The sequence below is a fragment of the Polyodon spathula genome, chromosome 16 (assembly GCF_017654505.1).
Source record: "Polyodon spathula isolate WHYD16114869_AA chromosome 16, ASM1765450v1, whole genome shotgun sequence".
Taxonomy (NCBI): Eukaryota; Metazoa; Chordata; class Actinopteri; order Acipenseriformes; family Polyodontidae; genus Polyodon; species Polyodon spathula.
In genome coordinates, this window is record NC_054549.1 from 21,970,252 (window position 1) to 22,114,430 (window position 144,179).

General features: G+C 40.3%; 2 protein-coding genes across 2 annotated transcripts in view; both read right to left on the reverse strand.

Moving 5' to 3' along the window:
* Nucleotides 1-17,478: 17,478 nt before the first annotated feature.
* On the reverse strand, nt 17,479-83,542 carry LOC121328458 (potassium voltage-gated channel subfamily D member 1-like). Its single transcript, XM_041273132.1, has 6 exons — nt 81,820-83,542; nt 38,828-38,990; nt 33,606-33,689; nt 19,338-19,433; nt 18,671-18,909; nt 17,479-17,778 (listed from the first exon to the last, which is right to left on the reverse strand). Exons 1-6 carry the CDS (start codon nt 82,932-82,934, stop codon nt 17,565-17,567), a joined length of 1,911 nt encoding a protein of 636 aa, XP_041129066.1. The 5' UTR covers nt 82,935-83,542; the 3' UTR covers nt 17,479-17,564.
* A 36,549-nt stretch (nt 83,543-120,091) lies between these two features.
* Nucleotides 120,092-144,179, reverse strand: part of gripap1 (GRIP1 associated protein 1) — a 42,712-nt gene continuing 18,624 nt past the window's right edge. The window contains exons 18-22 of the mRNA XM_041273788.1: nt 140,185-140,315; nt 138,860-138,976; nt 138,471-138,564; nt 125,842-126,020; nt 120,092-122,193 (exon numbers count right to left, since the gene is read on the reverse strand). Coding sequence (XP_041129722.1) covers nt 122,101-122,193; nt 125,842-126,020; nt 138,471-138,564; nt 138,860-138,976; nt 140,185-140,315 — 614 coding nt within the window. The 3' untranslated portion in view covers nt 120,092-122,100. The remainder of the gene's footprint in view (nt 122,194-125,841; nt 126,021-138,470; nt 138,565-138,859; nt 138,977-140,184; nt 140,316-144,179) is intronic.

Sequence of the window (144,179 nt, forward strand, 5' to 3'; positions counted from 1 at the left end):
AGTAGTTATAATTGAGAGCAGTAGTAGTACAGACTGTATTGGAGTTCCCTACTTGGTTAAAACAGTTTAACAGCACTATATTTCTTCACACTATTTTCAATCAGATCACAATATTATAACACACAACCTGCCATTTATCATTCTATGTTATGCATAATTACCCCACATATCTCATGATGACATCCACAGGATCTAATAGAAAACACAGCCATGTAGTTCCACAAAAATTCAACAGCCAGTTTTTGTTTTCTCAGCTGTTAAACATTTCTCTGAAAACATATTATAAAACAAAACAGATAACTTGTATCTAGAGCTGCACAAACTTATTGATTAAAAGATTTGTTTAACTGGAGTCTGCATTTGTTTTCACCCTGACGTGGTAAAGGTGTATACTTAATTATGAGAGTTTAAACCTGCATTACTGTGCTTAATAATGTATAATGAAATTTTAAATTGAGTTGAACATTCAATCAGTGTTCATTAAAAGATGACACATGAAAGCTTAATAATGACAAGAGATCAAAAATACCAAAAACAATTAACTGTTTTCAAACTTTTAGTCCTAGTGAAACGTTTAAGCTAAATTGTGTTTTTTAACAGGGAGATGGTATAGTAATATTAGTCGTTATAGTAATATTGCTTTGTTATTTGTGTCTTACATTATTACGAGAATAATTGACCAGCTATTAAACACTCAGTAGGCTGAATTTAGAAATACTAACAGAAACGTAATAAATGCAATGACTGGACTGTAAAGACATTGAAAAAGACTTCCAGTCGAAAGGTTTGTGATTGAATTTGATAACAAGGTAACAAGATGTCCCTTCTCCAGAATGGACAAGGATCAGATCCGATAGATAGACTGTATAACGACTACATACATGCCAACAGTCCAAAATGTTCCGCGTCCCGATACATAGGAAAAAAATATCGATATTTACCTATAGGAAAAAAAAAACATTTATACTGCACAGTAGAGTTAGTGAAAACCACACGCTGTGCTCTTCGTGTTGCTGATGCATCTGCTGATCACTGACTTATACAAAGGGAAGAATGCTTCATTGTGTCTGTTTACTGTCATGCTGGTCGTGTTGTGCTCAGTTGAGGGGATACGTCTATTATTATATGATAGAGTGTGCAATATTATACAGTGTTATGAGTGTGTAATATACAGTTTTATGAGTGTGTAATATACAGTTTTATGGCTGTGTAATATTATAGTTTTATGAGTGTGCAATATACAGTTTTATGGGTGTGTAATATTATACAGTTTTATGAGTGTCACAGGAGTCTGGAAAAGGGAAATCTTGTTACATCGTTATCCTCTCACTTTATCCCCTGTGACTGTTACACCTATTGAATTAACTACAGGCAATCTGTGAGACAAATAAAAGCAGCCAACTTTGCCTTTCAGATCTGAGATTGGGCTTGGCTCTTAATAGAGCTTCAACCCTCTCTGCCTCTCTCTATGTAGAGTAGTAGCAGTGCACTTTGAGACCCTAGGCCAGATTTACAAAGCTTTTGTTCCAGTGAAACATTTGAATTACAATCAGTCAAAGCTGACCAAAGAATTTTAAGATTGAGATAATTATTATTTCATACCATGTAATCAAAGATATCGCAAAAGTCTACCGGAAGCCCTAATAGTAGTACAGTATTTCAATTTTGGTCAGTTTCTCATTTAGAAAACCTACAATGCAGTATATAACCCTATATGTTACCATAACATTATTCAGCAGGTTTCATTTGACTTTATGAAGCAAAATTTGTTAATTTTGTAGGGTGATGCAAAACCTTTGGCTAGAGCTGTGTAGATAATTCTACAACAATTCTGAGTTTGAATCCCATTCTGAATTACTGCAGAGAGATTTTGCTTTAAGCTTAATGACACACTGTTTTATGATACTCTGGAGGTCAGTTTTATATCAAAGCAGCTTTTTAAAAACAATTTTAAATTGATCTCAGATTGTCCATGATTTATTCTGTCTTCTGGGATTGTATGCACTCTTGTAAGCAGAGATGAAATTCTTATTTCCTTAATTTCCCTTGTTTCTGATCAGAATGCATTTTATATCCTGTGCTTCATGAGCTCTTTTGAAATAGCTGCGGAGGGGGCATTGTATGTAGGAACTTTATTTTACTATAATCTCCATGAAAACAGTATAAACACTGTTTTTTCTATAATAGCTATTTACTCTTACTTCCTCATTTGACCTTTTTAACATTCTTATTTCTTTTTAATATAAAAATGAAAACTAAAGTTTTGTGAACAAAAAAATATTATCTACCCTTCTTCCAAACCATCAAAACAGATTGCGTGTAAATAAACAATATACAACTCATTACACACCCAACAGTAATTGTAAACGTCTAGATTCTTTGTCACTTAAACAGCACTACAAGTCGTACACAGTACATATTTCCAGTAATGAACTAAGATGCTTTAAGGAATTGGTAATTTGCAAATGTGCTTTTGGTGGTGTAGCCTACTGTATTTACTCAGTGCTTAAGAAAGCACATGTGGATTGTAGCTAATTTAATGCAGACCAAATGCCTGTGTTATTTAAATCCATCAACGATGACAAACCTCTGACAGTCTCTGTGTCTAGGTAACTGTGTCCTCAATTACTTAATTAGAAAAATAATTGGTTTAGGGTTTTTATTATTATTATTATTATTATTATTATTATTATTATTATTATCAACAGCTACAAATTAAAATAATTCATTTAAAATGCTTAGGACTGCATTGACATTTGTACGAGTTCAAATCTAAAACTGTTCATACTGAAACAAGATTTCAAGATTTTCATCTTAAATCCAAAGAAATTGGTTATCATTTTAACGCAAAGCATATGGCATGGTTTATTTAGATTTCCAGAAAGCTTTTGACAAAGTCCTGCATAAAAGATTAATTCTCAAACTGAACGCAGTTGGGATTCAAGGAAACGCATGTACATGGATTAGGGAGTGGTTAACATGTAGAAAACAGAAAGTACTGATTAGAGGAAAAACCTCAGAATGGAGTGTGGTAACCAGTGGTGTACCACAGGGATCAGTATTAGGTCCTCTGCTATTCCTAATCTACATTAATGATTTAGAATCTGGTATAGTGAGCAAACTTGTTAAATTTGCAGATGACACAAAAATAGGAGGAGTGGCAAACACTGTTGCAGCAGCAAAGGTCATTCAAAATGATCGAGACAAGATTCAGAACTGGGCAGACATATGACAAATGACATTTAATAGAGAAAAGTGTAAGGTATTGCACACAGGAAATAAAAATGTGCATTATAAATATCATATGGGAGATACTGAAATTGAAGAAGGAATCATGAAAAAGACCTTTTTTTTTTGTTTTTGTTGACTCAGAAATGCCTTCATCTAGACAATGTGGGGAGGCTATAAAAAAGGCCAACAAGATGCTCGGATATATTGTGAAAAGTGTTGAATTTAAATCAAGGGAAGTAATGTTAAAACCGTACAATGCATTAGTAAGACCTCATCTTGAATAAAGAAGAAGACTACGCAGCGACCTAATTCAAGCATTCAAAATTCTAAAAGGTATTGAAAGGTCGACCCAAGGGACTTTTTCGACCTGAAAAAAGAAACAAGGACCAGGGGTCACAAATGGAGATTAGACAAACGGGCATTCAGAACAGAAAATAGGAGGCACTTTTTTACATAGAGAATCATAAGGGTCTGGAATCAACTCCCCAGTAATGTTGTTGAAGCTGACATCCTGGGATCCTTCAAGAAGCTGTTTGATGAGATTCTGGATCAATAAGCTACTAACAACCACGAGCAAGATGGGCCTAATGGCCTCCTCTCGTTTGCAAACTTTCTTATGTTCTTATATGGATCTATTTCATTTCTGTTAGTGTGACTAATACAAAATTATAAAAAAAAAATAGGAAAGGCCTTAAATGCTGGTATGATGGCACACGTTTTTAAAGCTGTGGACCTAGATGCACTTTGAACCCTCACCCAGGCTTATTATGCGGTCATGTGATCTGGTTCAGCCCATCACAATGTTTCATTTATCCAAGCCATTTTCTAAGTAAGAAATAACCCACAACAGGGTGTGCGCTAACACCATTTTATGAACAGTTATGAGTAATAAACTAATCAGAGACATTTAAACATTTAAATGGCCAAAAGTTTTGCATCCCCATATAGAATTAACAAATGTCGCCTAATAAAGTCGAATGAAAGCTGCTGAATAATGTGACGTTCACATATTGAATTACACATCGCTTTATAGTTGTCCATATACATAACGAAAAACTGACCAAAACTGAAAAATGTTACATTTTCAAACCTAACATGAGATACTGTACTGCTATTATGGCTTCTGGTAGACTTGAGCAATATAATTGTGTAGTTTCTTTGATTGCATTAAATTAAATCAAAATATATAAATTATCTTCTGTGACGGGGAACTCCCCGTCTATATGAACATGCTTGGAACTGGCAGGGAGGGGGTTAAATTTCTCCCTGCCAGAAAAACATGTGAGAATGTGGCTGGAGCCCTAATTGAATAATTATTGATTAATTGGGCTCCAGCCACAGGGGAGAGGCCCTGGCTGGCAGTAGTGTGTGTGTGTGTGTGTGTGTGTGTGTGTGTGTGTTTGTTTGTTTGTTTGTTTTTTTAGTTTGGAAGGGTGTGTTCCTTTGTTTGGGAGTTTATTGTTTAGAATTAAAGAAAGACCTGGAACTGACTATTTATTTTGTGAGTTTATTTTGATTATTTCTGTTTGAATCTCTTTTTGTTGGCCCTTGTGCCTGTTTATTTGATTATTTTATTTAATAAAAGAACTTTCTTTTTTGCCTTTATTCTGTCTCTGAGCCTCAACACTCTGTCATCCTGTCACATCTTCATATAGTTTAAAATAAATAAATAAATCAATGAATGATGTCTCAATCCTAAACTTCTGGCCATAGCTGCGGACCTGCTGCTGTGTCTTTTAATTTAAGAACTTTATAAATTGGACAGAAAGATGTGTCCAGTTGTTTTTTAAGCCTTAGCAAAAGAATATTGTGCATAAACACATTAATCTATTGTGACAGCCGAGAGTTCACTTGATCTTAATTCATACAATAACCATGTTAGTGCACCAGAGCAGAGAAGAGAGAGGGGTACATTTAAGAGTTTTCTATGATTTAACACTTTTAACTTCTGCAACTAAGGCTACTACTTTACTATTCACTGGACTTGCATGACCTCAGCACCATGTTCTCGACTATTATTGCACTTACTGTAAACTACACTGTATTTAAATATTAATCTTGCATTATAACCCTATACTACCCTGTAACACCTGTAAGTCACCTTGGTAAAAGGCATCTACCAAATACATAAACACTACTGAAAAGGAGTCTAAAAACCTGTACTATATAGTAGAGTTAGTGAAGCATCTACCTGCAGTATAAAACTAACATTTTTACTGTCCATTGAGTGATGTGCTCAATCATGTTCTCAGTTTGCCCCATGCTTGTTGAATTAATTAATAGTTAATAATTTATCCCACTCACCTACTGGAGGAAGAGAAAAGCGATGTCCCCAAACAGGGTTAACACCATAGAAACTCAAAGCAGATTTTGTCAGAATTTGAACTCTACTCCCTATACATAGTAATCACTGCATACTTCACCTCTGAAGGCAGAACATGTAACAGTGAATGTGATTTTCATTTTCATTTTCATTCTTTAAATTCAGTGCCTACCTTTCCCAAAATGTCTGGAGTTTCTTTCTCCTCCACCCCACCACTCCTTTGCAGCTGTGTCTCCCTTTGGGGGGTGGGGGTCAATGGGTCATCATCAAAAGGCAAGAAAAGGCAAGTGGTGTGTTCCCTGGATAGTGACCGTGACACCCAAGCTCCCCCTCCCCCCCCCCACCCCACACAAAACAAGCATGAAATAGATTTCATTGAGCAGGGTGCACGTTAGTATGAGGTAGACAGATAGTAATAGGAGCCCCAGTTGTATCATCCTCAAGACACACAATCGCTGACTGAAATAAGACACAACGGGACAAAGGTAGATTAGTACAATTATATTTCTTTTATTAGACTATCCCTTCAAAGGTTTGTTTTTTTGATAATCCCCCTTTACTCAAAGATTTCTTATTTCCCATTTATATATATATTTTTTCACATTCAAACTCTAAACCTTTTTTGTCCTTCTTGATTTAGAACGTCTGGACTCTGTACGGACTATATATATATATATATATATATATGATATATATATAATATATCATTATCTATATATATATTTACTATATATATATAGATATATAATTTATTGTCTTTCTTGTGTTCGTAAACAGAAAAGAAACATTACAAAAAAACTTGCCCTCCCTTACACAGTCTCCCTCCAGTATTCTGAGAAAAAGAAATGAACCCCAAAGAAAATGAATGCATACAGGGCTGCCTTGCATAATGTAAGTGAGCATTTTTAACAAAGAGTATTGCTTAGTTCTTCAGCGTTCACGGCTTTGAAATGGGACTTCTTTTTTAAACGAAAAAAACTAAACAAAACCTGTGCCTCTTTCTGGCAGTGTCTAAGAATTCATCTTCGATTTGCAAAAGTCTTGTTCAAGTTAAAGCCACCTGTGTCAGAGGCGTGCATTGTCAACCACCCACTTTCGTTTCCTGTACATTTCTCAGTGGTGCTTGTGCTATATACCATGTTATATTGATTAGTAGTGATAGGAAATAAAATCTTCCCTTTCAGATTCTTTCCACGTGTCCTTTCACAATCTTCGATAAGCAGTGGTACCTACACCAGAGTAACAAAATAAATCCCAGGTCGGCTTAGGGAAAAAAAAAAAAAAAAGTGTAGTTCATACAGTACAGCATACAGAATCATTTCAGCCTCAGTTACATCGGATTACCTGAAACATGGTTTGCAGTTATAAAGTATTGTGGTCTGTACATTGTAATTAAAAAGGATTTTAGTGCAAACTCAATATATGTATACATCTGATTAACCCAAGTAGAAAACCTAAACATGTGTTCCTAGATCTGTCTGTGCATTTTCCTGCTCTAAACCATCTGCCTGAAATAAAAATTGTGACAGCCAGGTTTCTGGCCTGCTGAAGTTAGTTGCAATGCAAACATGAACACTGCTATTCAGAAGTGGTTCAATACAGTATGCTGCCTCACCATTAAAGCGCACACTGCAGCAGACTATCAAGCTGTGCGGTCCGGCCATAACTCCAAATCCCCCACGATGACCCTTTGTAGCATGTGCATGTCTTTCCTAAAGATGGCTACAGAGTATTGTGTTATAATGAGGGAGCAGCATCTTGATCTGTTTTCATTTAAATACAAGAGTTAACAGAAACTTTTTTCTTGAATATGTCAAAGCCAGACTTGGGCCATGTCTGTTACTCGCTTGCCAGCAATTGTATGACAGCAACCCCTTTGAATCGATAAAATCAAAATGACGAATCCAGCCTACAAGAAATATTCAAATGATTCGTCCTGTGCAGTATAATTTATTGATTTGTATCCACCCTTCCCTACTCTGGAAAGCACAAGGATAATCTTGATCACAGTAATAACAGTCAAGGGTGGGGTTGTGCCATTAGATTTATTGCGTTTACCTCACTGAGGGCAAACCAACACATGCTTTATCATGTGAATACACCATTTATTTTAGATGAAAACTGCAGTACCAGAGCCAAATCTGAGCTTTCGACCTGTAATATTTGCACACAAATTCAGTTGCAAACCTGAAACGGCTCACACTGAAATCTAGAATATAGTATCAGTGCCTTCCTTGCGGAAATTTGAGCTCAAGTACACCTCTCTCCATTCTAGTCAGGCTTGGCTTTGCATTCCTAATTGAGTAGGGGTAAAGCAAACCCTTTTTATTATTAAACAACAGATTTGATCGGGGACTGCTAGGCAGTTCAAGGATACTGGAAACTTGATGTGAAAGTGTGCTTCGGTACGTTGCTGTAGCTTTCTTCACAATACCATCCTCTACCCATTAATAATGTCAGCTGTCAAGTCTCGCAGCTTTCTTTTTTTTTGTGATGAGTCTACTATGAGCATTTAAAATCTACCTACTGCGAACGAATCGTTTTCAGAAAGAAATGTTGCGATTGCAGATTTCTGCCGATTAGGAAGCTATGCTTCAGCATCTTCGTCCCCCCCCCACCCCCCCCCACCAACCCAAAACTATAGAGTGTCGACATTAAAATAAAATTTTAAGAAAGCAACGTCACTTTGTGTCTACTCATCGGAACTGATTTTTTCTTGTTGCTTTTTTTTTTTTTTTTTTTATTATTATTCTTATTATTATTCTTATTATTAGACAAAAAGCCAATTACAACTTGATCTTTAAAAGGTTTTAAAATGGGGCAGTTGTCCAAGTATTTAATAATTGTTTTTGTTTTGTTGTTACACTACCTGTAGACTTTCATACAGTATGGGTAAATGTTGCTGAAAGAAACATTTAAAATTAAAAAAAATAGCACCAAAAGTCAGTCCAAATTATTGTAAACAAGCTAATAAATCTAAGGATAATGTTGTAAAACCATCCTAACCTACATTCACACCAGACGCGATGCAACAAGCAAACTCACGTTGCCTGCGATGCAGAAAAAAAATCAGATTGGTGTCGATTTTTGTCGCGTGAGAATTGACCAATTAGGAAAAGCATCCCTTGTGCACTTTTTTTCTGGAGTAAAAGTGAATTCTTGCAGTATCAAAGTTCCCGGAGCTGTATAACAGAGGACATAAAAAATTCAAAAAGACACAACGACGAGGGAGAACATCTGGGGGTCCATTTCCAGAGAACTGGACGTAGCTGGTTATGTTTCTTACATTTTTATCAGCTGCATAACAGGTCAATCATCACATCGCACGTGCCTGTCGCCAGCGGTGTGAAAGGCAGTGTCGCAACGAAAGTATAATTTTATCGCAGGACAAATCGCATTGCATCCAGTGTAAATAGACCTAGTATTTGAGTGCTGTATAATCTGGCACCAATACAACTCAGCTCTGCACATCTAACATACTGCAGGGCAAGGTGTTTCAGAAGACCAATCCAGTCAATTGATTTAATGGACCTGGAAGATTGACGACTTCATTTTCTACACCTCATCACCATGTCTAGACAAGGTGCTTTATGAAAAAAGGCAGCAAATCCCAGCAGCAATACTTCATCTATTTTTTTTTCCTTCAAGATAACAGAATGAAAGTTTCACTGTAAGCTGTATGGATTTGTATTATTTTGCCATGTGTTGCTGCTTCCGAAAAAAACAATCTATTGCTGAGCTGGTAGAGGTGCCAAAAATGGGTCCACAAGCTAATATAATTGCATTAACTGCTTAAAGCGCTTTGTGATGGTGGTCCACTATGAAAGGTGCTATGTAAAAATAAAGTCTATTATTATTATTATTATTATTATTATTATTACTATTATTATATAATAACAGTGACTCCAACATAGAGATAGCATTAAAAAAGCAGAACATTGCAATTTTTTTTTTTTATTATCACCTTGTACTGTATACAGAACTTTACTACAAGGGTTTTTTTTTTTCATTGTTTTATTTCAGGTCTACAGGTAAAAAGTCAGCCAGGAACACATGTATTACTGCGTTGACTTACTGTAGAGTTCATGTGCTGAAGGCAAATCATGACCACAGTGCCAAAGCCAAGTCAAAGCTCTTCCATCCACACTGTCCCTCATCGTCACGATTGACTACCTGTAATGCTGAAGCACAACATTTTAATATGGACTTCCCACTAAAGCTGAGGGAACATGCAGCCACTTTTTCAGGAACAGTGGCTTGAAGCCTGGTTCTGGGAAACTAGGAGACCTAGTTTGAGGCAACTTTGCTATATCAAACCCCAAGTCTCCCCTGGTGTGCCATGCAGTGGTCTATAAGCTAGTATCCTGAAACCAAGTTCCAAGCCACAACGTGGCTTTTTGTTGCTTTAGATGCAAACTCAAAACTGTGATCTAAAACTACCTGCTGTACTAAAGTGCGCCCTGGAGCAAGGAAATTGTGGAATGCACAAAAGACATTTCAGGCAGGGGGCTTGCTATCAAGGAACAATCATCAAAGAACTCAAGCAGCCTCTTCTCTATGCAAGCATCTTAAGTAAAACAAAATTGCCCTTGAAATTTTTTATTTTTTTCTTTGTTAGTGGGTGCTGATCAATGTTTTGTTGACATTGTGACTTAAAACCCAGCTGATGATTCAGAGGTAAAATTGTCAAAATGTGAAAAGCATTGCTTTAAAATGCAAGATCTACTACCCCCGCAGTCCAGTACACACTTCAATACAGACTACATTCTAGTGACTTAATCTGTACCTAAGATTCTTAGATTTGCTAATCAAAAGCACTGTATCCCACCACACTGAAGTGGTAGGGCTTATCGAAACAGTCTCAGGCAGTGCTTATGGCTTGCTTTGGAAGACTTTGGTCGTAGAGAACGTGATATTCACATCAGTCTAAGTGTATTATTTCCTTAAATATTTGTAAATGTTTTGTTTTTTTTTGTTGTGGGTTTAGTAGGACTATCCAGAATGACTAATGAAGCTCCATAAAAGTTACAAGGATTTAGTGCTTGCGAAAAGAAGAGGTACTGACAGCATTGACCCATGGGGCAGGTCCACATAGCACCTCAGTACAGAACCAGGGCTGACCTTATCAGGGGACAGGTGCTGATTTCAAAATGACGAGTTTGAAAGGCAGCATTTAAGATTCATGTGTAAGTTTAGCGTTGGTGTTATTTTTTTGTTCAGCACCTTTGTCAACTAAGTGTTTCTGGAACTGGCAAAACTGTGATGGATTAGTAGCAGTGCTGCCAAATGTATTCTTAACACCCCCTTGCTCTGCACATCATGCATAAGCAAACTTCGACTGGCCAGGGCCAGAAAATGGAAGACTGTTTCATTTGCTATATCTTATCATTAAGGCCTATGATGGCGAAGTTCCCAAACTATATAGATCTAGCCTAATCAGAACTTGTGTAGTCCACATAACACTGTGAACTCAGATCTAATCAAGTGACCACTCTATCCTACTAAAATGCTAAAAACACAACCCCAGAAGTGTCTGTGTACCAGTAAGCACCGAAGTGAGTGGAATTCATTGGCTTCTGTTAACAGCTGAGATGCCAGGCACCTTGTAATTACTTAAAGCAGGACATTATATACTCATTTCCTGCTATTACTTTCATGTGTGATATATCACGATTCTGTAGCACAACCCAGCGCACACACTGCTTTCGCTAAGGATTTATTTTAGCGGCTCGGGTGCTGCCCAGTGTAAGTTTTCTAGACGACAGCACATTTACTTTTCTAAAGCCTGAGGTCACCATCTGGAAAAGATGGTCTGATCTTGACTAGAATGTGTTGATATTACGACAAAATCATGCTGGCTATTGTTACTGAAGCTCCATATATACGTATAAATGATTTAAAATACCCATTCACACAGCACAAAATTGTGCAATCTGTGCTGGTATAATACAGTCAAAACCCTTTCACACATCCAAAGGGATCATGTCAGTTGCCCATAAATTATAATTTATGATTTTTTTTATAGCGCCTTTCATAGTGGACCACCATCACAAAGTGCTTTACAAGATACGAGACTAGGGTGTGTGAACGATGCATCAGCTGCAGAGTCACTCACAACAACGTCTCACCCCAAAGACGCAGCACAAGGAGGTTCAGTGACTCGCTCAGGGTCACACACAGCGAGTCAGGGGCTGAGCTGGGATTTGAACCTCCTGGTTACAAGCCTGTTTCTTTAACCACTGGACCACACAGCCGCCTATAAATTACAGCATCACCTAAATAACTTATTCCAGAACGCTATTACTCCCTCGTTCTTGATCAGCCATTGTATTTGAAAAAATGAAAGCGTGTAACACTAATGTCCGATACAGTCACGTGGGATGTTGACTTTCAACCCATGCTCACTGCAGCGCTTCAGTGCCAACATTACATTTCACACAGGAGTTGAGACAGTTCAGAGCCATTTCTGAACTACCTCGGCATAAAATGTGACGGCTCTGTGACAGCATAGGCAATTCACACAGATCAAAATGCCGCATCAGTGCCGGTTCTGAGCCTTCATAACTCGTCTGTGTGAATGGGGTACCAGACAACTCCTTGAATCACCTTAAACCGAGACTAATCTTATAAACCAAGCCATACAACTGAAGGGCTCTTGCAAACGGCGATAATACACTTTGTGATGGAACAAAAATGTCAGCTTTTCATTGTTCTCGATTCTGCAGGGAAGAGATCAGAGATGGATGGAGTTTCAGCACTACAGTAGCTATCTCTGCTGCATGTGTGAATTCACATAAAGACTAGCGCACGGTGTTAGATGTAGCATTCTGCTTCTAGCAAACATGGGTTACACCTTGCCCAGTAACATTTATACAGTATAGCGACTTTGCATGCCTCCCGGGGCCCTTTGTAAACCACACGCATCTCTGGTTCTAGTTAAACAATCTTGATGGCCTGCAGGTCTTTAGACTAGCTTTAAAATGCATATAAAAAGTCAACACTCCACATTGCAATAGTTAGGGTCTAGGTTCTACTGTGTTTAAATCCATGGTCATTTCTTTACGCACATTTTAACAGGATATCAGTTCTAAAAAGCCAAAGAAAGCAAGAAATCAAAACACCAACCTGACATAACATTGTTCCGTAACTCACCTTTTTGGAAAAACAAAAGTTTTTTTCATACCTTCAAACAGCACAGAATTTCACCTTTTGTGGTATTTAACACAAAGCATGGGATTATATACAGTATGTTGGCTTTTACAGAATTTAAATCAAACTTTCTAAAAAAAGAAGCCATTTATTGTCAGGGGCTTTCCTTCACAATGCAAGGGGCTCAGTGAAAATTATACTGCATCTAATAAAGGATAGGGAAATGGATTTTAATTAGCCCTGTAAAAGTTTAAAACAGTCAACGAAAATGCAAAGACCTAAACTGTTGAGGTTTCCACAAGCTTTTGTTTTCTTGGCAGTAACCTGCCACTGCAAAAATTAAATTAGTTATGTGCTTCTAATGGGACTGAAGTGCTTTGTCAATAGCACCTTTGAATCAACAACAACAACAGATCAATTTCTATAATGATGACTTTAGGGCTGTTACACATTATTCACCGATACTTTGTTTGTCTGTGTTCTTAAGGGGTTTAGTTATCCAGGCACTATTGTCTAATAAACTGGCAACATTTAGGGGCATACAAGAAAGATGCTTATTTACAAACAGAATGATAAAAGTCCACTCCCATGAAGAAGACTGTTTTTACCACAACAGCACAGAACTTCTGTTCCAACTCTACACAGTTCCAAGTAAGTAAACAGATGCAATAAAGCAGGTCTCCTCTGTGAAAAACAAATACGCTGCTTTCTTTTTTTCTTACTCTTGACATACTCTTTGTAGGCTCAACATTTTTTATTTTTTTTTTAAATTGTCTACTCTGCCTTTTATTCCACTGCGTTTCATTATGGAGAGAGTTACTTATTTCGTCTGCTTCACTAAGAGGGAGTCAGATTTTAAAATTCCCTGTGCAGCAGTGTTTGAGTTCTCTATTAATTAACTTGTCATCTTCTGTATAGAGACAGGACATTCAGCCCAGGATCTGTTAAAACCTGTCCATCTCCAGCAGCCTGCATTGAGAGGTGTAGTTTCTCTTAGGATGAGGAACTCTGTAAACAAGGTCTGCTTTCTTTCTGACAAAGTACAGCAACGGCCAAAAGATTTGCATCACCCTACATAACTAATTTTACTTCATAAAGTCAAATGAAACCTGCTGAATAATGTAAAACATTAACATGTTGAATTACACACCGCTTTGGAGTTTTTCCATATACTTAACGAAAAACTGACATAAATTGAAAAATGCGACATTTTGAAAGCTAACATGAAATATTACTGCACTACTATTATGGCTTCTGGTAGACTTTTGCAAGATCATTTTGTAGTGTCTTTGATTTCATGATGTTAAATAAAAGAACTACATAATGTTCATATAGTTTGGTTTTTTTTTTTTTTTTTTTTTTTAAATGAAGTCTGAATCCTAAAATCCAAAAAGTGATGCAAAACCTTTGGTCACAGTGTAGTCACAGAAGACTGAACTATGGAAGAGATTGAATACCAGGTGACATGAATACCAGGTGATAATGGGAGCGCTAAACTACTGCTGATCTACAGTGAACCTGCCCAATACCTAGGCCCATACTCGAGAGAAACACTTGGATGGTGGTTCCCACTTAAGTGTGCCAAATAAGTGGTTCTACATAGTAAGCACTAACACTAACTAAACACAAAAAAATACTATAAGAAATCATTCATCTTTTATATTTGTTTTCAACACATTGGATGTATTCCTTGAATCCAGGTAAAAAAAAAAAAAAAAAAAAAAAAAAAACATTTTATCAACTTTCAAATGAAACTCTTGATTCATGTTGAGTCTGAACAACTGATAGGTTTCAAGGATGGTTCATTGAAAACCCTGGTGCTCAGAACAAAAACAGAAACTTACTGTAAAAGGCGAGTGCTGTATTAATGTATTTTGTACCCACCTCAAAATGAATCACCAGAAAGTTAGAACCCTACCTGCATTACCAACAATCAACTGCTTCAGGCAGTATAAAATGGTTCATTGGCTGTACTTTCCATCATGTTCCTCAGGGATACTTGACATGATATCATTGCTTTAAGCAGTAGGGTAATAAAGACTGTATTAAAAGACAGTCTTGCAGTGGTGTCTTTGCATCTGTACTGTGCAAATCATTTTGAAAATGTATGCTAAACTGTTTTGAAAGTTTAGCGCCAGAAAGCCTACTGGCTGTCAATTATCAAGCCCCCCTCACAGCTTCCCACACAACACAAACCTTCTCTCCCATGTGTGTGGGTGAGTGGGGGTGGGTCATGATGGTAGTTTCTCATTGGGTCTGGACTACTCCCATATATGGTTGCTAAGGAATGAAAATAAATAAATACACCCATTAAACATGTCTACTGGTGCCAGAATGTAATGTTGCTGGCGCTATATCAGGTACCTTGGCCATGGCGTTAAATTTGCACCCCTGTTTAACCTTTACTTCGCCTGTACAATCCACCACAGCAAATGCATCAGACAATGACATCATACCAAGGATCCTCACAAAAGAGGAATCAAGGGGCTCCCGAGTGGCTCTGCATGGAGTGCAGGATGCGCCCTATAGTCTGGATGTCACCGGATCGAGTCTATTCCTTTGCTGATCGAGGACGGGAGCTCCCGGGGGGAGGGAGGGCAAGGTCAGTCAGGGTGTCCTTCGCTCACCACGCATCAGCGACCCCTGTGGTCTGGTCAGGTGCCTGCAGGCTTGCCTTTAAGCTGCCCAGGGCTGCGTTGTCCTCCGACACTGTAGCTCTGGGTGGCTGCAAGGTGAGTCTGCATTGTGGAAAGAAGCGGGTGGCTGACGGCACACGTTTCGGAGGACAGCATGTGTTCACCTTTGCCCTTCCCGAGTCAGCGCAGGGGTGGTAGCAGTGAGCCGAGTCTAAAAATAATTGGACATTACTGAATTGGAGAGAAAACAATAAAAATAGAAAAAAAGAGGAATCAATCGTAACAGAGAACCCTCTACCTACTACCCTAACTGAAGAGGATGACCTTCAAGTTACCTTTACATTGTCTTTGCAAAGCCTATTGAAGTTGCGATCCAATGTTCGATTTAAGGGAACCTACTGTAATCTTCCAAGCAGATGTGTTTATTAAGTGCATAGTGAAAGCCTTCAGGTAAATGCCAGCACTAGGTATTCAGTCAAAGAAATCCACACAGCGTAAATGCATATTGTTGTCTTTGGATATATTTAAGACTGTGTTGTTGTTTTTCTTAGAAAATCTGTCTTCCTCTTGGGAAGGATGTCCAACCCCTGTGAAGTCTCAGAAACCAACTTATTTTGCCTAAGCTTATTAGAGCTATAGGCTACTTAATATCTTAGCCCTAGACTTGCTGGGTATAGCTTAGCATGCCGCAGGCCTGAGGTTTTCTCTCTTTGTCTTTCTGTCATTCTCTCACTCTTTCTCATACCACTGCTTAGTCCATTTTCCAACAAGGAGAAGATACTTTACAATACCTACAACGGTATCCATGCATTATTTGTGATCTGTGATTCCCACCCACTCTCCCTCCCAAACCCACAATTTACAGCCCACATTCCCTCTGCATCTCTTCTCCACTCATTCACACGTTCTCTTATGGATGTTTGAAATGTTCTCCACCTCAATGAACATGCCTGGTATTTTTTTTTTTTGTTATAGTACAATTGTGCAGTAATGTCCCCCCCCCCCCCACTTTTATTTATTTTTTTTATTGTTTTTTTTTTTTTTTTTTTTTTGTTTGCTTTTTTTGTTGAGTTTCCGAAAAAACAAAAACAGAAAAAAATAACAAGTTGACATGCAGAGGAGGCATTGAGAGCGGACGTGCCCTTCACTGACATTGGCTCCAGAGATGCAAGCACATGCACTGTTAGTAAGCAAGTCTCAAGTCGACTTCAATTTTTTTAATGTTGGAAGATGCGCGTGACTCTCAGAAGTGTGATATATAAAACATGACGTTAGCAAGATGCTTATCTTCAAATTATGATTGTTGCTTTTTTACTGGCCCTCTGTTTGTGTGAATAACTCTAATGCCAAATACAGAATCTGCTGTTCTCGCGCGTTTAGACAACACATGTATATATATATATATCTATAGCATCTGTGTGTATATATATATATATATATATATATATATATATATATATATCGGGTAGAGGTTCAATTTCATACAGAAATGTTGACGATTTAGTTTTACCGTTCCATTGCATAATTGGGAAGGGAGGAAATGTAAGGCCCTTCTCTCCCTCTCTTCCAGTGAATTGCAGTTTTAGTTTTTAGCTTTGTTTGTTGTATCTAACCCTTCTGTCCTCAATTTTTTCCTTCAGATGAAGTGTCCTTATCTGTTAGACAGCAGAAGTTAAATGTCTCCATCAGTCCCTCCATGAACTGATTCTCCACTGGAACTCCTATCAGACCACAATTCCTCCACTGTCCATAGAAGATCCTTTAAATTGTAAAAACGTGTGTGTGTGTGTATGTATGTATGTATATGTATGTATATATATATATATATATATATATATATATATATATATATATATATATATATATATATATATTTTTTTTTTTTTTTTTTTTTTTTCAAATCTCCATTCTGAAAAAAAAACAAAATTGTTTGTGGGTGTCTTTTTTTTTTTTTTTAAATGTTCGTGTTTTATTAAGAACATCTTGTAGAAACGAATTTCCTCCAATCAATCTTCCAGTGAAAAAAACAAAAAAAACAGGTTTTTGTTTTTTTGTCCAGGAGGTACGTTTCCTCTCATCAGTCCTCGATGACATGTCTTTAATATTCTCCTCCTCTGTAGTGAGTCATCACCACCTGTCTTTAAGGTTTTTTTTTTTTTTTTTTTTATGTAGCTCATACCGGTCCCCAGTCCTGCGCTGCCTCTGCTAGTAATGTCTGACATGGGTTACAAGGAGGAGATTTTAACAGCCTCCTGTGTGTACTGGCTGCTCATGCCCCCCATCTGCCGAGAGTTGCGGAGGATTCCGGGGATGGCGGGCGAGGGGGGCAGGCTCTCGTCGGGGGTGTTGGCCGGGGGGGTGGGTATGCTGATAATTGCCGCAGTGAAGTCGGTGCAGTTCAGCTTCAAGTCCTGAGTCCTGGCATTCAAACTGGAGCGGCTGCAGAGACAAAAAAAGGGACAGATCAAATAAGTTTCGCTGATGTTTAACTGATGCCAAAAGCAGTGGTATGCATTAGTTATCATGGCAGACGCGTGGCTTAAATGCAAGGTATAGAACTGAAGTTCCACGTGTCACAGTATCTCCGTCAAAGGACACTAGAGCAGGGGTCTCCTACCCTAATGCCGGAGAGCTACAAGGTCTTCTGGATTTCGTTTCAACCAAGCTCCCAGTTACTTAATTGAACCAAATTATTGGTTTAAGGACAGAAAAACATCCATAGGAGGCAGTGTGGTCCAGTGGTTAAAGAAACAGGCTTGTAACCAGGAGGTTCAAATCCCAGCTCAGCCCCTGACTCGCTGTGCGTGACCCTGAGCAAGTCACTGAACCTCCTTGTGCTGCATCTTTGGGGTTAGACATTGTTGTGAGTGACCCTGCAGCTGATGCATAGTTCACACACCCTAGTCTCGTATCTTGTAAAGTGTTTTGTGATGGTGGTCCACTATGAAAGGTGCTATATAAAAATAAAGATTATTATTATTATTATCTATAAAACCTGCAGGATTGGGGCATTTTACCTGTCTCAGGTACCTTTCACAGCAGGACTACTCTTACCAGAATGTATTGGGGTGGGAATTGAAGAGCCTGAACTGTCCCAAGCTGTCTTACTAACACTGCAAAACTCCCAACGCATGTACACCTACAGCAATTCACTGACCCCGATACAACCTTTATTTATTTATTTATTTATTTATTTAATAGTTAAACTTCCTAAATATTAAATTATAGAGAATGAGGGATTAAGGACAAACTGAACCCTGTTTCACACGCATCAAGAATTCCTCACATGCCCGAGGAGAGTGCCTCGTCGTCGGGAGGGGGGTCTGCTCACCTCTGCGGGATGACGGTGTTCTTCTGCAAGTGCAGCGTGTCCAGCTCCTGCACGCTGGCCCGGCTCACTGACACCGTGGAGTTGGCCAGCCTGATGGCTCTCCTCTTGGCCCGGCGTGAGCAGCAGGAGGTGGACTGGCCCTGCTGGCTGGAGATGGAGGTGCTGCGGCTGGTCCGGTAGCCCATGGACTCGTCCATGCACAGCTCGCTGAAAGTGTGCTCATCTGTGAACTCATGGTTCTGAGGAAGAGAGACATGACAGGTTTATTCAGCAGGAGGCAAGTGGTCTCAGGCAATCAAAAAATATTCACAGATTCCTTCAGATGAGATGTAAAACCGAGGTCCTATTGTAAACAAACAAGTGACTCTGCAGCAGCAGTTGTTATGCATAGTTTATCCCCTAATCTCAGTCGCTTTGGATAAAAGGATCTGCTAAATAACGAACTAATAACTCTTCTTTCGCCACAAGCAGTCTACGTAGTACACACCAGTGAATTAGCCAGGGAGAAAAAAAAAGCCCTTAACAGACTTGTATACTGTGCAGCTGGGAAGGCACCTTAGCGAAACAGTGTAGACCCCTTAGTGTTGAAAGGGTTAAGCTAATAAGGATTATCAGAGAGAGAAATAGAGAGAGAGGTGAAGACAGGACTCAAGAGATTTGTACTCACTGTAGTTTTCTCCAGGCAGTGCAGTAGATGGTTATGCTGATGTTCAAAAGCAGACCGGTTCCTTATACACAGCGCCTGGTTCCCGCTGCCATGGTCCTGTTGGGAAAGTCAAAGAGAGCAAGAAAGGAGCATTAGAGGAGGGTGAGGGGGGCTTCACGCTTCACAGTCCTCCTCTTTTGTATGACCTTTGAAAAGCAACAGACAGAGTTTATAGCTGCACAGCTCTGGCCAAAAGTTTTGCAGCACCTAGAATTTTAGGATTGAGACATCATTAAAAAAAAAAAAAAAAAAAACCTACATGAACATAATTTAGATCTTTTATTTAACATCATGTAATCAAAGAAACTACAAAATGATCTCACAAAAGTCTACCAGAAGCCATAATAGTAGCACAGTAGTATTTCATGTTAGATTTTGAACTGTCACATTTTTCAATTTGTCATTTTTCAAGTACATGGAAAACTACAAAGCAGTGTGTAATTTAATATGTTAACATTATTCAGTAGGCTTCATTCGACTTTAAGAAGCAAAGCTAGGGCATACTGTAGGGCGATGCAAAACTGTTGGGCAGAGCTGTATGTCGAGTTTGGAAAGCCATTCCATGATGTCCAGGCTTGCCAGCTGGAATCCATTTGTACATCCTGCAGGAGTGTGTGTCGGGCAGTGATCGGGGATGTGAGTGATGGACTGCACTTCACCGCAGTCACAATTAGGAGACTCCTTCATTTCCCACTTACAGAGGAGGGAGTAGCTGCACCTCCAGTGTGTTGTTCTAACACTGTGCAGTACAGCGTCCTCGAGACAAAGAGAAGCAGGATAGTTCTTCAAAGTCATACTTACAGTACCTGGTAAATAGCCTTCTAGTGCTGGAATCATACACAGTGGATTTACTGATTTTATACCATTGCCATTTAAATCTTAAAAAATGGGCCTTGTTGTAATCATCTGAACACCAATAGCCATTCTTTGGATCAATTAAACCACTGAGTGTTTCACAGGGCTATGGCTATTACAGAACGTGACTGTGAAACAGTGCAGTCTTTTTGTGAAGAGGTATTCGTATAATGCCGTTTTCTCTTTTACTTCTGGTTTACTGATGTAACTGCCACTTCACAGTCCTCTTGCCCATCCCAAGTGCTTCAGAACACAATAAAGAGACAGGGCGGTCCAGGCTATTCCATTACCGACCTTGGACGGGAGTTCCCAGGGGACGGCACACAATTGGCGAGGGCCATCTGGTGGGGAGAGGGGTGGGGGGATTGGGTCGGCCAGGGTGTCCTCGGCTCATTGCACACCAGCGACCCCTGCAGTCTGGCTGGGTGCCTGTGGGGTTCCTATAAGCTGCCCAGAGCTGCGCTGTCCTCCGAGGCGGCTGCATTATGAGTCTGCAGCATGTAAAGAAGCGGGCGGCTGACGGCACACGCTTCGGAGGACCGCGTGTGTTTGTCTTGCCCCTCCCGGGTCAGCGCAGGGGTGGTATTGGTGAGCCGAGCTTAAATAATATTAATTGGTTATTCTAAATTGGGAGAATATAATCAAAAATAATTGGTGACTATTAAAATAAAAAATAAAAAAAATTAAAAAAGAGAGACAGGGAGGTCAACTGAAAAAGGATATTTTTTGGTTTAGATTATGTCTTAGCTGCTGGCTGTTTTTTTTTTTTGGAGCATAGAAAAAGTCCAAAGTCTGTGATTTAAATTCACCAGATCTTACCAATGCATTGCACAGTGAAGCGAAAGATATGAGCAGTCAAGGATAAACTTAGCAGCATGTGTTTCATGTGGGCTCAAGATTGATCAAAACTGCAGCACAGCCTGGTTGTTCTGCAAACAAGGTTTGAATACATGAATGACTGGTATCAGATTAATGTGATAAAACCGAGGTAAGGACTGACAGGCTTCCTGCTTTTTTTACCTACCCAGTATTTTTTTCTCCACATTTCCTAACTAGGCGATTGCTACAAGGTCCTAATGATAAAGAACAGCCCAACATTACCCAGAAGGACAAGGTGTTATTGATGTACTGCATTTGTAACCTTCCTGTTAAAAAGACCTCTGAGGAGACGGTGATCAGAATCTGGGCTGAATTTTATTTATTTATTTATTTTTTTGAATGCATCTGATGTTATTAACAGCTGCTGATGTATTTTATGATATGACCAGCACACTGAAGCCATTGAGTAAACAGGGTTGGACAAATATTATATATATATATATTTTTTTAATTAATTTTTTTTGTCATATTTTTGTGTACCTACATTGTCTTTTTCTTTTACATTTTGTTCCTTTTGGTACACAGCAGTTTTCATTTTTTCAAATTATATAAACACACACTTTTATTTAAATAGTCCCTGACATGACTCATATGTTATTGAAACATAGTCTGTGATACTTGAAGCTCGATCTCCCTGCTGTAAGTCAGTTTCGGTCAAAATCCCCAAAAAACACCATTTCACTTAAGCACGCATTCTCATGAACAGTCTATACAGTGCTATAATAAGGTAGCCGTGTATCTGTATTATATCCTATTTTATCTGTCTGTGCTGTACATCTTTTTCATCCTGTCAAACCTGCCCGCACTTTAAGCTTTGTGCAGATTAAACCAAAATCCCCCCATCCTGCTAATCTCTCTCCACACCTGAGAGAAAGGAAAGAGTGATGTCTCATCCGATTCAAAAAGACAAACCCGAACGGGGCGGGGGGGGGTGCTCGGTTTTCCTCTCCTCTAATGCTCTCAGATCTGGACCTGGGGACACACTGTCCTGCTGGTTTTTTGGTCCAACTGGGCTCTCCGTTACTTAATTCAACCTTAATTGAACTAATATTTTGCTTAATTTGACTTTTTAAACTGTTTAGCTTACAAAAAGATGGAGAATTCAAGTTCCTTATATCATTTTATATTTAACACGAAATCTCCAACTGTTTAAAATAATTAAAAAGCTGTGATGAGGCAAATTATTAGTTCAATTGTGGTTCAATTAAGTGATTGAGAGGTTGGTTGAAACAAAACCAGCAGGACAGCGGGTCCCCAGGACCAGGGTTGAGAGCCACTGCTCTAGTGCACAGAAGCCAGTTCTGACTGAGTAATCTTTATCCTGCTCCTCGCTGCAGCTGGAATTCGCTATAATCCAATATTTACAATCCTCTTGCTAGCAGATATTTTCTCACAGATCTATAAACCCATTACTAACAGTGCTATTTATAAACCAGAATGTTTTCTTTCATCTTTTTTTTTTTCTCTTCTCCTGCATACTTTGGGACAGAAGGAAGAGGGTAGGTTTGGTGGTGTATTGCAAAGATTTTACATTTGAATGGCATTTCAAAACTCAAAGTGCCCAATCCCCAGTGTCTGAGTGGAGTGGAGAGTGACTCATATAATTAGGAGCTTGCTGGCTGACCTGTGTTGCCAATCTTGGCTATTATATATTATATTATTATATATTAGCTGAGGATAGTTCACCTCAGCTCCCCCGAAAAAATTAATACATTATTATTTAACCTCAGAAACACAGCTGTTTTTTACATCCCCTAAAATTGTAGGATTGAGACATAAAACTATATGAATATAGTTTATTTAACATAATGTAATCAAATAAACGACAAAACGATATCGCAAAAGTCTACCGGAAGCCATAACAGTAGTACAGTATTTCATGTTTAATCTCGAAATGTCACATTTGTTCAACATGTTAGCTTTGCTATGCTACACGTCCAGATTTAGAGCTGAATCATGAAAAGCAGCCAGCATGGAAGCAGCCCATTTGCTTCTGTAAATCACACAATAGCCTTAGGTTTGTATGCTCCAGTCATTTTTGAAAGATGAGGATAAAATGTTATTTCAATGGAAATTAAACTACTTCATGTGCTCTGTGTAATGCAGATCTTCTAGTACAGGGCTTTCCAACCTCGATCCTGCCTGTCTGCCGGTTTTCATTCTGAGCTTTCAATTGCATAACTAGACCCTTAATTGAGCTGATCATTTGCTTAATTAGACATTTTTAATTGTTCTCAGCTCCTAAAAAGTTCAAGTTACTTATAAAATGTTATAGCTAACTTGAAATCTGCAAGTGTTTAAGACCTTAAAACAAGTGAAAAGGTCTAATGAAGCAAATGATCAGTTCAATTTTGGGTCTAGTTCAGTAAGTGAGAGCTCAGTTGGAATGAAAACCAGCAGCCACAGGGGGTCCCCAGCCAACAGTCTTTTTAAAACAGATGTTTCATATCGCGATGATTAAGGCTTTCAACTTTGTCTTTCCCAATTATGGCATTTCTTAATTATGGACTGCTCAACTTCTGATCTCAGGGAATGAGGCAGAAAGAAATACACTAACCGAGAAAAAACAAAAACAAAACTTGAATCAATGTTACTATTTATCTATTCATTAATTTACAGATATATTCTGCAGTTCTCCAATTTGAATCCTATATATATATATATATATATATATATATATATATATATATATATATATATATATATATATATATATAGGCATCCATATATATATATATATATAAAAAATCATCTTAATAAATCAAAAAAGGGGAAGATACAGTGTGAGATTTGAAAAATGATTGGCCATTACTTGGTGAAAGGCACTATGGAGCTGCAGGGAGGTGCTGAAGTGTGTGTGTGTGTGTGTGTGTGTGTGTGTGTGTGTGTGTGTGTGTGTGTGTGTGTGTGTGTGTGTGTGTGTGACACAAATTCTCACAGCAAAGGCAACAGAGACTCAAGAACATTCGCTGAACCAGACCCTCCTCTGGGGACCAGCCTGCACTTGTATCTGAAATAAATAACTAGTGAACAGCCAGCAGCAATGAGGCTACAGAAATTAAAAAAGGGCTGGGGACAGGGAGAGCTAGAGACAGAGAGGAAAAACACTTGTTAATTCTATTCACTGCTCTTTGCCCTGCTGAGTGGGAGAATGGCGTCAGAGAGTTTAGTAAGAATAGGACAGGAAGGAAGGAATGGAAAGAACAGGGTGGAGGCAGATTCTAGGTCATCTTGACATGAAATATCAAAACAGAAGGGGTACAAGATACAGAAACCTCTGCCTTGTTTCGTCTCATCACAAAACTGTCTTTCCAACTCCCAAAAACCAATCATTCTATTGAAAGTGATTTTTCTGACCTACAAACAGGCTGACTCAATCTCCAGTACAGTCCCTCGACTTTCAATGCTGCCATACAAATAAAACATGGGCAGGGGCTTAACAATAAAAGCCTTTACATTGTTTCAGAATTAGAAACTTGCACTAGTTTGAGCAAGCTGACTCATTAAATACATACACCAATACCCTAACCCTTACCCTATAACTCCTAACAGTAATCCAAAAGACTTCTGGTCAGATCATCTGGCCATTTCAATAAAGTGCCATAATATAAGCAGTGTTCAGAAACCTATGACTGGATGCTGAGTGTGAGCATCTAACCCTGTGTGAGCAACTGCTTTTGTTTCAACAAATACACCCACTCCTCGTTATGTGGCCCCTCACTACATTGACAGATCACGGTCCTGGAGTTGGCTCTCCACAGTGTAACTGCACATGCCTTAGCTGCAATATATAGGCAGATTCACTTAGAATTACCGTTCGTGCTGCCTAGCAACAAGCGTCCTATGTTGGGAATGGATTATTTCAATGCAGCGGGTTTGTGCATTTGAGAAAGGAGAGGAAGACTCGTGAAATTATTTGAAGACTTAAGTTGATGAGAATCAATTACCTTCTGCAGAGCCAATTAAAACTCTGTGCTGCTTTTTATTCGAAAAATGAGGAAGTGGGTTGCGCAGAGGATTTATACTGGACCCTGATGACCCCAATAAAACGAGGGATTGGTTGTACAGTATTTGTTAGCCTATTTGTTTTTCTATGCTATATCGCGGCCCTCGATAATATATATCCTATATATATATAGGATTTATATTGGACCCCTACACCCGCGATATATTGAGTGGGTAGTGTACCTTCTTCAGTGAGAATCCTATATTAATGGTCATTAAAATAAATGGCAGTTGTAATCTCGTTTCTCTGTGCACAGACAGACAGACATAGAGACAGCTTCGTTCTCTAGGGCTGTCCACTCTTTACCTTTTAATCAAACCGTGGCTCCGCACGGGGCAGCACCTGGTGTTTAGAAAACAGAAGGCCCAGAGCCAAATATCCTGTCAAGCCTTCGTCTCACCCTTTCTCACAGACCAGCCTAGATTAATGGCTGTAGTGCTTTGGAAAACAGAAACAAAAAGAGAAATAAAAAAAAAAAAAAAAAAGATACATCAAATACAAGACACTCTTGTTTGTTAATCTTTCCAGAGTGCATACAGAACTAGGTCAAAACAGGTTTTTAGCTATTTTATACCCAGATGCAGAATTGAAAAGATTTAAACTCAGCACTGAGCAATGAAGGATCTCTGAAGGATCAGTGATGAGTGGAGATGGTATCCTGAGGCTGCTATGAAGTTGCTGCGGAAAGTTTTTTGTTTTAAGTGGTGGAAGCTGTTTTTTTTTAAAAAAAAAAAAAAAAAAAAAAAAAAACTTTTAGCAGAGTTTTTTGAAATCCAGCCTGTTAATGACCAGCTCTAAATGTACGCTCAACGGTGATGCATGCTTTGTTGAACGTCGTAATTATAATAATTTGTGTGTTAATCACACTTTCTTGCTAACTTGTTGACGTGATTCATGACTGGCGGTGTGTTGGAACAGCTAAACTTATCAATGGTACATTACACAGCACAGAGCTAAAAATAAGGAAGCGTTTTAGGAAAGTTTATAAAGTGATGACGGTTTAGTACGTACATCAGAGATTGTACTGCACTTTGAAAACTTAATTTTATAAATGCATGCTTTCAAATTTTGTTTTACAAACTATATTGCAGTACTCATATAATATTATTTACATTATAAAATTGCACATACATATATATATACACACACACACACACACACACACACACACACAGTACCAGTCAAAAGTTTGAGTACACCTGCTTGAAACTAGGTTTTTCATGATTATCTATGCTTTTAACTGTATAAACTTATCTATAAATACTTAATATTTCATTATATGATATGTGTACTTGTATAAACTGATAATCATAAGTGAATTGCATTCAAAAATGTAATTTTTAAATGAAAATGTAAATCTTGTCAATTTCAATGAAATGGTCACCCAAAGGAAGGGGATTTCAGTTTGAAGCCAGACTTCAGTTAAAAGTCTGAAATGTGTATAACATGGTGTAGAACACTGGCCTAAGTATAAAAGTGTCTTTGTTAGATGTTCTCCGAGTTAACTAGCATGTTACCTAATTAACCTTTTGTCACCAATTATTGTTAACAGGCGAGGGTCCATGATTACTATAAATATAGGTAGCATAGGCACAAATTTGTCATTCCTGAAAGTAAGGGAGCAGAAAATGGCAAAATACGCTCAGTTAAGCAAAGAAAAAAAATTGTAAAAGTCTGTAATTACTTTAAGAAATGAAGGTCAATCTTTAAGACAAATCGCAAGAACTTGCAAGTGTCTGTAACTGCTGTGGGCAAGACCATCAAATGATTTGAAGAAACTGGCACCCATGAGGACCGAACAAGGTCAGGCAGGCCAAGGGCGACCTCAGAATCGGAGAACAAGTTCATTCGAGTCACATATCTGCGAAACCGGCGATTAACTGCCCCTGAAATACAAGCTCAGCTAAATGCTACTAGAAGAACAGATGTTTCAACATCAACTGTTCAGAGGAGATTGCGTGAAGCTGGCCTAACTGGAAGAATTGCTGCAAAGAAACCATTGTTAAGAGTGCAGAATAAGAGGAAGAGACTTGCCTGGGCCAAAAAACACAGAAACTGGACGTTTGAGGAGTGGAAGTCGGTCTTGTGGACCGATGAGTCAAAATTTGAAATATTTGGGTCCAACCGCTGAGTATTTGTAAGGCGCAGAGAGGGTGAGCGCATGTGTTCTGCATGTGTGGTTTCCACTGTCAAGCATGGAGGAGGCAGTGTCATGGTAGGTGATCTTTACCAAGTCCATAGCAAGCTCAACCAGCATGGCTATCATAGCATACTTCAGAGGTATGCCATTCCATCAGGATTACGGCTAGTTGGGCAGTCCTTCATTCTTCAGCAAGATAATGACCCAAAACACACCTCAAAGTTGTGCAAGAACTATCTCGGTCGAAGAAGGAAAGTGAAGGACAACTCAATCTAATGACCTGGCCCGCCCAGTCTCCAGACCTCAATCCCATAGAACTTATATGGGACGAACTGGACAGAAGAGTCAAAGCAAAGCTACCCACAAGTGCCCTACATCTCTGGGAATTGCTGCAGAACAGCTGGGAAGACATGTTGGCTGATTTCCTGCTGAAACTTGTTAACCATATGGCAAAGGGTGGCTATTTGGAGGAATAAAAGATTTAGAGAATTTTCAATTTTCTTGAACATTGCTTTGATACTCCTTATGTTTTGTTTTGTATATTGTAACATGTGTTTCCACTATTTACAGAAACATATATGACGTAAAACATTGTCAATTATGAAAAAACCTGGTTTCCAGCAAGTGTACTCAAACTTTTGACTGGTACTGTATATATATATATATATATATATATATATATATATATATATATATATATATATATTATTGTAGTGAAATAGGTTAACTCAGACAGGCGCAGCACCCAGGGTAAGGCAATCCACACACAGGCAGAGGGTGGGCATGAACCCTGGACCTCTCGCACTGAAGCATAGCGCCGATACCACTGGACAAAACGTCACCAACCAGCCCTGCTGCTGCCTTCCCCCGTGCATGCTACAGTATGATATAGTAATAAATGCATTATCTTGAAACACATTTTTATTTGTAACATTTTCCCCAAGTAAATTGTTAAACGTACAGCATAGTAAGTGTGTGCAAGGTCCAATGAATGAGAAACAGTCTGTCTGTAATGCTGCAAACACACACATCTCACAACTACAACAGAAATACTTTAAAATGAACTTATGATTTCCTCCTCAAGATCATGATGTGTACTGCCATGTGTGTATGGGCATACTGAAAAGCAAACGGCACTGAAAAATGTAAATTAAACGTTTAATAAAAGGTCAGAGAAATGTAGCTGTCAGACTGTTTAAATGCCACCTTTGTGTGTGTGTGTGTGTGTGTGTGTGTGTGTGTGTGTGTGTGTGTGTGTGTGTGTGTGTATATCAGTACAGCACTACTGTAATGCTTTATTTGCATATTTCCCTACAACCCACTGCTTTTAAATATATTGCTTTCATTCACCTTAACCTTGAAACCTCAAAAGCTATTGTATATATATATATATATATATATATATATATATATATATATATATATATATATATATATATATATATATATATATATGCATGCACAGTGGGGGGTAGTTCTTGTGGCACTGGCTTCTAAACTTGAGCCCCTTATCAGGTGAACTGAATTAGCATGCATAACTGCATAACTTATCTGTACAAACTCTGCTGAAACCCTGAGGTGTACATTAGCTTACAAGATTGCACTGCTTCCATATATTATTGTGCTTTTTCCATGTCCCTCCTATTAATACAACACCTAGTCACTTAAAAGGCTGAATACTATGATGATAATACATTTAAGAAAAAAAAAAAGAATTGCAAATCCAGTGCTGAGAAAGCCAGAGATCAGCCATTAATCACAGCTGCAATGCTTCGGAGGAGTGTGATTTTTTTCCCTCTCTCTCTCCCTCTATATTACTCACACCCTTGTCAGCACTATTATCATCTCTTCACTTCCACAGCCACCTGGCGCTCTCCTGCACCTGTCTTGAGCAGCTGGGTTAGGAACAGCTGGCCCACTTTGAATGACTGACCTTGAAACCTTGTTTTTATTTACAAGCTGAGATAATTCTTCACCACGAGGGAACTGCCTGTTTAGGAAGAATGTTGGCAGTTAGTCTCTTTCAATTTAGCTATTAAGGTACAAGAAAAAAGGGCTTGATATACCTCAAATAAGCGCCTATTCTCTGTATCTTTATCAAGACTGGGATAATACTTTGTATAAAGGGATAGTACTTTGTATAAAGGGATAGTACTTTGTATAAAGGGATAGCACTTTGTATAAAGGGATAATACTTTGTATAAAGGGATAGCACTTTGTATAAAGGGATAGTACTTTGTATAAAGGGATAGCACTTTGTATAAAGGGATAATACTTTGTATAAATACAGTAAGGTACAAACTTGGTTCCTATGCTTTTAAAAATGCATTTTAGGAGAATCTGTGGGTTTTATTTAAAGGTTGTGTAGCATGTTTGTTCGATACAGTACCCTGCGAGTAGTCTATACACTTGTGTGCTTTACACCTTGGGTTCACGGTTACAGGGGTGCCTTCAGTTATCTGTATCTATATTATAGGCTCACAGGACGTGTGTGTACAGAATATCGCCGAGGCTGAAAGCTGATGTCTGTTCACGTGCTGCTAGTGTCCATAGAACCCACACCGCTCTGTAAATCTATTATACACGGCTTTATTATTGATATACAAGTGCAAAACCCAGCTGTGTTTGTCATCTAACCATTACCAGCCTTTATTTAGTCCATTGTCAATTTCATTGTAAAAGAGGTAAAAGGCAGAGGGAGAGAGTAGCAACGCACATGGCTGGCTGTGATGTCATGGTTTTGAATAGACTTTTCTAAAGGGTTCAGTAGCTAGAATGGACCTGATCAGGAGAATGCTGAATGGATGAATGCTTAGCCAACAGATTCTCCACATTTCAACCCTTCCTAGGCACTCTGAGTCAAGAGATTTGCAAGAGGAAGCCAAGCAATGAGGTGGAATATATTAATCTGAAAACTATTCAGAAAAGGAGTGCATATTTGCTGATGGGTGCAGAAAAACATGTCTCATCTTAGTAATGCATTAGATAGCGAAAGCTGCAGTGTTTTTTCTTAGTGCACATTTCCCTCATTTAAAGCAAGATAGAGATTGGTTTATAGGATTCTCCAGAAATCCCGTTCCATCACAGGTGCTTATCTGCAACTTCTGTTATAGTTGAGGAAACAGAAAGTATAAAAGAGGGTTACATTAATCTCAGCAAATGTTTTTTTTTTTTTTTTTTTTATACACACATTTTGCTTCATAAAGTTGTATGAAACTGGATAGGTAATGTTACGTTAACATATTCAACTACAGACCGCTTTTAACAAAGTAGTTTTAACAAAAAAAAAAACAACTGCCAGCAATGTTTTAAATATGACATTTTCGAAATCTAAAATGAAATACTGTATTAATATTATGGCTCTGGTAGACATTTTTTTATTATTATTATTATTATTTGCACGATGTCAAATAAAAGATCTAAATTATGTTCATATAGTTTTTTTTTTAAATATAGTTTCAATCCTAAAATGTTATGCAAAACTTTTGGCCACAGTTGTATACTTAAAAAGCTCAAGTTGGAAATCACTCAATTCTCAGATGCCCTTCAACACTACCTTTAATGTAGTCTTAAATATCAATTCTGGCGTGGTTCCTGGCACCTAATCACTTGCTCTTGGCTTTGTGGTCTGGTTGCCGTTAGACAGATAGTAAACCTGATTTAGAGGCCAACTTTAATCTTTATTCTTGTAAGCATACCTGCACTAAAGCACAATAATCAAGCAGAGCTTAAGCAAAGAGTGGGCTGGGGCAAAGGTGCAAGTGCTAACAAGTGACTGGGAAATAGATTTATTCAGCCATCTTTTAACGAGCATTAGCCTACAACTCTGCAAGGGATACATGAACGCTACTTCACACAGGTATGAAAAGGTAAAGCAATTACTGCAGATATCAGCAGTGGGTTATGAAAAGCTACCAGACATGCAAGATTAGAGATAATAAGGGAACTGAGCAGGATTATTCTGCAGTGTTGCTTTGGTAGGCTTTAACCTTTTTGCCACGGCTTCAAAGTGTAATTTCAGTGCACAGCTACACTGCAGAAAGGAAGCGTGAGGCTGTCAAGTGTTTCAACACAATGTGCTTTCATTGCAGTGTACAGCAACCTCTCCCACAGTACATAAAAAACATTTGCCATTGTAATTATGTATAAGAGCACATGTATTCCTGTAGCAGCTACTAAATAAATACACAGTAATTAGAGATGTTTCATGTAAACCTCCTTTTCTTTGGGCTTATACTGTAAAACGGGGCATTACTGATGCTGTTCCCTTTATAACTGCCCTCTGTTTATCCTTTAAAACTCCTGGTTTAATGAATTAAATATCCTCCATCTATCCAGTAACAGGATATGTCACTGAGCTTCTCAGCAATTAAGCAGCAGAACAGTTTAAAACAAATTAAGTATGACTTTTAAAATGTCTTTAGGGACACAGTTATGTAAAAAAAAAAAAAAACACTAAATCCCAGAGGATGCATTAGTTAAACCTCCTTGTCTTTCAAATTGAAATCCACCGTCCTCCTCAGATTTAAACAAGGATACAAGACACACCTAGCTGTGTACCACACATAACTGACCAGCAAAAGTACACTGGTTCTGTAGTCAACACACTCATTTAACTTCAAAATCATTTCCACCCCCGTGCAATAAATATTGATTGAATGATTCATCAAGGCTCTTGGTCTGCAGACCAGCTACAATTCTCCATCTAATTGATCACTGCAGCATCTCAGTTAGAAAATTGGTCTAGACATCAGGGACACGCAACCCCGCGGCCCGTTTATGGTCTGTGATCAAACTTTTACTTGAGAAATGAAATATACATAATACATCACCCCACCCCGCACCCTCTCATCAGCTTGTCTCCAACTAATTTCACGAGTCTTCCTCTCCTTTCTGAAATGCACAAACCCGCTGCATTGAAAGAATCCATTCCCGACACAGGAAGCTTGTTGCTAGGGAGCTGACTTCACTGCCCTGTGCCTTTTGCTGCATTGCTGCCTGTTACAATTGAACACCTCGCTGGCTACAATAAAAACCGCTTCAGCAAGTAGATATTTCATCTGCTTTGTGTTGTTGTGCAATGCATGGGTATATGATAACAGTATGATTTTAATGCTTTGTTTTTAATTGTTTTGTATATTTCTGGTTGTGATGTGTATCGTGCAATACGAAATCAAATTAACAGTTATCCTAAGGGAAATTGCCTATATGTATATGCATATGTATATTGGAGCTAAAGGTTAAACACTGATTATTCTTTAGTAGTGTGCAGGCTGCTATACTCATTAGGTTAAGACAGTTTTCTGGATATGCGGCCTGTGGCTGAGCACCTTTTTTCTGCAGGGATTCATGAGAGAAAAACAGAAGCAAAATACATTCCTAAATGCTTGTTCTGTCGTTCTGTATATGACAACAACCCTCAGTGCCATCACAAAATACAACAAACACACAGTGCATGATGCTGCACTGAGCTGTGCCTCTGTATTTTGTAACTCTCTAGGTTTTTTGCAACGGGATATAAGGTATAATAACTAGGAAATATGTTCCCGAGTATAAACATAATGTGAGAAATTATTCTGAGGGTATAAATAAAAGCAATTCCACAATTTTCTACATTTCAGTGCACAGGTGTAATTTTGATGCATAGAACATCGCAGCGGTACTATGTAATATTCAGAAGAAACTAAAACATCGAAAGCTCAATATTCAGTGACAAAATTATGTCTGAAAAAATATAGACTTCCCAAGTGCACAGGAATTGAATTCTTCCAGGACTGGACAACCGGATGAAGGAAAGAGGGGTGAGAGGAGAGAGGGGAGTGCTTGAAAAGATACAAATACTTTTATAATAAAAGTTAATATGTGTGTGTATTAACTTACAATCAAAATCCAGAATGGGTTAGGGGGTCTGGCATAAGGGTGCACATTTACTCCCAGCATATTTTCATTGCAGATTTCTTTTCTATACTTTGTACAGCTCTGGTCAAAAGTTTTGCGTCGCCTAGAATTTTAGCTTGGAGACATCATTTAAAAAGATTAAAACTATATGGAAATTATTTTGATCTTTTATTCAACATCATGTAATGAAACACACAGCAAAAGTCTACCGGAAACCATAATAGTAGTACAATAGTATTTCCTGTTAGATTTCAAAATGTTTTCCATTTTCGTTAGGAATATGGAAAACTACAAAGTGGCGTGTAATTCAGTATGTTAAGGTAACATTATTCAGCAGGTTTCACTTGACTTTATGAAGCAAAGTTACTTAATTCTATAGCGGGTGATGCATAACTTTTGTCTAGAGCGGTACGCAGCGTGCTGTTCTGAAATGATGCAAGTCATGCCTTACCTGTAGCCCGCCATGCTCTTTGTACTGCAGGAAAGCGTTGGTGGTTCCACTCTTTGCCAGGCGAATTCTCGCTAGTCGTATTTTCTGAAATCAAACAGAGAATAAATAAAAAGGTCAAACTACATTCGCTTCAATAACAGAACAGATAGCACCAGGTGAGTGGGGGTTAGGGTTAAGGTTAGATAGAACCAGATGGGTGGGTGGGTGGAAGGAGTGGAGAGGTCGGCCGGTCAACAGGCAGACAGGACGAAAAATTGAAATGAAAAAAGGGAGGGGGGTGGGGGGATACTTTTACAAAAGTACTTCAGGGGAGCAGACTGAATCAATTTCTAATTTGCCTCGACTGAATGTAAGCAATGATTGGGAAGTGATTAACCACTGCTGCAAATAAGTCTATATTTCTAAAGAATGCCTTTCCTTCGATCAAGCTCTGTGTCTGCCTAGCAGTGCAACGGCGTGATTTGAAACTGGGATGGAACGGCCATGAAAGAAGGACAGGCTATCCCACCTGCTCACTACTAACTGACTCTCCAGTTTTACAGAAAAGTAGTTCGTGCAGTGAAACTCTAAACCTACCCCAACCCTTTTCTGATACAACTGTGTACTTCATATAGCGTGCAAAAAGAGTTACACAAAGTACATTGTATCAGAAAAGGGTTAGAGTAAGGGCTAGTTATATCATATATAGTACACTATAACTAGTGCTTCTAGTTTTCAGGTTTTATTTTTGATCACTTGATGTCCCTTTAAACATATTTTGAGCCGATTTGCTTTCTTAATCAAACCCTAATTGCCAAAGGAAGCTGTTTCTTTTCCCCCTCATATCTTGATTGAGTTCACAAAAGACGTGCATTTTGATCCCACATGATTCTATTTGAACCTGCATTTCGTTCCGGCTCTAATCACTGAATTCAGCTTGTTAATTTCTACTGCGTTAGTTTCTAGTAGTGCATCGCTAATTTAAACAATCTGATATTCAGTTAAGGCTTAACCAAAAACTAGAAGCCCTCATTATAGCTATGCATCATAATGTTGTAATTATATGTAAGCACACCTGTATTTACTAAGTAACTACACTGTAATTACACAGTAATTAGAGACATTTAAAGTAAAGTGGTTACCTGATGTTTAGGGTAAAAGCATATCGCAATGTGAAGAGAACATTACAGCTTTGGAGAGAGTTCAGAGAAGAGCGACCAAACTAATCCCAAGACTAAAAGGTATGAGTGAATAGGGTGGGAGAACTGAATCTGTTTAGCCTGGAACCAAAAAAGGGCTAAGGGAGACCCAATTCAAGTTTTGACAAAATCAGCCTTAGTCTCTATTTCAAAACGCAGCACAGATACCAGGACCAGAGAACGCAACCTGAAATCGAGTGGAGACTTAAGACAGAGGGAAGGAGACACTTTTTGTTGTTCTTGTTGTTTTTTTGAGAGTGTATGGAATAGGCTATAAAGCCACGTTGGTGATGCTTGAATCCTCAGGATCCTTTTAGAATGCCCCATCTAGCTTTCTGTGAGCCATTCAATGCAATTCTCCTGTGTCCAATTGAGCATGGCTCTGCGTGAGCGACATGACAAACCGTCTACCCACGGTATGTATTTACAGCTTTGCAGTTGTCAAGCGGGAGCAAAACAGCGTGAAAAAAATAATTCACTGTCACACAAGCACAGGATGTGGTCTAGTCAATTGATACAAAGCAGTATCAAAATACAGCAGCTGTTTAAATAATAATTGGAAGAGTGAAAACCAACATACATAGCAGCTTTTACCAGCCTCTTAAGTCTTTAAAAGTTAGTAAAATGACAGGATTTGTGATACTTTATTATTTAAACAGTGGCTGTATTTAAATCCACATCTATATCAATTCACCGAGCTGTACCAACACAAGAAAGAGAAACAGAGAGTGCAGTGCTGATGAGGGACAGTGGTGAGAAATGTTAACTTAAAAACAAGTTAAACAGTGTTATGCTGTACATAACACTAGGGCTTTGCCGATTACTCGTATTTTCAGAGTCAATTACCTTTAGGAAGTATTTGGTCGGAAGGTTTACGTAAATCCATCCATTTAACGTGTTAGTTTCAAAACAAGAACGCTGAGCTTTCCCCACCTTTATAATTGGGTAGCAAGTGGTGCCACTTCTGCATTCAGAGTTTTCAATGCTCATTTATTGGAAGCGAATATATAAACGAGGATCGGCACACCCCTATCTAACACCCATTAGAAGGTCCTCACTACAATGATTACTCTTGTTGCCTCCTGCGAGCTTCGGTACTGGAAATTGCTTTTTAAAACAGATTCTCCAATGTAATGATATTCCTGGATCAGGGGTCTCCAACCCTGGTCCTGGAGATACCCTCAATTAATTAACTGGTGCAGGTAATTAATTTAGTGTACAGTTAAAACAAAAACCAGGAGAGCCACCAGCACTCCAGGACCAGGGTTGGAGGCCCCTGTCCTAGATTATGAATTATTATACAACACACACTGAATCACCTTTTTCATATTCGGTGGGTCCTGGTGAATATTCATTTTACCAGACCTCATTTTGAAATCCATCTTGCATTTATTACAATTCCGATGACAGACTGACCCGACGAATCACGCAGTTTCAAATCATGCCATCTCGTTGCTAGGCAGCTGTGCTTAATCATTCTCTAATCATTGCTTAAATCCAGATCGAGGCAAATTAGAAATTGATTCAGTCTGCTCTCCTGAAAAGAATTAACCACTTTTTATTTAGCGACCGGCTACAGTGGAAATGAGTTTAGATCGGTGATTAGTGGAAATCTGATTAAATGGGAGTTATTACCTCGAGCTGAACTAGAACTGGAATTCCATCTGGCACTCGGAGAACGAAAGTGAACGCAGTCCCACTGAGAGATATATACCCAGCCTTAAACTATTCATCGATCCATTGATCATCCTGGTGCTCTATGGTAACACTTGCCATGAAGTGCCTCTAATAACTGTGTATTAGTAAATACATGCGTGCTTACACATCAATGCAAAGTTACAATGCACTTTAATGTGTAAATCATTTTTGCACGATATATGCAAGTACATAATTGTATCAGAAAAAAGTTTAGGGTGAGGGGAGTTAAGGTTAAAGTTAGGGTTATATCGTTCAAAAAAGACAGACACAGTGTAACTGTGCATAATAACATTGTAATTGCGTACGCACTTGTGTATTTACTAAGTAACTACTATGTAAATACACAGTAATTAGATACACAATGCAAACGTTTCTTGCACCTTGGCATGTATGATTTTGGCAGTGCTTGAAGTCTGAGTTTCTCTGGGGATGTAGGGTATGAAGCTGCTACAGTAAACGACATTTTCCAGTAGTCAGCGATTTCACTTTCCTAAAATCAGCACCAATGACGCAGGTGGAATGGATAAAGACACTTTTACCTGTGCTGACACAGAGAAATATATATATATATATATATATGCACATTATGCTGAGCAAATCGAAGACCAAACTACAGCAAACAAACTTAACCCTCCTATTATGTTCAGAATTTAGGTACATATGTCATGTTTTGGGTCATATTGACCCGATGCAATTTCAAACTAATTTAAAACAGCCTTAAATTGATTAACTGTTTTTATTTGAAAAGGTTTTACTCTTTTAGTCCAGGAGCTGTGATAAAACTTCATTGACTGCCAGCCTGGAAGCTTCTCATTTTGGAGTATCTTTACCAGTGAGACGCTGTTGCAATGCTGACAGAGAAAATTAGGCTCTGCCTTGTAGATATATACTGTTTGTTTTTTTGTATAAATATCTCCAGACAGGTGCAGCCATTTCCAGAGATAATAATACAAATATAATAATAATACCATAACAAATTGAAGAAGTTTGCTTTATTCCTGCACACAAATCTACACAGATAAACACCACGGGTCACAGTGACCCAAAACATCTTATTTGCACACATGACCTGTTCTAAAAAAAATAAACATCTCAAAGGTTCTGTTTTCAGTGTATAAGTTCATGACCCCAATTTAGGAAAAGTCATCAAATATTCTACAGAAAATGAAAAGAAAAATAACATTTAAGCTGATTGGAAACTAGAGTCGGGTAAAATAGACCCGAAAACTAATAGGAGGGTCAAAAAAAGAAACAAACAACCGCAGGACACACAAAGACATTTGGAGTAAGATGGTTTTAAATAATTTTAGCATAGGGCTGGGGTTGTTGTTCATGAATAAGTTATAAAATAACTTGTTGGAACACCTTTTTTTCTTGGTTTTAGGTCCAGCATCTAGACTGCTAAGCCCAAAGTACTTGTTGTGATGTACAGCTACAGTCAAATGAATTTTCCATCAACATAATTATGTTTGTTTTTGTTTTTTTTGGGGGGGGGGTTTTTGCACCCCCCTATAGAATGAACTAATTTTGCAAAAGAAACCCGCTGAATAATGTATGCATTGAATTACATACCGCTTTGTAGTTTTCCAGATACTTTCATGTTAATTTGGAAATGTAACATGAAATACTGCGCTACTACTACGGTTTCCGGTAGACTTTGGCGATATCATTTTGTAGTTTCTTTGACTACATAATGTTAAATAAATTATCTAAATGATGTTCATATAGTTTTTTTTTTTTTTTTTTTTAAACTATGTCTCAATCCTGAAATTCTAGGCGATGCAAAACTTTTGGCCACAGCTGTAACCCTTTATGTCTGGTATTTATTGAGCTCAGGTCACACATGACGACAGTCTGTTTTTTTTTTTTTTTATCATAGTTTACAATTTTTGGCAGCTTTTCATTAATTACATGGAAAACTACAAAGCGGATGCAATTCAATATAGTAATGTAACATTATTCAGCAGGTTACATTCAATGAAGCAAAATTAGTTCATTCTATAGGGTGATGCAAAACCAAATTATGTTCCTATAGTTTTATTTTTAAAGTATGTCTCAATCCTAAAATTCTAGGTCATGCAAAACTTTTGGCCATAGCTGTACATTAGTTAAGATAATTATAATGTCATACTCATAACAAGTTAAGACTTACTCCAAATGTCATACACAGACAGGCAGGCAGGCAGGCAGGCAGACAGACAGACAGACAGACAGACAGACAGGCAGACAGACAGGCAGGCAGGCAGACAGACAGACAGACAGGCAGGCAGACAGACAGACAGGCAGGCAGACAGACAGACAGGCAGGCAGGCAGGCAGGCAGACAGACAGACGGATGGTTGCTCACCAGCTGTGCCCGCCGCTTGTCCGCTCGCTGGTTCTGATGATAGATGCGACTGAAGTTCGACACGATGACGGGGACAGGCAGGGCAATGACCAGCACACCACTCAGAGAGCAGATTGACCCAAAGATCTTGCCAGCGATGGAACTGGGCACCATGTCTCCGTATCTGCCAAGGGGACACCAACGAAAAACACGTCGTTTACTCCAGGGATTTTAATATTTATACCCTCGAGATCCAGTCCAGGTTTTTACTCCAAACATCGTTTATTGAACCTGCTAAGAGGCAACCAATTTAAGCCCTGGTAGGAATAAAAACCAGGACTGGAATAGACCTCAAGCTGCCAGAATTGAGTACCACTGGTTTAGATGCTTTCTAAGTGTTAATCATTTAACCGTTGTCAAAAGATACGTCAGCTGTTGTGTTTTAACTTCTCATCCACAATAAAAGGTGCTGTGCATTATAAAAAAAGTTACTGCACTTTAATTCCCATGATGCCTTGTTTTGATTGGTTACAAGAGTTCCCCAATATGTTTAACCCTTTGCGGTCCTATGTTGGACCAGGACTGACATTACAATTTTCCCTTTCCAGTCCGATGTTGGACCCTGTCCGACATCATCAAAAAGACGTCAAGCACAGGTCTCTAGTCGTTTTTTTCTCCAGAAAGAGCAGAAAAAAACCTTTCAATGGCCAAGTGACACTGATAGGAGCTGAAGGAAACCAAAAACAGATAACACGGACATAAACAAAGGAGATAGCTCAAAGACTATCACAGACATTTGCAAAGACTTTTGAGATGTTACAGTAATAAAATAATGACTTGGATCACATTATTGAGGAGTTTGGTGATAAAACGAGTGAGCAGGACAGGATTTATCTGTACGTCTATAAAGAGGAATGGGAAAAATACAGCGGACAAGGGGTGGGGCTTGGCTGTAGATGCAGTACTGAGTGTCCTTTTGTGATTCAATGCCTTTTAAACCTGTTTTACACTGAAAAATATTAAAAATATTTTAAACAGCACTTATAAAACAAACAGCGCGTGTGAAAATAAATTGGACCTGACGCGCCTGACAAGCGCTGAATAAATGGACTGCAGAGGGTTAAAATTTCCTACTGTTTAAACATTTACAAAATTGAACAGAATCTGGCATCCCTAATTCATTACAAATATGTAATTTAATCCCACAGCTCAGCTTCAGGGGTCTAACTGCATTCAGACATCGTGACCTACAAAAGAGGAAGTGATTAACCCCAGGGTCAAATATTAATCATGGTGCCACAGTGGCTAAAAAAGTACAGAGGAATAGAAATAAGACTCCTGTTGCATAGCAGTTTCACACATTCCAGGTTTTAGGTAACAAGCTCGGTGTGTCTCATTAAAACAGGAATGGATCAAACTGCTATGCAATGGAAGTCTTATCTCCATTCCTGCTACCAGAACACAAAAGCAATAACTGCGTGCAGTTATCTTTATTAGAGCTCTCTGTTAATTTTGTTATCTGCTACTTCTTAAAAGCCGCTATAAGCCACGTCCCTACTGGAATTAGCAGCAACTAACTGCACTTACAATGTCGCTAAGAGGGTAGATCACGGAATGTCTATGAGAAAGCATTCGGAACGTTTAAACCACAACAGAATCCATACATGCCAACAGTCCCTATATGGTCGGGACAGTCCCAAGTTCCTAGCAAATATCCCGCGTCCCGATGCATAGGAGGAAAGTCCCCATATTTACCCATAGAAAAAAAAATCATTTATTCTGCACAGTAGAGACTCTGTGCTCTTCGTGTTGCTGACACATCTGCTGATCACTAACTTATACAAAGGGAAGAAAGCTTCATTGTGTATATTTTTACTGTCACGATGACCGTGTTGTGTCGAGTTGGGGGGGGTGGGGGGGGTGGGTACGTCCATTATATGTGTGTTTTTTGCGTATCATTCCTCCCATGTGTATGATCAGTTATGAACCCCCCAACCCCCAGAGACGAGCGGCCCACTGAACAGTATCAAATGTTGCCATGTAGGAGAATCTACAGCTTATAGACTTTTGCAATATCAGTTTGTGGCATCTATGATTCCATGATGTTAAATAAAATATCTAAATTATGTTTATATACAGGGTTTTTTTTGTTTTTTGTTTTTTTTTAATTAATGTATCCATCCTAAATTCTGCAATACATTTGGCCATAGCTGTACATATACATTTAAATAATCTGTTCTCTATTTAGATTTAATGACTTATAATAAGTTTAAGCGTTGGGTGGCTGTCTCTAATCAAGTTGAGAATGTGTTTCATTCTCTTGCACTCTTTGTATGACAGCTCTGACATAGCAAAGTGCACGAGAATGAAACACACTCTCAACTTGATTAGAGACAGCCACCCAACACCTATAAACAAACACGACTGTATAAGCATAGCGGTGCCATAATTAATCCCAGAAGTAGGAATGCCATGTACTGGATCTCTAGTAATGTATTGTAGTTTACCTTTGTATGGTTTCTTATAGTTCCGTCTGGCTGGCTGGTTAGGAGCAGGGATTCTTACAGGATGGAAATGTCAGATCAAAGAAAATGTGATTGGGAATGTTAAACCAGTTTGCTGGAGGTGACTTTGGCTTGAGTTGCTCAGGTAACTTAGATTTAAAAATATAGGAGAGATAAAGAATGTACAGAAAGGTATGGGGAATTAAATATGGTAAACCCGGTGACCTTGTAAAGGAGGGTAGTTAGAGGTTGGTTGCACTTGAATGGAGTAACAGCTGATGGGCTAAATTACACTGATAATTAGTATGATAACAAAACCAGACTGTAGCCACATATGCCCAGAGCTTAGTAGACTATAAATACCAAACACAGAAACTCTCAATACCTCCAGGATCATTATGGTACATCAACGAATCAGTCTGAGCGCTCTCTCCGAGGATTCACGTAATCCAATCAATTGCCTATCTCTGTTAATAATAGGGGCACGTATTGTATCTAATCAATAACGTTCAAAGTAGAACATAATGTGGGTATTGAGAACTAATAAATTTCTGGGAAATCAATCTCGTCAATTAGCGATTTGAGATAGCGGGGCCATGCGGCAGCTGCTCTGGGCTCGCCAGGATGGGCATGACCTCTGTAATGAGATTGCAGGTCCCAGCAGCCCTATTAATAATAACAGAGAAATGAGAGTGCAATTGAAAAAAAAAAAAAAAAAAAAAAAAGACGCACTGTTGATACTAACGAGCTTTTCACACAGCTCCCCCTGTGATAAATAGGGAGATGCCGCTGCTTTGTATGGACTGTTATGATTTAGGAGACTTAATATGCAGACTCCCTATTATGTTGTGGAATGGAGGTCTGGTCTCAGGATGGATGCCAGGGAATGCACAGCAAATGCATTTACAGGTTTTATCAATTGTCGTAATAAACTTATATTCGTATACCTCGATGCCTAGTGTTTATACTCTCGTTGTCTCAGAGCGTACGTGACTGCAGTTTGTTTCTGGGGAAATTTTTGACCCAGCAAGCATTACAAATGAGCACACACACACACACGCAATCACAAACAGACAGACACAGACACACACACACACACAAACACAAACAGACAGACACACACACACACACACACACACACACACACAAACACAAACACACACACACAGACACACACACACACACAACACAAACAGACAGACACAGACACACACACACACACACACACCAGGGACACACACACACACACACACACGCACACACACACACACACACACGCCCGTTAGTGAACAGACACACAACACAGACACACACAGACACACACACACACACACACACACAGACACATGCATACACAAACACAAAGACACACACACACGTACATACACACACACACACTTCACAAAGAATAGGATGTCTTGTAGTGCAAATCATTTGTCAACAGCGGCAGGTATAAATGGGATAAAATAAGTGTCATGCCTACAATCAGCCAGATACAGCAGAAATGAAATTACCCCCATTCATCACCGTGAGACACAGGCTGAGCACTGCAGGACAAACACTGTCCCGAGCTAACTAGCAGGGAGCGGGCAGGGGGGCATGCGGAGCGGGGTGAATCTCAGAATAATTAGTTTACTTTATTTTGCCAGGAAGGACCGGGTAATAGTGAGGGAGATTTCGGAATGCATTCGGAGTGTTATTCACCGTAAAAAAAACAAACAAAAAAAACAAACAAAACTTGGTCCTGTGATTTCTTTTGCTTTAGATTAATGTTGGTTTGGTGGATAACGAGAACAGAAAATCAGCCACTGGACTTCAAAGAATAATTTCAACACGAACCTTTGGATGATTGCTGACATCGTAAAAAGTGAAGGACAGTAAATATACATACATACATATATATATATACACACACACACACACACGGACACACACTTAAAGCTATATATTGTATGACTGAAGACTATTGGTGCATCCACTGTTATTACTGTGTACAAATGAGTCATTGTATTATAAGGAACAGCTTTTGATTACATATATGAACTACAAAGCGGCGTGTAATTCAATATGCATTATTTAGCAGGTCTCATTCAGCTTTCTATAAGGTGATGCAAAACTTTTGACCATTATCAATCTAACTGGACAAGTGTGGGTGTAGAGCAGAAGACTCGTACAGTTTACAGCACTGGAATGAACAAAATAGCAATTAAAATGAATGTCATCAAGACGTCCTCGCTATACAGGACCGCTTTAAAGTCTTTTACACAGCAATCCGTAGGCCAGGAGATCTGAACACACAGTAATAAAAGAGACATCAATATCGATGGGCCTACAGTACATCAAACACAAACTCTGGCGTTGTCCTAAGCTGGTTAGAAAAGTGCCTTGGCTCTCTATGGAAATACAATAAAATGAAATGACAAAAGAAAAAAAAATCTAAATCTGATCACTCCTCTTTCCCAATTCCCTTTGCGGGTGCAACTCTGTCTTTTAGTAACCGTGAGAGATGAGGTCTCTCTCGTGCAGAAACATCCAGACATTTCTCCCCAAGCTGCAGAGCGTTTACACATCGGAAACACAAACTGAAGGGCCAACAGCTGGATCTTACCCTAGGGGGGGTTGTGGAACCCAAAGTGTAATTCACAACCCACTATCTCTTTCAAAATTTCCCATAGTAAAAGCACAGCAAAGTGGAATAAGGCAATACTGAAAACATGGTAAAAGCATAGGCAAACATTGTAAAGCACAGAGAGGTCTGGCAAAGCACAGGCAAGCATTGTAAAGCACAGAGAGGTCTGGTAAAGCACAGGCAACATTGTAAAGCACAGAGAGGTCTGGTGAAGCATAGGGAAGCATTGTAAAGCACAGAGAGGTCTGGTAAAGCATAGGGAAACATTGTAAAGCACAGAGAGGTCTAGTAAAGCATAGGGAAGCATTGTAAAGCACAGAGAGGTCTGGTAAAGCACAGGCAAGCATTGTAAAGCACAGAGAGGTCTGGTAAAGCACAGGAAAGGTCTGGTAAAGCATAAGCAAGCATTGTAAAGCACAGAGAGGAATGGTAAAGCAGAGGGAAGCATTGTAAAGCACAGAGAGGTCTGGTAAAGCATCGGGAAGCATTGTAAAGCACAGAGAGGCATGGTAAAATGTATTATAAAAAAAGTAACCATGGTAAATTAACCCTTACAAAGGTTTCCCATAGTAAAAGTATTGTAAGTAATAAAGCACAGCATTGCAAAGTGCAATAAAGCAGAGTAAACCAGCTGCTTCTCCTATTAACTGAAATGCATTGTCTCTGAAGACACTGCTGAGTTGAAATGACCCAAGAAATGTAACTGAACTCCTGGGGAATAATGCATAGAATGTGTTGTTAATTAAATATAAGATGTGTTTCTTTCTAAATATTTGAGACATATGTAGCCTACTACTGCACATTGGACATGTGTTTTGTGAGCTATATACCAGAGAGATTTCTTGTGGCAGATCAGGGTGATGAATCGTGATATTATCTTTACAATGATGCATTGGGATAGTTCAGCTTCTTCTACCTCACCGGCTGGTTCACTGAATGCAGACCTTTTCTGTCTCATTTAAGTCTGCCTCCCCATAACAGAACACACGTACATTAATTAGCATGTAATCTTATCACACGCCTGTGACGGTTTAGCCGACTGGAGATAGTGAACACGCTCATTGATTTAATTGCCTGCTTTGATTTGAATGTGTATTTTTAAAATGTATCCCGTGTATAAAATGTATGGAATACTGACCGGTAAATATATTATTAAATGTCTGTTAAATGTTTATTCACTTGGGGGAAGAGGTCAGAGTTCAAGTGGGTAAATAAACAGAAGATGGCTGCTGGGTGCAGGGGGTGTGTGGACCTTGAGTCCATATGTAGAAGCTGCAGCACGTTTGCGCTTTTGTTGTTTTTAAATACTGCAATCTACTATTACCTCGAACTGTGTTCGTTTTTAGCATGCTTGCACACTGTCTGTGTTTCTGGATACTGCACTACACACTTTGTTTTTGGATTTGTTTACAATATCACTGAATAGCCGGTGGTATGAACTGTTTTTAAAAAGCCTTGCTGTCTGCGAGCTGCTGTTTTTATGACACATTTATAAAGTGAAGACTCTGAACTGAACTGCTACTGCTCTGCACACAACACTGCCATAGGAAGTGACTTGAACTGATTCTGTTTTGTGAGAGTCTACCAAAAAAAGAATACAAAAATAAAGGCAGGCCTCAATCCACTGCATTAGGAGGCAGTGCGGTCCAGTGGTTAAAGTCCAGGGCTTATACCCAGAAGGTCTCTGGTTCAAATCCCACTGCTGCCCCTAACTGACTTGCTGTGTGTGACCCTGAGCAAATCACTGGTGCTGCGTCCTGCGTGATGAAGAGATGTTAAATCAACGTCCTGTTGTAAGTGACTCTGCATATAATGCACCAGTTCACAGCCTGCCTCTGGAAAGCACACTTTGTGATGGTGGTCCACTATAAAGATATTATATTATTATTACAAAAGCCATCGTTTAGCAGTGTGCAAATTTACAAAAACACCTCAAGATTCATCATTTATATCCTTTATATTCCTACCTGCATGAAAACATCTGGGTGTGAGAATTTCAATTTCTGGTCAGCAATCAGCAATATAGAAACAACAGGCACTTGTGTGAAAATTTTACACCACTTTGTGCTTTAATTAGGCATCTTAAACAACTTCTAAAAAGTCTCATGCATTTTACCATTTGGGGCTATGTGTTCCCTTTCTCTTACTATTTGAAACAAACTGCATGTGTGGCCTATTAAAGTCATCAATGAAATTAGACAATCAATATTTTGACAATGTTCTAAGACTTTCAGTTCCAGCGGTTTGAAGTCACTACAAGGCAAATCAAAAATAGAGAAGCAGTGGGGTGTTGTAATGAATGTTCACACTGGTGTATATCAACATTTTCTTAAGCTGAGAAAGGATACTAAAACTTGGATAAAGTGCTATTATTGTCTCTTATTTTTTCTCTTCCCCCTAACACGAAGTTTAAAATGTCATTAAGTCCTTCCGGTAAAACAGACTAGTTTTGCAGACTCCACAAGGTGTTGAAAGGTGTTTCGAGGGATCCATTCATGAGTCGATATTCCCTGCAATCAGTGCAGAGTTAGCAGAGGACCGTGACGATGATCATTCAAGTTCACCCCAGACATGCTCAACTGGATAAAAGATACAGGGGTTGTGGTGGCCATGAAAGAAGTCCGAGTCACACTCATCAAGCCAATCACAATTCTGGCACGGCGGACGATCGTCCTGGAAGTTTACAGGGTTTGTTGCGTTATAGTGTGTTTAGGTGATGAACTGCTGAAGATTGTGAGACAAGATTGTATGGATTTTGAATGCTATAGTTTTAAGTTTTCAGCCTCTGGTACATCAAACATAACCTCTGGCTTTGTTCGAACCATGCTTTCAAAAAAAAGAAAAAAAAAATCAATAAGCAAGTGGAAAGCCCAGGTGTGATTCTAACGTGTATATATATGTATTTGTCATTAGTCTTTTCTCTTTCAATTCTCTCTCTGGTGTCTCTGTAAGAAGGATGGTTTATGAGGGTTTGCGGCTCCAATCGACACAACCATTCATCAAACTGCAACTATAAGCACTAAAGCAGCTGCTTACTGTCGCCGCAGCAACATGGACAACCCGCCCCCCCCCCTCCAACCACATCCATGATAATGCTTTTGCTGTGCTTCATTACACTATGCTATGCTTTTACTATGGGAAACTTTTATAAGGGTTAGTTTACCATGTTTTTATTTTATTTTTGATATTCTTTACCATACTTCTCTGCTTAACATTGCTTCCCTATGCTTTACTAGACCTCTCTGTGCTTCACAATGCTTCCCTATGCTTTACCAGACCTCTCTGTGCTTCACAATGCTTCCCTATGCTTTACCATACCTCTCTGTGCTTTACAATGCTTCCCTATGCTTTACCAGACCTCTCTGTGCTTCACAATGCTTCCCTATGCTTTACCAGACCTCTCTGTGCTTTACAATGCTTGCCAGTGCTTTACCAGACCTCTCTGTGCTTTACAATGCTTGCCAGTGCTTTACCAGACCTCTCTGTGCTTTACAATGCTTGCCAGTGCTTTACCAGACCTCTCTGTGCTTTACAATGCTTGACTATGCTTTATCATGCTTTCACTGTGTTTTTACACTTTAAAGCAACTCTATACACTCCTTTTCTATCTACTGTACAGCTCTGGCAAAAAAATTTGTGTCACCCTATAGAAGTAACACATTTTGCTTCATAAAGTCAAATGAAACCTGCTGAATAATGTTTCATTAACATATAGAATTACACAACGCTTTGTAGTTTTCCATATACTTCACAAAAAAAATTGAAAAATGTTACAATTCTAAATCGAACATGAAATACTGTACTACTATTATGGTTTCCAGTAGACTTTTTTGGTTCTTCAATTACATGATGTTAAATAAAATACCTACCTGTTAAATAAATACCTATCTCTTCTCTCTCTCTCTTATATTCTATATATATATATATATATATATATATATATATATATATATATATATATATATATATATATATATATATATAACATTTTTTAACATTTTTATATAACATTTTAAAATAATATTATGTCGGATCCTAAAATTCTAGGTGAAGCAAACGGTTTGCCATAGCTGCAATTATTTGACTTTGTTTTGATCCTTTGACTTTCTATAGAGATCTCTATGTGTAGGCGATAGTTCTTCACACAGAGAGTGGTGAGGGTATGTAATGGGTTACCAAGCCATGTTGTTGATACCAAATCCTTTAGGGATCAACCAGAGACTAAGAACCGGAAGAGCATAGATGGACCAAATGGCCTCCTCTTGTTCGTACATTTTCTAATGTTCATACTAAAATATAATGTTGCTAATGCTTTTAGCGAGGTAAGCAAATGGGTTCAGCACTCCTTTAAAAGGTTTAAAAGCTAATAAACACATTTAGAAAATCATATCTTGGAATGCAATACGGCAAGTTTGACAATCTCCTTTTTTTTCTTCTCAGTTGCAGTCTCTGTTCCTTCCTTAGCTATAACAATGACAGCATATGTTGTTTTTTTAACCTCTACATTACATACAGGTATCTGCCCGCAGGAATCTACACGTTGAGGATTCTCTTCGCTGCTCGATGTAAATCAGCACTAAAGTGTATAACATTCATTAGTGGTTAATTCCTCTTAGAAAACCAACTGTCCAGTACAACTAATCAAAGACGACAGGTGATTTAATTCCTTACACCCTGCCATCAGTCCCCCGGTTTCAGCAACGGGGTAAATTGGTGATCTTTATGTCCACAGAAATCCTGAGTTAACTTTAGTTACCAGTATTGCAAATAAGGTGATGGTTTACTCCATTTGGGGCAATTTGCTTGGCAGCAATTGTTTGAATGTTTGGCGAATGGGTAGCGTCAGAGTAAAAGTAACCCAAAACTCACTGCGCCTTACATGAATGTATTCAACAAAAGTATGTTACTTGTGTGTCAGTCTCAATTAGCATGTTAAATTATAAGTAAGCATTGTAAAGCCCTGAGAGGTATGGCAAAGCATATTACAAAAAGCAAACCAAGGTAAACTAATCTTAACCCTTATAAAAGTGTCCCATATTAAAAGCACAGCAAAGAGCAATTAACCTCTCATGCTTGTGACTCACAAAAGAGGAGAGCCATCCTGGCATGGGAAGAGAGCTTCACTTCCCCCAGCGCTTTCTTTCTTCCGTTCTCTAACCACTGAGCTCCTCAACCCCACTGCCTTCCACACTGCAGCCCAGTGCTTTCTTTATCTAACCACTGAGCTCCTCAAATCCACTGCCTTCCACACTGCAGCCCAGTGCTTTCTTTATCTAACCACTGAGCTCCTCAAATCCACTGCCTTCCACACTGCAGCCCGGTGCTTTCTTTATCTAACCACTGAGCTCCTCAAATCCACTGCCTTCCACACTGCAGCCCAGTGCTTTCTTTATCTAACCACTGAGCTCCTCAAATCCACTGCCTTCCACAGTGCAGCCCAGCGCTTTCTTTATCTAACCACTGAGCTCCTCAAACCCACTGCCTTCCACACTTCAGCCGGGTGCTTTCTTTCTTTCTCTAACCACTGAGCTCCTCAAACTCCACACTGCTAATTGGAGAAATGGCTGACCTACCCGTGTCCTACAAGCATCTATCAGATAATCAATTCCCATTGGTTTAAATAGAAAGACTTTCACACACAGACACAGGAATTCTCCAGGAGAAATGGGTAAGGTTACTGAGCCAGGGAATTTTTCAATAGGATTTCTATTAAGATTGAAGGTGTCAGAATAAAAAAGAAAGAGGAGGTGTGCGTAGACATGAGAATGAAAGGGTTTCACTGGCTCTGCAAAACAGCCTTCCTGCTTTCCAGCATGGTCTCTCCAGCTTTGACTTATTTCTTGCTATCATTTTTTTACCTCTCCAGTGCAGTCACCTTGTTTAGCAGCCCAACCCCCTCCCCCTCATCCTTTAGCCCCCCCCCCATCATCAGCCTTGACTTATACCCCGTCTCTCACTGCAACCCACCGCCTCCTCAAGACCTCCCTGTTTAGACTGCACTTTAAATCTCTTGATCTACCCCTCCTATTCTGCACTGGACCTGCCTGGCCTCAGCACCATGCTACTGGACCCCCTATCTGATGTGTTATCCTTGCACTGCTACTATTCATTGTAGATACAAACTGGCTTAATCCTAAATTGTTACTTCTAACAATTTACTTCTTGTTACATATTGTATTCTAGTAGTATTTGCACTCTGTGTAAACTGCACTGTATTTAATTATTGTTTTTGCACTGTAACCTTGTATTGTCCTACAGCACCTCTAATTATTAAATAATAATTGACAAAGCTATTCCAGTGAACCTTTTCCTTTTCTCGCCACACTAAATAATGTTGCCAGTGATTCAGTTCAGCGTCAAAGCGTTTCAACAGCCTCTTACCTTCTTGCAGTATACTCAGTTTTCTTGGCTTTTCAAAATACTGACACTGTCTGATTCAAAGAGAAACCTCTTGCCATTTAACCAGAGAGCAAGTTCTATAAGTCAAGTGGCAAGTCCAGCTCTTAGGGTGATGTCATTGCTATTAACCAATCAGCCGCTAGGAGGAATGTCTTTGAGAATTTCTTAAAGGTAATTGAGTCTATTGAGTGTTTCATAGTTCTACATGTCTCTGTGAAAAGAATCTCTCTGTGGCTGTCGGCCGTGCAGTAAACGCAAAACACGGTGAAACGAGAACCACAATGCAACTTAATGCCATGGTGCAGTACATCACTAAAATAGCAACATCCCTAACACAGTTTCCTGGTTTATTCTAAGGTTTCCTTACCAGGATCTCGCTGGAGATGGAGTGACATGACCTGAGGCAGGGCAACAGCTGTGTGAGACAGGGCAACAGCTGTGTGGGGCAGGGCAACAGCTGTGTGGGGCAGGGCAACAGCTGTGTGGGGCAGGGCAACAGCTGTGTGAGGCAGGGCAACAGCTGTGTGGGGCAGGGCAACAGCTGTGTGGGGCAGGGCAACAGCTGTGTGTAGTGGAGTAAACTTGTCTGCTTGATAACTTTAAAAAAATTAAATGTAGGTACATGAAAGTGCATATTCTTTACAGCAAAAGTATGTCTTCATCAAATTCCATCGCAATTGGATAAGTAGTTCTGCAGACATGTACAGATGCAAGCCTGTAATCTATCAATCAACCACTTTATTGTCAATAGTCAATTTAGAACAAATTTTTCATCATTTACAATGATGACCTGGCAAGAGGCTCTGATCACCACTGCAAACAACATGAAACGCAATAAACAAGATCGAAGTCAAAACCACAAACACCTTTAACTTTTTGGGTTTTATTTTCAAAATTTCTACCTCCCTCGAAATGTGAATTAGTAGTTGTTAATCTGCCTCTGCATCTTAATAAATTTGTCACGTCTGCTTGAAATAAAAATTAAGTGAAACCATCAGGCTCATTCTAGATATGAAGGTAAAAACATTGTTTAATTAGGAAACAGAATCGCCTCAAACTAAGTTTGAAGGGACGTCATGTGATCAAAAATAAAACCTGACAACATCAGGTCTTACATATATAACCTTTTACCGTTATAATGCAACTTGTTACAGTGTGGAGCCGGTTATAACACGATTCGATCGTGGCTCCCATTCCCTCACAATGCAATTTGACTTGCAAACGTTGGGTGAACGTTTCAGGTACTTGAAGTGATCCTGGTGATGTTAGCGTGAATTATGCTTGGATAGATTGTAATAGAAACTAAAATAAAATAAAACAGAAAAGAAAACCTACAACACTGTGATTGTGTTTCATTGTTATTTTTACATTAGCGTATTTAAAACACTGGAACATACAGTACTTGTAAAAGAATCTTGTAATAATCTGTTATACAATGACATTAGAAATGCGTGTAGCAAAGGAGAAGCCATACTAATGGGGGATTTCAACTTCCCCCAAATAAAATGGGAAAACTCGGTGGGTAGCGCGAAGGATGAAATACAAATGGTGGAAATGACAAATGACTGCTTCCTAACACAATTTGCAAGGCACCGACTAGAGGGGAGGCATGCCTTGATTTAGTCTTTTCAAATAACGAAGATAGAATAACTAAAACAGAGGTCAGAGAACCACTGGCAAACTCAGACCACAACATGGTCTCATTTGAAGTGTTTTTTAAATCCCCAAAAGTAATGACTAAAGCTAAGGTTTACAATTTTAGAAAAGCAAACTATGAAGGTATGAAACAGAGACTAACAGAAGTAGATTGGAGTAAAATAGAGAAAACACCCACAGAAGAAGGATGGCTGTTCTTCAAAAATGTAGTACTAGAGGCGCAAAACAATTATATCCCTAAAGTAGACAAATCTAAATGTAAAACTAAATTGCCAAAATGGTTTAATAGATCAATTAAAAAAAATATTCAGCGAAAAAAGGCACTTTACAGAGCATTAAAAAAGGACCAAAAAGAAAGTACGCAGAAAGAGTACACAGAACTGCAAACGCAAGTCAAAAAGGAAGTTAGAAAGGCCAAGAGAGAAATAGAAATAAACATTGCTAAGGGAGCTAAAACCAATTCCAAAATGATTTTCCAATAATACAACAGCAAGCGAACATTCAAAGAGGAGATTAAATGTTTAAGAGATACAAATGCCAAAATCGTAGATGAAGAACAAAAAATAGCAAATATATTAAATGATTACTTTTCACAAGTTTTTACAAAGGAAGATACTGACAACATGCCCCACATGTCATCCAGTTCCTATCCAGTTTTAAATAACTTTAGCATAACTGAGGCAGAAGTGTTAAAGGGACTAGGAGCTCTTAAAATAAACAAATCCCCTGGGCCGGATGAGATCCTCCCAGTAGTACTCAAAGAAATGAAAAAAGTAATTTACAAACCGCTAACCAAGATCATGCAGCAGTCTCTTGACACAGGGGTGGTACCGACAGACTGGAAAATTGCAAACGTAATACCAATCCACAAAAAGGGAAACAAAACTGAACCAGGTAACTACAGACCAGTAAGCCTGACTTCTATTATATGCAAACTTATGGAAACTATAATAAGATCCAAAATGGAAAATTACCTATATGGTAACAGGGTGCTAGGAGACAGTCAACATGGTTTTAGGAAAGGGAGATCGTGTCTAACTAACTTGCTTGATTTTTTTGAGGATGCAACATCGATAATGGATAATTGCAAAGCATATGACATGGTTTATTTAGATTTCCAGAAAGCTTTTGACAAAGTCCCGCACAAAAGATTAATTCTCAAACTGAACGCAGTTGGGATTCAAGGAAACACATGTACGTGGATTAGGGAGTGGTTAACATGTAGAAAACAGAAAGTACTGATTAGAGGAAAAACCTCAGAATGGAGTGTGGTAACCAGCGGTGTACCACAGGGATCAGTATTAGGTCCTCTGCTATTCCTAATCTACATTAATGATTTAGATTCTGGTATAGTAAGCAAACTTGTTAAATTTGCAGACGACACAAAAGTAGGAGGAGTGGCAAACACTGTTGCAGCAGCAAAGGTCATTCAAAATGATCTAGACAAGATTCAGAACTGGGCAGACACATGGCAAATTACATTTAATAGAGAAAAGTGTAAGGTACTGCACGCAGGAAATAAAAATGTACATTATAAATATCATATGGGAGATACTGAAATTGGAGAAGGAATCTATGAAAAAGACCTAGGAGTTTTTGTTGACTCAGAAATGTCTTCATCTAGACAATGTGGGGAAGCTATAAAAAAAGGCTAACAAGATCCTTGGATACATTGTGAAAAGTGTTGAATTTAAATCAAGGGAAGTAATGTTAAAACTGTACAATGCACTAGTAAGACCTCATCTTGAATGTTGTGTGCAGTTCTGGTCACCTTGCTATAAAAAAGATATTGCTGCTCTAGAAAGAGTGCAAAGAAGAGCGACCAGAAATATTCCGGGCTTAAAAGGCATGTCATATGCAGACAGGCTTAAAGAATCGAATCTGTTCAGTCTTGAACAAAGAAGACTACGTGGCGACCTAATTCAAGCATTCAAAATTCTAAAAGGTATTGACAGTGTCGACCCAAGGGACTTTTTCAGCCTGAAAAAAGAAACAAGGACCAGGGGTCACAAATGGAGTTTAGAAAAAGGGGCATTCAGAACAGAAAATAGGAGGCACTTTTTTACACAGAGAATTGTGAGGGTCTGGAATCAACTCCCCAGTAATGTTGTTGAAGCTGACACCCTGGGATCCTTCAAGAAGCTGCTTGATGAGATTTTGGGATCAATAAGCTACTAACAACCAAGCGAGCAAGATGGGCCGAATGGCCTCCTCTCGTTTGTAAACTTTCTTATGTTCTTATGTAAAAGACTATGTGCTGATAATATACTGTGCTGTGAGAGTTGGTTGATTTTGGTCTTCCCCAGGCTAGCAGGGGCTGGGAATAATCGTGCCAATAAACTGTGGAACTGTGCAAATTGTATGTGTCTCCTTCCTTCATTTTCACTACAATATTAATTAGGCTTGTGGGCATTGTAAATCGTTTCGGTAACAAAAAAAAGGCGAAAAACAAATAACGGTACCTGACAACCGTATTATCGGAGGCTGTGTGGTCCGATGGTTAAAATAAAGGGCTTGCAACCAGGAGGTCCCTGCTTTGAATCCCGGCTCACTCATTAACTCACTGTGTGACCCGGAGCGAGTCACTGAACCTCCTTGTGCTCAGTCTTTCAAGTGAGACGTTGTTGTGAGTGACTCTGCAGCTGATGCATAGTTCACACACCCTAGTCTCTGTAAGTCGGCTTGGATAAAGGCGTCTGCCAAACAAACAAATAATAATAATAAGGGGGTAGCACTGCATTAAGAGACAAATACACTGAAGGGAGTGCCTTTTATTTCCTTGTCTTTTATTAGCCTTATCAGTATCTTTCCCTGCAACTACCATTAAGAACTAAATGACTCCCAGCACTGTTAAATGAGGGAGGGGGAATAATGTTAAGGAAGCCAACATTATGAAAATGGACTTTAGAACATAGATCAGCGTTGAAGACACTGTACTTTTCTACACGCTATCTAATCATGGTGAGCGGTGCGTTACACTTTTTCTGACAGAAAAAGCAGAATCAAGTTAGCTGAGTGAGTAGCTGCGTGAGACGATATTGAAAAAGAAACGCTGAGCAGTTCTGTTGTTTCTGCCTTTGTAAATCAAACCATGGGAAATTAAGCAGAACGGTGGATCTGGCATGAAGCTCACTTTTAACTTCAGATGAAATCACGTACACATCAAACATACTGTACTCGCTTCCAACACCAGATCAAATCGCCAGTCGAATATCTGTTTGTTCCTTGAAATTTCGTCCAGTGACCGCCAAGGAAAGGGTTTCTATCTTACCTCAATCCATTACGTTCCCGCTGTGCGCCAGGCTTCGCCTCCTCCTCCCTAGCCTCCACCTGCTCTTTGGCTTCGTCTAACGGGGGAGGGCAGCTCTCCTGCCCCCCTGCCCACGGCTTCCCTACAGTCAGCCTCTCCACTTAGTTGCAAGCTAATTTACCTGGTATCGCGAAAGGCGAGGCCAAATAATGTAGTGTAAAAAATATGTATAATGTAGCAGTGTTGTCTAGTCTATGTAATCCATGGCATGAGTATCCTGACTGAAGTTAATTGAAGTATTTATATTGCTGGCACAGACTGCCTAACAGTAATGATGCGTGAAGCATTTAGAAATTGTTGCAGGGAGATTCTTCAAACAGCACTGCAAGTGTAGTTGCCACTCGCTTATATCTTCCAAACACCATATTTTATTATCTAGTACAACCAGAAACTTTGTTTTTACAGATCATCCAGAGCTGTTCTTGTTATTTTATGTGACTGTCCTAAAATATCCAAAATCGGTGTAGGCTATGGAGTATACAGCAAGGATCCAACGCAATGCTATCCTGTGTAACAAATGCAGTCAACCCTTCTTAATATTGCTCCCTGTTAATGTCACTTTCTGCTTACTGTCGCTGTACTGAAACGTCCCGCACAGACTACAGTGGAAGTCAATGGAAGCGCAAGATCATGTTGGATATTATCACACTCTGATTTTATTGCACTCACATGTAATCAATCACACAACTTATTTCCATATCTCTGTATGGGAAATACAAGTAAGAGATTCAGATTTCCATGTAAGCGCGGTAAGTTTCTGCATGAAATATAAGGTCATGTAGCACAAAACTGGAATATGTCTGCTTTTAATTACTGGACCAGAGCAAGGGCATCCGATCCCAGTCCTGGAGGGCTGTTCCACTCCAGGCAAGGTGAACAGGTACAATGAGATAAATAAACACTGCAGGTTCTGGATGACCGATTAAACCATTCAGAACATGGTTGGAACAAAGACCAGGAGTGGAAGGGGCAGCTTTGGCCAGTCCTGGGCTGCACTGTAAGCAATGACAAGAAGCTTTATCAATAAACACTATTGTCCTCAGAGCAATACCTCGTCTATAGCGCAGCTAACAGCATTTATGGAGTACGGGATCCTGCGGGTAGCATAATGCATTGGTTGTACACACTGCAGGGTGCTGTGAAACTCTTTAAAAGAATACTGATTTTTTTAAACAGTTTGACTAAACACCACCAAGTGGGAAATATCACGCTTTATTGAATCAACCCTGCAAACATTTCCTTCCTGGTAAAATATGAGTAACTCTTCCTGTTAAGTGTCTTTAATTACTGTGCATTTACCTAATAGTTACTTAGTAAACACATGTGTACTTATACATAATTATTATGTAGTTACAATGTACTTAATGCGTAAATCATTTTGCATAATATAACCCTAACTTTAAACTTGACCCAAACCATTTTTCGATACAACTGTGTTCTCTCATATATCATGCAACATGATTTCCACATTTAGTGCATAGTAACACTGCAGTGGTGTGTAAGTGAACATGTACTCGACAAGTAATTATTATGCAAATTACACAGTAATTGGAGACAAAATGGAAAGTGTTACCAAATTATCTAGATTCCAACATCTAACACTAGCAAGAACAAAGTCATCCACAATGGCTCTGGGCCATATTTACTGTAACAACTAGACCATGGATTAATATGAAAAAAGGGTAATATATAAACCCCAGCACACACTGTAGCTTTTTTTTTTAAATGATTATTATTAATTAAAAATGAATTCTATGCCTGACTAATAAAGCCCTCTAAATAAAATGTACTAGCAATGGATGAACAGCTCCTGGGTGAAAAATACATTTTCAAAGCCGGCGTTTATTTGAGTGACTGGCTTGCTCGCTTATGTTATGTCATCTCAGTTCCAGACTTTGCTCTTTGGATAAAATAAATAAATAAATAAATAAAATAAAAATAAACAGCCTTCCGGATAAATAAATAAAAACAAAATAAACTTACATTCAATTTGACATTGCACTGCCTTTACGAAAAGCCTTAGTGAACAGCCACCAGGGTCTGTTTTAATGATCTACAACATGGCTATCCAAAGCTTTATATATCTAGACAACTAAAGGGGCTTTTAAAAATCGGCCAAGCCTAATTTACTCGAGCATGCATTTGTATATACATACAGAAATTAATGATATACGAATGAAGAAATATTGAATATTGAAATAAATCAGCCAACACTGGACAGTGTATATTTGAACTCCATGTTTTTTAAAACTGAAACATTTAGGTAAAATTCCAAACTTTAAAACTACCTTGTGAACCACTGCCCTAAACTACAGAAAAACAAACAAACACGTTTGTGGTGAATCAGCCTTACTGTATCATATCTTTGAATACAGCTGTGGCTAAAACTTTGGCAAAATGACATGCTAGAAAACTTTATCATTGTAACTCATTATATAATATATCATATATATATTATCTAATATATATATATATATATATAATATATATATATATATATACCACAAAATCTGCTGGCTACATGCATTGTTCCCCCAAGTGCAGTTCTGCAGCCTGTGCAAGCTGACCTCTGCTTGCACATCAAAGGCAGCTAAATGCAGGGATCTGAATCAACGTTTAAATCATTATCTGTGCTGGCAGGGAGATAAGTATCGAACAGAGAGAGAGAGAGAGAGAGAGAGAGAGAGATGGAAATAATAGGTGGGGTGAGGAAGGAAAGAATAAGAGGGAGAGAGAGGGAAAGAGTAAGGGGGAGTGGGGGAGAGATTGAGGGAGGGAGAGAGAAGAGAAAGACGACAGGAAAGATGGTGTAAGCGGATGGGTGGGAAAGAGAAGACAAAGACTGAGTGAGGGAGGGTGAGAAAAAACAAAAGTGGAGGATAAAGAGGAGAGCAAAGAAAGAGTGAGAGTGGAGGTGATGAAAGAGATAGTGGGAGAGAGAGAAAGGAAAAGGGAAGAGTGGGAGAGAAAGAGAAAGGAAAAGGGAAGAATGGGAGAGAAAGAGAAAAGGGAAGAGTGGGAGAGAGAGAAAGGAAAAGGGAAGAGTGGGATAGAGAGAGAAAAGAAAAGGGAAGGATAGAGAGAGAAAGGAAAAGGGAAGAGTGGGAGAGAGAGAAAGGAAAAGGGAAGAGTGGGAGAGAAAGGAAAAGGGAAGAGTGGGAGAGAGAGAAAGGAAAAGGGAAGAGTGGGAGAGAGAGAAAGGGAAAGGGAAGAATGGGAGAGAAAGAGAAAAGGGAAGAGTGGGAGAGAGAGAAAGGAAAAGGGAAGAGTGGGAGAGAGAGAAAGGAAAAGGGAAGAGTGGGAGAGAGAGAAAGGAAAAGGGAAGAGTGGGAGAGAGAGAAAGGAAAAGGGAAGAGTGGGAGAGAGAGAGAAAGGAAAAGGGAAGAGTGGGAGAGAGAGAAAGGAAAAGGGAAGAGTGGGAGAGAGAGAAAGTAAAAGGGAAGAGTGGGAGAGAGAGAAAGGAAAAGGGAAGAGTGGGAGAGAGAGAGATGGATGGAGACTTGTATGCAACAAAGATGAAAAAAAAGACACGTGACAGCGAACAGCGTTGAGACGCGGACTTCAATACTCTACACCATTTGGATTTCTGCTCTATTTTAAGTGCCCAACACCCTGGCTTTTTCCGTAGGCGTCCCAGTTTATTAAAGGCATACTGTCTTTAAGAAGAATGCTTATTTATAACTGTGAGCTTCATGCCGAGCTTCCACCTTGTGTATAATACAGAAATCATCGGTGGAACAGCTTTATGGGGCAACCAGGAGCCATACCTTTGCTGTAGAAAGCCGTTTTGATAATGAGGTAGCACTTTATTAACACCCTTCTGGCGAGAGGGAAGGGGGTTGAAATGCTGAAAAATGACTAGATCGGTCGTGCCTGTGATCATGCATTATGTATGTGGCTGAAGACTATCTGCCCTTGGTTGTGGGCTGGCTGCTAATTGGAGATGCTGCCAGAGGCATTACAACTCAAGTGTGAAGTAAGGAGACCGGATTCAAAGGTGCAGCAGCAAGAGAGAGACAAGTTCGTTAAACCTTCAGGCAATTCCACGTCCTATAGAACCTAAATGCCACAAGATATTGTAAAAATAAAAACAAAAATGTGACAATTAAAAAAGGCAAATAGACTGTTAGGCTACGTTGCAAGAAAGTGTGGAACGTAAGTCTCGAGAAGTTATGCAAAGACTGTACAAAAACAACTTCTGAAAGGTCTTGTGATTTTACCATTTGTGGCTGTGTGTTCCTTTTCTCTTACTATTTGAAATGAACTGCACGTCTGGTCTATAAAGTCAGCGATTAAATGAGATAATCCTGCATTTTCCTGTTTTTACAGTTTTCTCTTACAGTGGATTGATTGCACAACAAATCAAAAGTACTGTATTTATATTTTATTTGTGTATGGAACAAAAAATAAATAAATGTGCAGCTAATTTTTCCTGATAGATCAACCTTCTTTGGAGTTTGTCTATATAAAATGTAGTTTAGCGAAAGATTTGTATTGGATTACATTTTTTTTTTTTTCTCTTTGATTGATTTCTAATGTAAAGACTTCAGAAGATCTGGGAATCTGCAGTGAAATGCTTGGAAAAGGTTTAGATTTAATTCAGCAGCACTGTAAACTACTGGCACCAAGATAAACATATACACAGTATCGTGCTCCCCTATTGCACAACACTGATCTTACAATTAAATCAACCACTAAGTTAAAATTCAGCTGTGAAAACGTGTTTCGAGGAAAATATAATTTCATACAATAAAACAAGCTGTCGTGGTCAATAAAAGTCTTAATTGAATTTAAATTCTCCCCCATTCTTTCTGCTTAATGCCTGAATTTATATTTTCCTAAAACGTCTTTACCGAGAATTGAATTTTGCCAATAATTGATTGGATGCAGAAACTGCATTTCAGCTGAGCCTAAAATACAAATAGGTATTTCAAATTGCGAGAAAAATGGGGTAAAATCAATTAGCGACTACTAAATCTATATTAAATAAATAAATAGGAAGGTGCCAGGCTATGCAAAGCCTTACAAGTAATCACAATTACCTTGTACTCTATTTTTTGAGTTACAGTGATGTTACATCCTAGTACGTGTCAAGATTCTAGCCACAGAGTTTTGAATCAAATGAAGCTTGACTATAGCAATAGAAACACTAAAAGAAATGTAATACATTCAAGTTTCTAGTGGAAACGCTTCTCATTGAATTCATACATTTTCTTTTCATATTTATAAATTCAGCAGAATTTAGTGCTGGATAAAATTAATACAAGTTGTTATTATAGATTACACTACAGTAGAATACAGGAACCTCCATCCTAGGCTGGGGCTTTCCCGTCATTTCACAACCCCACCCCAAAATAAAAGGCAAAATTTAAAAAAAAAAGCATAATTTGGGTACACAACTTTTCAACTTCAAAGTGGTCACATCAGGATAAAGAACGCTGTTATTGCATTGAATAGTAATAGAGATTTAAAAACACCTTGTCAGACAAACAGGTCTTTAAATCGATTTAATCTTGATGGGATAAAACTGAGAGGAGCCTGCATGCCCTGTGTAATAGGATGGAGGCTGGGTGCAAGCAAGCTTCTTAACCACTGTGCAAAAGAGCCATTTGTGGGTTTAAAGACCTTCTAACCTCCTCTCACTGCACTGACGGGACAGGACAGAATCCGTAACGACAGCATATCCCACGACACTGCCCGTTACACCTTTAACCAATGCTCTGAACAGAAAAGAGACACAGGCAAAAAAAAATAAAATACAAAACGCTCGGCTATTCAATCAATCTTCATTTTATATAACGCCTTTCATAGTGGACCACCACCCCAAAGCCCTCCATGCAATACATACACTGCCTTCGACGTGAGCAAAACCAGCGTACCTTGACAAAGCAGACATGTACAGTGCACAGTACGTCTGTAGATAAGTGTGTAACAGCTGTGACAGGTCTTAGGAAACGCATCTCCATGGCCATCAAACTGATCTTTTTTTTTTTAGTATCTTTTAGTATTTCCTTAAAAGCAAAAAACAAAAAACTCATGAATGTTAAAGCGAGGTATAGACAGATTCCTCTTCTTTTTCGCTTGGTCGCACACATTGCTCTGCAGAAAATGTACCTTCAGCTAGATGGGATAATCAGAATGTTTTTATTATATAAAAACTGTTTATTAGTGAAGCTTTACAGAAATTGCATGAGTGTGGATTGGAATTCCTCGTTCCTTGTACTGAAGTGCTTGCATTGACTACTGTTTTTGCCGACCAAATCCACAGCTGGGCTGTCTATCATGGAGAAAAAGAAGCTTCTGACATTCACACAGCAGGCATTTTAACAGCTACTCTTCCCAAGGCACTGCCGAGCCCTGTGCTGTGCGTTTCGTACAATCTCTTGCAACAATTTCACCGCAATCTTTTTTTCAACAGAACCGTCATTGATTTTAGATTTGTTAGTCGGACGCTGCACACTGCGTCATTAACCCTTTGCGCTGTGGAACGAACCAGAACAAATACCCCTGCATGCATTTGTAAATACTCTGGTCTTAACCCTGTGGTGTATTCCAAGAAGGGTTCGCTATGAAGATAGACTGAGGGAGCTTAATTTATTTCGCCTCGAGCAAGGGATAATTAGAGAGGGTTTGATTGAGCCTTTCCAGCGTTAGAAGGAGTTGATAAATATTAGCCAACACACACGCTTAGCACAGAGAGCAGGGCAAAAGGACAATTAAGTGGAGACAGACTTAGGACAGACGTTAGGAGACACTTCTTTACCTAAACATGTTGTTGATGATTAATCACTGGGTTCCTTTAAGGCCTCCTCTCTTTCTTGTGTTCTAAATAACAGCCTTCCTTCTTACACATCATTATCATGCTTGATTCCAGTTTTTTTCTTTCACTTTATTTCTTTCAATTCTCTTCCAGACGCAGTAGCTTCCATCGAGTTTGGTTAGAGCATCCCCCAGAATGCCAGGGTTGCTGGGATACTGTCCTCCACTGGCCCACAATGCAGTCTATTTCAACAACAGGCAACCCGGTTTCATCACTGCAATCTGGACCCTGCTGGGCTTGGTTCAGGTAACCCGGTTTCATCACTGCAATCTGGACCCTGTTGGGCTTGGTTCAGGTAACCCGGTTTCATCACTGCGATCTGGACCCTGTTGGGCTTGGTTCAGGTAACCTGGTTTCGTCACTCCAATCTGGACCCTGCTGGGCTTGGTTCAGGTAACCCGGTTTCGTCACTGTAATCTGGACCCTGCTGGGCTTGGTTCAGGTAACCCAGTTTTGAGCTTGGTTCTCAAACCTGTCTGTATTAATACAGGGCTTCAGTCTCTGTCTCTTGTCAGTCTCTCTCACGCAGTCACAGTGCAGGTCCGAACTCTTACTAACAGTTGAAGCAGACATCCTGTTTTTTGTCAGTGTATTTTTTCCCCTCGTTAGCCGGTCTGTAAATAAGAGCGATGGTTGACCGTGCCGGGATTGTATCGTCAGCAGTTCTACCAGACGTTGTCTCTTCAGTGACCGACACCCGATGGTACAAATCAAATCTCCTTTATAAAAGGAATAGCAAACAAATGCTGTCCAGCTGCTGTTTGGGATTGCTAGGGGAGAATGCAGTTGAAGATTTCGTCTTTACAAACTTAACACTAAGGAGATCGCCAAGGCATTTGAAAGTTTTCACAGAAACAAAGGTGTTTTCAAAAAAACACCTTAGTTTTGCTGTCCATATTGGAGCAATTTAGTTTCAAAATGTTTCCTACAGTTTTTATATTTTAACACACTCCTAGGTAAATAAACTAGGGATTTTTTTTTTTTGCAACTTTTACTCGGGAATGTTCTCCAGGAGAAAGAGATATTTCCCCTCTGAATATCGCAGCCTATCCAATTCAAGTTATTTTTTTTCTGCTGTGTTACGGAGCATGTCAATGGTAACAGCTAACACTTTGCAGTGTATATTACCTATCCAATCGCACCAGCAATCTGTATCATTGGTACCCTATTCTTTTGACTCTGCTTGTGTTTTATTATACTTCGATTGGGAATATGCAGATGGAATGAAAAGTCCCTGGTACGTGATCACTGATGTGTTGCAGTTCAAACTCGTTCTAGTCGAGCTGCAATCTTAAAATGTGATGTACTGTAAATTACAGCAAAGCTATATGACTGTCCTCTCAGCTACAGTACAGACTGGTTTGCAGGCAACTGTATTTCTCCCTGCGGCCTCTCCAAAATGATTCAGCAGTTTGTCTTGGGGGGGGGGGGTAACTTGAAAAAAAAACTCTCCTACCCTCTCTGTATCTCTTCTGTCTCAAAATCATCTTCCCACTCCTGATCCATGTTTAAACCCCAGAGAGATTATTTTAACAAAGCAGGATCATGTATTTTTTATGATATGCAAAACTTCTCTCAAAGACCCCAGATAGCAATTAAATATCCCTTTCTTTTGCAAGGGACATCAAAATTACTGATAGCAGCTGTTCAAGCAGGGGAGGAATTGAGCATTTAACAGGGACCTGATTGTTCAGACTCCTGCTGCCATATCTTTGAAATACTATACTTAATTAATTGGGGGTTATGAAACCCTGGACTGAGTGGAGGGCTGGGGAGAGTTTATCACTCCCCAATTTGCAGCAGTGCACAGCTTTGACCAAAAGTTATGCATCACCTAGAAATTTAGGATTGAGATATAAAAACACTATATTAACAAAACTTTGATCTTTTTTTTTACTCATGTAATCAAATAAACTACTAAAGCATATCTACGGGAAGCCATAACAGTAGTACAGTATTTCATGTTAGATTTGTCATTAAATATATGGAAAACTCCAAAGCGGTTATTCGATATGATAACATAACATCAACCAGCAGGTTTCATTCGACTTTTTCTTACTTCTGTAGGCTGGTGTAGAATTTGTGGCCATAGCTGTCCAGTAGGGAGGTATAAATTACATCTCTGTGCTCTGTTAAACTTCAGAAAGCTAAACATGTCAAAAAGCTGGTCTGTGTTGTTTTTCTACAAATGCTGTTTATGGTTTTGGTTAAGGAGAGCCAAGTAATAAATGGTTTTCCATTCTCGAGTTGAAAGCATTACGGTCCTTTGCTTTTTTTAAATTTTTTTTTTTAAGATGTACTTCAATTTAACTTTTGCTCTAAAAAGCCGACTTCCCAACGTTTCGGTGTGTTTAAGGGAAAGCGTATTTGAGAACAAACAGTGGAGGTACTTTTTTTTATTTATAGGCTTTTGATGCCATGGTAACCACACTCGCTTATTCTATTTAAATCTAATAATGTGTTTGTGATGTCATTTACTGCATAGTTAATGCTGTAACGATCTATTGTTCCTTTCTATTTAAACCTTCAGGCATCGTGGTATTGAGTCAATGTATCCATTTCTTTTCCTTTGTTCTTCTGTATCTAATTTCTTCTAAAACTACACATTTTAGGTCATTCATGTTATGTTCAAATCTATTGATTTGTACATTTTTTATTTATTATGTTCGAAGCGTATTCTGTATTATTTAATATAATGCTGTACATCTGTCTTGTACATATGTTATGTTGTTACAATTTTGGCAAAATATTCCAGAAGCAAGATTGCTAGTTTTTTCATGACAGGTTTCTTAAGGCTGAATATTTATTTTCTCTATTTGAGATTTCACTTTTAACTTTACAAATTGGCATACTTCACATGTGGCAGTGTGGTCCAGTGGTTAAAGTCCAGGGCTTGTAATCAGAAATTCCCTGGTTCAAATCCCACCTCTGCCGCTGACTGACTTGCTGTGTGTGACCCTGAGCAAGTCGCTGGCGCTGTGTCCTGCGTGACGATGAGATGTTAAATCAGTGTCCTATTGTAAGTGACTCTGCATATAATGCACAGTTCACAGCCTCCCTCTGGAAAGTGCTTTCTGATGGTGGTCCATTATGAAAGGCGCTATATGAAAATAAATATTATTATTAATATTATGTGCTCTGAGGTGTGTTATGGTGCTAAGGAATAAATGTGTTGTTTTTTTTTTATCTTGTGTTGAAAGTAGAGGTCTTCAACTCAATCTCCGTCCAGACTCCTGTTCAACCAGGAATGGAATGACCCCCCCAGGACACGTGATTGATGACTGGAACCTTCTGCAAAACTGGAAAGATGCTTTGGCCAATGGCCATTTAAACACACACTTCCATTTAACAAAGGGCTGACCAAGATTACAAAAAAAAAAGCATAGCAATCACGGTATTTCCGTGTATTTCCAATGTTAACAAATGTAGATAACCTATTGTTCTCTGTATCAAGCTTCTGCAGGGCAGAGGACTGAACGATAAACAATACCACTGTATTTCATCACTGACGACAACTGCTGTTTCGCAGGGCAATGAATCCTGAGTGATCTGCCCAGGCAGGTTTGAGCTCCGTACACAGCATCTCATTTTAGGGTTAAGTGTGGAACGGGAATCTAGCCTACCGCCTCAGAAAAGATGTACCTATAGGGCTATAAGGAGAACCATCTAGTATTGTCTTAATTGTGATTCATTGTTCAGCGCATGGTGGGGGAGATAACAGATAAATGAATAAAGTTCAAATAGAATGTGGTTACACTGGGTCCAGTGGAAACGCATTACACTGTAATCTACAATCACCAGGTGGAGACTGAACTGCTGCCTCCCATAATAAGAGAAAGGGGGCTCCCTCCAGTCCAGGGCAGGCTTGAGGCATGGAGATTGAACTGCTTCCTCAAATGTCTAGCATTGAACCACCAGACTCGAGGTTCAATATATTAAACCATGTGTTTTGAAATTTGAGACTTGAAATAGAAACAGTTTCAATTGCATCTGGTCACTTGTGCCAACCAATCAATCAATCAATCAATCTTTTTCTTACGTATAGTTAGTTTATATAGTTATACAGTTACTATAACTGACACTGTCAGCAATGGAAATTGGTCTGATAACAGTTTTGACTTGTTTTAAAATAAAAGATTTCTACTTGAATGGCTGGAAAGACGAGAAGAATTTTACATGTTTAACAGGTTCTTTGAGTTCCTGACACGGCCATACAGACCTTGCTGGATTTGATTAGCTACAGTATAAATCCTCTGCAAGTCTAGCAACTTTAAAAATGCAAGCACATTATTTCTTTCTTCTTCTGTGTTTAGTTTTTGGAAACCAATAACGTTAATCACATTCTCCCTGTTTAAATCTGAGCTTCGACGCTGGCATGTGTCTCGATAATCCCTTCACAGAGCCTGCTTATTTCTTTGACATTTCATTTCTTATTTCCCCGACTCGGTTCCTGAGGGGAAGTGCTGCGCAATTATTGAACAGCCTTTGAACAAAATGCAACTGACAGCAGCAGCAAGAATAGTCAGTTCATGCACAAGGTATTCCATGACCGGCAGTCTGTGTAGAAAAGAGAGCTTTTCTGTTAAACAAAACTTATTATTATTATTATTATTATTATTATTATTATTATTATTATTATTATTAATAACTTGGGGGTGAACTATGCGTCTACAACTGCTGCTACAGAGTACCCTGCAATTGGACCTCAGTTTTATGCATCATCCGAAAGCCACCTGGCCAAAACCTTGCTTCGTTTTTAACTTTATTCTTTTTCAATTATACATTATAAAGAATGTCATTTGATCCATGATCTATTATTGTGGTGCTGCACCTCTACTTGCATCAATCCGGATCAATGTCGGGATATTTGGGAAGCTGATCCCAGCAGCCCGCAGTAATGGAAACGGGCTGCTCGTTCACTTAGACAGGTATTATCAACGTGATCCGGGCTGCTCGTCCACTTAGACAGGTATTAGCGACGTGATCCGGGCTGCTCGTTCACTTAGACCGGTATTAGCGACGTGATCCGGGCTGCTCGTTCACTTAGACAGGTATTAGCGACGTGATCCGGGCTGCTCGTTCACTTAGACAGGTATTAGCGACGTGATCCGGGCTGCTCGTTCACTTAGACAGGTTTAGACCGACGTGGTCCGGGCTGCTCGTTCATTTAGACCGGTATTAGCGACGTGGTCCGGGCTGCTCGTTCATTTAGACCGGTTTTAGCGACGTGGTCCGGGCTGCTCGTTCATTTAGACCGGTTTTAGCGACGTGGTCCGGGCTGCTCGTTCATTTAGACCGGTTTTAGCGACGTGGTCCGGGCTGCTCGTTCATTTAGACCGGTTTTAGCGACGTGGTCCGGGCTGCTCGTTCATTTAGACCGGTTTTAGCGACGTGGTCCGGGCTGCTCGTTCATTTAGACCGGTTTTAGCGACGTGGTCCGGGCTGCTCGTTCATTTAGACCGGTTTTAGCGACGTGGTCCGGGCTGCTCGTTCATTTAGACCGGTTTTAGCGACGTGGTCCGGGCTGCTCGTTCATTTAGACCGGTTTTAGCGACGTGGTCCGGGCTGCTCGTTCATTTAGACCGGTGCGACGTGGTCCGGGCTGCTCGTTCATTTAGACCGGTTTTAGCGACGTGGTCCGGGCTGCTCGTTCATTTAGACCGGTTTTAGCGACGTGGTCCGGGCTGCTCGTTCATTTAGACCGGTTTTAGCGACGTGGTCCGGGCTGCTCGTTCATTTAGACCGGTTTTAGCGACGTGGTCCGGGCTGCTCGTTCATTTAGACCGGTTTTAGCGACGTGGTCCGGGCTGCTCGTTCATTTAGACCGGTTTTAGCGACGTGGTCCGGGCTGCTCGTTCATTTAGACCGGTTTTAGCGACGTGGTCCGGGCTGCTCGTTCATTTAGACCGGTTTTAGCGACGTGGTCCGGGCTGCTCGTTCATTTAGACCGGTTTTAGCGACGTGGTCCGGGCTGCTCGTCATTAGCGACGTGGTCCGGGCTGCTCGTTCATTTAGACCGGTTTTAGCGACGTGGTCCGGGCTGCTCGTTCATTTAGACCGGTTTTAGCGACGTGGTCCGGGCTGCTCGTTCATTTAGACCGGTTTTAGCGACGTGGTCCGGGCTGCTCGTTCATTTAGACCGGTTTTAGCGACGTGGTCCGGGCTGCTCGTTCATTTAGACAGGTATTATCAACATGATCTGGGCTGCTCGTTCATTTAAACAGGTTTTAGCGATGTGGTCCGGACTTCTGATAAAACAAAAAAGTGCTACATTTTTTTTCCCCATAATAAAAATATATATATATATATATACTGGCAGAACCAAGTTTTCAAGTCAAGACCGGTTTTATTCCAAATTTCTTTGAAGGATTACAGGAATTTAGCCAATTAGGGTCTTAACTCTCTTCAGCATGCTGTACCAGAGGAATCCTACCTGTCAGGTTTTTTTTATTTGTCCACTGAACAGTGATCCAGCCACAGTTAGGGATAACCCTAACTATAAACATATAACTAACATATAAATGAGTGAAAGTGAACATCACCACAGGTTCTGGCTTAAGCTTTTCAGATTCTAGTAATATCGTTCCAATTTCAGGCTCACTTCATTCTCAGGTCTTTACAAGTTTTTTTTAGAAATAAGTTCCCCGATTTCAAAAGAGCTATAGATCGGTACTACCGATTTGCACCTAAGATGTGGCCCACTTGAGCCTGTGAAAATATCGATTAGTGACGCAGGCAGGTCAGTAAACTCAAGGAAAGTCCAAATCAAAAACAGAAATCTGAAATTGCACAAGTTGTATTGCGGTATTGTTTGAGTTAATGAACGCGCAGTTCCGTTCTGAAGCTCAGCAGAGCAGCACTGGATTCAGCAAAGACACATTCAAAACTAGTCTTGGTCAGCATGTTACCCCACTGAAGTGTAAAAACAAAAATGTATCCCATGCTAGACATACCGCAAAAACAAACAAAAAATATGCAGACCCTCATGATGCTGTACCCTCATGATACAGGAAACCAGATTTTTTTTAAATGTTTTTTGGAGCTCAGATGTCCAATGACTTGCTTGACCTTCAGCAGGTACTGTAGTGGTGTATCAAAGTGCTGCTCCCTGCTTCTTTTCGACTGCTATTAAAATGTGTTTTTCGTTTCGGTAACATTTGATCTATTCAGTGAATCCGCAGCGGGGCAGTTTTCCATTAAATCAGAGGTTTGGAGTCTCCTTGGAATGTCCTATGTCTGCAGTGGCCCGTCTCTTCGAAAAAGCTCACCATGGTAATTCTTTGCAGTTTTCCCTTGGCTGAGAGGCATTTACCATAGTTTGCCATGTGCTTTATCATGCATTCACTGTGCTTTTATTATGGGGAAACATTTTTAAGGTTAATTTACCTTGTTATTCTTATTTTTTAAATATGCTTTGCCAGACTTCTCTGTGCTTTACAATGCTTCCATATGCTTTACCAGACCTCTCTGTGCTTTACAATGCTTCCCTATGCTTTATCAAACTTTTCTGTGCTTTACAATGCTTCCCTATGCTTTACCATACCTATTTGTGCTTTATAATGCTTCCCTATGCTTTACCAGACCTCTCTGTGTTTTACAATGCTTCCCTATGCTTTACCATTCACTGTGTTTTATTACACTTTGCTGTGCTTTTACTGTGGGAAACTTTTATGTGGGGAACTTGAAGTTAGAAGGCCACAAAATATAATTAGACCTACACTAGATTTGATCTGATATAAGATCTGGTATAAAAAATGTATATATTCTCTGTAACTAATACACACTCAACAGAGTTAGACTTAAAAATAAAAATACACTTTTTTTTTTTTTTTTTACAAATTTGATGACAAACATTTTAACTAAAAGTCTTTCCCAATGTCATCAAAATTTTGAACACGTGTCACAGGATTTATTAAGTTTGCTAACATTTCTTAAAAAAATAAATAAATGCACTGAATATAAAAAAAAAAAGGTGATCAGATTCTCGCTCTCTCAATACATCTGTACTTCAAAGCCATTTTAACAGGGAGGGAGTGTGTATGTTTACTGCAGGACTTGTTACAGGTTCAAACAACCCTCACCCTTCCCCCATCGCTTTGGCTTGAGAGCCACTGAACACATTACAGGAGGCAACCTTTCACTCAGAAACGCTGAGAAAAAAATCAATATGCATTCCAGAAGCGTGCAACAAGCACGCACACACACACACACACACACACACACACACTGGCATTGCTGCCTCACTGGAGGAGCTGAAGCCACGCCCATTATATGATTGATAATGCCTAATTCCAAGCTACAGAAACTAAAAAATCCTAATAGGTCGAAAAAAAAGATATTTTTTAGAATAAAATATTCTGCATAACAAATAAACGCTCAATAGAGCTAAATAAGAAAGACTTAAAAGAAACTTCATTCAATGAGAAATGTTTCCGCTTGAAGTCTTTCTCAGCGTCTTCAATTAGAACACAAAGAAACTTAGTAAATTCAATGACAAGCGTTTCCACTAGAAGTCTTCCTCGGTGTCTTCAGAAGAAACTAACACATTCTCTTTGTCCACCTTTTGCCTCTTTTACAATGAAATTGACAATGGCTGGTAATGGTTAGATGACAAACACAGCTGGGTTTTGCACTTGTATATCAATAATAAAGCCGTGTATAATAGATTTACAGAGCGGTGTGGGTTCTATCGACACTCGCAGCACATGAACAGACATCAGCTTTCAGCCTCGCTGATATTCTGCTATTATAGGCTCCTGTGAGCCTATAATTCATTAAAAGTCATTTACTGCAAAGTGTCTTATTGAGAAAAGAAATACCTGCTAACTGTGTAAGACTGGAAACAAACAACACAGGAGTTTAACTCAAGGATGCTTATGCATTAAGCTCGTTATTAAAAGCATTATTTCTGAAGCTGCTTGTTTCTGGTTTTGTACACTAGCACTGCCTAGGCTGTTTCACCTCTGCAGTGTCTTCTGGGTCACATGACTGGTCACAGTCAATAGGGGAAGCAGCTGATTGGTTATTGACAGGTTAGAAGCAGTTGAAGGGGTGGAGAACGGACCAAGAAAATGCAGCACAATTAGAAAGCATGGTTTGCAAACATAGATTTATTAGCCTATAATATAGATTCAGATAATTGAAAGCACGCCTGTAACCGTGAACCCAAGGTGTAAAGCACACAAGTGTATAGACTACTCATAGGGTACTGTATTGAACAACCATGCTACACAACTTTTACATAAAACCCACAGATTCTCCTAAAATGCATTTTAAAATGCATAGGAACCAAGTTTGTACCTCTCTGTTGTATTTTAATAGCTAAATGAAAGGGTTTTCTCACAAATTTGACACCAAAACAGTGCTTAAGTCACTGAAACACAAGATCAGAGGATTCTTGCAAAAATCCAATTTAAAAATCATTCTCAGCTTGAAGCACTGGAAAGTTTATTAGACTCATTGTTAGCAAGAATATAGCTAATGACAGCATACAACTGCAATTTGCTTTTACAACAGAGTCATCACAAAGCACTTTGTAAAAATATAAGCCACCTTAAATTATATGGTCTGTACGTATTATGAAAAATAAAGTCGAAAGCGCTGTGTGAGATACAAGCTCACCTATTCGAGGTCAGAGTGACAATTTAAAATATAGAAATAGATACAAACACAATGCTTTTAACAATACAAGAATTTCACTTCTACAGAAGTGATAGTTTGGAATAATAAAATCCAGCCTCCAGGGAAATGAGCCCTGAAATTCATTAGTATTCTGCTTAATTGTAGCATTGATTTTCAGAAGACTTCTCTATATTAGGTATTGATACCACAACTCATTTTCCCAAGAACATTATGTAGCTTTTATGGGTTTCAGTTTAAAGAGGAAATGATTTACTATGCTTTACCATGCTTTCACTGTGCTGTATTACACCTTGCTGTGGTTTTACTGTGGGAAACGTTTATAAGGGTTAGTTTACCATGGTTTGTTTTTTTAATATGCTTTACACTGTGCTTAACAATGCTTCCCTATGCTTTACCATACCTCTCTGTGCTTTACAATGCTTCCCTAAGCTTTACCATACCTCTCTGTGCCTTACAATGCTTCCCTATGCTTTACCATGCCTCCCTGTTCTTTACAATGCTCCCCTATGCTTTCACTGTGCTGTATTACACTTTGCTGTGCTTTTGAAAGCTGCTGCTCAAAGGAATGCAAACGATTTCTGGCTCCTGATTTTCTCAAGTGCACAGAAGAGAAAGGCTGCAGCAGCAGCAGCACCACACACAGCGATGAATCATATATATTAGAACAAATACAGACTAGCAATGACTGAGGGTAGCTTTAAAAGGAGACCAAGAGAAAATAAGCCTGGCAGAACAATTCCTATCAATCATAATGCCTGCAGTATTGCAGCGTTGACTTAGATTCCAGGACCTTTTTGTTTTAAAGATTAGAAGACATTACAGTCAGTAGCTTGTTTTATTTCCCAGCAAAGTCTTTCCGTTTGCCCGAGTCCAATATAGGTGACCCCCTTATGGAACAGTACAGTAAGGGCACAGCGTAGGTCAATTCATTTAGATTTTACAATATTTGTTGATGGTCGCAAAAGTGTTGTATCACCCTACTAAATGAACTCATTTTGCTTCATAAAGTCGAGTGAAACCTGCTGAATAATGTTACGCTAACATACTGAATTGCACACCGCTTTGCAGATTTCCACATAAGGAAAAAACCTGACCAAAAATGTGACATTTCAAAATCTATGACATGCTGCAGTAACGTACGGCATATCCTAATACATTAAAGGGTTAAACAGGTTTAAAACTCTCAGTCCCAGTTAAAGGAAGACTTATTTTAATTTCTGTTCGTTTCTCTCTCTCTCTGCAATTTAAAAGAAGAAAAAAAGATGCAAGCGTGTTTATCTCTGGGGACAAAGTGTCAAGCGAGCCCGTTTATAAAACGTGGCTATTCAGAGACAATATCAATAATTCAGAGGTGGGGTGGAACAAAGGGTTTGTGTTTGCCGATTGATTTACTCCTTACTGAGTGTGTTTGATGTTGTTTGCTGTGGTGGTCTGATCCTCGTGCCAAATCATCATTATGAATGAGAATTTATTCTCAATTTACTCATCTGGATCAATAAAGGTTTTGATTGATTGACTGATTGAGAAGTCACAAAGTCATTTACTGCAAAGTGTCTTATTGAGAAAAGAAATGCCTGCTAATTGTGTAAGACTGGAAACAAACAACACTGGAGTTTAACTCAAGGATGCTTATGCATTAAGCTTGTTATTAAAAGCATTATTTCTGAAGCTGCTTGTTTCTGGTTTTGTACACTAGCACTGCCTAGGCTGTTTCACCTCTGCAGTGTCTTCTGGGTCACATGACTGGTCACAGTCAATAGGGGAAGCAGCTGATTGGTTATTGACAGATTAGAAGCAGTGGGGAGCAGACCAAGAAAATGCAACACAATTGAAAGCATGGTTTGCAAACATAGCCCTTTTATGGATGGTGACCTGATATGGGGACGGATTTAAAAAAAATAAATAAATAAAAAAGTCTTTATAACATATGGAAGACGCAAATGCATGATACAGTGTAGCCTCATATGAAGATGCCATCGGTTCACCACATATAAAGCAATATATATAGACCCAGCACAAGCCTAAATCAACACATACACACACACACACACACACACACACACGGGTCAGAATGACTCGGGAATTATTGCTATAATGAATGTCAACTGCGAGCCTTAAGATTTAGTACAGAACATCCCAGGGACAGCTCTGGAGCCATATTTGGCTCACTGAGATCCACAGTATAGTTGTTTTGACTTAGAAGTGTAGAGTGCAATTCAACACTCTTATCTAGATTAAAAAACTATAGTCTGTAGTCTTTGGTGGAAGCAAGCTGCCTATAATGAAATCACAAGAAAGTGTAATAAAGCATAGTTAAACACAGGTAAGCATTGTAAAGCACAGAGAGGTCTGAAAACCCAGGCAAGCATTGTAAAACACAGAGAGGTATAATAAACATAGGCAAGCATTGTAAAGCACAGAGAGGTATGATAAACACAGGCAAGCATTGTAAAGCACAGAGAGGTATGGTAAACACAGGCAAGCATTGTAAAGCACAAAGAGGTATGATAAACACAGGCAAGCATTGTAAAGCACAGAGAGGTCTGAAACCCAGGCAAGCATTGTAAAACACAGAGAGGTATGATAAACATAGGCAAGCATTGTAAAGCACAGAGAGGTATGGTAAAGCACAGGCATGCATTGTAAAGCACAGAAGAGTATGGCAATGCATATTAAAAAACAAATCATGGTAATCTAACCCTTATAAAAAAAATCCCCCAAGTAAAAGAACAGCATGTTGTATGGCTCTTTAAGTACTACCTGTTAAAGTTCTGGTTCTGTTAGCCTACAAATGCTGGACAGCTGATTCAGTGCTGGACTGTGCTGGAACACAGTCAAGAGACACCAAGGTGAAATCAAGCATGACTGCTGGGTGATGCAGGCTCTGTGTTGAGAGGGACAGACGCTGCAGGTGTTTACAAAGGCATGTGAGAACGTGCGTCGCCTCTCAAAGCATTTACCCGTGTTCCTGCAGGCAAACTGGCCAAGGATGCGGCTCAGTTTCTCCTGGAAGACAGACAGCTTCCCAGGCAGCCGGTAAATAGGTCAGGCCTCAGAAACAGAAGGACCCCAGCAAGAGGCTGTCCAACGCAGGGAGACGGGGTTATTTTTAGCAATCTTACGACCGCTACCTACATCATATTCCCAAGTCACAGGCACAAAGGAAAAGGAGTGATTGCCACCAGTCCCCATTTTCCCTGGATTGTCCTGGTTTTGAGGAAGGCACCCCGAGAATTTAACATGCCGTCCCGGGACACTAAATGCCAGCATCATAAATTGAGCACAAGTTAGATAAATCCGGGTACAATATCACTGTAACAGACGCACAGTATTAACTGGTGGACAATACTATAGTAGTAATATTATTAATGTTTCTTTTTGGGCGAGTACAGGATTTCTAAAAAGATTTTAAACTTTTAACTTCCCCCCTGATCAGAGGTCTGTTTTTTGTACCTCAGAAGGTGGCAACCCTACACACACTCCATTTAAAATTATAAAGTTCCATGACAAACTTTTGAACTAGAAGTATTTGTCAAAGGGAGCTAGCATTCATTTTGTTTAGTATTCCCATTAATTTGACTCATTTCTTTAAGGCTCTTACCGTATATGAAATTCCATCCATTATCAATAACCACTTAATCCTTCACAGGATTGCAGTGAGCCAGAGCCTAACCTGGCAGACACAGGGCGCAAGGCAGGACTACACGCTGCCCTGGACGGGATGCCAGCCCATCACAGGGCACCACACACACACTCACACTGAGGGCACTTTAGAGTGACCAATCAACCTGACCAGCACGTCTTTGGACTGCGGGAGGAAACCGGAGTACCTGGAGAAAACCCAGGCGAACATGGGGAGAACATGCAAACCACACACAGATAGACCCCCTAGGCCAGATTCAAACCTTGGACCCTGGCACTGTGAGGCAACAGCGCTAATCACTACACCACCATGCTGCCCTGTACATGAAATTACAGCACTGAAATTATTTTAAGTATCTCTTCCCACATACGCATGCCTAATGTTGCTTACTCTGACGTAACATTTTTCATGTTGAAACATTAACATGTTTTTTTTGTTCTCCTTTACAAAAAGGTGGGAGTTAATTAAAGGGTGACGGGAATGCCACTGTTTTTAGAGTAACACGGAGTGGCCTAGGCTAGGATTACCATACGAATCCATGAGCAATTGAACAGTTTTTCGACTCACACCCCAATGCATCCTGGTACATTTGACCTGCCTCGGGTACTTCACAGCTGGACTACACTTCCCAGAATGCACTAGGGTGTGAGTTGAAAAGCCCGAACTGGCCTCCTGTACATGGAGTCATGTGTTTCAGGTTTATCACAGTGAAAGAGAGCCAGGCTGAAGTTTTCCTTTTTCCCCTGTTCACCGTGACGAAACCGTGGTGAATGGACTGTTAAGAGCTCAGAGTGCCATAAAATCTCCTGTTGAAATCATTTTGCTTTCTATGAAGCTTGTAAGTCCTGCAGGTGTAGAGAATCTGTTTTCGAGGTTGCCAGCAAGACTCCAGCTGCATCCAAGCTAATCCTTTTACATCAATGCCGGCCCGTTGATTTTGCACACTAACAAAATCACACCAGTAAACAGGGGAAATTATCAAACCTTTAGCTGTTTGACCACACTTGAGCACACAAGATTACCAAAGAAGGCCATTTTGTTTTGTTTTCCCTTCATTAAAAACAGGAAGCCAAAATCATTAGGCACCTAATTGCAAACATTAGTTTGTGGAAACCAACGCTAACTTCCCGGGTCTATCAGATGCAGCCAACAATAGTCTTGTAGTGTCAAATACTTCATCTCTAACTCTCTCTCTAACCCACTGCCTTCCACACTGCAGCCCAGCGCTTTCTTTATCTAACCACTGAGCTCCTCAAATCCACTGCCTTCCACACTGCAGCCCAGCGCTTTCTTTATCTAACCACTGAGCTCCTCAAACCCACTACCTTCCACACTGCAGCCCAGCGCTTTCTTTCTCTAACCACTGAGCTCCTCAAACCCACTGCCTTCCACACTGCAGCCCAGCGCTTTCTTTATCTAACCACTGAGCTCCTCAAACCCACTGCCTTCCACACTGCAGCCCAGCGCTTTCTTTATCTAACCACTGAGCTCCTCAAACCCACTGCCTTCCACACTGCAGCCCAGCGCTTGCTTTTTTTTCTGTACTGTTATATTTCTGAGTCAATGGAATTACCCCGGGGGTCCAGAGCTATCAATGTTACCGTAGTCAGTGATCCATCAGCAAGTTTGCGGCAAAACTCAGCAGTTTAGCAACAGGAGGAAGCAATTTACCAACAGTGAGTAGCCAGCCTTGGCATTGCGATTTCTCTTCTGCTGGCTAATGATCTCCTGTTTCTGCTGGGGCCAACAATTCATCAGCTGGATACGGGGCTGGACAAACTCTTGCCGTTCGTTCAAGGGGTTATGTACTGCACATTCTCACAAGAAAGCAAATGTGTTGGGTCTTAATAAAGAACAGAAGGACTGGTATGCAGCATTACTGATATTATTCTATTAGCAATCCTCACTGCCTAAATAATGCACTTTTAAACCACAGGATTGCCATTCACGATCACGTTTGTGATGATCGCCTTAACAGGGTATTAGTTGCTTTACATAGCAGGCTTTTTTTTTTTTTTTTAACTGGAGCAGGAACCTTCCAAGTCTCAAAAACATACTTCAGCAAATGGTTGATTGCATATGACTTAAAGACTTATTTATGTCACTCAAATTAAAGCGTTGCCATAGCGCTCGAAATGAGAGCTTCTCATGAGGTCTTTTTTGATTGGTTACAAAAATTCGGAGTATTTTTTCAGGCTGTGTGTATATCTGTGGCTATGAATTTCTCAACAGCGACAGAAGAATTCTTATCCATTTGGCCAAAGATTTCACAAATGTAAATTTTGTGATCTTGAAAGCTAGCGGGTACATTTCTATACATATTTTAGCTGATCCTATCAAAAAGGTATCACCAAACGACCTTGTTCATACATCAAATGTCGGGAATGCTTTCTCAAAAGCAGACCAAACATTTAGAAAATACAACCAAACATTTCTAAAACATAACTAAACATTTCTCAAAATGCAGCCAAACATTTCTTAAATGCAAACAAAGATTTCTCAAAAGTAGAGCAAACAATTTTGAAATGTAGCCAAACATTTAAAATGTAGACAAAACATTTCTCAAAAAAGTAGACAAAAGTTTTTAAATGTAGTCAAATCTCTCTCAAACGCAGCCAAAGATTTCTTAGACATTCCCAGAGATTTCTTATCTGCAGCTAGAGTTCGGTACGGCTGGCTAATGATTGTTTAGGTCATATCTCCTCCGAGACGCCTTCTCAGCGAAGAGCCAGCTTCCTGAAGCTCTGGTTTCTTTTCTTTTTTTATTTATTTTTGTGTAAAAGATATTTTACATGACTTTAGGCATTCTCTCCACATTACATCAATGTCACCTGTAGCCCGGCAGGGAGTTTGTTGTGACAAGTCTTGTGCTATAATGAGGGTCATTTTAAAAAAAGATTTAGTGCACTTTAGAACAACCAGCATAGCACTCTGGTATCAGAGACGTTGTGCGGGGGTGTGGAGAATGAAAAGGGGAAGGGGGGGGGGGGGGTTTCTATGTGCCAGTGAAAAGCATTACACAAGGTAGGCACCGAAGTGAGAGTGGATTGATGACTAGCAACACTTCTATTATATTATATTATTAGATCCTGGTATTTTTGAAATACTAAAAGCAACTTAGGCAGCAGAATGACAGCAGCCAAACAGATTGATCTGCAAGCTATTATAAATGCTAGTGCTGTTCAGTAGAATGCTGACGAGCATTTCAACTGGTTCCAAATTAAACCCTAATGACATCAATCAATGTACACTATTTGCTCTACAAATGACATTGTGAAAATTTCACAGCATGTGGAGTGTACAAGTTTCACTCCCCCCTCCCTTGCCACAAAAGAAAAAAAAAACAATTAGTTTCATGCAAATATTTCTCGACAGCAGGATCTCCAATGCAGTTGTTAAGATGTGAGGCTGTGTGGTCCAGTGGTTAAAGAAACAGGCTTGTAACCAGGGGGTTCAAATCCCAGCTCAGCCCCTGACTCGCTATGTGTGACCCTGAGCGAGTCACTGAACCTCCTTGTGCTGCATCTTTGGGGTGAGACGTTGTTGTGAGTGACCTTGCAGCTGATGCATAGTTCACACACCCTAGTCTCGTATCTTGTAAAGCGATTTGTGAGGGTGCGCCACTATGAAACGTGTTATATAAAAATAAAAATTATTATTATTTTATTTAGGCAGGTACACTCACACACACAAAAAAAATAGCCTGCCTCCTAATCAGACTGAATCCTTTACTCTCCCTCTGAATCAGTTCAGCAAAGAGGTGTTGTGTATGCACTGGTGTGCAGGAGAAGTTTGCTACACACAATTGGTTAAATTCATTGCAGCCTGAAGCCCGGAGATGTTATTCAGGACACTTATTTATTTGATCTGCAGCATCTTGTGTTTGCAGTGCACTGTACTGTATGCATGCTGAGGTGCTCTGCAATACCTGGACTCGCACTAGGAGTCGGTACTGACCATCGCTCAACAGTGGACCTAATCTCATGTCACGTGATCGGGTGTGGTTTCAGATGGGCAGAAGCACAGTTGCGATTGCAATCCATTAACATATACATGACATTGTAGAACATCAATAAATATTAACGTTATTAAATATTAACATTATTAAATATTTAACAACATTCCAAGTAGGTTTAATAAATATTGTGCACAAACAGCATGTTCACAAACAGAGAACTACACATCAAATACATGATTTATTCATATTCTGACCTTTGCACTATGTAACACAATTTTTGTTCCTGGGTAGTAAGTGTTATTTCCTAATTGCTTATGCCTCAAGTATAGAAAATGGCTATTATTCCCCACAAACTTTGCTTTTGTGACCAGGACAGTGATATTTCAAAATATCACTATTTCCAATGGGAAAATGGGCAAATGTGTGTCTTTTTGTTCACATAAAGTCAGAAAAAAAACAACATATGAATCTAAATTAACATGTATTTATACTAAAGTAATACAAAAATGACTACAAAAGATTTAGAAGTGAGTAGTTTTTCGAGATTTACGATTATACTGTATAAGTGACTTTATGTGAACGAAAAGACGCACATTTGCCCGTTTTCCCATTGGAAATAGTGATATTTTGAAATATCACTGTGCTGGTCACAAAAGCAAAGTTTGTGGGGAATAATAGCCATTTTCTATACTTTTGAGGCATAAGCAATTAGGAAATAACACTTATTACCCAGGAACAAAAAAAAATAATACTTTGTTACACGGTGTAATTTGTAGCTCACCTATTCGAAATTAATAGTCATTGACTCACATTAGCCCTGCACCCACCCCTGGGTTTCAGAACTACCTTCAATTAAGAATGGTATGTAAATGATCAGGATCCAGGAGTTTATGTAAAATAAATGGTTCCTTTATTCGATCTGCATGAACAACTCATATTATTGCAACCTAAAATAAAATGCAATCAGTTCATAGTTTATTTATCAGGGGCTTGATTGTTCAGACTCCCGGCACATGGTCATTTCAACAATATACCTAAACATGGGGAATTCTGAACCCCAGGACTGGGTGCAGCAGCAGCAGCAGGACTAGTGTCAGTTTCTAACCTTGCTCAAACTCCTGGCTCCTGATCATTTCAATATTAATAATAATAATAGACTTCATTGAGGGGAGTTCTGAACCCCAGGACTGGATACAGAGCTAGAGTTTTAAAACAAATATCACAAATCAATGTTACTTCCATCCAGACTTGTCCAGCATTTTTATTCAAAAAGGAAATATCATGAACATACAGAAAGGCTCAGCTGGTGTGCTTTGTGATTTTCCTACCTATAGAGATTGGGCCAACTCTGCCTATTAATATATTAAAGAGAGATTGTTATACCACGATAGGCAAGGTCAACTTAATAATCTTATGAATCTTATTGCACATGAGTCAGGGTCAACTAATTGCCCATAGTATTATTATTATTATTATTATTATTATTATTATTATTATTATTATTTTTATTTATTAGCAGGCGCCCTTATATCCAATTGTTGCAAAATATCATATTATAAAATATCACATTACAGATAAGAACAGTTGTAAAGTATAATAAATTCAGTAGCAAATAAGAGCAAATTCACATAAGAGCAAAAATAAAGAATACAGTAAATAATTAATAATGTAAGAGGTGGGGTTGGGTGAGGGATAGAAAGATAGTTCAGATTGTACTACATCATAAGAGTGACAGGTTCAGCACGCTATGGTAATGTGTACTCATGAGACCAGTCTGTACACCAACTGAGATAGGTTCAACTACATAGATTAACCTCTTATCGACAGGCATCACTGTTACATATTCGTCAGAATTTATCTCTTTAGCAAGCATGGGGTCTCAGAGTCACTAAGCACTATGTTAATGTCAAATAGCCAAGTTTAATATCCAAGTATTTTCTTGCATGTTAACATTACCATTTTGCTTCTTTTATTTCTCTACAGTCTAGACAACAGAGTTGAGCGGTCCAAGGATGGAAATACCACTCCTATTGCATAGCAGTTTCACCCATTCCAAGTTTTGATACAAGACTGATCAGCCACAGCTTACAGGTAACAAGCTCAGGTGTGTCGTCCTAAACTCCTGGCAAAACCAGGAATGGATCAAACTGCTGTGCAGAGGGGGTCTTATTCCTTCCCTACACGACTTTGCAGAAAGAGGAAATCCCAAACACAATACTTGGGCACTTACAGTAGCAGTCAACAGCAATGGTGAAATTAGTTGAAAACTAGTGAAAAAATAAAGAAATAAAGAACAAGAAAATACCAAAGTTACTCCTGATCTTGAGCATTTACTGTATATCATTGCCATTTAGTGTAAAGCACGTTACTGTACATAACCTAGCCCTTTAGATGTTTTGCTTTCAGAGCGTTGGCTTTGCTTCAAAGGAATAAAGAACAGGGTGGCACTTACCCCAGCGTGGTCATGGTGACGATGGTGTACCAGAAAGATGCCGGGATGCTGGTGAAGTTGGTCTCCTTGGTTCCCTTCTCTGCGTAGAACATGACAGTGGCGAATATGATGATGGCCATGGTGAGCGAGAAGAGCAGGAAGCCGAGCTCGGAGGCACAGCTCTTCAGGGTGTACCCCAGGATCCGGAGCCCCTGGGAATGCCGGGAGAACTTGAAGATCCGGAAGACCCTGAAGACTCTGAGCGTGACGAAGGCGCCGCTGACGTCCTCGTTCTCGGGCATGACCAGGCCGATGTAGTAGGGCATGATGGCGACCACGTCGATGACGCTCATCACCGAGCGCATGAATTTGCCGCGGCTCGGAGCAGCGAAGAACCTCATCAGGTACTCGAAGGTGAAGATCATCACACAGGCCGTGTCCAAGCAGAAGAAAGCCAGAGAGAACTTCTCCCCGCAGGGCAGGTCCTTCACCATCCCCTTGGGGGCTCTGCAAGGGACGGTCTCCACCACATTGGCGGTGACCGAGACGGCGATGAAGAAGCCTGTCACATAGTAAAAAACCAGGGCCATGGTGCTGGTGTGGGGGTTCTCGAAGGCCCTCCAGAGCCGCTCCCTGAGGGTGCTGTCTGGCGGGAGAGGGGTTTCTGTTGCCATTTCCGCTTCTGTGTCCTCCTCCAACCGTTCCTGGTTTTCCTTCTTGCGGTCCCGGTACTCCTCCATGCAGCAGTCGCCGATGATCTCCGGGATTATCCCGTAAAAGGCCAGCTCCTCGTCGAAGGCCTGGATGCATTCGTGCCGGGGGTAGTGGAGCTTTCCCGTGCGGTAGAAGTTTAGGATGTGACGGAACATCTCTGGGTCCCGGTCGAAGAAGTATTCCTGGGTCTCCTCATTGAAGAAGAACTCTTTTTCCGAGCTGCCCAGGAGGGTGTCGGGGTAACGGTCCAGAGTGTTTTTCCAGGTCTGAAAACGATTCCCGCTCACATTGATGAGGAGAATCTCATCGTGGCGGCTCTTCTTGTCGCCCGGGGGCTTGGGCATGGATTTCTTGGCCAGCGGGAGCCAGCCCACGGCCGCTGCCCGAGCAAAAGGCAGCCACGTTGCCACACCAGCTGCCATTTTAGGTGATTTCTTCTATAGCTGGGCTTGGAGGACAGGAAAAGGGTCCTGATTTTAAGGGATTTCTTCTGTAGCTGGGCTTTCTTAGAGCATAGGAAACAGTCTTGGTTGATGGGCAACTGTTGTTGGTTGTTTGGGGAGAAGAGGCTAGAGATCCAGGGGGAAGAGATAAGTGGGACTGAAGAGGTGAGAACGAGAGGGGAGGGGAAGAGGGTTTGTTTCCCACGGACCGTTGAGATGCAAAAGGAAAAGGGACCTCCGGGATCTAAACATCTAAACAAGTCTTTTTGGTTTACCACGTTTTCGTCCTCTGTTTTTTTAAGTAGGAATTAAAACAAGCAAAAGGAGATTACTGTCAACAACTTTCTTTCCATGACTCAAGTAAAATCAAAACTAGAAAAATCCAGGGAAATCCTTGGGAATACTTTTAACTAAAGCTTGGTACCAGAACCTTATTATTATTCAAAAAAAAAAAGCGGATCATTGAAAGCAGTCTCTGTACTGGTCCTGGAGCAATTCATCTAATCTGGTTAATCAGGTTTTTTGTTTTATGGCTTTAAGAAATGAAATAAAAATTTAGTACATAAAGCCCTACTAAAAAATGTTTAAAAAAGAAGAATGTGTAAAAACTTTTAAAAAGTGATATTCTTGGGCAGTTTGTTTTCTCTCTCGCTCTCCTTCTCCACCCTCTCCAGACTGGTGCGCTGCTACAGCTCCAGGATGACTTCAGAAGTTGCAAGATAGACAATTATCCACCTCTCCCTCTCTCTCTCCAGCCCTGATTGTGTGGGTGTCCCTCTCTCTCCGTCGCTCCTTCTTTCTCTCTCTCTTGGCTCTTCCACACAAGCGCCACGTCTCTAGTTAACGCATGAGCTGGTAATTTAGGCGTTGTGGATTCCTCTCCAATCGACCCTCAGCATGCCTGTCCAAAAATGTGCAGAGACAGAACTGTCACCTCAGTGCTGTATAGGTTTGACAAGGGTGGGTGAGGTTTTCTGTGGCTGCACATGACAGCATAACCCACAGTAGAACAGAAAGTTTAAAATGATCTGCGGGAAAACACAATTGCACTCAGACCAAATCTATTCATGAAATGTACATTATTCAAATGTTTATAATTATGAGCGGTACACATGGTTCTGTGCAGCAATGTCTGCATGCATCTGCATTCAAATATGCTGAATGGTGTTTATTAGCTGTATTAAAATTATTGCTTTTGCTGCATATTGTTTTTAACCAAATGTCTAAATAAAAAATAAAAATGTTTTTTCATCTAAGTGATTTTCATATATTGCTAATTGTCTTCAGTATTGTGAAATTACAATGCATGCTTCTGTCTATCATAAAAACTGTTATTCTAAAACAACTCGATTTTATATATATAATTACACACATACTATTAGAGACTGTATATTATTTTAAACTTGTTTTTTTTTAAAGAAAACTCACAATGTGAATTAGATATATTTTACACAGTATGTGTAGCAATCTATACTGTAGGTAAATAATATTAAAAACAAGAGTCCGGCTATCAGAATTTTACAATATATGCTACAGTACCACTCATCGCATTCACCAGCAGATCAATATGCACATGCTGAATCTACCAGAAAACCATTACGCTTCCCAAAAAAAACCAACATAGATGCAAACCCAATACAATTACACAGGTATGTTTTAAAACAATACATTTAAAATCCTATAACATTTCTAATCCGGCTGAGATTGGAACTGAGAATGCTACCGTCCAAGTGCCTGGTGTGTATTAAAAAAAAAAAAAAAATCCTCATTTAAGTTGGGCGATCACTAAAACAAAACAAAAAAAACCCCACTAAAACAAAAAAAATTAACAACTGGTGCTCACTGTCACATCAAATGCTCACACGCCCCTGAGATGGAGCAGCCAAGCACTGTAATCAAAGGCTGTCGTTGAATGCTGTAAGAGATCAATTTCTCCAAAGCACACAGACAGACCCTGACTCCCTTAAGCAATGCCAAGCCACTAACTAAAGCATGCATGGATAAATCTATAGCTATTAACCTGTACGGACAACAGCACTGCAGAAACCTAGCTGTCATTTTTCTTTCTAATTTTGTCTGTATTATTATTTTTTTTTACCTTGACAAACAGGTTGAAGTGGAGATCAGCGAGGGAGTGGACATCCAAGGAAGGGAAATAAAAGAAATAAAAAAGGAATACAGAGAGCTGGCAGCAGCCCCAAGCCTTGCTGCATTTATATCATCGTCTAGTGTGGAGGGGTGCTGCAAATTCACTCCGATCGTGCATCTCTCTCTCTCTCTCTCTCTCTCTCTCTCTCTCTCTCTCTCTCTCTCTCTCTCTCTCTCTCAAAAGACATCATCCCACAAGATAGAAGCAAGCGTATAAAAAAAGGATATGTTTTTAAATATTTACTGTTTGAACGATCAAGGGAGGAGAAAGCTGCTTTACTGCACTTTAAAAATGACTGTTGCTGTTCTTGTTTTACCATAAGCAAGTATTTTTGTTTGTCTTCTATCTATAAACAGACTCTTGAGTGATGAAAAATAAAAAGACAAGTTGTCTCTATTTATCCACAGTAGGATGGATAGTACAGGCAGTCTCCGTGCCTCAAGCCTGCCCTGGACTGGAGGGAGCACCCTTTCTCTTAGGGGGGATAAGGGAGGAAGGGAGGGAGCAGTTCAGTCTCCATGCCTCAAGCCTGCCCTGGACTGGAGGGAGCACCCTTTCTCTTAGGGGGGTGAGGAAGTGAGGGAGCAGTTCAGTCTCCATGCCTCAAGCCTGCCCTGGACTGGAGGGAGCACCCTTTCTCTTAGGGGGGATAAGGGAGGAAGGGAGGGAGCAGTTCAGTCTCCATGCCTCAAGCCTGCCCTGGACTGGAGGGAGCACCCTTTCTCTTAGGGGGGTGAGGGAGGGAGGGAGCAGTTCAGTCTCCATGCCTCAAGCCTGCCCTGGACTGGAGGGAGCACCCTTTCTCTTAGGGGGGTGAGGGAGGGAGGGAGCAGTTCAGTCTCCATGCCTCAAGCCTGCCCTGGACTGGAGGGAGCACCCTTTCTCTTAGGGGGGTGAGGGAGGGAGGGAGCAGTTCAGTCTCCATGCCTCAAGCCTGCCCTGGACTGGAGGGAGCACCCTTTCTCTTAGGGGGGGGTGAGGGAGGGAGGGAGCAGTTCAGTCTCCATGCCTCAAGCCTGCCATGGACTGGAGGGAGCACCCTTTCTCTTAGGGGGGTGAGGGAGTGAGGGAGCAGTTCAGTCTCCATGTCTCAAGCCTGCCATGCACTGGAAGGAGCACCTTTTCTCTTAGGGGGGATAAGGGAGGAAGTGAGGGAGCAGTTCAGTCTCCATGCCTCAAGCCTGCCATGGACTGGAGGGAGCACCCTTTCTCTTAGGGGGGTGAGGGAGGGAGCAGTTCAGTCTCCATGCCTCAAGCCTGCCCTGGACTGGAGGGAGCACCCTTTCTCTTAGGGGGGTGAGGGAGGGAGCAGTTCAGTCTCCATGTCTCAAACCTGCCATGGACTGGTGAGGGAGCACCCTTTCTCTTAGGGGGGGTGAGGGAGGAAGGGAGCAATTCAGTCTTCTTGCCTTTTGTCAGCACAACTGTAGCAACATTGTTTACCATATATATATATATACATATATATATATATATATATATATATATATATATATATACACACACATACATACACACACACACACACACACCTCTGGAAAAAATTCAGAGACCACTGCAAAATTATCAGTTTCTCTGGTTTTACTATTTACAGGTATGTGTTTGGGTAAAATGAACCTTTTTGTTTTATTCTATAAACTACTGACAACATTTCTCCCAAATTCCAAATAAAAATATTGTCATTTAGAGCATTTATTTGCAGAAAATGACAACTGGTCAAAATAACAAAAAAGATGCAGTGTTGTCAGACCTCCAATAATGCAAAGAAAATAAGTTCATATTCATTTTTAAACAACACAATACTAATGTTTTAACTTAGGAAGAGTTCAGAAATCAATATTTGGTGGAATAACCCTGATTTTCAAGTACAGCTTTCATGCGTCTTGGCATGCTCTCCACCAGTCTTTCACATTGATGTTGGGTAACTTTATGCCACTCCTGGCACAAAAGTTCAAGCAGCTCAGCTTTGTTTGATGGCTTGTGACCATTCATCTTCCTTTTGATCACATTCCAGAGGTTTTCAATGGGGTTCAGGTCTGGAGATTGGGCTGGCAGGGTCTTGATCTGGTAGTCCTCCATCCACACCTTGATTGACCTGGCTGTGTGGCATGGAGCATTGTCCTGCTGGAAAAACCAATCCTCAGAGTTGGGGAACATTGTCAGAGCAGAAGGAAGCAAGTTTTCTTCCAGGACAACCTTGTACTTGGCTTGATTCATGCCAAAGCTGCCCGATTCCAGCCTTGCTGAAGCACCCCCAGATCATCACCGATCCTCCACCACATTTCACAGTGGGTGCAAGACATTGTGGCTTGTAGGCCTCTCCGGGTCTCCGTCTAACCATTAGATGACCAGGTGTTGGGCAAAGCTGAAAATTGGACTCATCTGGGTGTGCTTCAGGAAGGCTGGAATCAGGCAGATTTGTCTTTGTGAAGGACGCATGAATCAAGCCAAGTACAAGGTTGTCCTGGAAGAAAACTTGCTTCCTTCTGCTCTGACAATGTTCCTCAACAGGTGTGGATGGAGGACCACCAGATCAAGGCCCTGTCATGGCCAGCCCAATCTCCAGACCTGAACCCCATTGAAAACCTCTGGAATGTGATCAAGAGGAAGATGAATGGTCACAAGCCATCAAACAAAGCCGAGCTGCTTGAATTTTTGCTCCAGGAGTGGCATAAAGTCACCCAACATCAATGTGAAAGACTGGTGGAGAGCATGCCAAGACGCATGAAAGCTGTGCTTGAAAATCAGGGTCATTCCACCAAATATTGATTTCTGAACTCTTCCTAAGTTAAAACATTTGTATTGTGTTGTTTAAAAATGAATATGAACTTATTTTCTTTGCATTATTGGAGGTCTGACAACACTGCATCTTTTTTGTTATTTTGACCAGTTGTCATTTTCTGCAAATAAATGCTCTAAATGACAATATTTTTATTTGGAATTTGGGAGAAATGTTGTCAGTAGTTTATAGAATAAAACAAAAAGGTTCATTTTACCCAAACACATATCTATAAATAGTAAAACCAGAGAAACTGATAATTTTGCAGTGGTCTCTGAATCTTTTCCAGAGCTGTGTGTGTGTGTGTGTGTGTATATATATATATATATAAAATACTTTTTTTTACAAAAGGTAGAACAAAGGTAGAACCCAAACGTTAAGTTACATATTTCATTTTGAAACATTAACATTTCCTTTCCTAATTCCAAAATGGAGGAACAGCTCCTTCTTCTCCCCAATGCTTTTTCAAAGTCTGTTTTTATAAACAAAACCCACTTTAATAGTCCTGATTTCAGTTTTTTAAATACCTTATTTCAAGCATATTTAAAAAAAAAAAACACCTCACGAGTTAATTCTTCACATTTTTTTTTTCTTGAGAAAATCAATGGGAAGAACCCTATCCCTGCTTTTCCTATTCAAGTTGTATTTGTTTGATGCACTGAGCAGATTATTTCAAATCAATCAGAACCCTCTCTCAGAAGACAGAAGGAAACTAGAGGAGGATGGCTGGTTACATGCGATGCAATTCAATACCAAGCTATAAATAAACCACAGACAAAATAAGGTGGATGACGTATACATCATAGGAGGCAGTGTGGTCCAGTGGTTAAAGAAACAGGCTTGTAACCAGGAGGTTCAAATCCCAGCTCAGCCCCTGACTCACTGTGTGTGACCCTGAGCAAGTCACTGAACCCCCTTGTGCTGCGTCTTTAGGGTGAGACGTTGTTGTGAGTGACTCTGCAGCTGATGCATTTGTAGACAGCTGTGTTACGCAAGTACATCAGATTAAAGGCGCATCACCTGCCTCTCCAACACATTTGAATTCTATAGAAATACTAATTGACTGGACGTCTTTCCCAGTGTCTTCAATAGAAATATAAAAATAAATGCACAATCAGTTGAATGACCAACATTTCCACAAGAAGTCTTTTTCAATGTCTTCAATAGAAACACTAAAAAACTAAATGCAGGCAATGCTAAATATTTTGACAAGAAGTCTTTCTCCATGTTTTTCCTGTTCAATATCTTCTTTTATTTGTGATGCTAACTAACTATTCCAGGATTGTGGAGAAGTGAGGAGGGGAAGCATATTAGCGTTGCAAGTCCATTGTGAAGCCATGTGTACCTAAGCCTGTGCAATGTTAATATGGTTCCCCACCTTTCTTCCTTCCTCAAATTGACAACAATAATAATAATAATAATAATAATAATAATAATAATAATAATAATAATAATATGATAGTTATTGATCCCTGCTGGTCCTTGACTCATTTAGATTTAGCAAATAAACAATTGATGCTAACAAAACACAAGCAACTAACCACTTTCAATACTAATCTGTTTCTAAAGGTGATCTTTAGCGGATTAATTCTAAATCTGCAAGGATGTTAAATGTCCAGGGAGAATGGAGGCTGGGTGTCGGAAAACTAATTAACCACGCGTCCTACACGCTAAACATTTACCGATGGGTTCCAAATTGGGTTTGTTTTTGTCATCAATGTTGGTGCGCATGAAAAAAAAGAAAACGAGGACTATAAAGCAGATCAGGGCCATTACGAGACAGGGTAATGAGAACTGTGCATGATAAGGGAAGACAGCACAATACTGGGGATAAAAGAAAAACAAAACGGGGTTTACAGAGGGATTCTGACACCATAAACCACGAGAGCAATACTTTGTGATGAATTCACCAGATGCAATTATAACCTAAAGTAATTCACTTCAGCGCCATCTTCTTATAGTGTGTTTTGCTTTCATGGTGTCCAATTAATGAATCTCTGGGGATTTCAAAACCAACATTTTCACTGCTTGGAATTTTTTTTTTTTTTTAAATAAAAAGTCATTAAAAAAACGTACAGAGAATTAATTGGGAAAAATCAAAAATAGGTGCTGTGTCGTCGCATTGCTTAATTATGACTTTTTTAATACAACAGCACTTATCTTTTTTACACATGGAATGAGATTGCCGTTAATGTATTTATGCATGTATTACAATAGCAATAACCCCCTGTGTACTACATGGTGTGCTGTTAAAATTCATTGGTTTGCATAAGAATGGGCGGTGACATTGAAATGGCGGCATTCAATTGAGGGTTACAATATTTGTACCAACAAGTTGGTAAAAAATAACTGGACTCGGGGGGAATCAGCTGCATATCAGACCTGAACCATGATCCTAAAGCTTGTAAAAACCGAGAGGAAAAAAAAAGGTCACAGGATTGCACTATGCCGATCCTTGCTTGAGGTGTCTATAAATAGCCCTGCAAATACCCGGTCCACCGTTTAAAGATGAAATTAAGGCTTAAATCCATCTAGGACTTTTCAGGTTTTAGTTCTTATCACATGACGTCGCTTTAAACTTATTTTGAGACAAATATGTTTCCTAATTAAACTCAGAAAAAAAGCTATTAATTGCAAAACAATGTCCCTCATTTTTAGTTTCATATCTTGACAGAGCTTGATTCTGTTTCATAAATGACGTCAACTGCTCTTTGCTGATCCTAACTGCATGTCATTCTTGCCGTTGACTAGTTTATTCACGTGCTTTAGTCATTTCCACTCATTTAACAGAGTTGTCCTGACAGATTTTCTTTTCAGCACAAAACACCCAGCAGAGTGTACACCGATATCAAGTCTCTTTTATTTGCAGCAAATAAAATAATGATCTTCAATCTAGTTGTCTACTTCAATCTATCTGTAAAATTTTAAAGAAAGGAAGAGATTTGGCCATTAAAAACTGAAAGGCTCAAGCCGTAAATAGCTGTTAGGAGTTAAAAATGCAAGAAGAAATGAGAAGCCGCTCCATGGTTGCTTGTGCTGAGTGCGTCGACCGTATCAATAATTTAGCGATTAAAAAGACGAAGAGAGAGTTCAGAATGCAGAGACAAGGCAACAGAGCAGAAAAATAAGAGATACAGGAGAGGTTTGGAGATCAGCAATTCATTATTTTTTTTTCTTTTATGGATTGCTAATTAAATTCTGCCACCAGGGCAGTCAGGAAACTGGGGGGGGGGGGGGGGGGGGGGGATGGTGTTTGCACTAAAAGATCAATTAGATTAATCAAACACAACTGCTCTGATTAAACTGAAATGCGCTTCTGTGTGTGTGTCACAGTGAATGTCCCTTCAGATCTGATCCAGTCCAGGTTTTTTTGTTGTTAACCTAATCTGCTAAGAAACAATTAACTAATTTAGGACTTGGTTGGAATAAAGACCAGGACTTGAATCAATCTTGAGGGCCGGACTTGAATACCACTGGTGTAGAGTATGTCTGTGTTGTGCTTGCTAACGTTGCAAGCAACGTTTGCGTTACGAATTTTATATATATATATATTTATTATATATATATATATATATATACAACACACTCAAAGGGTCTATTTTAATGATCTAAACTTTGCTTGGTTTTTTTTTTTAAGCGGCTTATATATATTTATTACATGTGTTCGAATGGTTATTGTCGGGTCTGAATTCTATTTATTTATTTTTTGTCATTTTCACTAGTTTCTGCGGCAGATATTTTTGGATTTACAGCTCTGTCAGTGACACACCTCTAAATAAAGCAACAGATTTCTGCTAGAAATATATTTTAAAACCATGGCTTGCACGCCTTTAAAAAGGTCAACCAGGTCAGTGAAAATGTTCGCTAACAAAAGGTAAGAAAATGAATCCTAAAGCAGCGGCTTTCTTTTAAAGAGGGACCGCTGATAATGTTACCACTGCTACTAAGAAATGTTTTAAAACCCAGGTAGTATTCCTTTAAAGGGAGGCCAGTGAGTTCTCCATTGAAAGGGGACTGGTGATTGTGTTGACAGAGCTAATAAGAAATACATTTAAAAAGAAAAAGTCAAACCTTGGTAGTCCTCCTTTAAATGGAAGCCAGTGACCGTGATGCCTGTGCTAATGAGAGGCAACAAAAATGATTTTAGAGCAGTGATCAGCACTCCTTTTAAGATGTTCCTTCCTGGTATTAATCCGAGGCAAGAAAATTGATTTTAAATCTTTGGTTTACCACAAAGTCCTCCAGCCCTTGATAATGTGACGATCGCTCCTGTTGGACTTCTCACACATTCCATCGTGCCTCTTCAAACCCTGGGGGCATCTTAGGGTTATTTTTTTTAAATGTATTTTAGATATTTCTATGAATTATTTAGGCATGGTTACTAAAAGCCCCCCCATGAGACCTGTGGCTTTAAACCCTACAGCGGTCTCGGCATTCTTAGGGCGAGACGTAAAACAAAGAGGTCCTATTGGAAGTGACTCTGCAGCAGCAGCAGTTGTTGATGATGCAGAGTTCACCCCCCTAGTCTCTGTAAACTGCTTTATTAATAATATAATAAACTTTATTAAGTAAGTCTTAAGACTCTATTTAAAAACACTCAAAAGTAGCAGAGTCCCTAATAGAGTCCCTCCTCTATAGGAAGAGAGTTCCACAATTTAGGGGCATAGCACCTAAACGCCCTGTCGCCCATAGAGCATAGGCGAGCTCGAGGGACACTCAGCAATCTAAGATCATGTGAGTGGAGGTTGCGAGTAGGAGTATAAAATGATACAAGATCAGATCAATAAAGCAGGGCCAGCCCATGACGAGCCTTACAGGTAAGCAGTAGAATTTTAAAATCGACTCGGATCTGAACAGGCAGCCAATGCAAGCTCTCTAAAACAGTGATATGACCTCTGGTGCAAGACCGGGACAGAATCCTGGCTGCAGAGTTCTGGACATATTGCAGTCTGGCAAGGATGCAATTCGAGACAACAGCAAACAGGGCATTACAGTAGAAAAATAAAAGCATCAGCTAAATGACCAGTTAATAACAATCATTAAGGACACACAAAAGAACATCTAACCACAGATTGTCAGTTTTTCGTGAAGCGGTGTGCAGTTCAATATGTTAACGTAACATTATCCAGCAGGTTTCATTCGACTTTATGAAGCAAAATTATTCTATAGGGTGGTGGTGCAACACTTTTGACCATAGTTATACAAATTGAATTATTTTAGCACTGCTAAACACACACTATAACAGTACAGCAAGCACAGAATTGCTCTCTGTGAACATCCCCCCCACCACACACACACGCGACCTTCAGTGTGTCACTGTGTGAAAGATGGGCGTTCACAAGGTTCATTTACAGTATTTCAGCTGCAGTCGACACTTCGAAACGAGACTTTCAAAACAGTGCATCAGGATATCCTTTCCATAGCTCACAGTGCTGCATGCAATATAATATAAAACAACGTATGAGAGACAGACACACACACAGACAGATATACGCACACAATAACATAATACAATGTTATGTAAGACAGCAGAAATTAATGTAATGTAACTGTTTTTCTGTACTGCATGTACGGTGTTAGGTGGAGATGTCTATCCCAGAGCGGTATACAGATCAGCTTCTTACTGTGGTGCTGTACAGAGATCTGCCGTGTTTTAAGAATTTATATCCATGCTGTTATCCTCGCCACTCTGAGTGTCTCAACCAGCGCAGTATCTGATAAACAGTACTTGAAAAAACACATTAACTCCACCAAAACCTATTCTGATATTTTTTTGCTCCTCATTAAAAATGACTAGGTGTCCCAAATTTATATATATATATATATATATATATATATATATATATATATATATATATATATATAATAAACTGATGCTGTTTTGAAGGCAAAGGGTGGTCACATCAAATATTGATTTGATGTAGATTTTTCTTCTGTTCACTCACTTTGCATTTTGTTAATTGATAAATATAAACTATTAACATGTCTATTTTTGAAAGCATTCTTACTTTACAGCATTTTTTCACACCTGCCTAAAAACTTTTACACAGTACTGTATATATATATATATATATATATATATATATATATATATATATATATATATATAATATATATATATATATAATATATATATATATATATAAAACCCCTCCTATTATGTTTTGCACAGTTTTAGGTACATCTGTTATGTTTTGGGTCATATTGACCCGATGCAATTTCAAACTAATTTAAACAGTCTTAAATTGATTAACTGTTTTTATTTGCAAAGGTCTTACTCTTTTATGCTCTTTTAGTCCAGGAGCTGTGATAAAACTTCTCTGACTGCCAGCCTGGAAGCTCCTCATTTTGGAGTGTCTTTACCAGTGAGACGCTGTTGCAATATTGACAGGGAAAATTAGTCTCTGCCTTGTAGATATATATTGTTTGTTTTTTTTTGTTTATAAATATCTCCAGACAGGTGCAGCCATTTTCAGAAATAATAATAGAAATATAATAATAATAAAATAACAAATTAAAGAAGTTTGTTTTATTCCTGCACACAAATCTACACAGATAAACACCACGGGTCACAGTGACCCCAAACATCTTATTTGCACACATGACCTGTTCTAAAAAAAATAAACATCTCAAAGGTTCTGTTTTCTGTGTTCATGACCCCAACTTAGTTAAAGTCATGAAATATTATACAGAAAATGAAAAGAAAAACAACATTTAAGCTAATTGGAAACTAGAGTCGGGTCAAAAAGACCCGAAACCTAAGAGGAGGGATGATGAAGTGATCCAGGAGTCTTTGAATACTAATTAAAAGACGCAAGCTCTACTCTTTCCATAACCACTACTGGTGTGTGTGTGGTTATAATGCAATGCTCAAAGCTTCTAGAAACTGTGTAGATTGGCAAGAGCAGGTGGGTACTTTACACACAGCAAGTTTGTTAATACAGGTTTCACTGCACTTTGAAAACTATACACTTGGCAGCATAGTAAAAGTGAAAGTGCAGTGGTGGGAGATTTCATGAATTGTTTATGCAGATGTGATCAATGAAAGCTCAGCACGCACACACGCACGCACATCCCTTACAGCAGGGCTCATAGAACAGAACGTCAGTAACACCCACCCCCCCCACCATGGATGTATAGCAACAGTACAGAAAAGGCTACCATTTTGCACTGTGTCTCTAATAACACTGTATTTACATTGTTCTCAGTAAATGCATGTGTGTTTGCACAAACACAATGTTAGTATGCGTAGTTGCAATGAACTATTTGCATGCTGTAACTCTAACTCTAAACCCTAACCCTAGAACACTTTTCGGATACAACTGTGTACACATACTGTGCAAAAAAAAAATTACACTTCAAGTACATTATAACCAGGGTAGCATGGCAGGCCCAGGTCATATCGGCAGGCAGAGAGACTCAGAGGCAAGGAAACTGAGGTTTGAGCGCTTGCTGAGTGGTTTAATAAACAAAATAAATCAAAAAGTTGAACAAAACATCGCTCACAGAGCAACATAAAGTTTTAAACAAAACCAGAAATCTTTTCAGGCTGGGCAGAGGCTTCACTGAACTTTTCCCAACAAAAAAAATGCAGACACAGCATTAACACAGGATGACTCATCCGAAACTCCTTTACCTAACAAAGGATTTTCTCCCCTTTTTATACCATGTGGCTGGAGCCTAATTATCAATTATTCAATCAGCTCCAGCCACATTCTCACACGTATTGTTTGTAGGGGTTGGCAGGGATGGGGTTAATTTCCTATGCCTGCCAACCACTACCAAAATGATATTATTTACAGTCAGGGCCCTGCCCTGCCACACCATGCATAACAACATTGTAATTACAGTTAAGTCTGTATGTTATTCACCAAGTAACTATGATGTAAATAACACAGTAATTCGAGACTCTTCCTGCAAAGGGTTACCCCAGAAAAGTAAAGAATAAGAAGTTATGAGTTGGAAATGGGATGTGTCATTAGGCAAGCACATGAGGTCCTTGTATAATGGCAAAGTATTTTAAAACAAGCTGAAGCCTCCATTTGAGCATGAGGTATATTGCTGACTGCCAATAAAATTAGATTTATCGATTATTTCCGCAGTCCATAAAAAAAAAAAGGCTAAAGCTGTGGGAGTCAAAGTCAAGAATAACCCAACCTTGCAAAAAAACGTTGGCCGCATTTTGGTCCTAAATGGCGTGCCGTCAGCAGTTAAGCTCCACAATCTGTCGTGTTTAATAATGGATGCAAATGTTTCGAAGCGGATTAATGGGTTTTAAATCTGCTGGTGAAACTGCGTCAAAATTGTTCTTTCCGTGTCGATACATATAATTGCTGAGCTCGTTACAGGAATCCCTCCTGCTGCTCGAATTTTAATGACGCAATTCATTTTCACTCTTTTAGAGTTAGTATTATGATTATTAATTAAGTGACTATGAGGGACGGATGGCACTGGCTACAGTGTGACATTATAGCGGAGGCTGTGTGGTCCAGTGGTTAAAGAAACAGGCTTGTAACCAGGAGGTTCAAATCCCAGCTCAGCCCCTGACTCGCTGTGTGGGACCCTGAGCAAGTCACTGAACCTCCTTGTGCTGCGTCTTTGGGGTGAGGCGTTGTTGTGAGTGACTCTGCAGCTGATGCATAGCTCACACACCCTAGTCTCGTATCTTGTAATGTGCTTTGTAATGGTGGTCCACTATAAAAAGGTGCTATATAAAAAGAAAGATGATTATTATTATTATTATTATTATTATTATTATTATTATTAAATACACTGTGCAATACTGTCAGGGTATTTAAACTTTGAAACCTATGCCAATTAAATATTGCCTAAACTGGAGTGACCATGTGACTCCATGTACACTAGGATATTTTGGGAAAGTTCAGGCTTTTTAAGTCACATTGCAATGCATTCTGACAGTTACAGCTCTATGTGGTTCAAATACAATTACAATAATGCTGCAGTAAAACCTGCATTAACATGTTTACTCTGTTTACTGTAAATAACCCAGGTCTGTAAGAGACCCAGGTCTGGTAAAGACAAAACCAGATCATTAGTCAGATACTGATGACTTATTAATGAAACAAACCATTTTTTGGAGGAAATTGTTTATTTAAGCTTGCGAAGCAGGCAGTCAAAATCAGATCTTTCAGATCAGATTGTTCTGACAAAAGTCTTAATAACATTTCAAAACCCCCTTTCTTTCTCGGGAGTTATAGAGGGGTCATCTAAAAATACACCCAAAACTCAAGAATCCTAAATATTTATAAATATGAATGTCAAAAGTATCCACACAGCTTTCATTGTAGCAAAGTGACTCGTTTTCAGGGGATGTGACAAGGTGCAACACAAACAACTTCAATCATGCTTGCATGAGGCCTGATTCACAAGGGACTTATTTTTAGTTGAAAAACAAAACAAAACAAACAAAAAAAAACTAAAATGCTACAGAATTAAACAGAAACGACTGTTGTTCAACAAGTTTTACAGTTTAACTTGCTTCCAAATTTCCCCACCCTCGATTTGAGGAAAAAAATAAAACATCAAATAAATATGCATTTAGAAAGACACAGCCTCAATTACGCATATAAAGGCAGTCTGTGGATCGCTATCACACAGAGCTTTTCAGTTATGCGGTGCTTCTCATTTCCAGACGCAGACTATTTTTGAGCAGCAACAAATGGTTTAAAAAGTCTAAATATCAACAGCAGAAAGTTAGAAAGGCAAGCGCCAAAGAGCAAGCTCCCTTAATGAGTCGGAAAGGCTGGTTGACTCTGGGCATACGATTCAGACGGACGCTACGAACGCACCACGCAGACGCAAATACAATTGACCATTTATTATTTGAAATAAATTAAACTTGTATAGATGTTGCGGAAAATACCTAAATAACTAATAATTAAGCATGTACGGTACCATAAATAAACAGATAAATAATCAGAATGAAAACTAACAACTGAAGAATTTAAACCGTGTTTGTTTGTGTCTCTCAGCAGCCTGCATACAGCGTTACTGAAAGCCAGCTGGTTAAAATGAGCGGGTCAACTCAAAGTATGAGTGAAGGTCAGTGATTTGACCATTAAACTGAATGGTGGCATCTGCTGTCATTCACAGATTTTTATAATTTAATATAATATAGATTTTTATAATATAATTTATTTTTTGGGATTAGCTGCTTATAACAAAAGAGGCGCTACACGACACCCCAAACCTCCAGAATAGTGTTGTCATGTTAAACCAATCAGAATGAAGTAACGCAGGGAGACGATCGCTCAGTGTGAGCTGCAGCCTGCGTCCGTTCACAGCGTCCCTCTGAATTGCATGCCCAGTGTGAACCAGACTTTAAAATGAAAACAGAAATTAATAAAAACAGGATAATTGCAAACATAGCATTGCAAAGGTAACAACAACAAAAAAAAAAACACAACACACACACACACACACATTAAAACTAATATTTACCCTTCACTCTTTAGAAAGAGCTAACTGTTAGTTTTATTGAAGAAAAAGCTCAGCTAACCCCCCCCCCCCCCCCCCCCCCCCCCCCCTTCTCCCCAGAAGGCAGGATTATAAAACACAAGGATTGCATCTTACTTATACTTACTCCTTCAATTAAAACATTTCTCAGCATAACCAAAAAAATAAAAAATAAAAATAGGCACTCTTGAACTTTAATTATGACGCCTGTCATGTAGGGATTTTAAGAGACTTGCTGGGCTCCTGTGATATTGTCAATGTTAAAACCTCAAAAAATAACCAAGAAAAAAAAAACCTACCAGACTGTTCTTCAACAGACCTCTTCGGGAGACTCACAATAACACAGTAATGAATATTGCATTAGTTCAACGTGAGCAAATAAACTGTATTGTACAGGGCTCTATATAACGTCAACTCTGCCAGACTAAAGGCATTAAAAGAAAGCACTGCGCCACCTCATATTATTAACAACGTTGTTAATCGTTTTAATTGGCTAGAATTTATTTTCACTGTGACTCAGGAGAAAGAGAGGACACCCTCTGATTGCAGTATTGTAGCTATTCAACAACTGAGCCATCCTTATGAATAAAATAACCACATCACTCTATCTACATTCACCCTGTCTCGTCCATTCTTTCTTTAATAAGGACAATGCACATGCACATGTACAATGCACTAGTAAGACCTCATCTTGAATATTGTGTGCAGTTCTGGTCACCTCGCTAAAAAAAAGATATTGCTGCTCTAGAAAGAGTGCAAAGAAGAGCGACCAGAATTATTCAGGGTTTAAAAGGCATGTCATATGCAGACAGGCTCAAATAATTGAATCTGTTCAGTCTTGAACAAAGAAGACTACGTGGCGACCTAATTCAAGCATTCAAAATTCTAAAAGGTATTGACAGTGTCGACCCAAGGGACTTTTTCAGCCTGAAAAAAAAAAACAAGGACCAGGGGTCACAAATGGAGTTTAGACAAAGGGGCATTCAGAACAGAAAATAGGAGGCACTTTTTTACACAGAGAATTGTGAGGGTCTGGAATCAACTCCCCAGTAATGCTGTTGAAGCTGACACCCTGGGATCCTTCAAGAAGCTGCTTGATGAGATTCTGGGATCAATAAGCTACTAACAACCAAACGAGCAAGATGAGCCGAATGGTCTCCTCTCGTTTGTAAACTTTCTTATGTTCTTATGTTTAAACCTAAAATAAAACAGCGGAGCTGTGAGATCCTTAGATCGGGTATTGCACTTAGCAACACATATGCAAATGAGCACTGATTAGAGGTTTTATTATTGGCGTTCGATCACACCTGTTTACTGGTGATATGAAATTGCATTAAAAGTTAATTACAGGCAATCACTTTGTGACCTAATCTGACATTTTTCTTTTGAGCTGTTCTGCCCCTGTACTGGGCTGCAGTGTGGAAGGCAGTGGGTCCGAGTAGCTCAGTGGTTAGATAAAGAAAGCGCTGGGCTGCAGTGTGGAAGGCAGTGGGTTTGAGAAGCTCAGTGGTTAGATAAAGAAAGTGCTGGCCTGCAGTGTGGAAGGCAGTGGGTTTGAGGAGCTCAGTGGTTAGATAAAGAAAGTGCTGGCCTGCAGTGTGGAAGGCAGTGGGTTTGAGGAGCTCAGTGGTTAGATAAAGAAAGTGCTGGCCTGCAGTGTGGAAGGCAGTGGGTTTGAGGAGCTCAGTGGTTAGAGAAAGAAATAGAAAGAAATTGCTGAGCTGCGACGTGAAAGAAAGAACAAAATAAAATCTGGCTTAAACTTTCAACACTTTCCTTACAGAAGCATTCTTCTTCATAAACTGCCCCTCCCTTACTGGGAAACATTACTTTTTCAGTGTTCAGGGATTTTTAAAGGTGTAGTTTGTGAACCCCTGATCCAAGCCTTGGACTCTGCTTGCTGTCTAGTTTTATGGACTATTTCATCATCCGCGCATTCGAATGTCCCTCCCCTTTCATCTGCTTTACAATACACAGTATTGTAACATGAAGATGATATATGGCAACACTTCTGAAATATGATTATTTAGTGCTGTCGACACAGTACAAAGTGCCATCTAGTTTAATTTACTGTAGAAAACACACTGACAGGCAGGTTCGGAGACCAGGTCATAAATCCTCCCGTTTTAGGACAAGATGGTCAGGTTTTTAAAAAGGAGCATGATAGATCAAATATGAGCAAATAATGATATTTACTAATAGTTATGAAAAGTGCCCCCACAAAATAGCACTGAGGAAACAGGATGTTTTTCATAACTACTAGCAGCTATCAATATTTGCAGAAAAAAATAAATAAAGAAACTCACTCTATGCTGCTTACTGCAAAACTAAAAACAGCATAGCAGATCAAAACTGGTCAAACCCATCAAAAATTACTACCCATTTTTTCCAAAAAAAGAGAAAGATACAATAAAATGATTAGCATGAAAAAGATTCAAGCATATCTCACAAACAACCTTTAGAAAAATGTCAATAAAAACAACGTCCGAGTGACTTAATTGACAGTCCTGGGATCCAGAACTCCCCTCAATGCAGTCTAGTAGTATTATTAATATTGAAATGATCAGGAGCCAGGAGTTTGAGCAGGGTTAGAAACTCACACTAACCCTGCTGCTGCTGCTGCACCCAGTCCTGGGGTTTCAAACTCCCCTCAATGAGGTCTAGGATTATTATTATTATTATTATTATTATTATTATTATTATTATTATTATTAAAGTGATCAGGAGCCAGGAGTTTGAGCAGGGTTAGAAACTCACACTAGCCCTGCTGCTGCTGCTGCTGCACCCAGTCCTGGGGTTTCAAACTCCCCTCAATGAGGTCTAGGATTATTATTATTATTATTCTTATTATTATTATTATTATTATTATTAAAGTGATCAGGAGCCAGGAGTTTGAGCAGGGTTACTCACACTAGCCCTTTACATAGTATTTACATGTGTGCTTACACATACTTACAATGCTGTTATGCACAGTTACAATGTACTTAAGCAGCATATTTTAGCATAATATATATAAGTTCACAATTGTATCAGAAAATGGTTCGGTTTAGAGTTAGGGTTAAGGGGAATAAGGTTAGATGATGCAAAAAAGATTTCCACATTAAGTACATTGCAACTATTATGCATAAGCATGCATGTATTTACTAAGTAACTACAATATAGATTCACAGCAATTAGAGACACTAGCAGGTATTCATGGCTGCTGTGCAGGAAATTAATGCTTGATTGGGACATCATAAAAAAAAAAAAAAAAGATACATTTAAAGACACAGAAAACTTTTTGCCTGCATAATGGTGACAAGGCAATACTTTCCTAACCCATTAGTGCATCAGTACATATAGAAGCAGCGGCAAATAAAAATACGACACAAAAATGTCAAAGTAATTAACAAACAAAACAAACAATCCTATTCCTAATGCATTGCTGTTAAGAGGGTTTTTCCTACAAACCCCTGAGTGCTTCACTCATTAGCAGGGGAAGCTGACTCATCCCTTATAACAGCGGGGGTATGATGCCCGGATATGTTTGACCACTGAAATAATTTGAATCCGCTGTTGGAGGCTGCGTGTGGCATCCTGGGTTCTAAATGCAATTACATTACAAATATTGCAATTATATGACCACCATCTCTCTACCATTAAACAGCGCAGTTTGGAAAAACAAACATCACAAAGGGTCCAGGTGGCAGAGTGAAAACTCTGCCGGTGCACAGGTGTGTGCATGTGCGTGCATGCGTGTGCATGCATGCATGTGCGTGTGCGTGTGTGTGCGTGTGGGGGGGGGGGGGGAATATTGGGTGGCAAGGAGGGGGTTAAATTCCTTGCAAAAAGATGTGGTTGATGTGGCTGGAGCCATCAATTGAATAAACGATTAAATAATTAATTAGGATCCAACTGCAAGTGTATTTAATAGGTGATCGCGTGTGTTGGAGGAGAGTGATGGTCATGGTGCAGTATGGTTTGTTGTATTGTGGATAAATGCGGGCGAGGGCTTAAATTGTAAGCTTTCTGGTCTCTGAGTCTCCTTGCCGGTGATACCAGGTCACATTCCCATTGACAGGAGTTCAAACCAGCACTAAACTGAGTTGTTCTTTTCGGCAATGCTTTAAAACAACTGCGGCAAATTTCTAATGGAGTCTGTCTGAATCCCGCACGAGAAACACCTGTAGCATAGCAAGCCACTGCAATTTTTCTAAGCACTGAAATTCACAAAGCACCAACATAACAAATAAATTGAAAGTCTAAAAATCAAGACACATCGTTTCTTTCTTTCTTTGCTTCTTTCTTTCTCTCACAGTCTTGCGTTTATTATACTGTTGACTTATTTTAGAGAGGATATGAAAAAGAGAAAGAGGGAGAAAGAGGGAGAGAGAGAGAGAGAGAGAGAGAGAGAGAGAGAGAGAGAGAGAGAGAGAGGCGAGAGAGCTGTCATTAATGGAAGACAATCTGTGTGGTAATAGAAATCATTTCTGTAGCTTCATGAATAAATGATATGGGCTCTTTCTCTCTCTCTCTCTCTCTCTCTCTCTCTCTCTCTCTCTCAATTCAATAAGCTTTATTGGCATGGCAGGAAAAAACAACTTTTGCTAAAGCAATTACAACGTACAAGAAAGAAAAACAAACATACAACCAAACAGTCACAATGTATAAACATACACATAATTTCTTTTCTTGTAGACTGTGGCAGGCAGTCACATACTCTGCAGCTAGTGCACATGTTGGCCTCTGTGAGGTGGGTGAAGTCACTTATGTGACTCGTGAATTTGGGAATTAATCTCTCTCTATCTCTCACTGTGAAAGCACTCTTCGGTTTACAGCAGACCTAAATGAACTGTAAAACAGGGAGGCTCAATTGAAATCAAACTGAGCCTTTGAGGCAGGCATGCTAAATTTATAATCTTGCTCCAATTACTGCAGGGAGTCTCATCTGGAGGCTGCAGCATGCAGATCTGGATATTGGAACAGGAAAGAACATTTCAAAGCTGTAACATTCAGAATTTAAAAGCATCGGTAACACTTTAAAGCAAGGGCCACAAATTCATAATGATTCCCTGGTGGGAGGGTAAGAGGGTGCCTGCAGTGTACATCTCGCTGTAGCTTTCTTTTTAAATACATTTATTATTCATCTTTTTCCGAGCACTGAGCTCCTCAAACCCACTGCCTTCCACACTGCAGCCCGGCGCTTTCTTTATCTAACCACTGAGCTCCTCAAACCCACTGCCTTCCACACTGCAGCCCAGCGCTTTCTTTATCTAACCACTGAGCTCCTCAAACCCACTGCCTTCCACACTGCAGCCCAGCGCTTTCTTTATCTAACCACTGAGCTCCTCAAACCCACTGCCTTCCACACTGCAGCCCAGCGCTTTCTTTATCTAACCACTGAGCTCCTCAAACCCACTGCCTTCCACACTGCAGCACAGCGCTCCTCAAACCCACTGCCTTCCACACTGCAGCCCGGCACCCTAACCACTGAGCTCCTCAAACCCACTGCCTTCCACACTGCAGCCCAGCGCTTTCTTTAACCACTGAGCTCCTCAAACCCACTGCCTTCCACACTGCAGCCCAGCGCTTTCTTTATCTAACCACTGAGCTACTCAAACCCACTGCCTTCCACACTGCAGCCCAGCGCTTTCTTTCTCTAACCACTGAGCTCCTCAAACCCACTGCCTTCCACACTGCAGCCCAGCGCTTTCTTTATCTAACCACTGAGCTCCTCAAACCCACTGCCTTCCACACTGCAGCCCAGCGCTTTCTCTAACCACTGAGCTCCTAACCACTGAGCTCCTCAAACCCCACTGCCTTCCACACTGCAGCCACACTGCAGCCCAGCGCTTTCTAACCACTGAGCTCCTCAAACCCACTGCCTTCCACACTGCAGCCCAGCGCTTTCTTTATCTAACCACTGAGCTCCTCAAACCCACTGCCTTCCACACTGCAGCCCAGCGCTTTCTTTATCTAACCACTGAGCTCCTCAAACCCACTGCCTTCCACACTGCAGCCCAGCGCTTTCTTTATCTAACCACTGAGCTCCTCAAACCCACTGCCTTCCACACTGCAGCCCAGCGCTTTCTTTATCTAACCACTGAGCTCCTCAAACCCACTGCCTTCCACACTGCAGCCCAGCGCTTTCTAACCACTGAGCTCCTCAAACCCACTGCCTTCCACACTGCAGCCCAGCACTTCTTTAAACCACTGAGCTCCTCAAACCCACTGCCTTCCACACTGCAGCCCAACGGTTTCTTTCTCTAACCACTGAGCTACTCAAACCCACTGCCTTCCACACTGCAGCCCAGAGCTTTTTCTTTCTTTCTTTCTCTCTATTTGTCTCACTGTACCTGTATTGGTATACTATGTCCAGGTGAAGGGGATTGTGAGAGTTAGTTTACAGCTCGGGGAGGTCAAAGAGAGAAATGTAATCCCCTGTCCCTGTATCACATAGACTAGACTGTACAGCAGTGTTACAGAATACCCCAGGACTCGCCACTGTCTTGTTTTGTAAATGCTTCTTTTAAACAGGTAAACAAATTTGCAGCACTCGTATCACTGTCCTTGTAAAGGTTTACCATAGTGAAAGCACACAGTGAAAGTATGGTAAAGTATAATAAAGCACAGAGAGGCACAGTAAAGCATTGGCAAGCACTGTAAAGCACAGAGAGGTCTGGTAAAGCATAGGGAAGCATTGCAAAGCACAGAGAGTTATGGCTAAAGCATATTAAAAAAGCTTTATTTTTTCTTTCTTTCTCTAACCACTGAGCTCCTCAAACCCACTGCCTTCCACACCGCAGCCCAGCGCTTTCTTTATCTAACCACTGAGCTCCTCCAACCCACTGCCTTCCACACTGCAGCCCAGCGCTTTCTTTATCTAACCACTGAGCTCCTCAAACCCACTGCCTTCCACACTGCAGCCCAGCGCTTTCTTTATCTAACCACTGAGCTCCTCAAACCCACTGCCTTCCACACTGCAGCCCAGCGCTTTCTTTATCTAACCACTGAGCTCCTCAAACCCACTGCCTTCCACACTGCAGCCCAGCGCTTTCTTTCTGAGCTCCTCAAACCCACTGCCTTCCACACTGCAGCCCAGCGCTTTCTTTATCTAACCACTGAGCTCCTCAAACCCACTGCCTTCCACACTGCAGCCCAGCGCTTTCTTTATCTAACCACTGAGCTCCTCAAACCCACTGCCTTCCACACTGCAGCCCAGCGCTTTCTTTATCTAACCACTGAGCTCCTCAAACCCACTGCCTTCCACACTGCAGCCCAGCGCTTTCTTTATCTAACCACTGAGCTCCTCAAACCCACTGCCTTCCACACTGCAGCCCAGCGCTTTCTTTATCTAACCACTGAGCTCCTCAAACCCACTGCCTTCCACACTGCAGCCCAGCGCTTTCTTTATCTAACCACTGAGCTCCTCAAACCCACTGCCTTCCACACTGCAGCCCAGCGCTTTCTTTATCTAACCACTGAGCTCCTCAAACCCACTGCCTTCCACACTGCAGCCCAGCGCTTTCTTTATCTAACTTTGAGCTCCTCTCCCACTATTTTCCACACTGTAGCCCAGCGCTTTCTATACTCTAACCAGGTGAAGGGGATCAAACCCAGCCTTCCAGTTTGCAGCCCAGGGAGGTCTTTAAAGACTGAGCTCCTCAAACCCCTGTTCCACACTGCAGCCCATAGACTAACCACTGAGCTGTTCAAACCCACTGCCTTCCACACTGCAGCCCACTGTCTTTCTTTTGTAACCACTGAGCTTTTCAAACACTGCCTTCAAATTTGCAGCCCAGCGTATTCTGTCCTTGTAACCAGAGCTCCTCAAACCCAGTGCCTTCCACACTGCAGCCCAGCGCTTTCTTTATCTAACCACTGAGCTCCTCAAACCCACTGCCTTCCACACTGCAGCCCAGCGCTTTCTTTATCTAACCACTGAGCTCCTCAAGCCCACTGCCTTCCACACTGCAGCCCAGCTTTCTTTATCTAACCACTGAGCTACTCAAACCCACTGCCTTCCACACTGCAGCCCAGCGCTTTCTTTATCGAACCACTGAGCTCCTCAAACCCACTGCCTTCCACAGGGCAGCCCAGCGCTTTCTTTATCTAACCACTGAGCTCCTCAAACCCACTGCCTTCCACACTGCAGCCCAGCGCTTTCTTTATCTAACCACTGAGCTCCTCAAACCCACTGCCTTCCACACTGCAGCCCAGCGCTTTCTTTATCTAACCACTGAGCTCCTCAAACCCACTGCCTTCCACACTGCAGCCCAGCGCTTTCTTTATCTAACCACTGAGCTCCTCAAACCCACTGCCTTCCACACTGCAGCCCAGCGCTTTCTTTATCTAACCACTGAGCTCCTCAAACCCACTGCCTTCCACACTGCAGCCCAGCGCTTTCTTTATCTAACCACTGAGCTCCTCCAACCCACTGCCTTCCACACCGCAGCCCAGCGCTTGCTTTATCTAACCACTGAGCTCCTCAAACCCACTGCTTTCCACACTGCAGCCCAGCGCTTTCTTTATCTAACCACTGAGCTCCTCAAACCCACTGCCTTCCACACATTCTCTTCTTTTCTTTCTTTATCCATCTGTTGATACGTTTTATAAAGATCACGCAATTTAAATTCTAATTCATTTGCTGGGTCAAGCGCAGTGCTGCACGATTCCTCTTTTCTTTTTTGCTTATTCTTATTCTTCAGAGAGTGTGCCTAGTTGTGCAATTGCAAAGCTTCCTGACTGTCTGAAGGTTTTGCTGATAAGGCTCAAGCGGCAGCTTTGAATCGCACGTTTCGGAGCTCTACGTTTGCAAGTGTGGATTAAGACTCTCTGCGGATTTTCTATGTTCTTTTTTTCTTCATTCTCATTCTTATTAACTACAGAAGATTAGCACAACCCTCCCCCCTACCCTCTGAAGAAAAAGTAAGCCAGAAATCATCATTGCCTATAAGCACGTTTAGATGGGTTAATTTGAAGACCTTGAGAGTGGCAGAGATCTTATCATACAAGGGACCTCATTTTAAAAACCCTGCCCATTACACATGACCCCTCGACCGAATTTAATTCAGGTGGATGATAACACAACTTTTTATAATTCTTGGTTAATACAACAACCTGTTAACGAAAGGACTCCAATTAACATTGAAGCTAAACCACAAATTGAGTAGAAGTGTAAGGTTGGAAATGTCATCTCCTATACTGGTCCTTCGCCATTGGCTATTCATTGTAAACATCAGCCATATTTTGCAGCTTTGAATAAGGTGTGTTAATGTTGGTGTATAGTCATTGGTAGATGGGATGTAATATGGGGTACGCGCACAAGTGTTTAAAATGTATATTTGTATTTAGGCACGAGGATTGCACAGCACTTCACGTGCAGGTAAAATGTAATAATATGTGTGCACGGGGAATTGCACTTTATTAATTCACATGCAGTTGTACCGAGACTCCAATTTAATGATTGATTAGCAATCGAGTCTCGGTACAGCTGCATAAAAGCAGCATGTTTTCACTCACTCGGGGTTGTGTGTTCGGTGAGTGGAGAACGGGATTGGAGACGGAGGTAACAAGAATAGTTCAAGTTAAAATATCAGCTCTTAGTGTTTGTCTGTGGAGTCCGTTTTGTTTGTCTCTTTATTTTGGCTGCCAGTGCCGTGTCCTGTGTTTTTGTTTGTCTGTGCAACCTTTTATTTTCTGTCTGTTTAATCATTAAATGCTGAGTGCAACCAAGCGCTCCGCTTCACCAAACTCCACCTCTCTGTTTATTCTGTGTTGGTTTCTGGCTCTGGTCTGATGTCACCCGCTACAGCCATCTTTGTGACAAACTTCTATTTCTTTAAAGACTGATGGAATTAGGGCTAGCAACAGGGAGATGTATCTTGTAAATATTACAGTTGTATTGGAATAGTTGTATTGTCCAATAAATAATCAAAACTATAAGCTTGGTCATCAGTTTGTTGATGATCCAGGTTAACTGGGGGGAGTAGAGGAGGGTAAACTAATTAAGTGTTTGTACATTTTGTAATTTTAAAGCACACAGAATTTGAAAAAAGAAATGTTCTATGTTCCAATCCATTACTCCAAATTGTTCTTGGGTGTGATGAACAGTATATGTGAGAGGTTTGATGGACTCAAGTACAGTATGAAATGTGTGTAGAACGTCCAACGTTTTGCATTGCTGTAACTTACTAAACCCTGGAATTTGGTTCCGATTTACTTTTCATGTGATACTGTTAATAGAATTAATTTTTTGTGATACAATAAAGTTATTTTGCAAAAAAATGTAACCACATCAAGATTAATCCGTGACTAATCTATTTCCACTCCTGGTCTTTGCTCCAACCATGTTTAACTGAACCAATTAAACCTCCAGCCAGACCCTGAAGTATTTAATTATAGCATGTTACCTGTTAAACCTGGAGTGGAATGGCCCTCCAGGACTGTGATTGGACTGTGCAAATCAGTTACTGTTCCTACACTGGTGACCCCCTCTGAAACTTTCAAACTAGACTTAGGAGAGGACTTGAGCAGCTGGAATAAACTGGATTTAAATTTCCCACTGTTTACAGGTAGCTGCTGAAACAGTTTGCCCTTGAAGTGTATCTCTAATGGTGACTTATTACATATAGAGGTAAGCACTGTGCTGGCAAAGTCATTGCCACAGTTATAAATTAAGACTTTATGAATGTCTATCCATGCTCTGATTGGCTAAAATGACATGTATAAATCTTACTACTACTACTACTAATAATAATAATAATAATAACAATAATGACACACAAAGCGCTAAGGGAGAGGCTACTTGAAACTGTTATGTTAGCTACAATTTCTTTAATCTCAGCCTACTGTCAAAAGTAGCTGTTGGTTTTAAGCAAAGGATTTTCATCCCGGGCCCCAGCGACAGAAGCAACGTATCAGACAGACAGCGACGTTTAAAAGGCGCAAAGAGCTGGAGTGAAATGACAAGAGAACAAAAAGTTAAAAGAACTTTTTGAAGCGTCTCAAGCGGTCTTAACTTTCGACGGCGCAAAGGAACTTTCTGCAAAGGGGTCTTTAATAACAGGGTATTTAATGGCTACCTGGAGTTTTTGACAGAGGTTTTGCATATCATAAAAAAAATACACAATCCTTTGTTAAAAGGCTGGGTGCGAACCGACGACCCCACATCCCAGAAGCAAGCACCTCAACCAAAATGCAAAAGAGCCGGGCTCATCTGCACCTCATTTCACTGACAGGGAACAAAATCTGTACAATGCAGTGCATCACACAACACTCTTCATTCACTTGCAAGCATGCAATTAGACAGAGATTACTCAACACTGTCGAACGCCACTGGATTGGGCATGAATTTTACTTGAATTTAACTTTCTTTTTCAACTTCTGACTTAAGCAGTCCGATGTGCATCTCTTTAATCGCAGGACACAGACTGTGCCTTTCTGAATGTCCTATTTCTTTCTTCTGTTCTCCAGCATCGACTGAGCAACAAGATAATAGAAAGTATTTAAGCCAGGCTTGTAATCATTGGTCCCACAGCAATTCAAACATTAATTAACACCGTGTTAAATACCTTGCCTCTGGAGAGGAGCGCTGGGGGCTCTTCAGCCCACAGAAATGTCTCTTCTTTCTCCAGCCTCTCTCTTTAAAAAAAAAAAAAAAAAAAAAAAAGACTTTCGTTAAGCACAGACATTCTAAAAACTATTCAAATGATCTTCAGTCTTGCAATGCAATAGAAATGGTTCTGTGCTATCAGGCAATGGTAGCAGAAGAGCTGACACATTGGAATGGGACCACAGTCAGTTTTTCTGTATATGTTGGTGGGGGGGGGGGGCGGAACTATAAAGAAGTGTATAATTCAGTATGTTAACATAATTGTTCAGCAGGTTTCATTCGACCTTACGAAGCGAAATTAATTCTCTAGGGTGGTGCAAAATTGCCCACAGCTTTAAATTAAAACAAAGGGAGTTGTGAAGAAACTGGACATGCATTCTGAACCCTGCTTCACACACCATAGGATCCTGGGTTAACACTGCAGCACAAATCGACGTGGTCTGTTATAAAGAGCTGGTTTGGTGGAGAAATGCAGCCCCTGTTCATTGCACAGATTCCCTCAATAAACACATGCTGAGAGACTGATCTATTTATAGCGCCATGCAAAAATAGAATAAGAGAGAAAAAAAAGCATTGGTGCACTTGTCAGGTCGAGTTTCTACGTCTAGAACGGTCTGCCAAGCAAACTTCCATATTATTTCAGAATCTCGTTCGATAAAATACCAAATGCCTGGACACACACTTCGAAAGGAGACGAGGGAGCATGAAATGTCAGGCTGTTTGAATTCAATTAGTTCACTGAAATATTAAACCAGATTTTAGTTCGCTCACATTATTATTATTATTATTATTATGAGTCTAAAAAATGCTCTTTCAAAAACTGTTTTTGCAACACTGCAGATCTGTAAAAGAGATTAATTGTCTAGGGGGGGGGAAAAAAAAAAAACTAACCCTAAGTATGACCCTGTATCAATTATGTATGAACTGAGACGGCTTTTGTCTTTGCATATCTCTCAGCACAGTGTGGCAATCACAGGCAAACCCTGTACACACACCCACACATCCCTCACTGAGCCACACAAGACTCCTCCTACACACGCTTCGACTAAGCAATCGCACACAGCTTCAACCCCGCACTAGTCAAGCTGTCCTGGCTTGCAGAACTTTCCTTGTTCAGGTTTATTATTGAAGTAAATTGTGGTTTCAGTCTTAATTGTTTATTCCTTGTTTGGCAGCTTTATTGGGAGTGCTTCTCCTTTCTTGAAAATGGTGCCAATGTTGAATTCGATAGCTTTGAAGAACTTAGCCCTATATGCATTGTATGCATGCATGTTAAGAAATCTTGAACAACATCAAAAAGAAAAGTGAATCTACTTTGTGTAACATAGAATATCAATATTGTTTGTTCTTTCTTTGAAGCATTACAAAGCAGCACAATGCACTTAGTACACATTGTTTAACTCTTCTCATTTCAACAGCAAGTAATGTGCACTGCAAGTCTTGGAAGAAAACAGATCTGGGTCCAGCCACTGCTGCCTCACTGCAAAAAAGAGATTATTGAACTTGAGGAAGTACACACAAGACTGGCTGTACGAAGTTAATCGCAGGGCTTAATGGCATGAGCTGTGAGCACAGGTTAAAATAATAAAAACTCTTCAGCTGCCCTGGGCGGATAAGAGGGGATTTAAATTAAGTTGTTTTAAATCCTGAATGGTATGGAGAAAGCTCATCCAAAAGGCATTGCTTTATATATGTACAGGTTTAACGTACGTTTGGAACAGAAGGCAGGGTGTGGTATACACCAGGTTAAAGCAATCTCTTTGCAAGACGGGTTACAGGTCCTCCAATTTTTTACACTTATAACTTTAAAGTTGGTTTCAAAGTTCTTTTCAAAATGCCCGCTCCAGTGCACTGACAGTGTCAGGATTATTGCCCACATTGTCAAACAGACAACACAGCGATAACGATCCATGATGTGGTACGGAAAGGAAAAAAGTCAGAGCACTTGTTATGTTTCTTTTTTTTTAAATCGCTCTTCCTGCAGTGATGAGTGTGGCCATTTTAATAAAGAGCTTTTGTGTAAGTGAGTTCAAAAGCAAAACTTGTACGGTATCTGCAACCAGCATGTCTTTAAAAACGGCACATGATTTAATTTATTGCAACTGGCACGCTTTTCTCTGCTAAATGATCGTATAACTGACACTGTGTCCGATGGCATCCTTAAATCTCTAAGCTCACAGCTCTGGTCCCCCATGGAGAAAGAGCTCTCCTTTGTGACAGTGCGTGCATTGCTATAATTCATGTGCAACAAAGGGGCCGTGTAAAGGACATTATATTAATACTTAATGATATCGTTATTCTTTACATCAGAGGTCTCCAATCCTGGTCCTGGAGAGCTACTGTGGCTGCTGTTTTTCGTTTCAACCAATCTCTGAGTTACTTAATTGAACCAATTATTGGCTTACTTAGTCAAGATTAACAGGTGTTCTAGATCTTTAGCCACTGATGATGTCAAGACACCTATAAAACCTGCTGGATAGGGGATCTACAGGACCAGGGTTGGAGACCCCTGCTCTACCTTCATGCATCTTAAAGGTTATTAAATAAGGTTTTTAAATGAGCTTCCATTACACCAACCCGAAAATCTACTTGACTTAGTATGACTTATTATATGTTTGATACTTCTCATAACATATTATAGAATATAACCTACAATCTGTAGTTTTGGAAGAAATCAAATGTGACAACGCACAATACAGAAGAACAAAGGAAAATAAATGGATAGAGAGACAGAATCCCACGATGACTGAAGGTTTAAATAGAAAGGAACAGTAGATCATTATTTTGGTTCATCACCGCTCAACTTTTTGATTTAGAATATTAACACATTCCAAATACAGCACGACAGATTCGGTAGGTTTAAAATGCTGCTTCCTGTTCTGTAGGTCAGCCTCACTCCCATGGTCTAACCTCAGTCTCTCTCTCTCCCTCCAAGACTCACTCTGGTGCCCCAGCTAAAATTACCTTTGTGGAATTAACAGACTTGGCTGTCAAGATCTGCTTTCTGCAAGTGGCTTAGATAAACTGACTAACAAAAGCCCTTGGAACTAATATAACACAGCATTTCAGCACCTGTTCTGTAACGTAACTTAATATACAGACGTTCCTTTTCAGGGACGGACATATGACTCCTATTGAATAGCAGTTTTACCCATTCCAGGTCTTACAGAGTTTGATTAGCTATCACAGTGTTTACGCAACACGCTCAGGTGTGTCTCATTAAACTCATAGTAAAACTGGGAATGAATACACTATGCATTATCACTTTATTTAAACACCACTGGTGACAGCGAGAGGATCTGACTCAGAAGAATCATGTCTGAAAACCTTACGGAATAAATTTTAAATAAACAACCTAATTTAAAAACCCTGTTTAGTTTAGTTCTAGTTTTGTAACACTGACATAAGAAATTAAGAAAGTTTACAAACGAGAGGAGGCCATTCGGCCCATCTTGCTCGATTGGTTGTTAGTGGCTTATTGATCCCAGAATCTCATCAAGCAGCTTCTTGAAGGATCCCAGGGTGTCGGCTTCAACAACATTACTGGGGAGTTGGTTCCAGACCCTCATGATTCTCTGTGTAAAAAAGCGCCTCCTATTTTCTGTTCTGAATGCCCCTTTGTCTAATCTTTATTTGTGACCCCTGGTCCTTGTTTCTTTTTTCAGGTTTAAAAAGTCCCTTGAGTCGACATTGTCAATACCTTTTAGAATTTTGAATGCTTGAATCAGTTCGCAGCGTCGTCATCTTTGTTCAAGACCAAATAGATTAAATTCTTTTAGCCCGTCTTCAAATGACATGCCTTTTAAACCTGGAGTAATTCTGGTCGCTCTTCATTGCACTCTTTCCAGAGCGACCAGAATCTGACGACAAAGTGAAGTCTTCCAAGAGTTTCTTGTTAGCACTGTTATACATTCCACTAACTCAAAGCACTTCTTCGAGGCTGTTTCTTCAAAAGCATCCATGACTACAAAACTCTCAACAGTGAAGAACTTAAATATTAAAAGAAATGTAACGCATTTAATGACAAACGCTTGGACCAGCCTTTTCAATGTCTTCAACTGAAAAAGACTTCTCGTCAAAACGTTTTTCGCTGAATTTATGAAGTTTCTTTTAGTTTCTAAAAACGCAATGAGATATTAATATAACACAAACGACCCCTCAACCAAGGTTATACAGAAGAGGAGACTGGGGATAGTGGTAACACCTTGAATTTGTCCAACAAGGCGCTCTCTGTGCCAAAAGCCCTGAGATTTTATCTACAAAAATTGATGTTTGGCCTAGGAGTACATTTTTAGCAACGGCTCTCTGGGTTTTGGCCAGTTAAACCTCGTGTTACAATTGACCCCATACAACATTAGCTCAACTGTAGCTGGGCACATGAAGCTTGCACTGAAGGAAACCATATCCACACGTCACAATTGTGACTCAGGGTGACATACTCTTGCTTGAAAAGCCTATCATTTTCGGAATGGTAAACAGTTTCAAAAGTAGAACATAAAAAAAAAGCCCCATCAGAATGTTTATTCTTCAATAAAGATATTCAGTTTTGGAGTTCAATAAAAACATATTTGCCTTATGTACAAATTGATCTTATTCAATAAAACATTCAGTTCTTGAGTTCAATGAAATGTGGTAACTCATTTAATAAATTTTTACAGAGTGTTACATCGGAAACATTTGATTGAATAAGACCCATTTTCACATGAAGCAAATGTTTTTTTGTTTTTTTTTATTTTATTTTACTCAAAGAATCTTTATTGAAAAATAAAAATGACCACATAAGGCAGTTTTTTTTTTTTTTGTGTCCTACTTTTAAAAAATGTTAACATCCCTAAAATTATTGGCCTTATCAAGCAAGAATATGTCACTCTGAATCACAATTGTGATAAACGAACATTTTGTTTCCTTCAGCGCAAGATTCATGTGTCCAAATGTAGTTCAGCTGGTGGTGTATGGGGTCAATTGTAACACATAGATAGATTGTAACACAGGTAGATATCACAAGATGAAAAATTCTGGGGTGAAAAAATGTACTCTACTAGTTCAGAAATGTGACGGCCCTGCAGTTTGCTTCCGATTGGAGAAATTCAACAAGGCGTTACAACCGTCCCCGGTCTCCCCTACAAATAAAAACAAACAAACAAAAACAAAAAACTATTAGTAGTAAAGTCAACGGTAAATGTACTTTGCTTTGGAGGTAAATATTTTCTCTTCGTTCTGCAAATTGTTTATAATATATATATATGGACCGGATAGTGATATAACTTTGTTTAAACGCCCACACAGCAAAAAAGAAAACCAAAACAAACAAAAAATGCAATATTGTAGTGTACGGAATTGTAAAATATTGTAAACCATTAACATATCCTATCTCTGTTAATTAAGTTAGTTAATTACTTAATTTCACGGACACATTTATAAACCCCGGGATTATACAGCTGGAATATGTCTGAATTTTTTTTTTTTTTTTTTTGCGCACGCATTTTTATCTCAGTGATAAATCCGCTGAATATTTAAAACACTGTCGAGATAATTAGAGCTGGTCGAAAGACTTCTGCAAAAATAGTTATTTAAAACTTACTGAACTCGTGCTGCGCGGTTGTCTCTGTTCCTCCCAAGTCTTTTTTCTTACCTAATGGTATTCTCTCTCTCTCTCTCTCACTCTCTCCCTCTCTCTCCACAAGCAATTCTTAATTAACGAGACTAAATTAATTAGCCTGACGCTTGCCCGGCTTCTAACACCCGCAAACTGTGCACCGAGGCTCACCTCACCGATTCGCAGGGAATTAGGCACAGTAAACCGGCTTGGGTTACCTGCCGCATGGCTTACCCAGGTGTCTGTTAACCTGTTAATTCGTTATGTGAGCAGCAACATTAAACACGAAGGCTTCTTAACGTCATCTTGTTATTATTATTATTATTATTATTAGGCTTCCAAGTTGTCTTGGGAAGCCTAATGCTATTGTAAATATATTTTTTATGTATTTATGTAGTTTTTCGTCCCAAAACTTTAAACGGCTCCTGTTCGCACGCTGTGCAACCAACATGAAACTTGACAGGTATCGTCCCGTGTAGATTACAGTTCAGATGCATAACAACAATAATAATAATAGTGCTCCTGCGTCAACCAAGGTGGCAGCCTGACGCATTTTTGGAAAAACTGTTTTTTCCCCCAGCTTGTACTGAGTTTGGAAGCCGTAAAACCGGGTACTTCCTGGTTAAAAGCACTTTGCTGTATCCACTGGACCACACAGCCTCCTGATACGAAGATACGCATTTTGCAGTGGAAAATGTTACTTTATTTAATTTGCTTAAGTGTGCAAAGCTTACAGTTCACATATCCCCCAACAGGTTACAATAGGTACATTATTATTATTATTATTATTATTAGAGTAGAGCAAATTTAAAGTAGTTGTTTGCAGCGTGTTTTAAAACACGTGTGTTGTTGATGGGTGTTTATATCACAGCACAGTCCCTGCCTGGAACCCCGGCGTGGAGCGAAAGTAGGTCCACATACGCAGGCTGTGAGGATCTGGTACCCCAGTAAGGGGTATTGTAGCAGAAAGACCGATACGGGTGGAGGGTATGAGTCACACACCGATCATTACGCATGTCAGATTTTCAATTGATCGACGTTCCGCGGTGTCTCGTTTTTTTTTTTTTTTTTTCTGGAGAAATGTGATGCGGTTCACCGCCCTGGGCTTTAACAAAATAAAATGTTCTTGAATGCATGCTAAAACAGCAATGAATCGGTTTGATGATTTTTTTTTAAAGTTATTGACAGTGAACGCATGGTGCCCTATTCACCAGTGTTATGAAAGACACTCTTAGTAGTTGCTGTCTAATACAAAAAATATTAATACAATTCTGCTCTGTGCTGGTGGAGCAGAGGAAGAGAACGAGAAAGGGAGGCTTGTATACTCTCTGAACAGCCTCCCTCTGCTCTGTGCTGGTAATGGAGCAAAGAAAGAGAAAGGGAGGCTGTTATACTCTCTGAACAGCATCCCTCTGCTCTGTGCATGTGGAGCAGAGAAAGAGAGAGAGTAAGGGAGGCTCTTCTACACTCTGAACAGTCTCCCTCTGCTCCGTTTGCGCAACTACTCAATTCCTTGTGTACATAAACCTGTCAATCTGCGGGGTTTTGTAATGATGGAGCATCAGAAACGCTTTGCAAATATCAGAGGAAATTTGTAATGATCTAGTGCCAGTGAGCGCTACATTATATATAATAATAATAATAATAATAAGTAAATGCCTACCTTTTTTTAAAAAAAAATTCTCACGCTTATGTTAGGAATTGCTTTATCCTGCTTCACCTGTCGGGTTTATTACACTCTTGGGATGAATTCATTTTTCAAAAGGCAAGCGATTATGATTCTTTCAATTCTTTAGCAGTAAATGCAGTATAATTAGTGCTATGTTACAGTATAGAAATGTCTCGGGTGCAAAATAAAACATTGTGGCACTCCATCAAATTAGCATACAAAGCATTCTGTTATGCAGTGGAATTGTGTGCAATTTTTTTCAGTTATCAGTTTCACTATAGTTTTTCTTTAAATCTGTCTTTGAGCTTGTCTGGGGAAAGCGCCAGGCACTGAGCAGTCTTCATCGCTCCATTCCAATCATGTATTGGGGGAGGCAGTGCTCTCTCTGTCAATATATCTGTCTGTCTATTCTATATAACGGTTTAGCAAGGATAGAAATAAGACTCTTATTGCATAGCAGTTTCACCCATTCCAGGTCTTAATACAAGCTTGATTAGCCCCAGTGTGGCTAGGTAACAAGCTCAGCTTTGTCTTATTAAACTCATAGTAAAACGAGGAATAGCTCAAACTGCTGTGCAATGGGAGTCTTATTTCCACCCCTGTTTAGTATCTATGAAGGTCAAACACAGCGCAACTCTTTTAAAAGTCCCCCGTAGTGAAAGCCTAACAAAATGTAATAAAGCAGAGGTCTGGTAAAACATAGGGAAGCATTGCAATGCACAGAGAGGTATGGTAAGCATAGGGAAGCATTGTAAAGCACAGAGAGGTGTGGTAAAGCATAGGGAAGCATTGTAAAGCACAGAGAGGTCTCGTAAAACATAGGGAAGCATTGCAAAGCACAGAGAGGTGTGGTAAAGCATAGGGAAGCATTATAAAGCACAGAGAGGTGTGGTAAAACATAGGGAAGTATTGTAAAAGCAGAGAGGTCTGGTAAAGCATAGGGAAGCATTGTAAAGCACAGAGAGGTCTGGTAAAGCATAGGGAAGCATTGTAAAGCACAGAGAGGTATGCTAAAGCATAGGGAAGCGTTGGAAAGCAGTGAAAGCATAGGGAAGCACTGTAAAGCGTAGCACACCAGGGTAAACTTGGGTAAATGAAGGGTGGAGGTCTGTATGATGGGAATTTAGCCCCAAAGTATAGGTGTTAGAGAATATATGTTCTCCCCAGGAAACAAATACTTGTTCGCCCTTGGAACCAATATTCGGGAACATTGGTTTTCCTTCTGAATATTTGTACCCCCTTATTTTTTTATTAAAGTCTTAAAGTCTTTCTTTGCCTAGAAGTCTATATCCATGTGCTTCCAACTAAAATCCTAATTGAGACAACTTTTCCCAAAACCCTGTACCCTCAAGTCCCTCTGACAGGTCAGTTCTCACCTACAATAATACGTAAGACTGCAAACATTGCTTAGATTGAACACCCAGAACTGATAAAAAAAAAAAAAAAGGAGAAATAACAAACATGCATGAAGGGGGGAACAAATACTCATTCCCCTGGGGACCTAGATATTTGGGGGAACCAATATAGGTTTACACTGGCCAAAAATATCTACCAAGGAAGTTATTTAATCTTTAATGGAAAACGCACAGAGTGAACGTGTCTATTATTTAAGTGAGTCTTCAGTGTGTTGTTTTGCATTACGAGTCTCTTTTCAAACATACAGAGAGCTGCACACAGACAACAGTTTTCATTTGTTTTCATTATTTTCTCAAAGAGGTACACCATTTTATACATCTCACCAGGACTCATTACACAAACAAGAGACAGGAAATAGCTGTCCCAGCATTCCCTGCAAGTCAAGGGTCATGCGCCCCTAAAACAAACTCCCCCACAATCCCTCAGTGCTCCACGTTGACCATTTCCTGACAAAAACAAATCCTTTGGTGATATTTGAGTCACCCTCCCATGTAATTTGAAGAATGAACAGTTTGAACAAGTCTTTGTGTACCTGAAAAGGTTTCAAATCTTGGTTAGCACTCTTAAATACAGTGGAACCAAAATGTATTTAGACATTTTTTCAAAATAGTTTAATACAGTAGTATTTATTTTACTGATTCTATTGTTAATGGTACCAGAATATACACAGACTGATAAACAGAAGTATAACACATTTACTACAATATCTAAACCATGTTTAAACAAAGATACAGTTAAGAAAAAGCACGTTTTTTTTTTTTATTTAATAAATAGGCATTTGTGTTATTTTCTGTGATGAACTGAGTCATGTACATTTTAATAAACCCAGAACTTGTTAAAAAAAAAAAAAAAAAAAAAAAAGGGGGTAAAAACTGAAAATTTGTAGCTAAAATCATAAAAAAAAATGAAATACCTACATAGGTTTGAAACGTGCATTTTGTACGAAACACATGTATTTAAACACGATATCTGGCACTGCACTAAGGTTAAAGAAAGTCTTTAGTTTGCTTGCCTTGCCTTCCAGGAAATCTGTTCCTGCTTTACTTCCCTTTGTCAGCCTAGACAGCAGTGTCTTCAGGGTCGTTTCACTGGCTGCGAAAGCATGTCAGTCAATAGGGGAAGCAGCTGATTGGTTGTTGACAGGAAAGAAGACAGTGACAGAGTGGGGACACAGGAAGGGCGGAGTGGCCAGAAAAGCACGGCTTACAAACAGAGATTTCTTTAACCTGTTTCAGATATCAGGTTTGAACATGAAAATGCATGTTTGCTTAAAAAAAAAAAAAAAAAAACCTGCACACTTGAGACCTACATAATGAATGCACAGCAGAACTATATATATATATATATATATATATATATATATATATATATATATATATATATATATATATATATTTTATAATTAAATGAAATTTCTAGGAAAATTAGGTTTAAACTATATTCTGGGCCGTCCTAGTTAAAATGGAGCACAGAGTAGGGTCCAGCAATTGTTCACTTTCTGCTAACTAACCACAGAAAAAAATTAACTGCTATTAGACAACATAGTCTTTTTGCTTTTATGTCAAGTTCGTAAATTCAGTCACGACAGACAGACATGGACTTCAGTACTCAGACAACAGGGTCCCATGTACAGTAACACAGCTACAGCCAAATAATTTGCATCCCGCTATAAAATGGACTAATTGTGCTTCATGTTACATAAACATTTTGAACTGCACACCGCTTTGAAGTTTTCTGTATACTTAACGAAAAAAAAAGAAATGTGACATTTCGAAAATTGAACATGAAATACTACTGTACTAATATTACGGCTTCCGGTAGACTTTTGCTGATGTCATTTTGTAGGTTCTTTGATTACACGGTGCTAAATAAAAGATCTCAATCAAGTTCACTTAGTTTTTTTTTTGTTTGTTTGTTTGTTTTGTTTTTAATTCCGTCTCAATCCTAAAATTGATGTAAAACCTTTGGCTGTAATTTTAGGAATCACGCTGTATTTGCTTCCTTCAAAAGTGGTATTGAAGCAGATGAACAAACGCAGTAGGATTGAGGTTGGGGGCATTTACGGGATAATCGTCTCAACATTCAATGTGATACCAGCCCAGGCAGCCACTAAAATATTATTATATAGTCATTTAGCAGATGCTTTTATCCAAAGACCTGGGGGTGAACTGTGCATGAACAACTGCTGCTGCACAGTCACTTCCAAAAACAGGACCTTGTTGGTTTTACATCTCATCTGAAGGACAGAGCTGAAGGTGGTTAAGTGACAGCGAGTCAGTGGCTGAGCCGGGATTGAACTGGGAACCTTCTTGTAACAAAGCCCCTTTCTCTATCCGCTGGACCACCAAGCCTATAATAAAAGAGAAATGTCCCACCCAGTCATCCTGCATTGACTGCAAATGGACATCTGCAGGTGCGGACCGATTGCACATTAAAATATTTTGCCTGTACTTTTCAGAATTTGATCACTGGCAAAAAGGTCTGTTTGATTGGATTTTTACCTACAATTAGCAGACAAACACGGATATTTACTTGGGAAGCTGTTTCACTTTTTATATATTTTCAGATTCCCACATTACATAGCTCCGATCCTTTGCGATTCTTAACCCATTAAGTACCATATTCCAAGCTTTGTTTATGTAATTTGATAGATTCTAAATCAATATTTCTTCACAGAAAAAAAGCAAACCTTTCTTTTTTGCTGCTAACTGCTGCGTCCTATTTTGAGGACAGCCAAGTTAGACGCGCCTGTAACAAGAGCAGTGAAATTTCACAGCGGCTATGAGGCTCAACACATAGAACTGAGCTTTGTCGTCACTGTGGGAAGGAAAACACCAAGAACTGCGCACTATGACACCAGCACACAAGATGTACTGGAGATCTGACACATCCTTAATAGGATTTCTCATACATGAATTATAATAGCGTGAAAAATGCAGCAGTTAGGGTACCCAAGTGGATTAAGTTCCATAGCACCCTGTAATGAATCGAAGCCAACAAGGCAAATTACTGTAGTGGCGTTATTTAATTAAAATCAGCAGGCGTTTTGTGGATCTCTCCAAGATTTTTCATACATCTTATTAAAAATAAGCTGATAATCTTGATCATTTCCATCCAGTCATCATGAACTGAATCCCCCCCACCCCCCAGTGACAACACTGCCCTCTTTACCTCGATCACAGAACTGCAGGCAAGTCATTAGCATGACTTCATTCTGAGCATGCCCAGTTGGTCGATCACTCTTGCCATGCTAGATTGCACAATTTCAATTTGTTACCAGATAGACGAAAGATATACAACAGATACATTCAGCAGGAAATTGGTCCCCCCCCCCCCCCCCCTTCTGGTGCAGTGGTACAGTCCAAATGCAGACGCAGCAGCGCCTCTTTTCTGCTGGGTTCTGTAACCATGGGAACAGGGAGGGAGGCATGGAGAGAGGGGGAGCTGTGGGTTGGTTCAGGCTGCCTCTAGCCGCTCGTGTCTTGATTTTGGTCCCTGACGCGAGTGGAGGAACACTCCTTGCTCAACCGGACAATTTCCTGAGACAGGACTTCGAGATCCTGAAAGAAAGAGGTTGAAGACGGTCAGGCTGCAATGTGGCGGTGTGTCACAGCCAAGGACAGCTCAATAAGTGGATCAATTATTATTATTATTATTATTATTATTATTATTATTATTATTATTATTATTATTATTGGCATTTAGAAGACAGATTTCCACATCTGGTGGTCCTAGCTGAAATAAATATTCATGAGCGTGCTAAATTAGGGAAGCGAGAAAACTTCAAAAACACAGCAGAACCACACACGCTGTAGAGCTGCAGTAAGGTCATTTATTCTGCTAGGCATTCCCCAAAGCCTTAGCCACTAACCTCAGAGAATCCCATTGATACTTCTCGCGCATCTCGCTCATTTATTGATTTATTTCAGTCCCCCCCCCCCATGAAAAGGTGGTGGATTGGTAGTTATAAGACAAGGACCAGATGCAATCGGATGGAGGGATCATCTCTTCAGGGACGGAGAGAGCAGTTCAGTCTCCGTGCCTCAAGCTTGCCCTGGACTGCAGGGAGAAGACTTTCTCTTATGGGAGGAAGGGAGCAGTTTGGTCTCTGTACCTCAATCCTGCCCTTGTTTGCGAATGCTTTAGTCTGAAGGAACCTTGTGTGTCTCTCTCTGCTTCTCTAATGAAGGTTAAACTGAGTGTTTGTGTAACTTGCTACTCCCCAGAGTCCACACTCCTGACACTACAGCTTACATACACACTACCTCTGCCTCTTAACCATCATTATATAACACTCAACAGTGGTCAATTTAGAGGTACTAAAAAGACACACGTTTCCATCAACGACGTCAATGAATTTATTACATTTCTTTATGTTTTTCTAAATGTACCAACACCTGGCTAACATTTAAATATTGACATCTCTAATACCTACCGCAGGGGTGTTCAAACAATCACGATCCTGGAGGGCTATTATTCCACTCCAGGTTTTGCTGGTAAAATGAGACAACTGACAAATTCAGGGTCTGGATGGAGGTTTAATTGGAATAATGAAAGAATTTAGAATAAGGTTGGAACAAAGACCAGGAGTGGAAGCGCCAGCTTTCTGTTAAATGATAATAATAATAATAATAATAATAATAATAATAATAATAATAATAATAATAATAATAATAACCTTTATTTTATATAGCACCTTTCATGTACATTTCAAAGCGCTGAACAATAAAAAATAAAATGAAATAAAAAAAAAAACTATAAAACATAATTTGTTCATACAACAAAAGCCACTGAATAAAAATGGGTTTTCATCTTTGATTTAAAAGTGGACACAGAGTCACTATCCCTTCTGACCTTCGGGAGGTCGTTCCACACAGGTTTGGGGCTAGACTTGAAAAGGCTCTGTCCTTGAAAGATCACCGCTCAGCTATTGGTACCTTGACTAGACCGGAAATCATAGGATCTCAGACTGCGCATGGGGTATATGGTACCAGAAGCACAGATATAGCTTGGTGCTAACCCATGCAGTCATAAAAGTCAGCAACAGGATTTAAAATTTGACTCTGAGCTCCTCTGGGAGCCAATGCAGCGTTGCTAAGACTGGAGTAATAAAAACAAGTGAATGTGGTTTTAGTTAAAACTCTGGCCACTGAATTTTGGACACATTGTCATTTTTTTAAGAGAGTTTTTTGAGACACCAGCAAGCAAAGCATTAGAACAGTCTATACGAGAAAAAAACAAAAGGTGTGAATCAGCTTTTCTGCATCTGAGTAAGACAGGAGCAAATACGAGAAATATTACATAGATGATAAACTTTAGTAATATTACGAATATGCTAATCAATCATCTCTATCTCTCCCTTCTTGTTGTCTTCCACCACTCTCTGTCCCCGCAATGTTCATACAGTACTATCTTACTGTATGAATCTTTAAGGATTGCCTATGGGTTTCAATGTGATTGCGACAAACAAACCCGATGCTCCGCGATCACTTTTCATCTTGGTGCGATGCTCCGCGATCACTTTTCATCTTGGTGCAATGGCAGCATCATCATCCTGCAAAACACGCATGCACGCACGCACGCAAGCACACCTCCTTTTCCTAGAAAATCAAGTGGTGCACAGGTCGAGGTATTTTCACTCTCTTTAAGTCAGATCTCAGACAAAAGAGGAGAACGCAAGTAAGCAGCTAGGCTCACCCCAGGACTTAATGACACAAGCTATGAGGATAAAGAATGAAATCTCTTCAGCCTAGGAAAAGAAGGATGAAGAGAACAGGGGACTTGATTTAAGTCTTTCAAATCATAAATTGTCTAGATAACCCAAGACATGTCTTCAAATTCAACAGAGAGAAGAACAAGAGGGCAGAAATGTTGTTCTAAATGCATGGAATAGCTGACCAGGTGAAGTAGTAGAATCTAAAACACTGGGAGCATTTAAAAAAAGACGAGATTCTGTGCTTTTAAATTAATCCCCCAAAGTAGGGGAGAATGGTGTGCTAACAAGAGACAAGCCTTGACAGGCTCAACGGCCTTTTCTCGTTCCCAAACATTTCTTATGTTCTTATATTCTAATGGTGGGCAGGGTTGGGGTCAATTCCAATTTCCAATTCCCTTTTGATCAATTCCAACACATCATTGATCACAATTGCCATCAGCAGCATTCTGTTCAAATAAGCTTCTCACAACAGTGGCAATAAATTACTTCAGTTGAAGTCAGTTTGTTAGTCAATTCAATTCTTCAAATGAAAACAGTTGAACAAATCGCAAGAGTAATTATTACTTATCTAAAATATAAATTCCTTCAAAAGGAACTGGGAATGGAACTGGAGTAGAATTATCTGCAACTCTGACTGTGTGCACTGTGTGGAAGGAGCTGCTATCCTCCCCCAAGACAAGATGTCAAACCAAGGTCTACTCATGGCTGTTATCAAGTTAAACATCCAATCACACCGAGAACAGCAGGGATGAACTACTTTAACCCCAGCAGAGGTCAATGAAACCTCGAGAAAATAAAAAAACAATTCTTAAACCAGTTCCCCTGGAAGAGGATCAGATGTGTTTTATAACCCCCTTACTGGATTAACCCTGACAGCAGGCTGCATTTCATCATGGTGCTGCTGGAAAATCCACTGTGGTGGCGGTTGGCGTGCATCGCTTTCTTCTTCGCTCACTTGATCCCTCTTACTTTCTGCAGACACATGCTCCCTCCTGTCACTCATGTCCCCCTGTCCTGTTACCCCATCTCTGGATTACTTTCTTAAGGTTCATGTTCACTCTTGCTCCCTTTCTCTTTCCTGTCTCTTCTTCCCTCTCCGCTGGATCTCTCTTACCTCTACCACTCCCTCTCTTCTTAGTGTCTGCATGTACACTCCCTCCTTCCCTCTCTCCATCTGTAGGTTCATATTCCCTCTCCACCAGATCTATCTTCCCTCCTGCATTGCACCCCTCTCCTGAATCTCTCTTCCCTCCTGCATTGAACCCTCCTCCTCTCCTCTGAATCTCTTCCCTCCTGCATTGCACCCCTCCTCCTCTCCACTGTATCTCTCTTCCAACCTGCATTGCACCCCTCTCTCTCTCCTGAATCTCTCTTCCAGTCCTGCATTGCAACCCTCTCCTCTGAATCTATCTCCCAACCTGCATTGCACCCCTCTACTCCTAATCTCTCTTCCCTCCTGCATTACACTCCCCTCTCCCCTGGTCTCTCTTACCTTCTGCAGATGCATGTTCTTGGTCAGCTGCTCCTCCAGCATGTTCTGCAGCTTCTTATTCATCTCTCTCAGGTTCTCGTCGCCCGGCTTGACCAGGTCTCGTAGGACGGCTCCCAGAATGCCTCTCTCTGGGTGGGCAGCGTGGCCGCCATGGGTCCCTGCAGCGGCCCCCGACACGTCTGAAACCACAACGTCACAAAGCAAGGTCAACTCCCTGTGTTTATGAATAGCAGTCAAGATGGAACGAACTACTCTGTTACACTAGAAAGATGAGACCAGGCCACGTTTCCAATCTTAACAAGTTCACCATTTACTAGTTCAAAATACCAAAAATTACATTCTACAACAATCCTAAAATTCTAGGTGCTGCAAAACTTTTGGCAGATTGAACGTTATTGTTTAGATGCAATGCGTCCCCCTGGTATTAGACATAGGCAATTGATCAAGTTGCCTTAACCCTTGGTAAGAGCCCTCAGACTGAGAACACCGATGGTCCACGATGATCTTGGCAGTATTAAAAAGCTTCCCCAAGCCTTGTACTTATACTACACTGGACTCAGGACATATGTGACTAGTCTGTTTTTGTTATCTTACCAATAGAAATAAACCATTCAGGTGTTACTTCAATCAACTGCAACCAACCACTAACCACCCTCTTTTACAAGATTACAGTGGTTAACCCTTTGCAGTCCATTTATTCAGCGCTTGTCAGGCGCACTGGGTAAATTCAGAGTAAAACAGGTTTAAAATGCACTGAATCGCAATAGGACATCAGTACTGTATCTAGAGCTAAGCCCCAGCCATTGTTTGCTGTATTTTTCACATACCTCTTTACAGACGTGAATACTGATAAATCCTCTCCTGATCACTCGTTTTATCAAGAAAATCCTCAATAGTGCGATCCAAGTCATTATTTTATTACTGTAACATCTCAAAAAGCTCTGCAGATGTCTGTGATATTCTTTGAGTGCTGGATGCAGAAGCAGCTCTCTCCTTTGTTTATGTCTGTGTTATCTCTGTGGTGCAGGGGCTATAAGAGAAGCCCTTTTTTCAGTCTCACTCGGCCATTGAAAGGCTTTCTCGGCTTTTTCCGGAGAAAAAACAACCAGAGAACTGTGCTTTGCGACTTTTTGATGACTAGAAAGGGAAAATTAATGTTAATTCTTTACCATATGTCCTTCCATATATTTCTGCACATTCCTTATCTCTCCAATCTTAGCAACTCTACTTATGCCAAAGTCACTTCCAGCAAACTGGTTTGACACTACCAGCACACTTAACTCTTATATGATCTCCAATACATTTTCTCTCATATGATTAGCAATGCACGTCCACTCTACACAGCAGACTCAACGTTGCTAGCAAGCAGCCTGTGTGGGGAGGCAGCCGGAAAGGATAGAGGTATGGTAAAGCTAGGGAAGCATTGTAAAGCACAGAGAGGTATGGTAAAGCTAGGGAAGCATTGCAAAGCACAGAGAGGTCTGGTAAAGCATAGGGAAGCATTGTAATGCACAGAGAGGTGTGGTAAAGCATAGGGAAGCATTGTGAAGCACAGAGATGTATGGTAAAGCAGGGAAGGAAATAAAACTCCCATTGCATAGTAGCTTGAGCCATTCCTGGTTTTACTATGAGTTTAATAAGACACACCTGAGCACACTGTGGCTAATCAAGATCGTAGTAAAACTCAGAATGGGCGAAGGTGCAACAGGAGTCTTATGTTCCACTAAAAAGGCGAGCGAGCGAGATACGCAGGAGTAACAGTAACTCTTAGCGACAAAGCATTTTCCACTTAAGCGATCCACACAGCACAGCTCAGCAGGGAAGAGCTGCTTCTCCAAGCAGCCTTCTCTCCGTCTCGCTCCTCTGCCCGCGGCAGGGGAGAGGGGAGCAGGGGAGCAGGGCCGCAGCGTTGAATTTCTCTCAAGCGTCCCGGACAGACACCAGCAGAAGGCAAACCTTGCCAAAACACAAATCTCTTGATTTCACACTCAAGGTATTACCACGCTCGAGAAAACTTGCCCCCCTCCCAAAAAAAAAAGACAAGCAGGCTAACTTACAATTCTCAGATTTCAGATCACAGTTCCTATAGATTTAGACACCTTGTCTTTCTTTGTGGGGCAGAAGATACCAGGAAAGAGATGTTTAAATGTTTATTAGAAAACGATTGAGTGCGAACAGACAGTCAGCTTCCAGATCTAGCAGGCTTCTATTCTGCACAGATTCCCGCTGGAACGTTGAAGTGCTTAACTGTGAATTCAATTTCAAATCAATCAGCGCATAAATACAGTCTTTTTCCCTTAACATTCTAATTTACTAATCTGATAACAAAGTGCTACTTAAACATACTTTCTGACGCTGGTCTTGAGACAAGAGAAATCATGTCTGTGACAGGACACCGTAATGAAGCCTCAATTCGCAGCTACTGGACAGCAAATCAACAGGGAAGACACGATTGGTCAACAATTCTGTCATCGGCTGGATCCAAACAACTCCCTCCCTCCCTCAAAACCAGCCAGTCAAACTGCCAACCCTGTTTCAGTTCTTTCCGCACCAGCCAATCCACTCCCTGCCTGCTTGAATGACGCCCCGCCTCCAACAACAAGTTTCGAGTCCAACTCTATACTACACAGACTATTCAGCAATCCCATAGTTAATTTATCTGGCAATGTCTTAATAACAATAATAAAATCTGTTTTCTCTACGTTCTGTCGTTTTTCTATTCTAATTATGTTAGGGACTATTTACCTCGGCGGAAGGTTACCCGGCGAAATATAAAAAATTCAAGGTAAATATAGATTTTAGTTTTTTTTTTTTTTTTAAGAGAGAAAATAAAGAAATAAGTTGTTTTCTAATAGCGATACTGCCCTCTCGATGCTGGCTCTACCGTGTGGTACTACACGGTAGAGCCACACCGACGGGCTCTATCGCTTAATTATGTAGTGCTGTCTCCCCTGGTAAAGGCATGGCAAAAAAAAAAAATAATAATTATATATATATACATATTTATACACACAGTACTGTGCAAAAGTTTTAGGCAGGTGTGAAAAAATGCGGTAAAGTAAGAATGCTTTAAAAAATAGACATGTTAATAGTTTATATTTATCAATTAACAAAATGCAAAGTGAGTGAACAGAAGAAAAATCTACATCAAATCAATATTTGGTGTGACCACCCTTTGCCTTCAAAACAGCATCAATTCTTCTAGGTACACTTGCACACAGTTTTTGAAGGAACTCAGCAGGTAGGTTGGCCCAAACATCTTGGAGAACTAACCACAGTTCTTCTGTGGATTTAGGCAGCCTCAGTTGCTTCTCTCTCTTCATGTAATCCCAGACAGACTTGATGATGCTGAGATCAGGGCTCTGTGGGAGCCATACCATCACTTCCAGGACTCCCTGTTCTTCTTTACGCTGAAGATAGTTCTTAATGACTTTTGCTGTAAATTTGGAGTCGTTGTCATGCTGCAGAATAAATTTGGGGCCAATCAGATGCCTCCCTGATGGTATTGCATGATGGAAAAGTATCTGCCTGTACTTCTCAGCATTGAGGAGACCATTAATTCTGACCAAATTCCCAACTCCATTTGCAGAAGTGCAGCCCCAAACTTGCAAGGAACCTCCACCATGCTTCACTGTTGCCTGCAAACACTCATTCGTGTACCGCTCTCCAGCCCTTCGATGAACAAACTGCCTTCTGCTACAGCCAAATATTTCAAATTTTGACTCATCAGTCCAGAGCACCTGCTGCTACTTTTCTGCACCCCAGTTCCTGTGTTTTCGTGCATAGTTGAGTCGCTTGGCCTTGTTTCCATGTCAGAGGTATGGCTTTTTTGCCGCAAGTCTTCCATGATGGCCACTTCTGACCAGACTTCTCCGGACAGTAGATGGGTGTACCAGGGTCCCACTGTTTTCTGCCAATTCTGAGCTGATGACATTGCTGGACATCTTCCGATTGCGAAGGGAAGTAAGCATGATGTGTCTTTCATCTGCTACAGAAAGTTTCCTTGGCCGACCACTGCGTCTACGGTCCTCAACGTTGCCCGTTTCTTTGTGCTTCTTCAAAAGAGCTTGGACAGCACATCTGGAAATCCCTGAATGCCTTGAAATTTCTGCCTGGGACAGACCTTGCTATTGCAGTATAACTACCTTGTGTCTTGTTGTTGTGCTCAGTCTTGCCATGGTGTATGACTTTTGACAGTAAACTGTCTTCAGCAACCTCACCTTGTTAGCTGAGTTTAGCTGTTCCTCACCCAGTTTTATTCCTCCTACACAGCTGTTTCTGTTTCAGTTAATGATTTCAACCTACATATTGAATTGATGATCATTAGCACCTGTCTGGTATAATTGTTTAATCATACACCTGACTATATGCCTACAAAATCCCTGACTTTGTGCAAGTGTACCTAGAAGAATTGATGCTGTTTTGAAGGCAAAGGGTGGTCACACCAAATATGGATTTGATTTAGATTTTTCATCTGTTCACTCACTTTGCATTTAGTTAATTGATAAATATAATCTATTAACATGTCTATTTTTGAAAGCATTCTTTACAGCACTTTTTCACACCTGCCTAAAACTTTTGCACAGTACTGTATATGAGAGAGAGAGAGAGAGAGAGAGAGAGGAGAGATAGATAGACAGATAGATTATGAAGAACCTGACTGAACGTGCTGGAGAGTCAGTATCTCCTCCTCATCTGCAGTGACATTCACACACAGTGCAGGGACACACGCAGGACCAGACAGCCTCCTACAGCATGCTGAAGGTCATCTCTCTCACTCACACACCCAGGATACTAAAGCAGGCTTGATATTCAAGACGGGGATACAAGCAGAACCCTGCACTCCCATGACTGTATGACTTCTCCCTGCACCCCACGTGGCTGTGCCTTTACCAGGGGAGACCCCAGGGGACCCCTGCACTCCTGACTGTATGAATCTCCCAGCAACCCCGCGGCTGTGCCTTTACCAAGGAAGACCCTCGGGGACCCCTGCGCTCCTGGACTGTGTGACTCACCCTGCACCCCACGTGGCCGTGCCTTTACCAGAGGTGACCGATTTTGGTTTTGCACACCAAAAGAACACATCCACTATATCTGGACTTCTGCAGCTGGCCACAACACAATGCACACAGAGGTTGTAAATAAATCATCACAGCGACTAAAATGCGGATTCATTCAACTACAAACCTGTATTTTCAGATCACTGGGCGAGTTTTAAAAGCAAGGAACTACAAACATTTACAGTAACTGGATTGGGCATTACACGCAACTGAGAAAAGGCCTTTACGTATTCTCTAGAAATACTAAAATCCGAGAGTCAGTCATCTCATAAAAGCTGCCTGTGTGTTCACTCACAAACACGTACACGTGTCATCCCACTGTGCTTCCTACTAGCAATCCATTCTTAGAGTGAAGAGCCCAAGTCTCCCCTCTCTCTCTCCTCCAGACTCGCACACAGGCACACTGGCTCAGACTTTGACGATTTGCAATCTTATTTGTGGGCATCATACGGAAGTCTTATTATTATCATTATTAAAAGCACTTTACAAGACACGAGACTAGGGTGTGTGAACTATGCATCAGCCGCAGAGTCACTTACAACAACGTCACACCCCAAAGACGCAGCACAAGGAGGATCAGTGACTTGCTCGGGGTCACACAGTGAGTCAGTGGCTAAGCTGGGTTTTGTACCGGGGACCTGCTGGTTACAAGCCTGTTTCTTTAACCACTGGACCACACAGCCTCCCATAATGGTACTGTCCTTTCCAAACGTAACCAAAAAAATCTGAATTTGTATTTCTTTTTTTTAAATGAAAAATTTAAGTGCCCAAAGTGATTTTCTCCCCAATTTAGAATGTGCAATAATTTGTTCCCCCTTCATCGCAGCAATTCCTCACACAGCTGCTCAGGAAAACTGAAGGCTCAGTGGGTGTCCTCCGATCTCACGACCCAGTCAGCTTCATCTTTTACACCCAGGAACTCGAGAGCGGATGCATTGTCTTTCTACACTAAAATTAGCAGAAATATATTTTTAGCCCAAGACAGAAAATTAGACACACAAATAATTTCCTGCCAATAGCGCTGGTTTGTTCTCCTTATTCAGGGAGTTTTATTAGTAAACAACAGAAAGACAGGTTATCAGAAGAGCATCTTTGGAGAACAGAGCAGCCAGTGATCAGAGATAGTCTTGAAACATTTATCAGCTTCAGAAAAACATTGTTAACAACCTGTGCACTATCCACTCAGCTAATCACTGCCTTCCACACTGCAGCCCAGCGCTTTCTTTATCTAACCACTGAGCTCCTCAAACCCACTGCCTTCCACACTGCAGCCCAGCGCTTTCTTTATCTAACCACTGAGCTCCTCAAACCCACTGCCTTCCACACTGCAGCCCAGCGCTTTCTTTATCTAACCACTGAGCTCCTCAAACCCACTGCCTTCCACACTGCAGCCCAGCGCTTTCTTTATCTAACCACTGAGCTCCTCAAACCCACTGCCTTCCACACTGCAACCCAGCGCTTTCTTTATCTAACCACTGAGCTCCTCAAACCCACTGCCTTCCACACTGCAGCCCAGCGCTTTCTTTATCTAACCACTGAGCTCCTCAAACCCACTGCCTTCCACACTGCAGCCCAGCGCTTTCTTTATCTAACCACTGAGCTCCTCAAACCCACTACCTTCCACATTGCAGTCCAGCGCTTTCTTTATCTAACCACTGAGCTCCTCAAAGTTATGATAACACATTTGTGGTTTGAAGTTAAAGGCAGATTTTGAGAAAAGGAATCACTCGGAACGATTCTAAAAACAAATGACTTCATTAAAATTAGGGAATTGTTGATGACAGGTTGGGTAAACAGAATGAAGAGCAAAACTAATGCACTGTATATTACACACACACACACACACACACACACACACACAAATAACAATAAACAGCAGTGTTAATGTATTTCCTTACAAAATTCAAACAGGTCTATATTTGGGGTGGCAATGAATAGTCAACTAGTCAAACAGTAAAAGCGACAGCCGACCTCAGAAAAGTGATCGTGAAGTCAAACGAAAAGTTGTTCAGTTTGCAATCCATTAACATTAAAATGACATTGCAGATCATTAACAGTTTTTAAAATTCCCCAAGCAGCTTTACAATGTGGTGCATAAACAGCAAAGTGCTACGAATCACTCACAAATAGAGCACCAGACCTTATCAAATGCATGGGTTATTACTATTTTGACTAGATGACTTATTCGGACCTCAGCTAACTCAGTCAAATAAGCAATACTCTATATTGTATGACAACATTAGCAGGGTTCCAGAAACGCAGCTGCTGGTTCTTAAATCGATTTTACGTTGGCATTTGCTTTGCGACAAGGGTGTCCAATCAATCACGGTCCTGGAGGGCAATTCCACTCCAGGTTTGTTTAACAGGCAAAATGAGATGGTGAACAGTGTCAGGGTCTGGACGTAGGTTTCATTGGTTCAATTAAGCAATTTAGAACAGAGTTGGAACAAAGACCAGGACTGGAAGGGTCAACTTTGTCCACCGCTGCTTTAAGAAACCAGGCTCTGTCCATCTGAGGTTAAACAGACAAAAGCACATTTCTCATCTTTATAGCGTGAAAGCTGGGCTGCGGATATCCGATTGCATTTCTCTTCGGTCAAACAGGAAGCAAGAGCTGGAGAGGAGTTTTAATGGCTTCTAGAGCAGACTCCCGACTGCACCAAGCTGCTAACTCACTATCTCCCCACAGTGATGCAAAGCTCCCTGCTTGCAAGCTGATCAGCCACCCAGACAGAGTCTAGGAAGGGAGATAGTGGGAGACATTCTGAATACTGAAAACAGAGATTTCAGTCCTTGTCATTTAAAACACGCAGCGTTTTCCCAAACATTCTAGTGTGGAAATGATTGACAAAGCTATTATGTTTAAGGCATTACTAGGGAATCACACTGGATTTTACCCACAACGTTTCCCATCTGCCACTGGGACTGACTTAATTTGAAATCCAACTCATTCATTTCCATCAGCAGCAGATTGAGATCCAATCTATTTTAACTCTGTGCTAACCATTACACACTATATGGTTATCAATTGTACGGCCACCTGGAAGCAGAATACTCCAGCCAGCTGGATATTTATTACGTTTTGCAACACTGCCTATCTGTGCTTATTCTGGAGTTATCCCAAAAAACAAAGCCACATTTCACCCACCACCATAAAACCAGTGTGGAAAACTCCATTTCAGGTAGGTTCCATCTGGAGTCTACAGACATCAGGCATTACACAAAACATGTATGCATCACGTTTGTGTATAATTGCTATTTATAAATGAATTCACCATCCATGTCCCTGACAGCATATTCACATTCTGCCTACTCGCGTTTCTTCTGCAGATTTAAAACTCGCTTCTTGCGTCCAAACTGAAATTGTTCCAACTGAAACGAAGGAGTCTGATTCAAAATCGTTTTAAAAAAGGCAAGTCATGGAAACTTTAAAAATAGCTTTCATGGTGCGATCCACCTGGGACTATACAAATCCTTTACAAAAACACCCATTAACTAAAATAAATAACTCCCAACTGGCCCATCTATGACCTACAGAGTGTGAGATGACTGTAGTAACACAATGGCTTCAGCAGCACATAAAACAGGGATGAGTTCTGAGACCCAAGACTAGGTGTCGGGTCAATTCAACCAAGAGTCGGGAGAGGACAGGCGTGGGGGAGGCCTGCAAATCAAAGAGAGACAGAAAGGGCAGCTGCTAATAGCAGATGATCGCGGACAGCAGCTGCTCTAAATGATTCAAGACCAGGGCACGCCTGGCTGAGTCTTAACACTCCTCTCTAATAATGCAACATTCACTGAGAGAGTCGCTGCCCACCCAGCACGGAGCCCCATCCAGATATGGTCCCTCACTGCAGCCCTCTTGCAACGACAGGAGTCCTCCTAACCCCAAGCCAATCGCTTCTTTACACCCAGGACCTCCACAGCGGATGAGAGAAGCCAGCCCCTCGCAGCACTGAAATCACCTGGCCAGTGGGGGGCGCTGTAGCATGGTGAGGAGAAACAGTCCCTTGGCCTCCCTGACCTGCGGGAGCGCCAGAGCCAATATCCCCAGTAGGAACCCCAGTGAAGAACATGTGCGTCTATATAAAAGCAAACTGCATTGTACTGCACCGTATTCATTTCAAAGAGGTAAACTGACAGGGAATTTTGTAACGTGGTCTATAGTCTTACATAAAACCAAGCAGGTCCTTCTGAAGCTTACAGACCTGTCCTACATGCGTCACACACCAGCAAATTAAAAAACAATTACCAAGGCGAGAAGCCAGTCACGATCGGAGAAGTCCTCAAGCTGTAGAACACAATATTTACAATTAAAGCTGCCCACTGAATTAGATACAAGCGTGCCATTAAATGTTAAATCGGTCAGTCATAAAATTAAAAACACAGAGCCAAGCTCAAGAAGGACAGAGGAGGAGGGAGAAAGAATTATTAACCTGTTACTGTAATGACTTTTCGGTCGTATTTATTTTTTTTCTTTTTTCAAACCCAGGCACTGACTAAAGAGTTTGCAAAATGTGTTTGCTAGGGTAAATATTTTGAAGTCTTTCACTCGCCCTAAACTGACCTAACATGCGGAGAAGGGTTTTAAACTATAAACTCAATTGTTTACATAACGTGGCAACAGATGGTTTGAAAAGCTTGGCGGTTAGAGAAATGAAAGAAAGAAAGAAAGAAAGCAAGAAAGAAAGAAAGCAAGAGCTGGGCTGCAGTGTGGAAGGCAGTGGGTTTGAGGAGCTCAGTGGTTAGATAAAGAAAGCACTGGACTGCAGTATGGCAGGCAGTAGGTTTGAGTAGCTCAGTGGTTGGGGAAGAAAGCGCTGGACTGCAGTGTGGCAGGCAGTGGGTTTGAGTAGCAAAAAAAGACAGATGCAAGTCGAAAGTCTAGTTTTGAGATCCCTGATAGAGTGATTGGTGAGGCACCTGGTTGAGAGATCAATAGTCCCGTCAGGACAGCTTTATCTTTATCAGAGACAGGTGGAGAGGATTGATAAGAGAGACAGTCAAGGGAAAAAACACACTGCCAGAACCCTGCTGTCAAAACACACAGACACACACACACGCTCACACACCAGGGCTAGTCCCTTCTCTACATCTGTTTCCAGAGCTAGAATAGAAATGTCATTTATACTCTCCAATAATACTTGATGTCTATCCTATGGCAGTCTGTTATATATTGTAAAGACATTTCAAAGGGCTGTATCTCATCAATATCAGGGTCTAGTGCTATATATTTTAAAGACATTTCAGAGGGCTGGATCGCATCAATATCAGTGTCTAGTGCTATATATTAACGTATAATCATCTATACAATGAAAAAACACTGGGCTCTTATTGCTTTCCAAAAGTCTCCTGTCTGCAGTGGATTATTTTTAAGAGTCATAAAATATTCATTGCTTTAGTGAAGCAGCAATTCGAGCCATTCCAGAAAAAACAACTTCTCCATCTCTCTGCCTTTTCCTCTCTCCATAGCTTTGTAGACCTTTCTGTATCTTTTCAGGTGTTATTTTTTTTTCTACACGCAAAAACCCTCCATCAAAACAAGAATCCCTTGTATCAGCCATCTTAACAAAAGTAAGAGCCAGTGCCATCTAGTGATCAGACACTTTGGATCAAGTTTCCTTTTGTTTCACTCCTAAAAAGATACCTTGGTTGATTTAGCCTGTGTTGCATATGTCTAGGACAGCTCCTGAACTCAGTCAAAACATCTTAAAGGATCTCAGTGATTCAGCATCAGCAACATGACTAGGTAACCCAATCCATCCCCTCACCACTCTCAGTGTGAAGAAGAGTCTCCTTCAGCAACATGACTAGGTAACCCATTCCATCCCCTCCCCACTCTCTGTGTGAAGAAGAGTCTCCTTCAGCAACATGACTAGGTAACCCATTCCATCCCCTCACCACTCTCAGTGTGAAGAAGAGTCTCCTTCAGCAACATGACTAGGTAACCCATTCCATCCCCTCCCCACTCTCAGTGTGAAAAAGAGCCTCCTTCAGCAACATGACTAGGTAACCCATTCCATCCCCTCACCACTCTCAGTGTGAAGAAGAGTCTCCTTCAGCAACATGACTAGGTAACCCATTCCATCCCCTCACCACTCTCTGTGTGAAGAAGAGTCTCCTTCAGCAACATGACTAGGTAACCCATTCCATCCCCTCACCACTCTCTGTGTGAAGAAGAGTCTCCTTCAGCAACATGACTAGGTAACCCATTCCATCCCCTCACCACTCTCTGTGTGAAGAAGAGTCTCCTTCAGCAACATGACTAGGTAACCCATTCCATCCCCTCACCACTCTCTGTGTGAAGAAGAGTCTCCTTCAGCAACATGACTAGGTAACCCATTCCATCCCCTCACCACTCTCTGTGTGAAGAAGAGTCTCCTTCAGCAACATGACTAGGTAACCCATTCCATCCCCTCCCCACTCTCTGTGTGAAGAAGAGTCTCCTTCAGCAACATGACTAGGTAACCCATTCCATCCCCTCACCACTCTCTGTGTGAAGAAGAGTCTCCTTCAGCAACATGACTAGGTAACCCATTCCATCCCCTCACCACTCTCTGTGTGAAGAAGTGTCTCCTTCAGCAACATGACTAGGTAACCCATTCCATCCCCTCACCACTCTCTGTGTGAAGAAGAGTCTCCTTCAGCAACATGACTAGGTAACCCATTCCATCCCCTCACCACTCTCTGTGTGAAGAAGAGTCTCCTTCAGCAACATGACTAGGTAACCCATTCCATCCCCTCACCACTCTCAGTGTGAAGAAGAGTCTCCTTCAGCAACATGACTAGGTAACCCATTCCATCCCCTCCCCACTCTCAGTGTGAAGAAGAGCCTCCTTCAGCAACATGACTAGGTAACCCATTCCATCCCCTCCCCACTCTCAGTGTGAAGAAGAGCCTCCTTCAGCAACATGACTAGGTAACCCATTCCATCCCCTCACCACTCTCAGTGTGAAGAAGAGTCTCCTTCCCTCTGTCCTGATTCTCCATTTAATTTCCAATTAAATACACGTCCCCCACGTGTTGCTACAACTGTTTAAATAACAGACCTGTCATTTTTCTTTTCATTGTTAACATACTGACAACTTTTTATACTTACAACTTTAAAGTCTGTTTCAAAGCTCTTTTCAAAATGCCCGCTCTAGTGCACTGACAGTGTCAGGATTATTACCTGCACTGTGAAATGGGCGACACAGAGATAATGATCCGTGATGTTGTACAGAACAGAAAAGCCAGCTTTGAAACAGACTTTAAAAGTTGGTGGAAAAAGTAAATGACAATGAAAAGAAAACAACGTGGGGAAGCGGAACTACATATTTTTCGGAAGCCCGCTACTTACTCTTCAAAGTACTGAAGTTTGAACGCTTTACAAAACAGTGAGTTTCAAAGCACAGGGTTGGAAATAAGACTCCTACCATTCTGGTTTTACTACCAGCTTGATTTGCCATAGTGTGCACAAGCTCAGGTGTGTCTTATTAAACTCACAGTGAAACCAGGACTGGATCACGCTGCTATGCAATGGGAGTCTGATTAGCAGCCCTGAAGCAACAGGCGGGTAAGGTACTGTACCTATTCTGCTGTCCATGACGTAGGTCTCAATGATGGCGCTTTTGTTGCAGATATCATCCGCCATTGAGGAACAGCTCACTTCCAGGTGCTTCACCTGAAACAGTAAGATGATCAGGTGACTAGTATTCAAATCTCAATCTGGAAGGAAACTTGTTTGTGTCTGCAAATGAGTGCACACATTTCCCATTTCTTTAGCTGGCCCATGTGTTTCAGTGGTGTAGATGCCACTATATCAATGATCTTGTTAGCCCATGTGTTTCAGTGGTGTAGATGCCACTATATCAATGATTTTGCTAGCCCACGTGTTTCAGTGGTGGAGACAGCACTGTATCAATGATCTTGCTAGCCCACGTGTTTCAGTGGTGGAGACGGCACTACAGATGGTCTACCTTCTCCTCCAGCATCCACTTCTCCTGCTGCACTTCAGCCAGCCTCTGAAACAGCTCCCCCACCTCATCATCGGACAGCTCTGCAGGGCGTTGAGATTGAGGGCTGCCTGTGTTAGACTGAAGAGAGAGAGAGAGAGAGAGAGAGAGAAATGAATCAGCCCGTATACCATTCGTTGCTTGCTTGGAGAAAGTCCACCAGTCTGTAATTCCCTGTCCACTGCTCAGACCTTTGTGGTCCTATGCTGGACCAGGGCCGACATTATAATTTTTCCTTTCCATCAAAAAGACGTCAAGCACAAGTCTCTAGTCATCTTTTCTTTGGAAAAAGCCAAGAAAAGCTTTCAATGGCCGAGTGATGCCAATAGAAGCCGAAAAAAGGAGATGCATCTTAGCAATACGCATAGTCCCTTCACCAGACATAACCAAACAAGATAGCTGCTTCCACATCCAGCAAAAGAACATCACAGACATTTGCCAAGCTTTTTGAGATGTTACAGTAATAATGACTTGGATCGCATTGTTGAGGAGTTTGGTGATAAAACGAGTGATCTGTCCTTTGCCATGCAGTGCAGCAACTGAACTCATTTTACATGCGGTACATCGAATGCTGACGTGGCTTATCTACTGTATTAGCACTAAAAGAAGCTCATTCTCACACACTCAAGGTTTTAATGCAAACCAAAAGGAGACTTCAAACTGGGTTCTAATTTGATGCATCGATTCACCAAATTTGTAATCGAAGCTCTGGAAATTTATGGACAGACGATCAGTAATCGATGCATTGATTAATTGCTGCCCGCGAAAACTACGTGAACATAATTTCAATCTTTTATTTAACATCATGTAATCAAAGAAACTACAAAATGATATCTTAGTACGGTATAATTTCATGTTAGATTTGGAAATCTCAGTGTTTCCTTAGAGTATATGGAACACTGCAAAGCGGTGTGTAATTCATTATGTTAACGTAACATTATTCAGCAGGTTTCATTCGACTATGAAGCAAAATTAGTTACAGGGTGATGCAAAACTTTTGGCCAGAGCTATACTGTACAAAGGATGTGCTGTCCTATTAACTGCTACACAGGGAGAGTGACTCAATATTGTTCACATACAGTTTGATGGTGGCGGGCTAAATTAATCACCCGATTCAAAGTGAAAAGAAAGCCTGAAAAACTATCTGGAATTTGCATATGAAAATACATAAATATTATGATAAAAGGGTATCGGATAATGTTAATAAAGTAATTATGGAAGAAAATTGATTTATATGGAGCCTGCCCCCCCCCTCTCCCCCCTCCAGTGGCCAGAAGAGGGTACTGCACCTTGCTGCTGGTCTGTGCTGCTGTCCCTTCCTTCATCATCTCCCGGTAGCTGAAGGACGAGATGCTGCTGCTGTCTCCTGTCTGTGTGTGGCTGGGAGAGCTGATTTCAGACAGGACAAACTCCTCCAGACCTGACATGACACAAGAGCACAGTGTGAGAAACAGGGAGGGGCTGCCCTATAACACCGATCACAGGAAATATGCATGCTTTTCCTGTGTTTTTTTAGTATGCTTTACCATACCTCTCCATTGCACGGTGGTTTGATCCATTCCTTGTTTCAATATGCAGGGATGGAAATGGCAGCCACGATGATTTACTGATTCCATTACTCAAATGTAACCTCTATAGCGTAGAAGGTCTGTCGTCTTTTTAATGATAATGTTGCCCATGTCTGTCAATATGCTTTTAGAATGGTAAAGTTTTAGAAGGGGCAGGGGAACAGCCTTAACTGCATATAACCCTGCAAACATCTCTATCTGAAATGTTGCACCCCATTTAAATGACCTTCTGACCCGGGGGGGGGGGGGGGGGGGGGGGGTTCTTCTGTGCAGTAGACTGTGTGTGTAATTCATTTTCATTTGTGCATTGGTTTCCTTCGGTCACACAAGAAAATGCATTATTCCACTTGAGCAGTTACAGAGAAGGACAACTAGGCTGATCCCAGGGAGACTGAATCTACAGTGTGAGGGAGTCAGGATGTGGGGTCCCTAATACCACTTTTCGGAGAGGAGCCATTACATTTTAAGGAGGTCTGAATTATAGATGCCTCTCGAAAGATAACCTAGCTGTGCCAAGAAGGCAGTGAGAGAAAACTCAGCTAGTCCGGGCCAACCTCTATACCTTATGCAGCCTTTGGGACTCCATAAAATATTCACCACTCTGCAAAACCAGACTCATCTTTTGGCCTCTCAAGAAAAAACATGAAATTACAGCTGCCTACGCTGCAGTGTGGAAGACAGTGGGTTTGAGTAGCTCAGTGGTTAGGGTGCTGGGCTGCAGTGTGGAAGGCAGTGGGTTGGAGGAGCTCAGTGGTTAGATAAAGAAAGCGCTGGGCTGCAGTGTGGAAGGCAGTGGGTTTGAGGAGCTCAGTGGTTAGAGAAAGAAAGCGCTGGGCTGCAGTGTGGAAGGCAGTGGGTTTGAGGAGCTCAGTGGTTAGAGCTGGGCTGCAGTGTGGAAGGCAGTGGGTTTGAGGAGCTCAGTGGTTAGAGAAAGCGCTGGGCTGCAGTGTGGAAGGCAGTGGGTTTGAGGAGCTCAGTGGTTAGATAAAGAAAGCGCTGGGCTGCAGTGTGGAAGGCAGTGGGTTTGAGGAGCTCAGTGGTTAGAGAAAGAAAGCGCTGGGCTGCAGTGTGGAAGGCAGTGGGTTTGAGGAGCTCAGTGGTTAGATAAAGAAAGCACTGGACTGCAGTATGGCAGGCAGTAGGTTTGAGTAGCTCAGTGGTTGGGGAAGAAAGCGCTGGGCTGCAGTGTGGAAGGCAGTGGGTTTGAGGCGCTCACTGTTGAAGCTGTTCCTTTTTGCAGTCTGTGATACATTTTCAAACCGCAGAAGAACAGACTCATCAATATTGCAAGCGGCTGTTTACTGAATATGCACCTCAGTGAAAACTACGATCACACACACACACGTACATTGAAAAGAGCTCACACACAAACAATCAATGTGTCTTGGTACAGCTGGTATTTTTTAAACTTATTATAACGTTTGCAATCATCCCCAGTGGTTCTCACTGCAGTTACTCTGATATTTTCTCTTTCTAATTTGTGCAAAGTCTTTAAGGTATCTACAAGTTCAAGAGCTGCTCTTCAGTAAAGAACGTTAGCAACACTGGCCACAGTGTCTTTATATTAGTGCCTGTACCTCTTATAAAAGTTTCCCGTAGTAAGAGCACAGCAAACTTAGTAAAACACAGAGAGGTCTGGTAAAGAATAGGGAAGCATTGTAAAGCACAGAGGGGCATGGTAAAGCATAGGGAAGCACTGTAAAGCACAGAGAGGTCTGGTAAAGCATAGGGAAGCATTGTAAAGCACAGAGAGGCATGGTAAAGCATAGGGAAGCATTGTAAAGCATAGGGAAGCATTGTAAAGCACAGAGAGGCATGGTAAAGCATAGGGAAGCATTGTAAAGCACAGAGAGGTCTGGTAAAGCATAGGGAAGCATTGTAAAGCACAGAGAGGTATGGTAAAGCATAGGGAAGCATTGTAAAGCATAGGGAAGCATTGTAAAGCACAGAGAGGTCTGGTAAAGCATAGGGAAGCATTGTAAAGCACAGATAGGTCTGGTAAAGCATGGGGAAGCATTGTAAAGCACAGAGAGGTCTGAGAGCATATGTTTGCATTGTAAAGCACAGCATGCATGTTATTTAAAAATGTAATAAAATAAATAAATAAAAATAAATAAAAAAATAAATAAATAAAAAAAAAAATAACTCTGAACCACTCTAAAAAAGCAAGGTTAAAAAATAAAAAAAAAAAAAAAAAAAAAAAATCATGAAATGACATCTGAAGCATTGGTCAGAAAAGGGATTTGAAAATGCTTGGGTAATCACAATTTTAAAAAGTTGCCGCCTGATTTTATGCAACGCTTGCTGTATTCTGAGCTTGTGGTATCTAGGTAGGTCATACTGACATGACTATCAGAATGACAGACACGATCATAGACCATTACCAGAGGGGAGAGATGGAGGGAAGAGAAGAGAAACGAGAGCTGCCATCGATCGACAGGGCACACGCGCCTCTCTCTCTCTCTCTCTCTCTCTCTCTCTCTCTCTCTCTCTCCTCCCTTGGAAAAAGTTCAAGGGCAAATGCTACCACTAGAACCTTCTTGAATGAGAAGTGTGTGGGACTGTGTTTGATTTGACGTCAAAGGCTGTCTTGCTCGTTACACGCAAACCAAATCTCCAAGAAACAGGGACTTCTTTTTTGGTGGTTTAACCCGTAGCGGTCTCCCTGCGCTCTATAAGTCAGAGGACTGTAAGGCGCGTCAGGGTTTTTATTTTCACACACGCTGTTTAAAATATATATTTTTCAGAGTAAAACAGGTTTAAAAGGCACTGAATCGCAAAAGGACACTCAGTACGGTGTCTCCAGCCAAGCCCCTCCCCTTGTTCGCTGTATTTTTCACACACCTCTTTATAGACGTGCATACTGATAAATCCTCTCCTGATCACTCGTTTTATCACCAAACTCCTCAATAATGCGATCCAAGTCATTATTTTATTACTATAACATCTCAAAAAGCTCTGCAAATATCTGTGATATTCTTTGAGTGCTGGATGGAGAAGCATCTATCTCATTTGTTATGTCCGTGTTCTCTCTGTGGTGGATGTGGCTATCAGATATGCCCTTTTTTTTCGGCTTTATTCATCTCCTATCGGTCTCACTCTGCCTTTGAAAGATTTTCTCAGCTTTTCCCGGAGAAAAAACGACTAGAGACCTGTGCTTGACGTCTTTTTGATGGACTGGAAAGGGAAAATTGTAATGTCGGACCTGGTCCGGCATAGGACCACAAAGGGTTCATCACAATTTGATCCAAGGTTTTTTGAATCAGTGGGGATAAAAATGCAGGCATTTAACAGCATTTGTGCCATTCCTGGCTTGAGAAATACCCTTGGCAGCAAAACACAAGGAAAATCAGGCAGCTGAGTTACATCCTTTTCCACAGTGCTGCCTGCATGAACAGTGTCATTAATTAAAACCAGGGTACCTAATGTGTGTAACTGTAATGTAGCAGCAATAAAGGATGGGAGAGTAACCTTGATTCTTTACCCGATCCTTCAGAAACAGCTGAAAACAGACATCAGTGTGTTATATATTATAAGTCCCCACTGGGACCGATAAGCAGCACTTACAATTATGCTGAGAATGTAGATCTCGCGCTCAGAATGTCAATGACTTTCAGAGCGAAGAAACAGATGCTTGAGTTTGTGTTGATCGCTGCTGTTCTGAGGACTGTGGAGTAGAACAGTCAAGCAGCTCTTCCTTCACTTGGAATGGTAAA

What these genes read in the sequence shown, in the direction of transcription:
- LOC121328458 (XM_041273132.1), bottom strand. Translation starts at nt 82,934, where the DNA reads ATGGCAGCTGGTGTGGCAACGTGGCTGCCTTTTGCTCGGGCAGCGGCC. An exon ending in GTCACCATGACCACGCTGGG is followed by an intron (nt 38,991 to 81,819) that starts GTAAGTGCCACC and finishes TCCCCTTGGCAG; the next exon opens with ATACGGAGACATGGTGCCCA. An exon ending in ACAAGCGGCGGGCACAGCTG is followed by an intron (nt 33,690 to 38,827) that starts GTGAGCAACCAT and finishes GTTTGATTTCAG; the next exon opens with AAAATACGACTAGCGAGAAT.